Below are 144,179 nucleotides of genomic sequence, written 5' to 3'. Positions count from 1 at the left end.
AATATGTTGAGTAATTTTTCCGCATGTTTCGGCGGCGCGGAGAGGGTGGAAATCAATTCAGAGCCCCGTGGACCAAAAATACGCCATCAGTGCGCGGGTCGCCGCCGCCCCCACGCCAATAAGTCCAATTTGTAACTTTTCGACGATTGTTTGTGACAGAATCATACACCGTGTCCATGTTTGGATAATTTTGCCGTCATCAGTGATAAAGCGAAACCACCTCGATGAACTCGAGAGGGGGTGGACTTGGCGTTGGACAAATTCGCGACAGTATGTCAAATGCAATCGACATGCAAATAATATTTTGTCGGATTTATTGAACCAGAACGACTCGATGGACGTGGAAATTGAGAGAGGGTTGCACTGGAGGAAGTCAGCCTGTCACTCACATTACTGCCCACTCCACCGGTGCTTTTCCAGCGGCAAATTGACGTGATTTGGCGAAGAACAGTGAGTATTTCCTTCAATGCACAGCAAAACTCCTTTTCCATTTGAAAAAATCATCATTTTTTCGCCCCAAATGAATGGCAAAGTTGATGTTTATCCGCGTCTCTAATTAAATTTCCCTATTGAATTGTGTGTGAAAAATGTTCCATTCTTCATTCACTTGTCGCGGAAAATGGTGTGTAGAAAAAAAGGGATGTGCTCGGAAAAATTTTTCAATGAGAGAAGAGAAAAAAAAGCTGCCAAAGAAAGAGACACACAGTGGAGAAAAAAAACACGTCACAGAGAAAAATCATGTGATTTAATGAAAAGAAAACAACTTTAATTAATGCCCTTTGATACATAGCACAGAGAGCTCTGGTGGAAGCAATTTTACAAGAGCGAAAGAGGCCAAGAAACACAACTTCTCACACTGCTCTTTGATTTTTCTTTATAATTTTTCAATTTAACTGTTGGAAAAAAAGAAGTCGCTCGTCGCGAATTCTCGCCCGCGCGAGGAGAGAGAGTTTGAATTTTCCGGAGGGATGTGTTTATAAAGCATGTAAATTCACTCGGAATCCCACACTTTCACCCCCGCCTCGCGACTCCCGGCGAATTTTTTCTCACAGCTCCTATGACATTTTTATTATTTTTATTATTTCACTGTATTGAAGTTATGTCATCCGAAGAAATTAATTAAAATTCTTTTGCCATTTTTCTTCAATTTCTCCTCACTTTCAGCGCGGCTCCTCGGCATGTCTCGCTGGGGTTCAGAGGCCAAGGGGTCGATGGGTGGGCCCGGGTGGCGGGAGGGCTGGAGCTGAGGACGTGGGGAGGTGCCACGAAGAGCCCTCAAAGCGTCGTGTGTTAAGATGGTTGAAAAAATTCCTTTGCGGTGCCTTTTGGGTGGCCGATGGAAGGGGCGGGAAATTAAACGGTTAAGTGTAGGCTGTTGAGGCCGTTGGCGGCAACTAGTGGCACTTCACGAAGGGTGGTGAATGGCTCACGAGATGTTGTGCTGGAAAAATCGCTCGTCTGGCGGATTTTATTCGTCCAAGAGACACAAACAGCCCTTTTAGCGCACGTTCAAAGCCAGGAAAACTGCATTCAAACGCCTTTCGCTTTGATCTCGCGTCAAATAAATCGAAGATGGGATTAGCTTTGCTTTCCGATGGCTCTTTTCATTCCTCCACACCGAACTCAACATCCCCTTGAAGTCCTTTGTAGAGCCAGCAAAAAAAAATCATCTTGATTATTGTTGTTTGAAGTACATAAATTAATTAATTTTTCCTCTGTCCACTCATGAAAAGAATAAGAATTGAGTCGTCTCTTGTTTGAATTTCCTTTCCAAAGCAATCAGTAGGGAAATGGGGTGAATATATTGTATTGAAAGAAAAGAAACGCCGCGCTTCCGCAAAAAGGGTTGGAATCTTGTTAATTAAGAGTCCAAAAAGAAATTTTCTTAATGCCCAAGCAGGAAATCCTGAGCCCGTTGGCCACTCTCTGGAGATGCTCTCAAATCATAAATAGCAATATTCGCAGTAAGATATTGCAGAAAACTATGGAATTTTAGTCACGTCTCGTGTGGAAATTTAATTTTGTAGTCATATAGAAATCTGTGCCGCCGCGGCAATTTTGTATTCCGTCTACAAACAGCGGGCAAAATGAGAGATTTCTTTTTGACTTGGCAACATAACGATGGTCTGTTTTGCAGGCAATTGCCATCAAAATCACTTTGTCCGACGATAAATAGGGACAAAAATTGAGAGTGCAGCAGAAATCAGTCGCTGAACAACCTGAAATCATATCGCATTACAGAAATCTGTCTATAAATACACCAAATTCCCCTATTAATATGCGTGGAATTGATTTTTATGGCCACGAATAGATATCGAGGCATAAATCGTGGGAACGCGATGAACAAATCGCGCCGATACCAAAGAATGGCACAAAATGTCCATATAAATTATTTCGACAGTGATTGAATGTCAATACAACAATGTGTGTGTGTGTTTTAACAACTGCGAGCCGTGACCAAGGGGGAGATAATATGCTTTAAACCTGTACACTATGTTTGAGTTCAATATAATATGCACTCTTTTTGGCATCAAATGTTCAGAAAACCACTGTTTATTGCACTTGAACATAAGAATTGATGTGTTAGAATGGGAATTATTCACTAATACATTCCGTGATTCGTTACTTAACCTAGAAAAAAGATTTTTATGATTGATTTTGGGTAAAAATCGAAGAAAATCCGTACAATTTGCATCATTTGACAGTAAAATAAGCACTCGGAAAGGGAATATTGTAAACTTTTGAATGTTTTCACTGCTTAAGTACTTCTTCTGAGCTGTACACCACTTCTGACTGTACTATCTCCCCCTTGGCCGCGACAAAAAGAGGCAAATTTATGGATATTTGACTTTTTGTAGATTAGCGGCTCTCTGTTGTTCTCCTCACCTTAAACACCTCACAAGACAATTCCTCTGCTGTTCAGCGCGCGAACGTGAGTAAAATTTATCAAGAAAAGAGTTTTCTGGTCACAGACCATCGCTGATGACTTTGTGCCTTAATCGGTCGATCAAACAGAGAATTTATCGCACAAGAGCGCGCGCGGTCAGTGAAATCCAAGCGCGGCGATGGCCAGAGCGAGATTTGGCGTGAGTCACTAATTTGGGCGTGATATTAAGAGCTGAGATCCTGCATTGCGAGTGCGTGTGATTGCAGCTGAACGTGTGTGTCATGTGATACGATCGACGATGTCTTAAGGAATCCAATACGCGATGGATAAAATACAAATTATCGCCGAGAGACGCAGTGAATGAGAATGGATGGAAGTGAGGAGCGATTAAAATACTGGCAGCTAATCAACGTTTTTGCCCTCACTCTTCTCGCTTAGAAGAGATTGACAGGTTGCAATTAAATCCTCTTCAAATAATCCCAACAGAAGTCGAACGTCTCTTGTAGCCTTTTTTTCTGGCTGTCTTTTTATTTCACGTCCATCGCTGAATGTTGATCTTCAGACAGCGAGCGTTGTTCAATTTATCGATTTGTTCTTTCAACTTCTCAAGGAGAAATCCTCGCGTCTCTGGACTTGAAGGAAAACCACGGGAGAGCACGTGGAAAATACACAATTCGCCTCTGTCTAATTAAAATATATAATATCCCTCAATGAGTGGTGGAAATTGCGAAAAATCAACCCTTTGCACAAATAAATCACTTTCCATTTCATCACCTTGCCACTGAGAAAAACCCTCTTCTCGCCATCCCTTCATCCCACCCCCACGCCGAAACCACCCTCAGCAGGACTGGCGAGTCAAGAAATAAATTACCCATCTTGAATATCATTTTCTCGTCTCAATCTCAAACTCCCATCGGGGCTTTTTTCAGTGCTGCAAATCGACAAGTGTCTTTAATTAAGTCACCCCTTTTTTGCCGCGAAAAGTTGCTCTGTGTGTCGCCATGAGAATAGGAGTTACAATATTAAGACTTTTTCAACCTGAAAATGAGACCTAAAACCACTCCACTTCATGTTCGCAAAGAGAGCGAGTGAAGAAAAAAACGCGGGGCTGATTTATTTGTCTTTTTCAACCCTTTCTCCACTCCTGATTGAATGGTGAATTTCGTTTGAATTAAATATGATTTTTTCTCCGCCAAGTTCTTTCTCCACTTTTTCTGGGCTGAATGATTGTGGCGAGGGCGGAAAAAAAAAACTCACCCTGTGTGAATGGATGGAAAAACGCAGACAACTTTTAATTAAATCAGAAAATGTAATATTCCAATCCTTCTTTCTTTTCCGATCTTTCTCCTCTTTTCCACCCGACTTCCTCCGCCAAACGCGCCCACAAGTGAATTTCCTCTCTGGAATATCAACAAGCACATAAAAAATGCAAACGCCTTTGACTCCTTTGGAGGCCGAGGAGAGTGGAAGAGGGAAAAATGCTGTGGCTTTTGATGAAGGGGTTGAAGAGTATTTGATTGTTGATTCAATTTGAGGAAGTATTCATGTGCCAAATTGCTAGTGCAAACAGCAAAATTGATTCCTGATGTGGACGCGCAGCTTTGGGGGTGGGTTTTTGGGCACCTGCGATGCGAAAAGTAATGATGATCCTCCGTCGCTAATTACTTCATCCCTCGCCATGTGCCTCTGCATCCTTTTGCCGAATTTAATAATAATCCCTGAGTTATTTACAATAGTGTCACAAGTCCCATGATATTTAGCCAAAGTTAGCCTTAATCTTGGGTTGAGAATTTGCTCCGGTTTATGCCATCGCAGTGCAGGGTGCAGTTGAAGTCCCTTCCAGGACTCTTTCCATCTCAAAATCCAACAATATCTCAGTGCTGAAAGGAAGAGAGAGAGAAACACTGATGGAATTTGTCCATTACGAAAAGTGATGCGGAAAAGACGAAATCAAAATTCACGACTGACCCTTTTGGATCTTCCTCTCGTACACGAGACACTCTGTGTTTGTCGGCAATAAGTTAAAATCTTCAGCTGAACCACCTTTACCTTCTGCACAAGTTTCTCCGCCTCCCGGGCGACGCAGAACCGAAAGGTGGGTAGCATTAATGCAGAAGTTGTTTTGTAATTTTAAGGGATGAAAGCCAGGTTGCACGTGACTGCGAAACTATCGAATATATTACGATATAATGGAAGAGAGATGGAGAAAATAAATCGTGCCACTGAAATTACGCTAAATGCTCATGCCATTGGATGCCACACATCTCAAGACCGCATCCAACATCTTGGCAAAAGGTGGAAAGCCGCGCCGCTCAATCGGATGGAATGTCATGGAATTTTCGTTTGAATCCTCTCCCGTGTAATTCGTTCCATGCAAATCTGCACGCAATCAAACGTCAGCAGAGGTAAAGTTTAATTGTCAGGTATAAATACGCCTGTTGTGCCTGTTAATAATCATCCTTCGCATCGTGCGCTCGCACATTGCCTCTTTGAAGGCTCTGGCGCAAAATGTTAATTTAAATATTCACATTTTTCTCAATTCTATTGACGTTCTGGTATCTTTAGCGCAGCGGGGGACGCCCTGATGGGCAATGGAATGGGTGGTAAAAATATCCGCACAAGCGTCGTGATTCCGGGCAATGAGAACCTGTCAATCAGTTCAGGAAGTGCGTGAGTGTGTAATTTCTGGATCATGCACTTCTCTCTCCGCAACACCGCAACCAGATTAACCCTGCATGCTACCCCACATCATATTGAGGAGGAAGTCCGCCCAGCCAAGACGAGTGTCTCGAGACGAGGCAAACAAGGGGTGGTTTTCCTGATCCTGAGGTTTCCCTCAATCCACTCGAGCTTCGCCCATTACAATATTGAATAGTTCGAGTCTCAATCTTCGTATATTCTCCATTCTCTCTGCTCTGCTCACCTGTCAAGCGATTGCGGTGAATAAATTCACCGACGCGGCGTTTGATTAAAAATTTTCGGTATAGATTTAATTATAATCACAAAAGGCTTGACGTTCAGACAGAGGCGGTTTATGGCGCGGCCCATAAGTGATGGACATGGGTTCATCCTGGAAATCGATTGCAGCTTCTCTGAATTTTGAGGTCTCTTTTGACACGACAACCAAGGGGCAAACAAATAAATACAATCGTTTTCCATAGCATTCTGAAATCATTCGATTTTGCGGCGATGATTCGGATTCTCGCTTCTAATAAAATTCTATTGAGGATCTTTGCGTCGCTTCCTTAAGATAATATGCCTTAAATATGCTTGACACATCACTAATTTTCGAATTATAATAAATTTCCTAATTTTCCATGCAACAATCCACTTCAAATTGTCCTTTTTGAACATATTTTTTGCTCATAACCTCAAAATAACCCTAAGAGATCTTCAAAGACTGCGTTTTAAAGCTTTCTAGATCACAAAATTATCTCTTTTCATTTGCCAATGAACTCAAAATTGTCCAGAAGGTTTTCTAAATAAACATTTTTCAGGTTCAAACCACTATTTTTGAGGTTATGTTCGATTTTAGCTCAATTTCTACAGTTTCTTGTCATTAAAGATATTTATTTGCGATCTTTCAGACTGGAGCATAAGAATGGATGTGCTAGGAACATTTTTTAATGCTCCTGATGAACTGTACACCATTTCTGACTGCATTATCTCCCCCTTGTTCTTAATTCCATCAGTTTCAATCTCACAATTGCTCTTTCCTCGCAAAAAGCAGTGGAAAGAGACTTTAAAATAAATCTTGGAGCATCCTTCAAGTGTTCCCATTCGAGAATTTAGGCCAATTGCCCAACTCATTCACATTGGAGCGCACAAAACAACTCTTCTCCATTCTGCCGTCCAGCTGATGACCACTCCGCGACCGCAAGGCGAGATTTATGTTGGGCAGCATGTGAAGAATACCCCGGAGAAAGAGACACGAGAGAGGCGCAGAAGAACAGGGAGACAGACGTGAGGCCTTCGAGAGCGTGTGCTGTTAATAATTGTTGATTAATCGAAGTGTCTAAAATAGCCGCGTGATACAAACATTAATGTGACTTTAACAAATACGATCTTTTGTACACTCAGCAGTCTCCCAGACGACACCCAGCCACGTTGGGATGCCCCTCATTGAGGATCACCCGCGATATTGCCAGCGTATTGGCAATATTGAGGACTCTGTGCGATTGAGGAATGTTCCCTTCGTGTTTGCTCTGAGAATTAATTAGACCGCGCGACACAAGAGTTTCCCCATAAAATGCCCCCAAAATTCAATGAAACTTTTATGGCGAATTCCACAATTTATCTGTGTGTCTCTGACGTCCCAATTTGGGCTGATCTGGAGTACGAACGGGTTTAATCTCTTCGCTCCAGAAACCAAGGGGGAGATAATATGGCTTAAATCTGTACACCACTTCCTGACACTTCCATAATTCGTATGAAAAATCCTTAATACTTCTCAGGTATTCAAACTTTGTGAATTGCTTATAACAAGACTAAAATCAATTAATTACTGGAATCTAACCAAAATCTAACTAAAATCTAACCAAAAACAATAAAATTCACGTTTCCAGACAATATTTTCTGATTTTCTTCCCGTAACATTGCAATTTTTGTATTTTTCTTGAGCATAATACTTTAATTATCGCTACAGTTTATTTAAAAACAATTGAGGTTATGTTCGACTTTAGCATTTTTTCCCAAAATCACGATTTTCATTGAGTAAAAATACGCAATTCTCATTAAAATTAAAATACTTTCAGTTTAGGCGTTAGAAATTCTATTTTAAAATGGTTTTTAATCTTAAATCTGTCACATAACCTAGAAAAACATGGCATAATTAGGATTTGGATAAAGAATTATTTCCGAGAGTAGAATAATCATCATAAAATCAAGCCTGTGAATCTAATATTGCAAAAATTGAGGCACTTCCACTTCCTAAAACTCCTACTGATTTGTTCACCACTTTTTACCATATTATCTCCCCCTTGGCAGAAGCGCACTTCTCGCTGGGGCGATTTTTTGTGTGGCTCACCTTCGATCTTCCGTGATGTCGAATAATAATAAAAATTCCACTTGACCATTATCAATCATCGACAGGCGGCGTCCGGGCAGTAAAGCCGCGGCCAGAAGGACTGAATGGAGAAGTGAGTGATCTCGAGGAGCCCTGCAGCAGCCGCCCATAAGTCTATTAGGCCACGTGGGGGGCCTCGGGCGAGTGAAAGAGAAAGAGTGCCCCCATTGAGTGTTCTCCCGCGAGCCGCAACTTCGGTAGCCATTTGTTAATATGTAAAGTGCCATCGAATCTCAGTGTGATTTCGATTATAATAAATACCTCGAAAGATGATGTATGGCCAGCGCAGCGTCTCTCCGCGAGCGAATAATACCTCAAATATCAATTACCTTTTGTGGACGCTTCGGTCACTCATATATTATGGCGGTCATAGTGGAGAGATTTCAGCGGGGGAGGCGAGAGAAGATTTATGTAGAATAAATTATCGATATGTTGTGTTAGTTTTATCTCCTCTCTGTTCACCCAGACATTGTTTATGCCATCGTCTCGTGGCGCTCAGTGTTGGGTGAATAAATCAAAATCAAACCTCCGGAGAGCCTAGAAAGCATGCCAAGAGAGCGTGCTTGGGGGGCGTGGAGCTCCTCGATATATTGGCTCTCTCGCGCCGAACCAATCGATTGGAAACTCAATCGGGCGCCAATCACGAGCGCTCCACATCATTGTGTCAATATTGATTGCCACAGCTGACCATTCACCTCCTTCTGCCGCGAAGAGTGAGATGAATGGATTTGCCTGCTTTCGGGGCTGAACAACATGTACACAGACAGCCGACGACCAGTTCCATTCGCGCAGCGCCTGCCTTCATGTTCATTGAACTCCCATTGGGAATCGACCGGCTCTGCACTCCTTCGCGGGTCACTTGCGCTCAGGTATTTACGGCGCAGCTTCTGTGTGGCGACAGACCTCCAAAGACGCCTCATTGATCATCCCAATCATTCACTTAGTGCTCACTTGGGACGCGCTAAAAGCGAAGTGGTAAAAAGTCCCGGAAATTCCAATATATTTATGGCTCACGCACGAGAAAGCTGCAAAGAGTCACTCTTCCGAGGCGATCACAGAGATTAGAGCCGAAGAATGTGGTCATGTGAGGATTACAGGCGAAACTTTGCCACATCTGGGCAAATAGCCAGAACAATGCAGTGCGAATCCCATCAACATCAAGAGAGCGCAAATCATATTAACACTTCGTTAATTATTTGCCACCCCCGCCATGAGTTTTAGTTTCGGAGTGTTTGGCGTAAACATCGAACTTCCTCCCGATCCCGCCGGAATATTTCCCAGGGAGAGCATCGCTATTTGAGTTGGTGCGGTGGCGAGGCATCACCAAATGTGTCGCATTAATAAATCAAAGCAAATTTCAGATCACACCGTATCGAGGAGGGATGATATAAGAGGCTTCGTGCGGAGGATTGTTTGACAGAGTGTGTGGCAACGGAAGAGGCGTTCAACCGCACTCTCCCGACCGAACAAATATTCATCCATGAGACCAATTCAAACATGCCACCGAACACTCTGTCAGAGCGATGGCAGGAGCAGCTATTGGGGTGTCGCCGCCACTTCCATCCGCAAATTCTCTCCCAGAAGAATCTTCGACATGTGGAGGCTGCCATTGGGGTTGAACACCCTCTCGCAAGATGAACTCGCACTCACCCCGCCGGAGCTGATGTATGGAAATTGGAAGCCCCAAAAGAGCAAATATATATGGCAATCCCTGAGAGCACTACTCGTGCCCCAAAACACCAGATCGCAGTCCCTCCCTTGTGGTTCTCGAGGGTGTTCTGAGGTGGCAAATATTGACACTTGCGAGGTTTCAAAATTATCACCTTGTGAAATATTGATTAGGAATTTCTCAAACTTTGCCATCTGTTATCCCGTCTTTCGGGGGCGAATCATGCAGATGTTTGGATTGCCTTCGAGCCACGCAATGTGGGTGCATGTTCGGAAGGCGTTCAGTGCGGTTTCGCCCATGTCAAAGTTCAATTCCTCACTTTGTATTCCATCGTGTCTGTCTGTGCATAACTTTCTAGGATAGACTTTGATTTCAGCCAGAAACCACGAAGCAAACTATTCAACTATTGAATTACTAAGAATCTTTGCATTTGAATACTGAAAAAAAAACACAAGAAAAGTGCAGAATAAAGATCCCTGGGTTTGTTATCAATTTCAATTTTACTTAAATTGAATTTTTACTTTCAAATAATCAAAATTTGAAATAAAATCATTAAAAAATGTTTTTTTTTCGAGCTAAAAATTAAAAATTGTATGTTTTGGGCAGAATTAAAAAAAAATAATAATGTAAAAATATTTTCAGAAATTTAAAAAAATAGTTAAATTTTAAATGGAAAAAGTGACAAAATTTGCAACAAACTGGATTCTAACACCTAAAATCGGAACTTCGGCATGCCTTAATATGAAGATAATCAAATATATTTTTACAAGATCAAAAAATGATTGAAAGTTGTATGAAATTATCAAGATCTAAATAAAAATCAACAACTTTCCCCTTGGATTTATGTGAAAACGAATCAATTGGCCGCCAGAATGTCGATGAGACGCCAATCGACAGCTACTTTGAACGCGGAAGAATGCATTTGTACTAATGAAATGGTGAAATGACCTTAATGGCGTGTGACATGGTGGGGAAAAAAGGCAGGAATTCTCCTTAAATGCGCTCAGCTGCCCGTTTTTGCCGTGTGCAAGAGGAAAAGTGCCCCCTGAAGAAAGAGTGCCACGACACATTCCGTCCTCTGGCCCAGGCAATGTGCGGTCGAAGGAGGATTATTCCGACGGTGGACAGGGCAAAAAGGGGTGCCATCGAGAGCAAGTGGCGTTTCGCACACATTGTGTACAAAAATATACAACATAAATCGATAGCAATTACTTTTGAGATGTTCTGCGCGACAATAATGAGACGATTGCGCGCGGATAATTGTAATAATTGTTGTAATACATGAAGACAATTAACGCGACAAGGCTACGACTGCTGCTGGAATTCTCGGAATACACCAAATTCCAGCCGCCGCGGAGTCCGATTATATCGATAATCTTGAGGCAATTTCTCGGGATGTTTTTACACCGTCATGAGCCTTTCATATTTCTCCATCCACGAAGCCCCCAGAGGCTTTGACTGCGAACGCGAAGCCGCGCGCGCGGACGATAAAGTACGGAGTTGGTCAATTTAATAAATATCCGTCAATTGATTAATCGATCACCGAGCGACATGCCATCGCTCACGCATTGGAATGAGAGTCTTGATAAATAAATCAATAACACGTGCCCGCAGTAATTTTTTCTCAACTAATGAGGATCAATTAATCCAATAAAAGCGTGTCAATATCCAATTAAAGGCACTCTCATGCCATCACACTCCGCCAGTGGATCAATTAAATCATGTGTGAGTGTGTTTCTGGGTATTAACAAAATAATTTTGTAATCATATTGACTCGCATGGCACCTCCATTTATCCATCTCATCACTCTCACTCGGCGCATCGCACAGAATTTCCTCCCAATGAGATAATTACTGGGCAGACGAGCCATGTTATTGTTGCTTGCGCAAATGGTGTGAGGCGGAGTCCAATAATTTCGCACTGCCGTCGGTGATTTGTCTAATACTGCAAACAGAGGTATTGTGGAATAATATCGTCAATTATTAATCGAATACATTGCGGTTTTGGGGTTAATTGGCGGGGCTGGCACGTAACATTATGCGGGGCTCGGAAGCATCACACCTGGGCCAAATTGTCATTTGGCCGATGAATAATTTCCGGCCGCCCGAGGTGGTCACGTTTTCAATATAAAATCCCACACCCTCGCTTTTCCCTGGGAATTTTCACCTTCTGTTTATCGCAATTTTCAATATTATTCCTTCCCGAAGGCGCACGCCCTGGAATTCACACCAATTCCAACCCTTCGATTGTGCTTGAATACAAATTGAGTCATTATGTCTCCAAGAAGTCAATTCACAAATATTGTGACTCCAAACACCTCCTTAATTGCCCGGCGAAAGAACATTAATTACTTGAACGGTCATCAATATCATCTCGTGACGCTGGATTTGATTCCGATTTGAGCGTCTTGAGAAACGGGTTTGCTGTATATTCCTCAATATTGAACACCGCGGGGAATCCAATCTTGTGTGAAATGGAGAAGAATCCATTCTTCTATTGACAACCCACCCAATTTGATGGATAAGTGGAAGCCCGAGAATTGGGCGATAGAGAAAATCACTTTGAGCACCGAATGACAGATTTTGGTTAATAGAATAATGAGATATGAATGTGGGATTAAATGGTTTTTGCTCCTCGAGCACAGATTTTTTTCTCCAATCGAACTCTATATTAGGTTTCGACTGGAAATTCAGTGTGAAGTTTTGCGTTGAATCAGATTGAAGAAGTGCGTCAAGGGGGAGATAATATAGATCAAATGTCATCACTCTTTCAATACAAAACAATTAATGAGACTAGAATTACCGATATTCCGCTAAGTGTGCTGATAATTTTAATTTAACGACCGAAAATTAACCAAAATCTAACTTGCAATTTTTAAACTATGGTTTTCAGGGAATATTTAAAGATTTTCTTCCTCGAATTGCACAGTGAGTGGATTCTGAACATGATCAGAACCATTAAACACTTCCTAATACTTCTGAAAAAGTCGTACACCACTTCTGAGCATATTATCTCCCCCTTGAGACGCGTTGGAGGTTTCGAATATTTCATCGCTGGAACGTGAAGCCTAATCTCCTGAGCAGATCAAGAGAGTGAATTGATTGGCAAGCAACTGCTGGTGCAGAGAAAAAGAGAGATTGAAGTTGGAAAGAAGCAGAATGAGAGCAAAAAGAAGCCGTCGATGGGATTAAATTCTTGTGATCCTGACACTGTTTTTGATACATTGATCTCAAAGCCTTTTATTTGCGCCACACAGTGAAAAAGGAGGGTTTCTTCTGAGAAATGCACCGAAGACAGTCCAAGAAAGCAGATGGATGAAGAGTCTCGGGGCGTCTCTTGAGATGTTGGAGATTTATTTCAATTAAAAATTGTCGCCTCGTCTCGATATGGAATTTATTCCATTAATTACCCGATTATGTCGCTGCTGAGCACTCTCTTCCGCATCTCGCCATTACATATTCACTGAGTGGCGTTTGATACACTTCCTGTCGCGAAGGCACGAGACAATGATTAAATTGACACGTTCTCAGAGACTATAATAAGTCATTTAGGCATATATTTAGTGAAATTAATCGTATGGACCAATTTACACAATTACCACTTTATGCTGTCGCGTCCGAAATCAACTTAAATTAATTATTTGTCCATTTGAGCGCGGCCACAGAGGCAACATCTAATTTTCCATCCACTTTGATGGGCAAGAGTCACTAAATACCGGATATAAGCGCGCTCTCGGCTCACACAACTGCTTGGGATGTGCTTTATTAATAAACTTTTGAAGTAACATGTCCAGAAGCAATTGAAATTCAGAGTGTTTCAGGCGAAATGCCAGAGTCTGATGGCATCTTTGCCTTTTCCACGCTCACATCTCATCACCATGCTTAATTTCTATGCCACTCAATTCTATCACTCAAGTGGCAAAGGCATCCAAACACCTGACAATGATGACATACCCTCTCGAGGGAATTTCTTCTCGCCAGCCTCGGGAGCTCTTGGCACTCGAGAAATCGATAAAGTGGCTTGTTTCTGATATTTGATTTTATGTAAATATTTACATGTATTTGCCCACCCAAACATCGTGCGCGAGAGTGTAAAATATAAAGTGCATTCCACTCGCAACAAATTCAATATTTTCCAACAAACACGCAATTGTTGGCTGTTGATTTTAGTGCTCTGCCCAGAGTTTTCTGTAAATAAATAATCAATAAATTATGTTGGACAAACTCCTTCTGTCGCACACCCTTTGCGCGTCCACCAGAAGCGACAACTGCGTCTTGAGAGTGGTCAAGAAGTGGCCCAGACGCTGCGGTTCCGTGGAGAGGACTTGAGGATCCGCACTCCGTGTCATTGTCCGTCGGCACAATGCGTCGTTTGTCATTATTAGCTGCAGCCACACACGTTTTCGTGCCCCAACTTCTCTCCAGCCTCCATCGGTGGGCACCGGAGCAGAAGGTTCTTCAATTAGCAATCATCTTTCTGACCCTCTGCAGACTCTCCAAGAGCACCGGAACACGAAGATTTCAGCCTCAAACTCAACGTCACCGAATGCAATTTGATCCTTCTCCCGATGGAGCGTTCTAAATGGCAAAAGATTCGGTGGAGAGAGTTTCAAAACCCCCTCGAAACCATCTCACTTATCAAGCTCTGCGTGGGATCGGATGGAGTATTGAGAAGCGGAGATGATTTTCTGATGAGTCTGGCTAAACACACATCCTTCCTTCTCAGGTGAGAATATAACATAGCGTCTCAAACAGTGGCGTATCACTTACAGAATTCACTTGTGAGCACACAATATTAGGTTTAAGTCACCTTATCTGCTACTATTGTGATCATTGTGATGCGGAATTCGTGTCAAGACTTCTTTCATGCCATTTGAAATGGTTAAACCAATTGCAATTCAATACTCGATCACTTCCCCCGCCATTTCACACCGTGTTCACGGATTGTTGAATGTATTCAGAGAGTGGAAACCACATATCAGTTTCGTGTAATCAAATTACAATTAAACCATTATGCTCGTGAATAAATATCATGTAGCATCGCTAGCGATGCGACAATGAACAGTTTGTCTCTGTATCGATATTTTATTGAGACATTTCTTGTCTCGCGGCGAGATCTTGCAATTTTCCAATTGATTTCACCATTGAGCATCGGCACGTCGGGAAATAAATATGAGGAATTCTCCTTTTTCCACGGCAATATTTATCGGCACAGTGTCGCCGACATAAGAGAGTGGACAATTCAATTGATTGTGCAGAAATGCATTGGCTGTGAGGCATTAAAGCCACACACACACACACGGGAGATATTGAGAGATTTCGCCAGAAATGATTCGATGCGCCACATAAATTCGCATTTAATAATTTTTCTCCATTACCGCAAGGCAATTTCAATCGGTTGCCCAACAATGATACATTTGCATTTGTAATTTCACCGCAATCGGCTGTTCTCTCTCGATAAGGCTTAAGCTGACAAGATCATGGGTATTGTTTATTGAGAAATTCCTTCTATTTTTCGACCAGCAGATAAGAGAAAAATTGCAGAAATTTTAAGCAATTTTCGAGCAAACATCCGCTCGCAATTTATGCAAAGTGTGCACGCTTGTGGGCTTTATGAATTCAATGTATGGAGCGATGCAAATGCGACTGGATTGGGAGAGGTTAGCATTGAACTTCACGTGGGCGCCAAATTCATTGAATTGCGGTTGTGGCGCTCGCAAATAAATACAGAGAGAGAGACCTTCAGTGCCAATATTGATGTAGATGAGTTGCACATCAGCCGTAAATTGATTGTAACTGGGGCGGGTGATACAAATTCTCACAGTCGCCACCCCTTCTCTGCGCCCCATTGGGGTGAATAAGGTAAATTGATGGTGATGTTGAACAAGACCATCGTCACCACTGTTGAGCATCATCAACCCACTCAATAGAGTATCGCATGGGGCTCAAATGAAGTGTGTGTGCGGTGCCCATGGAGCCTTGGGGTTATTATTGTTGATAATTGATTTATGTTTGCATTAAATAGTCGCCTCTAGGTGCCAATATATATTAATAATTTTCACATATACCCTCCAAACACACATTCATAAATTTGCCGCCTCTCTCCGAGGCTCACAGGCGTTACAATTTCAATTTACAGCGGGCCATCATTCATGTGTTGTGTGGTAAATTTATATAAATTTAATCAACCACCCTCTCAATGTGATCCCTTGTAAGACGCTTCCCATCTTGCTTCCCAACCCCAAGGGGGAGGTAATATGCTCTTAATCTGTACACCATCTTCCTAACACTTCCGGCAAGTCAGATTTTTAGACGATTTCATGCGATATTTCTGTAAAAATCCACTTAAATCCGCATATTTTAGCGTCTTTTCCGATCATAACCTCAAAAAAAACTCAAATTGGAAGCTTTCTAGATGGTATAATAATCTTTTATGGGTTGTCGCTTAATTTAAAATTGCTGATTTAGAGACAAAATTTGCGCAGAAAGTGGTTTAAACAAACATTTTCCACGTCCAGAATAGTCTTTTTGAGGTTATGTTCGACTTCAACACAATTTGTAGTGTTTTTTGGCATTAAAGTGCTTTATTTTGTCAATAACTAGCAATCTTGCCGACTTTAAGCATAAGAATTGATGTCCTAGAGTGCGAAATATTCACAAAATCCCATCGTAATTCGTTACATAACCTAGAAAAGGACTGTTTCTTCATACAATTCAAAAGGAAACCAAGGAATCGGAATGATTAGTCAGTCAAAGAAGCACACAAGGACAGAAAGTACTTCTGCTGAGCTGTACACCACTTCTGGCTGTATTATCTCCCCCTTGCTCAACCCCCAAAGGCGCTTCCACCACGAAGACTCGCCTGAAAAGACACTGTCATGCAGAGGATTCGAGAGTGGATTTTCTACGCAAATTGAGACATTGAAAATTTCTCCGCCGAGCGAAAGAAAAAAAAGAGGCAAGAGAGAGAGAATGTGAATCAAAAAAGGTCGATCCAATCAAACTTTTCAACTTTGCCATGCCCTTTAATTACCATCAGAATTCAAATTGAGCGCATTGTGTGGCTGAAGAGCAGAAGAGATGCGAGCCGGGGCACTTGAGGCATTGAATAAGAATTTCAATAATTTGGATGTCTTCTTTTTGCCTCTGCACGATGGATTTTCCACCCACTAACAAACCCTCTATTGATATGCGATGCTCGGCTCGGTCTGAAAGTTACCAGAAATATCTCAGAGGGCAGAGAAAAAAGCGTGTGAAGTGGAGGACGACATTTGAGCATTGAACACGCATCAGTGATTGCCAATGAGGGATTTGCGTCATTCACATGGCAAAAGATGATTCTTTTCAGGCCCTTTCACAAGGACTCAGCCAATCGTGGTGAGTTGAAAAGGTGAAAGACAAGGCACAAAGCAATGTCACAAGGAATGCTTGATTGAAAGCCATCCATGCACCCTTTTTTTCCTACACGTATTGATGACAAAATTGAAAATTATTTTCTGACTCAATGAATTGAGTAACTCAAGTGGTTGATTGTTCCCTGAGATTTCACATTGATTACAGTTCCACCCTCAATCAGACTTCTTGTGTGACAATAAATCCCTGCGAAGGAAATCTCATGTCCCCGAGATCGGCTCTAATTCACCTTCCTTCTCGTGCTTCGAGACCCCTCGAAGGCCAAGGATCTCTCCTCCATTGTCTTGCGCCTCCAGGCCATCGGTGGTACTTAATCCTGTGAGAATAAATTCCCAATTTGGATCCAATCAATGTCTTATCTAAGTAATGGGAAACCCTTTAAAATAATCTCTCCTCTGAGATATTGTGCGGGGTGAGCGCTTTCCCAAATGCCACAGATCCATTTCCTTGCCATAAGACTTCCTCTAATGCCAAAACCAAAATCAAATCGAGAAAACACCCCCACACACACACACAAAACACCCTTCTCAGCGAACGAGAGAGTGCAACAAAACGAGTAGCATTTTCCTCGTCTTGCGAGACTGCCGAAGGGTTGCAACATGCAGACGTTGTGGGGGTTGGGAAATTTTCCAAATGATTTTCAGAGTGAAGAAGAACTTCGTGATTTGCTCCACTTCCCAAGCCATGTAGAAAATCAATTAATTTCTCCACTGTAGATGTAATCGGGAATATTTATGGGAAATGCACAATATTCTCCGTGTTTACTCTCCCGCCACCGAGCCATTGAGGGTGGGTTTCGTCAGCACACAACCCCGCACCAGAAAACCCACCAATTTTGCCATTGTGTATAGAAAATGGTGATGGCTTTCACCAATTTATGCATTACTGTTAATGGCTGAAGATGCGGAAGGAGGCAGACAGGGTGGAATGCCTCGGCTTTGAGAGATACAAGCGTCTGTTCATATTCTTTGCTTCACGTACAAATTCTCCCAATGTTTCTCTGTCAAAGCAGTCAGAGGAACTCGAATTGAGGAGATTATTTTTTGTGTTATTACAAGCAACAGCGAAACTAAGAAATAAAGGCCAATTTCCCCTTTAGCACTAAAAATTCGGTATTTCTTTCAATATTAGAGACATTTACCTTAAGACAAGAAATGATTAGAATTTTATGATCTTTCAAATAGTGTTAACATCATGGAGATATCTCAATTCAGAGCCGAGATATTGCAACATGCAGAAAGATGTGCATATAAGGACAGCGAAAATTCAATTAGGACACTGCATATTTTGCTATAAATTCATATTATAAGCGCAATATTGACTGGAATAATCACATTAAATCATGAGATTGGAATGTCTAGAGGACATTTACACTATAGAGCGCTTTGATTAGGATTAGTCAACTTGCTTTTTGTGTGTCTTTAGCTACTGTTTAACGCTTTTTTGTCCCATTTCTCTATTTTCGTCCACAAAACCGCGGCTCAAATCCTGCTCACATGTTTTTATGAAGTGTAAAATAGGCGCCCAAATTGATGGTTCAAAAACAATTATGCACCCGTGAAAATTACAGCATTTTGCCCTTTAAAAAGTGTGATTACATCACTTCGATGTTGGCTAAAAATTGAGCTCGTCTCAGCATATCTGCTGTCCACTTTGACGAGATGGGAAAAGGAGGGAGGATTTCGTGAATTTGGAGAAGCATTACAGCTTCCGACACTCTCCTGAATGCTGGAAAATGCTTCCCAGCTTCCGATGTGATAAATTTCCACCCTCGACACGCGCGCTCGAGCAAAGTGGATCGAAGTCAAGTGGTCATTGTTGGAGGAAGAGTGTGCCTTCCGTGAAAAGGTCCATTGAAGGACGGTGTGGTCACTTAAGGGTCCTGTGACAGCGCTTCGAGTGTTTGCGGAAAGTCAGAGAAATTTCTGCGGAGAAACTTCTGAGCGGGAAACTTCGGCTGAGAAGCGGATTTATGGATTATTTATGGATTTGGAATTGCGGTGCGGGAATTTCCCTTGTTTTGCTGGAGGGTTGAAATCTTGGTGAATCGATGAAAAAATTAAGTGTCAATAAATCAAAAAGTACTTATCGAATAAGAAGGAGATATTTAGCTACGCGCCATATGTTAGTCGGAAGCGATTAATGGTCGTAAAGCGCTGAGTTTTCCGCATCTCAGCCGGAAATCGATCGCTTCCATTAAAAATTCATAAACTTTCCATGCCTCTTCGGGATCATCCTCAAGCATTTGGCGTCAGAATAATTTCCATCTTTATATTTACGAGCCATTTTGCGATTTATTGGGTGTTGGAAAACTTTTTAGCCACGTCGCTTTTCCCTTCCCCTCCATTGAAAACCCATCCTCTCTCTCTGGGTATTGATCAGGGTCTTTATGCTGTGCCACTGAGACTCTCTCGTGCCATGTTGTTCACACTTTACGATGCTTCTGGGACTTTATGTCGCGAAATGAGAAAATGGTGCAATTTAAATATTCGATTTGTGATGCGCGAGGGATCAAACCCCACGAATTTTCTGTTTAGGGGATGGAAAGGCGCGCATTCTTCCTTTGGCTTCCTGATGAAAATGAAACAAATAAGTGGATGTGAATTATTTATTTCTCAATGACGATTTCTCTTATCTCTCGCGGATGCTTTTTTTCCTGCGGAGGAAGGGAAGATTGAATGGAGAAAATAGACACAGAGATGAACAAGTCAATTTTTGTCTACTAAAAGTTTTTCTGTCGAGTGTCATTTCTTGTTTGGGAGAAAATAGACCATAAATATCATATTCAAAACGCCCTCGCGAGAGAGTCAGCGACATCAGGGGGAGATAAGGAGGGCATATTCGATATATTTCATTCATTTCTCGTGAGTAAATGTGCATTGTGAGGACTTTAGAGAGAATTGAAGTTTCAATATTTTCCACTAAATCTCTCCAGACAGCGAAATTTGCCATGTGAATAATTTGCGAGGCTGCGGGAGAAACTATTCGTCTTGTAACTCAATATAGTGCGCCTTTATTTATGTCCCTGCAGGAGTATTTGTAACATGGCACGACTCTAATATTGATATATGCTCTCCGTTATCAATAATTCTTTTATTATGTTCCTCAAGCACTAAGCATGAGTTGTGAGTTGGGTGGCCTTTTTTCTCACACGTCACGAGGATTGGGTGATTTGGCATGAGAGACGTCTTCAGCAGGAGGAATATGTGCACAAGACACCGCTCCTCTCGTGTCATATTTGATATATTTCGGCACTCGACATTATTTATGTCTTCCAGGAGAAAACCCACCCTCGCAGTCCGCAGTGTGAACTCCACGGCATCTGGGGAGACGCTTGATGACACAAGAGCTCTCTCTCTCTCTCCCCGGCAATGACATTACCGCGTTGATATCTCATTGAATTATCGGGTGTGCGCTTCATTCGGCTTCCTCGCAATTTGCCATGGCGAACACCGCGAGAGTGCGTCGCCGATCGCTCGAGAAATCATCAATGAGCATGGCAAATAATGAATGGTGACGGCGAGTGCGGGGCGAGTCTTTAAGCGTAAAATTCCAATCACAGAATTATCACATGCCGCCACGTTCACCTCAAAAATTCACCCCGAATCGGACCTGACAAGCGGCCGGGCAAAAAAGACGACGAGCAGAGCCACCTGATGCCCTGCGTATTCATCATCGGTGAAAACCTCAAAGGGGAACCGAAACGCTTAATCGGGAGCGCAAACGCGAAATCGATATTTAATTGGGTGATTGGGGAGGCACCGCAATTAGTCTCAGCATGTCCAGCAGCCAGATCATCAGTCAGCGGAGCCTCCCCGAAAATGTCCCCGCTTTTTTGCGCCCATTCTGGCATGTTTGACAAGCAATTTAATTGATGGCAGTTCATTCAACATCCGGTCAATTTAGATTCGATTAATTTACCCCGCACACCGCGAAACTTCCCCCCAAAAGTGCTCACTTTTTTCCGTCGCACGCATTTTTTCACGTGTACATTTTTAATTGACCACTCAATGAATCGTTTTCCGTGAAAATATGCCCCAAGTGTTCGAAGTGAAGAAGAAACCTTTGCCATTTTCGCCACTTCGTCTCGGTGGAAAAACACTCTAGCATCGCGCAAAACGATTAAGCATATTTTCCCGCGAAAGATCAAAGGCCACCCAGGGAAAATCATTAAAATTGAAGTTTTACCAATAAGCAAAAAATGCACAAAAGCCACCCTCAAAGAGTTCCACCCTCGACAGTCGCGCCCAACAATAAATAATTTAAGGGAAGAGAGAGAGAGAGAAAAAAATCACTGGGCGGGGGTTGGAAAAGTGCAACGCGCGCGGAGCCGCAGAAAAATATCGCGAAGCATTTTCGTGAAAATCCAATTATGAATACAAAGTGCGACCCCAACCCTCACGCGAGACGCGCGTGCGAAGGGTTTTAGAGACGGCGAAAATGCCACCCAACGGTTGGGGGTTGGTGCGGCATTTTTCCTGTTTACATATTGCGGTTTTTGATATTTCCCCCGGTGAGTTTGCGCCTCCATTCTCACCACCCGAGTGGATGATAAGTCACCGAATGGCTGAAATGTCTCACACTTTGCGCCGCACATTTGCCAAAACCCGACGAGACGATACCTCTTTGACAGAGCACTCAGAGAAAGCGGTGGCGATGGAGACATTTCGTGCTTTGAGGAGAGGAAAAGGCAGATTTTCCTCAGCTATTCGCACCTGGCTTTGGACCCAGAGACCCTTGGATTTTCCACGTAGTTTCAGCGTGTATTTCTCCGAGTGCAGAGGCTTGAAGGCTCACGTTTTGACGAATGATCTGCGCTATATATTTCACACAAACACACCCTCCAACCCTCAATTCTTCGACTTCTTTCGCTAGACATCCGCCACAAAACACATTTTGGCAAATACGCTGCAAGGGCGGCGGGGGCGGAATTCTTGGGCGAAATCAGAGAAAAGACGACACATTTCCCAGAGATGCCGCGGGAGGAGGACGAAATAAATGTGTTAGATGAGGAATTTTTACAAAAGAGAAGTCACGATGTGTGCAGAGACTCGATAAAATGCCAAGAAATCAGACTCGGTGAATGTTGGGGATCTCATGGCGAAATCGTCGCATTTGGCGGAGAAACGAGGTAAGAATGAAGGAGATTAAGTGTCTCCTTCCCGAAAACCTGCCACATTCTCAATTGCGACTCTGAAGAAGGTGAAAAAATGACACACACTTCGCCTGGATTATTCATATTCTCCGCCGGCATCATGTGTAATTCCTCTTCGATTGACGATCGAAGAATTGATGAATTTCTCGCGCTGGCTAAATCAAAATTTAATATCTTCTCTGTCACAAGGGGGAGATATTGTGGTCAGAAATGGTGTAAAACTCAGTAGAAGTATTTGGAAGTGGAAATGCTTCAATATCAGTATAAATTCGCGCTATAACTTGATGAAAAAGTATTGTTCCTCACATATTTCTAGGTTATGTTGTGAATTTAACACAAACTTTGCCACTAAATAACTTCCAAAATCATTTATTCTGGCGCCTAAGTTGGTATAATTTGTATTTAATGGCACAATAATAATGAAATGTGATGAGGATTACAATTTTTCGATGTTAAACAGTATTAAGTATGCTAATATTGAACATAACCTCCAAAATGTTGTTTCAGGATAGAAAATTGTCCATTAAAGACTTGTTTTATTGATTTTCTACCTTAAAATAGAAATTTTTAGCTAATTGTCGATAAAATAACAGATTTTTATTTCCCAGTGTTGCTTTTAAAAGCTTGATATCTGAAGGTGATTTTTAGGTTATGTTACAAAGTGCACCCAAAGGAGTCATTGGAAATTGAATAACATCCAAATTTCCACCAGAAACTACAAGTATTTCTTAAATACAGGTTTCTCTGTAAGTTTTTAGGGTAGAAAAAGTAAAAATTACGTCTATTTTGGGACAAAGACTCCTGAATTTGAGGTTATGATTCTTTAGACGGTTGAAAAAGACCTATGAAGTTGGGAAAAAGGTTAAGAAAATAAGGGAAACACATGTTTTAAGCGCTGCTGAAGTTGTGGAAGTGTCTCAGGAGGTGGTGTACGGATTTCAGCCGTATTATCTCCCCCTTGTCTCTGTCATTCGGCCGAAAATCCCCTTCGCGATGGGAGCAGATCAGCGAAGTGACCAGCAAGGCGAGTGGCGAGATATAGAAGATGAGATTCTACTGTGATTATTGGCGGCATCAACCTTTGATCTCTGCACACAAAACTCACACGCACACAAATATGAATCGCAGTGATCTTTGCCGCTATCACTTTTTATATTGACATTTTTTCCATTCATTTCTCCATCTGCAGAAAAATATGTGTGTTACATATCGGGAGAGTGTGCAGACGCATTTACTCCCATCATCGGCGACTCTGGGCTCAATTGTAACAAATAATTATCCAGAAATCCTACTAATAATTCCAATTAAATTACTCTCTCACAGTGCTGGACGTTTTTTTTTTCTTCTTCTTTGGCGCACATTTAATTGGGTGAATGAGAAAAATCTGTGACAAAGATCAACTCGACATCTTCCGCACTGTTCAATACGGGCGTGTTTTCGAGAAAGTCTCGCCAAATACACGCTCAATTAATATAAATTCCGCAATTTACGCCACTTGATTCGCAACCCTCAATCTCAACACCGCGCGACAAGAAGGCATTATAGGAAAGTCATGAATGGGAATGACAAAGTGATTATGTGTTTGGGATTTTACGAGAATTGCGTGGCTTCCCTTGCGAGAAAAATCAAAATGCCCTATTTATGGTGGGCAATAAAAACTTTTCCTCCAAAGAGAGTACCTACTTCTTGTTACTTTTGCACGGTGATAAATAATAATAAAACTTTCCGATATTTTCCCTTTTATGTGTGATATATTGCCAATAAGGATTTTAGTATCACAATTTTGTGGCAAATTTTCTCCTCCTTTTCTCCATGTTGCGAGAACGGGAGGAAAATTATGAAATTATCAGTGTTCAATTTATGGGATGGTGGGAAAAAGGAGAATCTCTTCCTCATGTGAAAGACGTCAAGTTGCGAGGCGATGAAGGAAGCGAAAGATGAGGAAAAGAATGCTGCTAAACAAAGATTTTATGACTCCATAAAATCGTCCAAATATGAAAGCAAAGCTACAGAATCTGAAAATGTTATTATTTAAACAAATATCACACTTATTTTCATCCACTCTCCATCTATTATTAATCCGAATTGTGCTGAGAGGAGACTATTTGGTGAGGAAGCTATAAAATTGTTTATTAATCTCTACCTCTTGAGCACCTTCTGCTGTAATTTGTCTTCCGACTGTCTCGCGAGTGAAGAAAAAAATACTCAATAATTGGAAAAATGACTGGAATATTCATGAAATTTCATGGTGGGGCGGAAAAAAAAAGCCGGGGTGTAATTGATATTATTCATTTTCCCCAAATAAACAAACATCGATGATATTTACACAACAAACAGTGTTGCGCGATATTTTATATCTTTTATGGGCATCAACATTGTGAAACTTCTTTCGCTCCGCATTGAACATCCATCGTGATGTGCACTCATCTCACAAAATGATCGTAAAATTGAGTCATTAATATTATTTATAATTGTGTTTAGTTTATAGAGCGCCACCCACGCATTCGCTCTCCCCCGAAAAAAAACATCGCACGCGAGATTCAATACTCTAATTGAGATATACAAATCACTTCACTGGCTGTCTTGCTGAACAGATGAAGGAAATAAATACATGATGGAGATGAGTGTCTTCTGTGACGCTCAAATCAAGGGGGAGATAATGCAGTCAGAAATGGTGTACAGCTCACCGGAAATCTTGGGAAGTGGAACTGTTCAAAAACGTGCTTTTTTACTGACAAATATATCCCAATTCTTGGATTTTCTTCGATTTCCGCGCTTGAAACAATCACAATAGTCTTTTCTAGGTTATGTAATGAATCAAAGACGGATTTAATGAAGAATTTGTATTGTAACACATCCAATTCTTATGCTGAAGTCGCAGAGATCGTAAGTCATTGGCAGAATTCAGCATTTTCATGTAATAAAAATCTCTATGCAAGATAACACGTCAGGAAGATGAACATAACCTCAAAAAGAGTCATGTAAAGTTGAAAAATGATCATTTAGAAAACTTTTTGCACAATTCTGACTGTGAATAAGTAATTTTGAGTGATGATTTTGTGATCTGAAAAGCTTTCAAACATAGTTTTTGAAGATCTCTTATTTATATTTTGAGGTTATGGTCAGAAAAGATGTCCAAAAAAGCGTTTTTGAATGGATTCTTGCAAAAATATCGGATGAAAACTTAAGAGATTCACTATAATTTGCGAATGAATGTGGAAATCTTCAAGTTTTAGAAGTGTCTGGCAAATTTGGAAGTGTTTGGAAGTGATGTACAGATTAAGAGCATATCATCTCCCCCTTGGCTCATATTACCTACAGCATTGTGCTCATTGGGAAAGGATTACCATTTGTGCTCCCATTTCCTTGGGAATGAGTGGAACGAGTGGGTGGAGGTGGATTTTACGATTTCGGCAATAAAATTGACGAGCATAAGATGAGAGAAAATGCTGCTCAGCTCTCATAAATTATCTCCTTTCCATTCGGCCGCCCCATTGACATTTCCCCGACTTACATAATCTATTTTTGCCATATTCCAATATTTCAGAAGATATCATTGCACTTCTGATTCACTCTTCTGTGCGCCTCTCTGGCTTCTCAGCCTTTTGGGAGGCGATGTTGGCGTCACGGAGGCGACAAGTCGATAAGAAGGTGACGATGATGGCGCCTAATGACAAATATTTAATTACTGAACTATTTTTAATACATATCATTTCCTCACTCCTTGTTTAACATTATTCCTCATACTTATTAGTGACAAACAATAAACCACATTCAAACGACAATGAACTTCATTAATTGAAGCGACTCTCAACTATCTTTTATTGCACTCGGATATATTCACGCGCGTCTCCACAAACACTTCCCCAAACGCTCAGTTTCTTGATAAAGAAGAATGAGAGAGAAAAAAAGCTGTTGGTACTTTCAAGGCGAAGATAGTATGGCTGAACTCTGTACACCACTTCCACAATTTGTATGAAGAATCCTTACAACTTCCTATCCTGAAAACTAACTGAAATCTAACTGCCAAATTTCCGTGGAAGAATTTCAATTTTAAACCCTTTTTGTCTTTGATAAGTCACATAACCTAAAAAATATATGTCAAAATTAATAACTGCATTAGAAGCGACTCAATAATTGTATGAAAAATACTTAACACAACTTGGAAAGAGGCGAAAATCAGTGACTTTTACCTAATTTTAGTGCTATTATTATGAAATTCAACCGAAAACTACTAAAATTATTGCTAAAATCTGATTGAGAACATTAAAATTTACGTTTCCATGCAATATTTTGTTATTATCTTCCGCTAAAAATGCTCTTTTGTGTATTTTCCCTGATCATAATTAAGATATTGACTATAGAATCTCTCTGATATATTGCAAAAATCGAAGCACTTCTTAAAACTTTCAGTAATCTGTACACCACTGCTGACCATGTTTTCTTCCCCTTGGCTACTTTCGGGAAGATAGATTTATTCTGTAATAGTTGCATCACGCGATAACGAATGATACTGTTGAAAGAATGAATCTCTTTGTCATATCATTTTTTTTATTGGGCACAGTCAAATAAATTTCACATGAAAATATATCCCATTCCCTCCTGTCACATTTTATATCCATTCCCACTGAAATATCTCTTTCTGTTCACCGTTGGAAAAAAAGCACGCCTTCCGCCCCTGCTTTTTCCTCTTGGCGTGGCGCAAAAAAGAGGGCGAAGACTTTGTTGCAACTTCCGAATAAATTATATTACAATTTTCTGTCACTTTGAATGGCAATAAAAAAACGATTTTCCAATATCCGTGATGTGATCTCGTTCAATTGCCCATTCACAGAATTTTATTCCGCAACTCCGCAGCATTTTTTCATGCCTTGGGGGTTGATACACAAAGTATCCCTCTGATTTTCCACCCTTGCATTGCCAAATGATGGAAAAAGGGGCATCAGTCCATGGATGGGAAAACATATTGCTCACCAACAAAAACTGCCCACACTCAGACACATGAAGTGCTTCCAAAGCAACACACTTTAAGATATCGCGATAATATTTTTATTGGAGATTAATGGGGTTTTTCTTAAAGCTCACAGTTTGGAATATTTAGGGAAATTTCGGAGAACTTTCAAATCAGGAATTACTTAAAATGTCCCTGGAGATGTTTGTGAAAATGATCCTTTGACCAGAAGCAAAGGGATGATTTTTATTGCATCCCTTGTCATGGCAATTCAGCGTCTGACAGAGGGTGAAAAGAATGGACAATGATTCCTTTCTTCCTTCCTCAATTGTGGCTTTTTTTCGCCATCATCTCCGCCCCACAAATTGTACACAAATTGTAAAGAGTTTCCATTACTGGGGGATGGGGGATGACCTCACTGACGAGGTGACACCCCAAAAAGACCACTCCTCGAGAAAGGGGCTGCAGAATAAATTCTAAATTTGTCGTCTTTTTTCCTCTGTTCGTCTCCTCCCGAGAAATGCTCGATGATTGCCTCGAGGGTTTATTATTTCGCTGTGTTTTCCACACACACACACGGAGTGTTTTTGCCCATGTCCAGAACTTGTGTGATGTTGAGGGTGTGATTTTCACAAATTGTGGATAAATTTTCCAGCCCCTCTGTGAAATCTACATATTGTGTATTTGCAATAGATTAAATAGATTTATTTCTCGATAGGGTTGAAATTATCCCAAAAGATGAAACTTTGATACACCCAAACAATCCCTGCCGAACTCGCCACTCCTCAATCCACCCCCAAAACGTAGTTTCTGAATGGGAATTTATGGATATTTATGCTGAATTTGAATAGAGATTTGTGTGTGATTTATTGCGTTTTTCGAAAGGAAAATACACTGCGCTTTTCCACTGGAGGTTTTCGCCTCCAATCGACACCGCGTGCATCCTCTCTTTTGACAGCGATAAGCCTTTCGCATGATGTATTGTCCTTTGAGAAGATGCAGAAGCTTTTATCGCGCCTCTTCAGCGGCGGAATTTTAAGCAATCTTGCCAAATATTTTCGCTGGCTTTAATGTCATAATTTCAAGTCATTTTGCAAGCTCATAAGAAGCGCGAGAAGTCATTCAAAATCTTGTTTATCATCTGACATTTGTAGAAATTGATTCCTTCAAATGTGACACTCTCCCTTCACTCCCCCTTTGGAGGCACTAATATATGCCATTCATGGCTGAGGGTGGATTGTGAATATTGTGAGCAAGAAGTGACATGATCATCGCATCAGACGCACGTGATTTAAAATATCAAATTTCCTCATGTGTGAGAGTAACACAATGTTTGGAGGAGATCTATGGAATTTACAATAATACACAGTAGAATTTTATTATGAAACAGACATACAAAAGTCATTTATCATTCGAAATCGGATGAAATCAACAATGTGAGACAACCGCATATAGGAAAATTCTCCCTTGACTTGAAAATATCATCTGGTATGGCAGAATCATCATTTTCTCCCTCCGCCCAGCAATATACACATCACTCTTCTCCTCGTCGGTATTCTGATGGTGGAATCTACAAATTGTGTATTTTGAGTCCACGGTTATAGAAAAATATATTTCTTTTGCCAGCCAAGGAAACCCTTTGCGCCGTGATGGAGCAGAAAAAATGTGAATGTCTAAAACACCCCCTCGAAAAAAGTGCGCTGTTTGATTTATTCACCCCGTTGAAAATTTTTTTTTCTCGTGTCAGAACACGTAAGAAAGGCGCTGTTCTATTCGACAGACTGTGAGGTGAAAATTTCCCTAAAATCCACATCTTTAAGCCCTTAAATCTGCGGCAAACGCACTGGAAGTATATATTGTAAATTGGGCTGGCGATATGCGGAAAAAGGGGCAGATATTGATGGAAAAATTTGATAGGCACAGAGGGCAATAAAGGGCGACAGATTTGTCTCTCCAGTGGCCGCAGGATTGAATGATAAAAAGAACGTAAAGGCATCAATGGGGCATTTTATGAGTGTTGACTGGATTACGTGGAATATGCCAATGGCGCGCCGCAGGTTCCCAGAAAGCCACCCTCTCGACGTGTTTGTGTGGCAAATGGGTGAGACATGGGTAAAAACAATTGATGATGGTGTGAGATGGCCATTGAGGCCAATTTTGTACATGTGACAGACACAATATTGAAGATTGTGAGCATCGCCCCTTTGCGCTATCAAAACCCCGGGGTCTGCGCCCGTGCTATATAGGAAAATGCGATAAAATTGGGAAAGAAAAGATGATGCGAGGAGACCACATCACGTTTTATAGTGTCCTGCGGCCAAAAGTGTGCAGGGGATGCGTAATGAAACAAGACACATACCTTTAGTGCCCGGCGTTGGGGGTGAAATGTGACATATTCCACCCCACGGGGCGGAAAACTTGAATGACGCATTTTCCGATGTGTGGCCTGTATGGTCTGAATTTCGTCTGGCGAACGATAAATGTTGGATAATGCCGCATGTATTGGAGGGTGAGTGTTGGGCCCATTCGGTGGCTTTTCCCCTGGGTTCGCCACATAAAAGCTGAATGATCCGATGGCAGGAATATTGTGTCTATCGAGACCATTAATTAAGGTCACACATGGTGGCCTCGAGAAGAGGCTTCTGGGCGCATCTTTGCCCCCCCATCTCGCCGCCAATGAGACCTTCCACAGGGGATTTCGGCAATAAAAAGCACTTTACACTATCGGCAAAATTGCATGGAAACTTCACGCATTTCCCCAATCGATTTCGCATTAGCAATATCGTATTTTCTGCGTCCAGTTTATTGGGACAGAAGTAATTTCAACCCCTGAGGCGGGAAAACGCCATTCAATATGCCGGAAGAGCAGTGAATATTGCCACCCTGACAATTATCTTCGATTTTCTCCTTCATTTCCCTCAGAAGACTGTCAAGACTGCAGTTCATTGGCTTCTCAGCAGAGACAGGAAGTTTGCCAGGACATCTAAAATGCGTCATTCTAGCTTCTCTTTTTTTCTGAATTTCCTAAGAAATTCTCAACAGATTTTCAAACAGTGAGATTTTGAAGAATCTCCCAACGTCTTCAGAAGTAGATGAGCTCTCGAAATAACATCTCAAATGTCTCAAACATTGGTTCCCTCGCAATTGAGTCTCTTCAGCACTTCTTCACTTTGGCACCACTCACAATTCACCCACGACACTTGATATACGGCAAATCTATATGAGTAATTAGGAAAGGTGAAGTTGAGAATGGCTCTATAAATAAAGCAAATATGTAGCGCGAGAGGCACTTGAGAAGACAATCTCGAGACAGAGGCGACGCTGGGATACTTTGCATGGCGTACGATTGCGTTTTGTAATAAGATTTGGGAAATCTTTCAATTTATTGCCCCAAATATATCATCTCTCCTCGCTGAAATCACTCCAGAGGAGCGGAAAAAAGTCGGCGGGAGTGACGGAAGATGCGGGAGGATAAAAAATGAAGACAAATCCATTCAGTGCGGCCAAGAAGACGCTGGTCAAACGGAGGGAAGCCGAAATCAATTGGCCGGAATGACTTGATCCAATAAATCTGTGCGGGTACTTTGTAAAATTGACTGGGTATGAATTTTTGCCTGTCGGGGTGCATTTTCAATGAGCCGCCCATCTTGGCCGGAGAGAGTCCATCATCTTGAGCGGCGCAGGGAGTGATTTTGTTATTCATATCCTTGCCATAATAAATTTATGGTTGGCCCCTTGCGTGGGATTGCAGTAAAAGAATGCCGGAGAAATTGTTTTTTATTTATTCAGCTCGTGGCCAAGAGGACATTAGTGGATTTTTCCACGCCCGATTCCGCCGCGCATCTCGGCTTTTGGGCAGCAGCGGAGCCAACTCGAGGGATTTCTAATAAGACCATGGTGAAATGCGAGATGAGCCATGGGCGAAAAGAAAGCGTATAAATATCTATTTAGATGAATTTAACTCATTTCGCACTGAGCGTATAATTTCTCATTTGCTGATGCACTAAATCTTCGTTCTTTTTTCTTGCGCGCACACTTCTTTTTTCTCTGTCCTGGCGGGGTTAATTTCCTTGTTGCTAACTAAGTTCCATTTCGGACTCCGCACAGTCTTTCCCTCATTCTTCATCTATTCAAGCGACCAAATATGTGATTCCGTTGACTTTTCCCGCGCGCCCGCCAACTTTTTCATCCCGCCGAGGCCAGGAGTGAATCCGGAACGGCCTCCCCACTTCCGGCCGCACACAACTCACTTATTATGTTTTAAAATGGTAGCCAGAGAGTGTCTCGGGGAGCATCCACCTCCGAAAAGTTGGCAATTATCCTCAGAGAGATTGCCATGATCACCTCGCCTTATGTTTCATCACATAAACCACAATTAGACGCTCGGTGATAATTGTAAATTATTCACGAACGAGTGTCATACGCTCGCGTGCTGAACCCTTCGCCGCCCAACCACCCCCTCGCCCACGCGGCGGGCGCAGGAACAGACGGAGGACGCTCTCAGTCGCGCCTTTTTGTGCATCATGAGTGAGTCGTGGAAAAAATTCAATGAGAAATTCATTGATTCAGAGGAAAATTTATGAGTGTCTCATGCAAAAATCTCCTGCTGTTCCAACCAGCAATAAATGTGCTTTCTATATCCATTTTCCTCTTCATAAATACTCTGTGGAGAAAAATCTCCCATTATCGCAACCCCATTTCAAATGGATGACGAAGACAGTGCATGACATTTGAATAGAGACACAAATGATTCAGAGATCATAACCTAAACAAAAACAACATTAAGGGATTTTAAACAATTGTTAAAAGACATTTTAAATATACAAATTATATATTGAATTAATGATTGAAGATTTTAATGCAGAATTTGATAAGAAAACTCTAAAAATTTATATTAATCAAATCTAAGCCACATTTTAGTGGTTATGTTTTTCTTTCCCACAATTTTTGAACATATTTTTTAAGTCAAAAACTAAAATTACATTCTTTATTGTATAGAAATACTTAAATCTGCCATTTTCCTTTTTAATCATGAGTATAATCATATTTTTGACGATGTTTTCCTAACTAAATCTTGCTACATAACTTAGAAAATTATTTTGGTGAATTTTGTTTAAAGACAAATTGAAAGAAATTCAAGTTATATCCAAAAAATGTCTTTCTAAACAGAAATATTTAAAATTAAACACCGTTGAATAATGAAAATTGTACAATTTTCCCCCAAATAGAAACTTGAATGTGAAAAACCAATGCCTAAAGTCGAACCTACCATTCTTCCCTTCACTGTATTGTGATTTTTTGTGATGTGGCGAGAATAAGAACGTTGGTATTCTTTGCCGCTTCAATATTTAACATTCACTTGCCTTCGAGTCTCTATAACTTTCCAAAGAGTCAAAGAAATCAAGGGGACAATCATCGCGAGTCTTTCCAACCCTTGCGGGGAAAATTCTCAGAACAGACAGAAGAACGATGGCCCTCGGAGGGAATTTTTTGTCACGATTCTCCTCTTAAATACTCTCTTCACTCACACCCTCTCATCAAGGATCTGTGCGGTATTTGGGACATTTGTCAAATGGCAAACGATCCGAGAGTCATCGGAAGTACTGACATATTTTTGTTCAAGGTTTTTTTTTCCTCCAGCCACAACTCCTCCCCCGCAGAAATGCTGTCAAATAATAATAAGACCGGGGATGACATGGAAAAAATTAAAATGGAGAGAAAAATGCGAATTGGAGTGATGCGGAGATGCAAAATGAGGAGACTTGGAGACGATATGAATGACTTTTCGTCTCTGGTCCAAAGGAATTTATTAGCAATGGGGGGAAATTTTTCTGATATGACGCTTTTGATAGCGTCACTCGGTGGGGTGGAGAATGTGGAAAGTCGGTGTGAATATATTATTTAAATGGATCTGAATTTATAATTTTCCATGCTGTAATCGTTAGTGTTAAAATGATAGCGTCGCGTCCTCTGCTGAGGTGAAGGTGCGGCTCTGGGGTGTGGGGATACTTTGAGAGAATTATTCACAGAAGCCACTCGCTCTCTGTCGATGGTTTGGGGGCGCAAGACAAGCCTATCAGCGGATATTTCTATGCAAAAGATGAAAATTATGAAATGAACATCACACCTCCAGCAGCTCCGCCAACTCTTTTGCCATTCACTTTGGCGTGTCTCACTCTCCCACGAGGAGGAAAAGGGGTTGAAGTCTCCTGGGGGGTGGTTGGAAAATATGAAGTCGTGGAGGGGCTCAAGTCACCAGATAATTTCTTCTGCAAGTGTGTTTTTCGTGATGAGGAAAGGAGCAAGAAAATACACTTTACAGACACTTTCTCATTAGATTGAAGAGATTCACGACGCCCAGGAGGGGATGAAAGATCTCCAAATGCCAAAGATGATACTCTGATCCCTCCATCGCTGATGCCACTAGAATTCTCATTTTCTCCACTCGCATTTCCATAGTAATCGTTCTCGGGTTATCCATATTAATTCCCAACATTATCTGACGCCCATTTCTGGGGTGCGTTTTTCCACGACAAAATTCACTCCGATATGGCGACTTTCCGCTGTGTTAATTTGATTGCCTCTCCATCAAGTCATCATCAGTCTCAATATCGTCATTGATTTAAATGGGGAAAAACCCAGGGACGCCAGATCATCAATAAAAAAATGTACTCTCATCAGTAACTCAAAATTTCATTACATCGCCGAGGGATTGCAATTGGGGATTACATGGAAAATGCCGGGTGATATTTTATCATCATGAGATGTAATTATTTATCTGGGCGCCATTCGGCAACTGCACAGAACGAAATCGCGTGTCCTGGGCGGGAAAAATGACTGTGAAACTTTGTCTGATTCCATATATTTTCCACAAATATAGCACACAGGAAAACCTGTAAAATTTTATGTATTTGCATATCCATTCCTTTCTATTATCTCAGCCCGAAAAAAAATTCTTCTTTTGCAATATTTGCCGCATCTCAAACCCACCGAATCAACAGCGGAATTACGCGTGTGTTTTCCGCATTGAATCCGCGGGGAAATGAGAGGGAAAAAATGGGAATGAAAAAGGCAATTCAGCATCTCATAAGAAAATTCCACGTGTATCAATAGCGACGGAAATGTTGGGGGAGTTTCAGGGGGAATTTTTTAAATAAGATGCCTTATTGGAGCATCCCTCGGTCGACTAATAGATATTTTATGATTTAATAGGGAGGAAAACCTCTTCATTCTCATCCACGTGGAAAATCGATTCAGATATTCCCAACTGGTGTCTAAATTTACGATAATTCCCGGTCGGTATCTCAGGCAGTATAATTTTTTGAGAGTCATAAAATTAGAATATTCACTGGTGGCAGGGAGAGAAATGCTTCAGCGCTTGTACACCTCAATACCGTGCGCATTTATTTAACCATGCAAATCACCCTGAGGTCAAAGGGTTGAATTCTGCATTTTTTCACTCGGAGTCCATGGGAATTTCACCCCCGCTTTGGGGAAAAAATTGTAAGAATGCGTCCTCAAAGCTCAAGCTCACTTGCGGGGGATTTTTCTTGCGTCCCAGCGAGACCATGCGAGATCAAACCGTGGACGGAGTTCGAGACATGGAGCAAAAAGTGGCACACAGAAAGTGAAGAGCCATGGAGAAGAAGAAGAAAAAAATCGAGAAAGAAATCGTGCAGATTTATAGCCGGAAGCGATAAAGTTAAATTTTCATCTCGCTACACGAGGATTTTTCCACTTGGTGCTTTCTTATTTTATTAATTTTGCGCAACTTTGGCGGTTGCTTCGAGGGGTGGGGGTGAAAAAAATCACACAGCGCGGAAAAAATCCCATGACCAAGATTAATTTTTACCCCGCGAGAGAGTGAGAGGGAAGGTCTCATCCTTTGGCCAGTCACGATGCTCACTTCGGGGGTGGATTTTGAGTGATTTTGCAGTGGGAAATTTCCATTTTCCCAATAAAAGCGCCTTCGGGAAGCCAGAGCGACACACTCGTGCTGAACCCACATCAATTTCAATGAATACCAGAAGGGGTGGTTTTTGCTATTTGCACACAATATTAAACACTGACCGGAGGATTCGATTGTGGGACCCACACAAGTGGACGCATTGTCGCGGAGGAAGTGAACTTTTGGAGGGTGAGGAGTGACACATTTGGGCGAAACTTTGCCCGAAGATTGCTAGGCCAAGTTCCGCCCCCGTCATCCCCTCCGGCTCAATTGTCCGGCAATCGATTGTCCTCCATTTGGGGTGGACTTGAAGTAAATTTAAAGTTGGAAGTCAATAAACTTCCGGTCTCTGACTCGGGAAACTTACAGCCATTCAATTCGATACACAAAATAGTCTCTTTGACAGATCCAAAGGGCTCAGGGGTTGGGGTGCAACGTGGGACCTTCGTCAAATTGACCATTGTATTGCCCTGAGGACGAAGTTTCGGAGGGGGAGATTCTTGTCTTCTCGTTGCAAGTTCGGGGGTGTGCCAAGTGTTGCCCATTGAGGGCGAGATGAAGAATGAACAATTGGGATGGACATCTTAAGAAAGTCCAAATTAAATTACTTTCCAATTGAATTCAACACAAGGGGTGGTCGAGTCTCTGTTCTGGAAATAATTGAGGCTTCCCGAAGGGTTTGAGACTTCATATGAAACTTCCTCCCATTGATTTGGTGGGAAATTCCGCCCAGGAAAGTTTGGCCTTTAAACTGAGGCGATTGTCTCAAATCCTTAGCGATTCTTTCTGCCATATAAAATATCATTCTAACCTCTGCATTGGTCCTTTCACCCCTTCAACCTTTGCTCTCTCTCTCTGTCGTTTCTCCGTCGAAGGGCCAAGGAAAAGTGTTGTGGTTTTGCTGTGGAAAAATTTTTCCCACCCTTCGCAAGTCCATTCTGGCAACTCTTTGACTCACAGGACAAAAGGTCGAGACCTGGGCAAAAAATCCGTGTGCTTCTCCTTCAGCTGATGGCAAATCAGAGAATTTTCTCTCCCAGTATTTGTGCGGGGATTTCAAGCTGAGTGGGTGGCGAAAAAAAGCGCGAACGCCTGCTTTGGGGGATGGAAGAGAGAGAGCGCGGGAAAAATGTGTTCAAAGTTTGTTCAGTTTAATTGGAAAACTGTAATAAGGGAAGTGTTTAATTGGTTTCTTTTTATGGATGCATGAAAAACTCTTTCTACCTTCCAATGGAAAATATCCACAGAAATTTCCTTCCAAGCTTCGCGTATTCCGAAAGTGCAACAACAAATGGTTTGGATGGAAAACCTTGTATATACAATATATTGTAGTGATTTTTACCTTCCTGGGAAATTGTAAATTAAATTAATATTTCTTCTGCAGAGCTTCTGCATCCATTCTCACCATGGGGTGGGTTTTCTCAAGCACCGCACAGCGCGCGTTGTTCAGGAGAATCTGATCAGGAGGTGGTCATTAATAATTCAGAATATGAAAATGCAGTGGTTGAAATTTATTCTTTGACTGTATCACTGCGCGTTTTCTTAATCAACAGCGAAAAAAGGATCTCAATTTTTAATTAGTCTTATCGGATGACTTCAGGCTCATCTGCAGATTGAAGACTCCAAAGTTTCACTGAAATTTTCCACCACAGTCTTGTTCTTCTGCCCGTAAAATGATGAAATCTTGCATGAATTGCACATAAAATTGTGTCCTTCGTGAGGGGATGAAAACGCTGTGCGACGACGACAGGAAATAGAAGCAACGCTCTCTCTTCGCGATACCATCCGGACATGAACTTCCTCCGAGGGCTCGTCCTTCCCCAGCCATGGCACAAATTAATTATTCAGCTGACACTGCGCCACCGCAAAAAATTGACTTGTGCGGCTGAATTTTTCCTATTCGCCATGACCAATGATTCCTCCACTGAAACTCAAACTCAAGGAAAGGACAAAAAGCTGAGCCCGAATTTCTTCGGCGAGAGAATGAATCACACTTGGCGGGGAGGGAAAAAGCCTCGCCCTTCCGAATTTGCCTTGACGCGTGTTCCGAAGGAGAAAAAAATCAACAATAAATAAAACAAGCAATTTCGAGGAGCATCTAATTTATGGCCGAGAGAGCGTAATTAAGGATTTTGCGGTGGGACAGGCAGGCAGATATAAATATTGTGCAAAAGGAATCGTGGTTCCGGAACGTGGATAAGCATCCATTGACCAGAGTGTCTCGCAGCACATGCAAAAAGGATGAGCCTGTTCACCTCTTCTGCCCAGCAAACTTTCCTCCCCAAGTTTTCCCAAAACGGAGGGCCTTTCTTGCACTTCACCTCAGCAATTTATGGCACTTTGGAAATGCCTCCAACCATGCAGAAAAGAAGTTGTCGACTGAGAGAGTGTGTCTAATTCAATTCAGTGTCAATATCAGTCCTGAATTGCGTCTGCTGGCGTGAGGATAATGAGTGCAGTGGGTTGTAATTAAGTTAATTGGGGATGCAGCAATGTGAGACGAGGATACATCGTGATGTTCACAGTCTATTGACTTCAAATCGACAATTTCCGCTAATTTGAATTCAATTCAACTGAAATCAATAAGGGAAATCTGTCCAGCAAACTCATTGGGAGAATAGAAAACTACGAAAAATCGATTTTTCATCATTTATTACTGAAAACAATTTGGAAATTTGCTAGTAAAAAAAATTCTTTTCAACCAATGTTAAAGATTTTCATGTTTTTTACAGCGCAAATTGTGAAAAGTCGACTTTTCGTCGTTTACGCCGTACGTTTTTATAAGAAAATTGTCTCAAACTGTATTAAATTTCAGATTTCAAGAATTTTCCTAAAATTTTCTTAGACTTTGAATTACTAAAAATTATATTTATTATTGTTTTCACTTGATAATTGTGAAGAAAAGTTTATGTGACGTTTGAAAAAATGACAAAGATTCACAAAGTGTTTTAAGGGTTTTGGGGTAATTTTGGGAAATTTCCCAGCGATATTAACGCAAAATTTTCAATTTACTCTCCTGAAAAAATGGCGAGTAGGATTTTTTATTGTTTCGTATCTGGTAAGTTGAATTTTCCCACAAATTCTCCAAGGATACTTCCACATTAGCTTTGGCGACGAGCCACTGAAGGAGGGTGTAAGTTAAATCAAAGGCAGCAAGTGCTGAAACACAGCCCTTATTTATTCAATCACGCTTCGACTCCAGGAGCGAAGGATGAATCTTGTGGAATGTCGTCGCTGGATCCATTTATGATGTTGATTAAGGCATCGTCCGTCGTTGTCCGTTTGTTTGTCTTCACCCGACAATTCCGCCTGTGTGTGTGGGAGAGAGTCCTGGGCCAAAATGGAAATCGAGGACGCCGTGCAGGAGCTCTGGGATTTATTGCAAAGGTATCCATTAATTCTAATGTGTGTGACTGTTCCGTTCGGCTGGTCAGTCTTACAAACAAGTGGTGAGGGTGCATGAGAGTGGTGTGGCACAATATGGAGATTTCCAGGGAGTCCTCCAGTTGGGAACGGAATGGCCGGAGAGCCTCTCGATGGACATTGAATTCAAATTGCCTGTCACTCTCAATGCACCCAAAAATGACATATGACTTTCAATTATATTCGACCAAGTATCGTCCGATATTCGTCGTCGACGCTAAGAATAATTAATGCAATACAATATTATGCCATGGAGAGTCTCTGCGGTGCCCAGACGACTCCAATGGACGATCCATCTGTTCCCCTCCTTCGCCAATCTTTCGCTCAACTCTTGCACTCGAGCGCCCCTCGTGGCGAGATCCTATCGTGCAGGGATGAATGGGTGCCGGGGGGTTGCGCCATTGAGTGTGAGACGCTCGTATGGGCAATAATTCAGTGCTATGGGCACGTGTTGCAATCCAATCGCACAATTGAAATCATTAATTGAATTGATTGATTTGATTTATAAACCACAGCCATTTGTCTCACATGCGAATTTATGCGATAGTCCTCATGATTGCCAATTTTGGGGGGTCAATTTCCGCCCCCTCCGGCAGGACTGGGAGGATTTCACAACAGCCTGACAGTGATGTGGAATTTTATCAGTAGAAAATATTCCCACAAGGATTATTGAAACGACATCTCCATTTTCAGGATGCCGTGTCCATCCTCTCTGAATTATTTACTGTGTAAACTATTTGAGGTCTCCCCCACCCTCCCAGGGACACACACAGGATACCGGAGACCAAATATGGATCTCCCTGTTCCATCTGCATACGCTTAAATCGGCCCGAATCTCGGAAGCCAGACGAGGAGGATGCGTAACTTGACTGTGACGTGGAAAATGTCCAGGACACCCACAGAGGGTTGATGGGACACATTTGAATATCTATTGAATATCTAATTTAATAATATGAATGCCGTACGAGAGGCCAAATTCCATGTTGTGACTGGCACAAGTTAAATCATCTTCATGTCACTGAAATGGAATTTTTGAGCAAGGCTGCTCCTGGATGCACTCTATCTCTAGCAGGCAATTAAAATTGCCATTCAATCAAGCCTCTGAATAATTGCATCGCGCAGGACAGACTTATCAACATCAACTTGCAATGCAGATTTATTAGACACAGTCAGAATTGAAGATGACGAGAAACTTGATTTGAATGTTTTTGGGTAAAAAACAAGGGGTAGATATTACGGTCAGAAGTCTCATTTTCTAAACTATTTCAGTTAGAAAGATCAATTTTCTGGCTTTTCTAGGTTATGTGATTGATTTGACACAGATTCAGCTGATAAAATAACCTTCAATAACAACTAATTTGTGGTTAAACTGGGAATTTTTCTCTTTTTCTCAGCAGAATTGAGCGTTTTTGGTAAAAAAGAAACCTCATATTGATTGAGAAAAAATCTTAAAATCAATCATAACCTCAAAAATGTCATTTCAGTCTGGAAAAATGTTTCTTTGCTTAGGTTTTTCCGCGGTTTGTGCCTTAAAGTGGCAAATTCAACTTCATTATCTAGAAGAAACATTCAGAAATTCACTAAATTTACTCATTTCCAGGTTTTAAAGGATTAAAATAAGCATTTTCCGAAGACAAAACTAGAAAATCATGACAGAAATCGTTCTTGAAAAAATCCTGGAACTTCCAGGAGGAGTCTTAACGATAGAAAATGCCTTTTCTAAGGCATTTAGAAGTGTTTGGCATAATATCTCCCCCTTGGTAAAAATATACCTCCACAATTACACAAAAAAGTCAATAGTTAAGCTTCAAATCTCACTGGCTTTGCTGAGTATTCATACAAAGTGTGTCCATTGGAGATATTTTAATTGCAAGAAGCAGATTGAGTTGATTGCAATTCAGGTTCTGTGGCTGATGAGGAGAAGAGATGGGAAGTTTTGGGAGAGGAAAGAAATTAAATCCGTTTCCCATTTTATTGGTTTTTTTCTGCTCCATAAATTTCCATTCTGTGTACATCATGCAAGCCCTCCACTCCAATTCCTGCGACTCTCTCTCGCTCGCACTCAGCATGGTCGGCAAGATTGGGCCGAAAATCGCCCCAGACAAGCCATCAGGCGAGGATTGGCCCCATCCGCAGATCCCATTCGGACGCTTAAATGTTAGTTGATTGGGTCTGTGCCAAGTGAATGAGTCTGATGGACAATTTTCTCTCGTCGGTGCGGCCTCATTTTCTCCCATGCACGTTGTGTGTGTTCCATCATTATTGCCATGGATGTTGCATTGTTGTTGTATATCAATTAACTGAAAATACTGATAGAAGTCATAAAAGTGTATTGCTTCGGCCCGGTAATGTTCTTGTCGATAGTTTCGTTTATAGGAGTGATTCTCTGGCTCCCTCATCTTCTGCGTCTCTCCTTGGACGTGGTGTGCGGCTGCTGGATGTAATAACACGAGATACTCTCACTCCCCGGGAAAGTCCCTGCACGCCAGAAGGACTCTCAGACGCACAAGGCACGGTTGAGGTTTCACGATTCTTTCCTACAAATTGTCTTTGCAACAATATCTCCACCATTTTCCGATCGTAATTGAAAGAGCCCAGAAGAGAAGCAAAAGTTCCCCCTTGAGTGTGGTGAAAAGATGAAAAGTTGAGGAGAAAAAAGTTAATGGTTTTTCCTGCGAGATGCCCATTAAGCCGCGACGGCATTCGATGAATAATAAAGTCATTGAGAGAAAAGCATCTTAATTAGAAAAAATTCCAATTAGCTCAGAACCCATAAATGGATAAATTGAATTACGTGTAATTATATCCAAACAGATTGACACTGTCTCACTCCGCTTCAGACGCACACACAAGACCTCTGCTATCCCATTGCATTGATGTGTTTATTAGGGGTTGAAAAATTGAGGTGTCTCTCCTTGACTTGGCGCTTTTTTCTCCGTTCAACCTCTGGGATAAACCCTCTTTTTGCGGGCATACATTTCAGGGTAGGTTTTTTTCGTGACACTCCAAGAGAGTGCCTCATTCTCCCGAGAGATGTGCCCGGGTGATAATTAAAAAAGGAATCTCACTCACTTCACCCCGATGTCAGGGTGTATTTTCTCTGTGTGAGACTTTCCAGTGGGCGCAAGGAAAAGTAATCAAAGCCTTATGGATAAGGGGAAAGTCACTAGCGATTTCAGACCGTTAAACTTGTGATTATTCAATTTTTTTTCATACAAATTTTGATTACTTTTGATTATTGAATATTGATTATGGAAATTGTGATTATTTTCGCAATATAGCGCCGCCAGAGAGCAGCAGATACAAGTTTGGACATGAATTTTAGTGGTTAATAGATTATTTAAAGGCGTTTAAACCCCCAAATTGGCACATTTTGTTAAAATTGTAGTATGAGAAATAATAATTTAAAAAAAAAGGAAAAAATTAGATTTTAAAATTTTTTTCAAATCTTCATTTTTTGATTTTTTTTCTATACAAAGTAATAATTAATATTTAAATATTGCATTGAGACCATTAGAAGCCCTTAAAAATCGACTAGTGACTTTCCCCTTGCTTATGGTTGATGGGAATATAAATACACGCGACTTTTCACGGAAAATCGTTTGACTAGGCATGCATGATATGCATATTAATTGCTCAAGAGGCTCAATTCTTTTCGCCCTTCGCACAGCCATTGAAGGGAGCTTTTCAATATTTTTTTTAACATACAGCCACATTTTTCACTGCTGTGAATTCTTCACAAGAAATAAAGTATGCAAAGGAACTCTCTGGCTCTCCTCCACCCTTATTGCAGGCAACATTTGCCCTGTTCACACTCTCCGGATGGCGAGTGAGTCGGCCCCCTTGGGTCACCCTCTGCTCCGTATTAGTTAAACCAAGCGAAGACATTTTACAACCCCTTTGATGGAGCACAAAACCCACACACACACACACAATAATTAGCAAAGTGATTTAACACTCTTCAAACTCCATGGCAAAGGCACGAATTTCACCCGGTTTTTGCCACCATGAGCTGCATTTGCATTTTTGTCCACGATGGACGCGAAGGTGGAAGATTGAGAGAATGGCGCCCGTATGAGGGGCGCTGCCAGGACACTCCGTGCACCTCCTCTTCCTAATTGTGTGATTCCGCCCGCTGGCTGCAGCCCAGGTGCGACTGGGGTGCGGAAAAAAAAGCTCCGGGGATGGAAAATAGAATTAAAATTTATGCTGAAAAGGAAGTGGCTCAGAGTCACCCACTTGGCAGCACATTGGCCAGAAAGGACTCTGTGTGATGTGTGAACTCTTGTTGCGCCACCCCCGCATGGCTAAAGAGAGGGTGTTTTAAGAAAATTTCATTTGATTCCATTAACACACGGGCGCAAAAAGGACATCCCTGCGGGGGTGCAGAGAGAGGATGCTCATGTGTGGAGAGATAGTGCCACTTTTGTCTTGTAATTCTTTCTCGCTCACCTCCCGCACATTTCACTTATTCAGCACTAATAGATTTAATTTGCAACCCCTCTATTCATTGCTGGCAAAAATGCGCCAGTCCCAAAGACAAGAGGGCGCCAAGGGGGAGATTATATAGCTAAAATCTGTACATCATCCGTATACATAATCCTTAAAAGGACACACATAATCCTAGAAAATATTCCAGCACTTCAGACTTCATGGATTGTTTAAAACAAGATTAGAATCAACTGCTAACTAAAAACTAACCGAAATCTAACCGAAATCTAACTGATAGTTTTATAACGTTGATTTTCAGACTTTCCTAAGAGCGTTAGTAGACATAAATAGTTTTCTTTCGATGATTGAAGTGAAAATTTGAGTTTATTAATAAAAAAACTTTAATACTTCTCAGAATTTTTGAAAAACTATTATTTTAATAAAACAATAAATTAGTCAGATTTTTTAGTTGCATGATCCTGAAAATTAACCGAAAATTCACTGAAATCTAACTGACAATTTTATTAAAAATGTTTTCATCAACGGAAAATCAAAGCTATGAACCAAATATTGCGAAAATTGAAGAACTTTCACTCGCAGAAACTTCTAGAGATCTGTACACTACTTCTGGCCACATTATCTCCCCCTTGGAGGGCGCCGGAAGGGGTTGAAGAGGAGGAATCTCAGTGTGGCAAATAGGACTGTTTCGTAATTTTTTAAATGTATCCCCCCGCCGCCGCCCTTGACATGAAATTATCATTTTGTATAATTATATTTATTATTTATTAGCTGTCCCGTGTAATTTGCATGGTTGTATTTGCCCGAGAGTGTGGAGAAAGCGAATGGACAATGGAGGACCCATCGCGCGCCGCACATATTAATAAAGAAGAAATAAATCTAAACAAATGGGGATTCTTTCCCGCACAGGACCTGGCGAAAAAAGTGTATCTCTGTTTGTGCAAAAAGGCAGCTGAATTATTTGTTTTAATCTAATTAAATGATAAAGAGTTCCTTGCCACGGCTGAGCGAAATATGTGCCTTGCGTGAGCTCCATGGCGATGGCAAATCTGCACGAAGTGTTTTATCAGAAAGGAATTTTTATTCCAGCCCCTTTTTATACATGCTCTTCAGGGATGTTTGAACTTGACAGTGGCTGAGCAATTAAATTGATTTGGCAGAACTTCTCTGGAAACAGCGGACAAAAGCTCTTGATGTGATTCATCAAAATTCAGTAAATCAAGTAAAACATTCCTAAATGTGTGAATTCGAGGAAATTCACCCGAATAATCCTCCTTCTTTCCCCCAAAATTCACTCCCCCAGCAGAGAAATTGTGTACAGTTTTGATTTATAATAAGAAAATACGATTTCTATGGTGTCGACAGTTCAAGATGTACAATAACACACTGCCAAGTATAGTTCGGAAAATTAAACTTGTACAAGCGAAGAGGTTGCAAGACGGGGTTCAATAAGGGGTTGCTCCTCACCCCCCCACCCCCTGAAGCCGCGCCAGAAATGACGAGCAATTTGCAGCTGCTCACCCAGAATTCCAAGTTTCAAAATTCTGATACAGAAGGTTTTAAGTTTCTAATACAATCTGCGCTCGTGGAACATCTTTTGTGTTTTAAACACCAATATTATCTTCCCTGGCGCGAGGCTTGTGTGATGCCTTCACAAGGCGAAATACTCGAGATTTCCAAGTGGATGGAATCAAATGTCTGACTTTTCATTTGCTAATTTTATCTCTTTCGCTGATGGGGTGGGCGCGAAAAGGGTTGAGAATCCATCTTGAGTCATAAATTGAAATTTGAAGAGGTGAAAACCCTATTTTATCACTCCCAAGAAAATACCCCAATTGAACCTGAATTTCAATCCACAAACGCCAGATGATATTTCAGACTTTATACATTACATAAGTACCTCCATAGCGTCTCCATTTGGTGACAAATTTCACGGGGTGGAATTGAATGAAATTGAGAACTGCACTGTGCTTTAATGGGGACTAAGTACGCGCCCTCGCGGGCTTTTGCGCGGTGGAAAAAGTGTCGAAATTTTTGAATGGCGGACGAAGAGGCACACAAATTAATTATGCAGTTTATGATGAGTCGTTTTCTTTTATGTTTGACAATATTATGAATATTAATTCATCCCCTATGCTTCATTTGACACGCACATCGCGCCTAAAATCACCCTCTGTGAATGTTTGCAGCACTCAGAGCAATCCGAAAGAGCGATCTAAACACCAGAGGAACAGAGTTTGAGGTTAACTTAATCATGTTTCTTCGATAAGTTGTCAAATACTTGGTCAAATATTATGAAGAGATTGCGAAAGAATTTTCTGGAAGCGAAAACTAAATGGAAATTAAACTTTTATTATAATAAATTCGTCTAGAAAGTGAATTCGCAATTTTTGGGCGAATTCGCATACTTGTGGCGCTTTTCGCAGTCTTTGGGCGGAATCACGCAATATTCGCAATTTACACGCATTGTTCTGAGTGTGGTTGAGGTGACTCTGAAGGAATCCATTTAAAATAGAACTCTCCTGATTTTGCACACTCGTCGTCACTCTTTAAGGCAGTTCGAGGTCCTAAATCTGACCGAAGCAGAAAGAATCACACGCCCTGCCGAAAGACAGAAATCATTTGCTTGTAAGGACGGAGAAAGCCCTCCTGCGGCCACCCATTTGGGCCGTGGAGTCCCCGAGGCTCCTTCCCCGCCCACGCGCGGCCCGCAAGGCGAAATGGGAGACAAGTACACAGTATTGTACGATTGCGTCCCGCGTGCCTCTCAATGACTCCCAAGGTGTGCATACAATGAGGATGAGAGTGTTATGTATTGTACATGGAGAGAACCCACCCCGCAGGAGAGCTCCGTGTTGTTTGTCATTTGCACATGAATCTGATTCGCGTGTGGCGTTAGTTTGATGGAATCTCTCTCGGCAAACCCCCGAAAGACTCTGGCTTTTATTTAATTATATTAATAATAATTTTCTCGGGTTGAGGCGGCAACACACATTCACAATTTTCCACATTTCCAACTGATATTTTCATGTTTCTCACATGCCATTATCATACTTTGGAGTGCGGCGGAATTTTCCCCTCAGACTCACGACTTTTCTGAATTATCACTTGCTCACCTTTTTTGCCGCACACATACACACACACGTGAGTCAGGGAACATGTAAGATATCCTCGCGTGCGCTGGAGAGAGAGGAAATCAGCGGATATTTAAATTTTCCCAGCTGTAGAGGGCACAATTGAGCCGCCAACCCGCACAGGGTGAGTTACGCACCGTCTCGCAAATCTCTGCAATTGCGTGCGTATTGGAAAATTCAATTTTGCAAGGCAGGAAATGCAAATGAGAGCGAAAGTGTCACACCTGAGCATCACCCTGTGCTCTCTGGGGACGGCGAAAGAAGAGGCAGATTACGTTATTTTGACGTGATAATGAAAGTTATGTGTAGCTGTTATGGCTTGTGTTGTTCGCACAAAAGGTGTGGGGTTGAGATGTTTTTGCCGAGGACGAAAAGGTAAAAGGATGCGTGATAATTAGGCCTCTATATGATTAACTTAATTTATAAGGCAATAAATCTGTATTAAATTTCTTTCCACCTCATTCCATGCTTTTCATCTCGCTCTCTCTGCTCAAAATTCCACGTACGTTTTGTATTTCAACGATCTCTCTAACCCAAAACGACCTGAGATGGAAAAAATCTCACACTTCGCACAATGCGCGATGTGAAAGTTTAAAAGCCAATCAAAACACAGGTGACGATATGAAATGAAAAATTGCACAACGTGCACAATAAGGTTAACCCACACGCAGAGTGCAGTCAATATTGCGAGGTGTGGAGAAAAAATGTAATTTCCACATTTAATCAATTCACACACCCAGATTTTTCTGGGAGCATTTTGAGGAAAAAGCCGAGCCCGGAAAATTCATTTTCGCTTTATTCCACCATCGTATCAATTTCGATTTCAATTTGTCGTCTAATTCTGTCTCTCTGGCGGATGCTGAAATTCTCGCTTCCGGAACACAGCGCCACCACCCACCCCTCGCATGCTGGGGATATTAAATAATAATACACCCTCGCCAAACGTCGAATTGGATGTTTTTGATATCATTCACATCCACCTGCAACTTCGCGTCCCGCCATAAACATTTCATCCCCAGCACATTTCGATGAAAATCACAAACGCTTCACGCGAATTCAAATGATTTTCCGTGTCAAACGGGGGAACAGATATTCACTGAATTTATATCGTCATGTTTTTCAGCAGATTGTGCAAATATTTTGTCACTTTGAGTGTGAGTGCGGAACTATTTCTCAATTGATTTTGAGGGAGGAATTTGCGAAAACATAATTTTCCTTATTGAATGCGACGTATAAAATATTTGTGGGGTTGTTTTTGACCACATAAAGCACTGCATTGATTACTTTTACTCAAATCAACTCACTTGTCTGATGAAAAACGGTGAAAAACGATGATAAACGTGCAAATTATCGCTGTGAATTGCTTAAAGAAAAATCCTCGAAGCAGCAATTAGTGAATTTGCAAATGTAAATATTTATAATTATTCGAAATATAATTGTAAATTAACAGACGTGTTTCACAAGCCCACCCCCTGGCAAAAAGCACCCCGGAAGAGCCCTAAATGCTTGTATGTGTGAAAATTAATTCCACTCAATTCCACACGCTGTCAATTTTACATTTATAATACACAGAACGGTGTTGGCAGTAAATTTGGCGAACAGTTTCATCACACACACACACCCCCAACCCCCGCAGTCGCATCCGCACACCCTTCCTGATCGAATAATGGGGGCGCGTGGGTGGGAAATTCGCTGGCGCGGCCATCGAAATGTGCGTTCCGGACGGCATGTGTTGCTCCCGTGGCGGCTGATGGTGTGATTCATTTAATAGGTGAGAAACGCAATCTATATGCATGTTCCAATATGTCGTTAATTCACATTAGTCCGACCCAGTGTGTGTGATGAATGCATTGACGGAGTGGATTTGCTCCCCATTCTGGCGCTCGTTTCAATTGCAATCCGCCACGATGGAGATTTATGGCATTCGAATGGAATTAGGGGAGGATTTTTATGCACTTGTCATGCCGGAGTGAAAGTCAATAAGCGGACAATTTGGACACAAAGTTTGCACAGTGCCGCGAAATCAGTTAAAAACGACTTTGTTGGATGCGATGGGAGCTTTTCCTCCGAAGAAAGACCCACGCGAGTTAACGATGCTGTCAATGAAATTGAGAATTTCCACGTGAGCAAAATTCAGCACAGAGTTTGCATATGACAGCGGGCAATTTCCACCCCCTGAGCGAAACGGAACAGCTGCTTCGGTGGTGAATTCTGTGCACTGATTGCGTGGGAAGGTTCATTTTATTGTGCAATGATGATGTATTAATTAGGCAGCGACCAGAAATTCTGTTTTGCTTTCATTAATAATTTTATTGATATTGTAATTGGCTGCGATGGGCAGCCAACTAGAACGCGCCGCGATGGTGGCGCAAAATAGCGAGATGAGTGCGCTTTTTGGCCCCTAAACATCCAACGCGCCCCAACATCAAATGGCTTTCTGGTAATTGCGTGGAAATTTTCGATTAATTGCCGTGTGCTGTGCGCCGCAGCTATTTAATTTATAAATTACTATTCACACAATTCCGCACCCTTCACCCCGCGGATCCACCAAATAGTTTGCCTCCGTTCGCCCGGAATGGACTGTTTATGCATAATCGAGAGTATTGTTTGGCGGGGCGACAATGTCCATACATTCTTTCGTCGTCTTGGACGCGGAGAAATTGAGAAATTGAGGGTGTTTTTCCACCCCACCACGACTTAATATTCAAATAACCGTCATCAGTCACCACAAGAAAACGACCTTTCTGACTTGAATAAATTTTATTAAGATCTCAAAAGAAATTGGTAATATTATATCAGGGCACGAAATCGAAATAAATACGACAATAAAAAGGCATCCCGCATTTTCATATATTCAAATGGCACTTGGCTTTCCTCTCTCACAGTCGCCAAACCCTCGATGGAAGTCTTATAGTAAAAAATTATTTGCTGGTTGGCATTCCATAAGGCCGAAAGCATTGAAGAACGAAAAATGAAGTATACACACAATCTACTAAAATGCCGAAACAATTCAATTATTTTCCCGGAGGGCTTTTCTCTCCCCAAACCCACCACAGAAAAGCCCCAAGAAAACTCCCATCCAGTGTCACTGAGAGTCAAGTGGATGGAAAGTTGGAAACATTTATAAGGAAAATTTCAATACGCCAAAATGGCCAATATTTTCGCGTATTTCCCATCGCATATCTCTTCTTCTTCTCACACCCTCGACAGACTCTCGGGGCGAGAGATATGCGAATACTTCCCATCCATGCTCTTGAGAATGAGATGGAGATTCTTGTACGATTTTGCATAAATATGCCGACTCATATCCCGAAACATAAAAAATAAATGTCCCCATAAGCCTCTGGTTTTGCCACCATCCACCCAGTCTCTCTTTGTTTCTCCTCTCAATTCAGGGAAAAATGCGTGAGAGAGAGGAAATATGTGGAAGACGATTTTCCTTGTGAGAGTTCATGAAGACGCAAGGGGCGACTAAGTACCAAAAACTGCGAAGAAAGTCGCATCAGTGGTTGAGATATTTTCAAAATTATGCAGACTAGATTAATAATTGTGATTTTTTTTAATAGATTTTGTTTTTCAATTCGTAAAAGTTACGAATTTGCATTGTAACTTTACGTTTTTCATAGTTTTTTTTAGCGGCCGCTCAGTGTCGCTAGTTTAAAATTCGAATAAAATATAAATGACGATGCAAGGCGAAATTTTGGAGCTGTTTTTCGGGCAGGATATTCCAATTTTCGCTCAGTTTCTGCTCATTTTTCTCCAATTTGGTATAAGGAAATATTCTTCCAGTGTTATTGAAGCGTATTTTTTCACGTTCCAGAAGTATTCGGCGATTACCGAGGGATGTTTTCAACGCAAAGAGTTGCAAATGCTTTAGGAAGTTAATCAGCTCCTTGGAAAGAGTCGAAGGATGTTCGGAAACTCAATCTGGTGCATTAAGATGTCCACAATAAAACAGATAAATTCAATCAATTTTCATTTATTAATTCTTCATTTTCGTAAACGTTATGAATTGTAATCTTTCAACGCAGATTTACGAACTCATAACTTTGACATCTTATTTTATATGTTATGAAATTTAAGTTACAACGACCTGTATGATGAGTAAAATAGAGAAGAGTAATAATTCTGGTGTATTTGTGGCAGAAAAGTTCTGCTTTTCACCACTGAATCGTACATTGAATGTTCCCAACGTTAACCGACAAGTTATCCGCCCCTTGGACAATTGGCATGGCGCTCTGATATACATTTTGTGCGGTGTGTGCGTGGAAAATAAGTGACGAAGAGGCGTGTGAGATCAGGAGGAAAGAGCACAGAGATGTGGATATATCAAATATCTTGATGATTTATCCCAGGAAATAAAGTGGAGCAATATCTCTGCGGATGTATGTCAGGAATACTAAAGGATTCTCATCGATTCACATCGTCTTTTAAAATTCACACAACATCCAGACGCGCAGCTACCTTTTGTGATTTATGCTCCTCTCATCTCAAACTTGTCTCTTATCCACTTTTTTGTGCTCGCGGACACTTTTATTTCGCCCCTCCGCTTTCCCAGCGCGAAAAACTTGCTCCACACGCTGGCTGATAATTCTTGTGGATTCCATGGCAGCACATCTGATTTATCGGGTTCTCCATCAGAGGTCTCCTCCATTGTTGTCCTGATGTGTGGCTTCTGGAGGGGGTGGCAATATTCCATCAACCCTTCGCCCGAGGGAAGGGTGGCCTCGTGTCTGTTCATCGACGAAAATGGCATTAGTTTATTTCTCACAAGAAACATCATCGAGATGAAATAATGTAATAAATGGGTTTGTTGAATCGGCGAATCGACGCACTTTGGTCGGGAAAAGGGGGTGAAAATATCACTACACAATATTGCCGCCACGAAGATATCTGAATGCATTTGCATATGTAATATTCAAATGGGTTGAAATGAAAAGGCATAAATCAAACATTTATGATTTGTTCATTTTTCTTTCCCACCCCAAAAAAACCCACCATCTTCGTCGCTTTGCCATTGATTTGCTCCGTTTTTCCCCCGCGAAGGGTTGACGCGCAACTCGCACACAATCGTCAATTGTCAAACCGCACAAATGAGATGAAATTTGATTTATAACCTCAAAAGCCATCTAATGGTGAATGTATTTGCACTTTTGTAGTGATCCAGAGACGCGCGCGCGATGTGTGGAAATCATTAAAATTCTGCGACATGAGAGAAGCTTAGCGGATTGTGGTGTATTCACTGAAATATTTATAGAGTCTCTTTCTCCCATATCAAAATGAGAATTTTGGCATCGTCAAAATCATCCACCCTCTCTCAATCCCCCTCACTTTCACCCATTTCACTTTTCTATCTCGTCGTCACATGAATTTTCGCCTCACCCTCGTGCGTATCGCATTCATGATGAACTTTTCAAAAATTCATTACATCCACAATATGGCAATTGCCAATATGCAAATATCATGTAAGAAATACCCTTAGGTGTGTTTTAAAATTTGCTACACTCTTGTGTTGCGGTTCAGCCCAGAGAGAACAGTGCCGAGAAGGTTTCTAGACACACTTCGAATTCTACAGACGCTTTTTGCGTTGAAACGCAAGTGGGTTTTAGTTCCATCTCGTGAATTGTACACCCTTTTGGGGGTGATTTTGAGCTTGTCGAATTAAAATATCTCTTGTGTTCCTGCCTTCTTTCTGGCCTGTTACACCGAAGGTGTCCTTTTGCTGTCCTTTGAGACTCCTTTCGCCCATTATTGCTCCCACTATCACCCTTTTCCACTCTCTCTCCGGCTCTCAGAGTCCCTCGAAATCCAAAGATCACATTTCTGGCCACTCCTCTTCGCACTTTCTCCCATTTCACATGGCTTTCAGGCCAAATCAAAGAACCTCTCTCAGCCAAGAGGAGGATTCACGTAGAAAAAAAATGTCTTTCTGATAAAATTCCACCCTCGCAAGAAGACGTGGGAAATGTCTTTAGTGTGATGAAAAAGACACGGAATCAATTCAATTTCGAAATGTAATTCAAGTTGTACGGCAACGCCATGCACAAATCTTCGTATCTCCGCCAATTTTCGCCATAAAACCTCGTTAGGTGTTATTTTCACACATTGGGCGTGGGGGTGGTATAAAGCCACACATTGATGAAATTTCCCACACCCCCGCAGACAACTTGCAAAACATACAAAATTTACACTCATTCTCCCCCCTTCGGCAACAAAAGGTGGGAAATTTTCACTTTATTTGATAGGGCGCGATGGTTTTTCTTTTCTGCCAAACGACGAAACTTCTTTTCAACTCTCCAAATCACATCAATGAATCCAATTTTAACTCGATACTATCTCTGGCATTTTATTCTGCACAGCAGAGATGCTGCTGTAAATGCGATTTCTTGTGGCTTTTGCAGCAAATTGCCAATGACATTCTGGCTACAAAACACCCTGGGAAAGGCGGTGAAAATGACTAAAAGCGTGAAGGAATCTTGAAGGTTTGTTTGAACAATTTTCCATCCATTGATCAATTCATTACTCATTAACATTTCTCACTGATTTATTCCTCCACATTTTCCTCCTTACAATAGAAATCAGAAAGGCTTTTCCATAAAGTAATCTTATCACATGGCGACTGCTTTATTTGCTTCTCCCTTCATCGCTCCTCGCACAATAATGTGGGGCACCTTTTCTTTGACTTCCACTTAATGCGAAAACAATAAATACATAATGGCGCGGGTGGAAAAGTGGAACGTGTGGGCGATAGTGGCTTTCCAATGCGGACTTCTCGTGGCGCCCAAGAGGTCGGCGGAGGGTTTGAGGGTTGAGATAGCGATGATTTATTGTATGGCTATAGGTCAATGTGCATGAATATCAAATAACCAGGAAAAAAGAAGTCCAATAACGACCGTGCAGTGTGCCGTTGACGCCAATGTCACGCGAACACCCGCCACTCACCCTTCGGCTCCTGGGCCGCACAGTCCTTCGCCCCCTTCGAGCGCCAAGGGGCTCAGGTGCCCCCGGAACACGTGAGATGCGGGGGTGTATTTAAAACGCAGCTTTTCGGCCACTGGAGTGGGTAATAGAATAAATACGATAAATTACCTTCTCATATAGAGTTTAATCCATTATTTGTAAGTCAAGGTGGAATTGAGGGTGGGTTGGACGGCGATATCATAAAGATTTTACACCTATTTGATTACAATTTTATTCCACTTCTTTGTTTTCCCGCTCTCTCGAGGAAATTCTCCTTTTATTTTCCTATTTCTCCCTCTCAAACCGCGCGCGAGAAAAAGTCACAAAGAAATTTGCGTACAACTCACAGAAAAGGGAGTGATTTTTTTCTTTCTTTTCTGCCATCAACCACACAACAGGTTCGAGAAGCGAAGTTGGACGAGAGAAAATATTTAAATTGTATGCAAATAGATTAACTCACTCGTGTATATTTCTTCTGACCAGCGTGACAAGTGAATCCCGATAGGCGAAAAGAGACCAAATATTGACACAAAATGTACTTCACCCTTGATTTCTTCGCCATTATAGACAATTGGTTAAAGCTTGCACAAATATTTGGAATAGAGATTCTCGAGCGAGGGAGCTTCTGTGGGGAGATAACTGATTTAATGATGCTCCTTCATCGGATTTTCGGATTTTCTCATGTGGACAACCAATATTTTAGTTCACTTTCAACCGTATTTATTTGCTCTGGTGGAAACCTCGGTGGAAATGTAGACTAAATTGGACAAGGAAAAGGTAAATACACTCACCACACACCGCTTGAGGATGTGAAGAAAAACCCGAAATCGGGAATTAAATAAATTCCCGTAAGATGCTGCAAATTGTCTGCAGAACATCTGCAGCTCTTGCGATGATTCTTAAGCACAGTGCGGACTTTCTTGGGGAAATTTCACTCCTTGCTTCACTACACAATTTGCGGGGCTTTGTAAAATAGGAAATGACTTTTGTGAAGAAGGTTTTGATGACTAATTCTCCAATGATTCTGGCAAAGATCGAAAGAAACACCATAAACGAGTGATTTCTCAGCAGATTTGTAGGTTTTCTGGCCATAATTAACTGGAGGCACGAAATGTGAGATCTTTACTCTTTGCCGATTGCTTGTGAACTGAACAAATATCATCTGATAACAGTTCAATTGTTATCAATTCATCAATTCTATTGGATTCTATTGTTTCATTTAGGTGGAGTTTGAAAATAATTGCGCGCTGTTTAAATTACACTTGCATGCAAGTGATCGTTGGAATTTAGCACACATTTAGGGGATTTGAAGATCAACGTTTAAGAGAAATATTAAGATTTTGGGCTTGTATTGATTGGCGTAGGAAAATCTCCATTCGATGTGTGTTCGGAGTTTCCCTTTCGGAAAGGGAGAATTGCGTGGGTGAATTATTAAAATCTGATACATTTGGAGGTGTTGACGGATAAAGTTGGTATCTCTCAATAAGCTTCTTGGGGTTGTTCTCATCGCAGCAATATCGTGAGGAGGAGGGCTGAGTCGGCTTCTTGTTAAATAAGAAATGATCACAAGACAGAGATTAAGTGCTGTGATTTAGGACGAACTCCGGACCTCCCCTTTGGCTTCATGAGGATTTGCGTGGAAATTGGATTAATGGCAATCTATATCCATTAATTAGTCGATCCAGGGGCGCCGCCAGGTTTGTCACTAATGAGCTCGTGAATATTGATAAAATCATTCGCAGCGAACTCTATTATAAATGCAGTGGCAATACGCTTCTGATTTACAATACTCCAGGGACATTGGCTCCCTTCGGAGGGTTGTCGCTATTGTTGGGTAGCCGAGGAGGATTTGATGCAATGCGAAAAACCCCTTTTCGCCAAGCGTGATTATTTATACTGGGCGAGAGACAGAGTCTTGTCGCCTTTTCCCTTATCTCACACCCATCGTCAAAGTTTCTTGGCATGGCCCAAAGAGAATTATGTAGTGACGATGAAAGTTGATGAGGTGTAAGACGTACAAGTTGAAGACACACACACTAAAAGTCATGTACTTATCATTTATTATTGCCATATTGGCTTTGTAGAAGATTCACAATTAAAATTGTCGTCATTATGCCTTTGGCCTTTGTCTCCGCATATCACTCGCAATCCCCATTTCTTGGCGCTCCTCGCCATGTGGAGGTGAAATTGTTTATATTTCGCACCCTTGCCAAGATGACAAAGGCAACCCCTTGAGCAGTAAAACCTGTCATTACAGTATTTTTAACGTCCCACCCATATACTAATAAGGGAAAGCCTTCAACTCACTTCAATTGCCGTCGTCACTTCCTGAGTGGGATTTACACTCAGCTGCACAAAAGTGCGCTCACTTTGGCACTCCTGCCAGTACTCTGCGACGCGTCCGCATTCCACTCGCGGCCACTGTGCGGCACTTGAGGAAGACATCTCCAAGGAGCGAGAGACTTGGACACTCATCACTCCACGCGGGCTTTAGACAATTTTCTCACATGTGTTCGACAGTGTCGAGGGTGCGAGGGTGGTTTGGAAGGGTTGGAGCTTCCATGTGAAGATATCTTGATTTAAGATATCCTCCTCTCAGCTTTGTTTGTCAACTTCTTGTCATCCTCCGTGGCTGTTATTTCATCCGCAGCAGTAATTAGAGCGTCGTGCTATCGCTATCGGGTGTGACAAAATGTTATGATGCCATTTTCTCTCCATTGCCATCAACCCAAAATGCTCACACTCTTTTTGTTTGGCCGGTTGGTAGAGAAAAAGAGGCCCTCAGAGTCGCACTCAATTCTGCACAAACATTCCATATTTGTTATTCCCAGCGCCCAAAATGGTGGGTGTGAAAGAGTTGAATGTTGATGGGAAAAAAGAGCATTTTTCCAAGCTTTTTATGTGCCGCCACTTAGAACTCTTTTGAATTTAATTGGAAATTACTGCTCTGGAGGGCTGACTTTTTCCCCCAAACCGCCGACACTTCTGGTGACTCTTTGCACTGCGTGTCGGCGGAAAAAGTTGATGGATGGACAATGGACAGTGCATTTAGTGCTCTAAAGTGCTTCACTGCAAAAATGTGGGTCACGATCGTCAATGTTGAGTGATTTTTGGCCATTTAACACCTCCAATTTATTCAGCTGAGCACCCATTTAGTGATTTAGTTGTCTGTTTGACTCTCTGCCGGCGACATTCATGCAAAATCATGGGAAAATTGATAAGTGTGCTCTTCTTCGTCCTCTTAACACTCTCAGTGAGTTGCCATGAATTCGCGAGAAAGGCAGAACTTGCCTATTTTTGGTTCAACAGTGAGTGCAAAGAGACTTTCCATCAAACCTGGGAATAATTGTGTCATTGGCGTGTCTTTGCAGAATATTGCTGGTTCCAGAGACACTCAGTGGCCTTTGGACACTTCTGCCACCCCAGAAGATATCCAGTGTTCTACACGCCAATTCCAACTTTTCCCACCCTGCCAACATTCCCAACCCTGCCCACTTTCCCAACTCTGCCCACTTTCCCCACACTTCCTCCCATTCTCACTCCTGTGCCGCCGATTTTTGACGTTCGCGGTGGATAAATTGATTCACAAACTTACTGTAAACTTTCCACGTCATTTCCAAACTACGAAAAATACACTAAATAATTTATAGAGCTTCGCAGTGGGAGAAAAACAGAAAAGAAAACAACCAGAGAGAGCAACGGCTGTAAAAATATGAATGAAGAATAGAACAAATTTTGTAAAAAAAAAAATTTATAAGACTCAATAAATAAAATTGGTGGCATTTTTCAGTTCAGCGACTTTTCATGTGAAATAAGTCGTTAACGAAATAATTGTCGTTAGATTTGAAACTGGAGCATGTAAACAAGAATTCATCATCAGTGCAAGAAAAGTGTTGTTTGCGTCCAAAAAGCTCGCCAAGAAGCACCAAATTTTGGTTATCAATTCCGTGAATTAATTTAATTTTGAGATCATCGAGCGCCAAGCGTCCAAACGCCGCTCGCTGTGTGCACTTGGAAGGGGATGTTTGATGATGTAGTCAGTCTCAGAACTACTTTGGCAGACACTCCATAACTTGAGGCTTCAGCACCCCATCTTCTCGTGTCTTCGGGGTGGTATTTGGATGTCTTCTGGAGCGTCTCTGGCACAAAGACATTTATTCCGGAGGCCCGAGGAGTGTGATGAAAGAAGGAACAATTCGCATCAATAAATACTTCTCAACAGACATAAATTATATTCAATTCTGACGATATTCATCGTGTGTGTGTGTGTCGTTCTCCATGTGATTTCCACGTCTTCAAGATGACACTCTCGCACACATGAAGTTGAAGTTGGTTTGGGTTTTCTGTATTAATGTTCGAATGCTGCTATTTCGCATAATAATTCCGATCCGAAGGCAAACAAGCAGCCAGTGAAATTGCTATATAAATCATAGTCGAAACTAAGCCAAAACCATAAACGCGCCAAAATATCCTCCCCCAAATTCACAGCTTCGCCCTCAGCACTGGGGATGGGCGCAAAGGTGGGGAGAGAGAGAGTGAGACACACTATGAAATTTTAATACACAAAAGCCCGCCACCCGCGCCCACCCCTTTTTTGATTGATGAATTCCAAACATTCGACGAGCGTCCTCTCGAATTTTGGCTGAAATGCCGGCGAGAAGATGGGCGCTTAGAAAGGAATGGAATGTTTATCTTGGCAGACGGTGGAGAGGACAACAATCCAAAATCAAACATTCCTTAATTCGAAACCATATCGTGTGCTCGTTCGCCATTGTCATTCCATCAGGATGTGACATACCAGGAGATGTGGAACTCCTCGCGGCACTTCCATCCTTCCAAATCCTGGACGACGTCGCATGGGGAGAGTGAGATGAGAGACATTTTCTTCGCCACTTGAGCAACCCTCCGCATGAGACGAATCAAATCTTCAACGACAATTGGAATGTTTGTCATATTAATTTAAATACACACTGAGGCTGAGGGAATACCTTGGCTCTGTGTATAGTTTTGAAGCAATATTAATCATTATACGTGCGCTGATGGAAGGGCAACGGTGCTGAATAGGATGGAATTCTTATTCACATTTTGGTGCTTCAATTGAAAATTGAATAATGCCATCAAGCCCAAAGAATCCCACTCACACCACCTCTTCAGCCCTCAATGGCATTTTGTTCGCATTTCATGTCTTTTTCCAGCTCTGAATCCATTTTCCCCGCAGTATTTTTTCCCCGAGCGGCACTTGATCGTATATTTTGGCAATATTATAGTCAATATATGCGACAGAGCACGAATTAATATTAATCTTCAAGTCAACTCTTCGCAAACCTTCCCGAGAAAACTCCCTCAGCAATTCCCCAAAAGTACATGGTGTGGGAAGAAATCGAGAATTATCAGCATAATCTCGTGATTTTATTAATGAGCATAATTATAAATTCAACTCTGTCGATGTCACAAACACCAAAACCACCCTCCGGAGATTTGTGCAGAGTTCAATGGCGGTGGAAATGTGGTGTGTGTGTAACAAATTAGACATCGTCTATCAATTTCTAAAACAAATCTTCAGCACCTCACACCCCAATTGAGCTCTTCCTCCATTGTCGTCTCAATTGGTTTTCTTAACAGCAAATCGCTTTTGATTTAACCCCTTTTCTTTGCCACTTCACACAACTCCACGTCTTCACCCTGTGTGCATGAAGGGGGGGGGGGGGTGGTTGGAAAATGTGTGTGTGAGCTTTTCCAAAAGTTTGCACAATAAATGGTTGAGCAGAAACACACCCTTCTCTTGTTTGCTGGAGACAGGATGTATTGGATGTCTTGGGAGATTTCTCTTCATTTCACCTCCCTCCAACCCCTTCTCAATACCCATTCACACCCCCTCTGCGTTCTCTCAAAATGTGTATGTGATTTTCAGGGATGAATAGCAATTAATTCTTGTACGTTAAACTCCGTTAAAAATTCATCCACCACATTCTTCGTCTCAGCCTCACAGCCGCAATCTCGCTCTCCGTTCACCTTAAATGCCGGCGAGCATCAGTTTGGCTTGAGATTCCAATCCGTTTGCGGTTATTTGACTAATGAAAGTCGGTTGCCTGACTTACTAACTCAGCCCTCACGTTTGGAGTTTGATTTAGCATTCCATGGGAATTCTTGCAGTTCCAATCATTTAACATTACCCTGATTGATGAGCGATTGGGGGGATTTTGCTCACTTCCCAATTAGCCATTGTAGTGACATTGACAGCAGACAAATGTCGATGTGACACGCTTTTAATGATACGCGAGAAAAGTGTGTCAATTTCACCCTTTGACGAGAGGAGGAAAACAAGTTGGGGGATTAAAGAAAACAGCGTGTAAATTGGATTAAAATTAATCTTTTATTGGTTTTATACAATGAGAAAGTCACTCGCGATTTCAGATTTAAATATTTGTTTTTTTTCTGAATATTTCATTCAAATTTAAATATTTCATTATTTTCTTCACATATTGCCGCCAGAGGGCAGCAATTTACACTTTAACAGCATGTTGAAGTTTCGATTATATTTTTTCTTATTTTTAGGTGATTTTTATGCAATTTAATTTCATAATTTTTATTAAATATTCTGAAAATATTTAAAAGTAATTAAATTTATTTAAATATTTTGACACAGGTATAAATTTTTTTTAAAATTATTTTGCTATTTACTTGAAAAATAATCAGTTTTTATTATTTTTCATAATTTTTTTTATTATTTTGCTATTTTACTTGACAAAAAAAGGCATTTTTGACTATTTTAATTCAAATTTTTGGTTTTTGTACGTAAAAATAAATAATAGAATATTCGATTAAGACCATTAAGATGTATTAAAAATAGACTAGTGATTTTTCCCTTCGTTTTATTCGATTATTTCGTCGCTAATTGGCTCAAAAATTGATATTACACTGAAGTTTTCAATCATTGAGAAGCACAACTAAGCAATATTCAATTCCCCTTTCGTTTCACATCTCATATCTTTCGCCTGTAATTGTCGTCGTTGTCAAAGAACGCCTCTCGATGTTTACAATTTTGAAGGAGTTTCTTCTTGCAGACTTTTGTCTGATATATTGTACTTCTGAAGAGAGGATATAATGCATGATGAGAATTGCCTGGAGGTGCTTGAATTATCGCAATGTGACGGACTGAATGTGGGTGGAGTTGCGAAAAAAGCACGCTTTCTTCCATCAAATAAAACTTTGTGCGCTGCTTCGCATGCTCGCAATCCTTCTGTGGGAAGTGTATAACTAATGCTGGGCTGATGTATAACAAGACACATTGTGTATACAGTTTTTGGCACCGAGGCGCGTAACTTCTCTCTAGACTTTTTGAGAGGATGAAAAGATCTCCTGACTTATCTGCCACAATCATCTATACATCAGCTATAACACGATGGAATGGCAATTTTCCGAAAATTTAACGTATGAAAATTTTCCAAAGTTTTCAACTCACTTTGATTGACAGAAGAAAACTCCCTCCCTTCAGGCCATGACATCGTGTTTATAGGAAATATGAATTTGGCATTTCATCCCTTCCAGAGAAGCTGAGCTTATCGCTTCTCTTTCCAACTGAAAAATCAACTACAGCACAAACCATTTGACTTGCACATCATTGTATTTTATTTACATGTCATTTTCCACGTCTCTCAATGCACATCGTGAAAACTTTTCCCGCAATTCTCGCGGGATTTCTTTGCTATATTCTGCTCAGAATATGACGTTGATTTTCCTATCTGTGAATTTTTTCCGTGAGAATATTTATAAAGTTGTTCTCCTTTTGTGTAGCAATATTTCGGGGGTTGATTGTGGAATGAATATGGGAAGAGGCAGTAATAGAAAAATACCCATTGGCTATTAGGAGATATACTTTTTCTCCGGCTGAGGTGCGGAAAATCCAGGGAAATTCCACACCAAGTCAATTCTGATGAATATCCCGGCTCGCATTGTCCCGAGGGTGGGTTTTGGCAGTCGAGCAGGAGGAAATGGAAGAGGTGGAGGCCACTAATGGACGGACATATGTTTGATACAATTGATGACTTTCCACCGTGAGTGGAATTTTGTCTGTCTCTGGGAATTTATCTCCCTTCGACAGACATAAATGAATTAATTTCCAGCAAATGCTCGACTTTTTCCATCTTGTGATTCTTGTGTGTGTGACAAATATTGAATGGGGAAAAAGCCACGCTGAAGAGATTTTGTATGGAAAGTTTTCTGAGGGAAAATTTAGCGCACGCCGTCGAATTTCTGCAATTCACACACACACACACACGTTCCGTTTGCTACAATATTGTTGAAGAAAGTCAAACAATAGAGTAATGTTAGTTCGGAACACTCAATATTTGCCGTATATATATTCCTTCTAATGTGTATCTTTTAAAAGCAATATGAAATTTGAATAGATTAAATTTATGGCAAATATGTGAAAATGAAACTACATATGGTGAAAAGCGTGGAAAACTCAAATTTCATTGCAATACACACATCTATCTCACTCTTCCCCACGCTTAGAGAGTCCAAAAATCGCGCCATAGAGTGAGAAATGGGCGCGATTTCATCCCCATGTTTCATAATTTGCAAAATTCTCCACACTCGCATGTGAATAGTGTAAATAATTCCCTCTTTGGTGCTCCATCTGCAAGAATATCACATTCACTACCCAACATTTTTGGGTGGCGGAGGATGAACCAGGCAAATTGAAATTTAACTTGTTGATATTTAACTGTGTTCGCCGAAAGCTTCCGCAATGAGTGAGAGAAAGCTTGAAAGTTTGTGCGTACACATATTGGCTAATAATGTGAGAAGAGCAGTATTAAAATGAAATGATGATGAAAACTTCAAGTATTCATGATTAAATATTGAATTATTCCACCAAATATATTTAACCACTTTCGTGATACTCAGCCATAAAGCTCACACTTTCTCATCGACATTCACAAAGAGAGGCCCATTTTCTTTAGCACCGGAGGCACACAAAAAATATTTAATTACAATTAATAAATAGTTCATAGAGCATTTTGAGACAGTGTGAGAGGGACAGAGGAGGAGAGGAAAATTTATTAACACGAGATTTATTTGACAATCCATATAAAAATTGCGTTACTTAATTAGGGGCTTGGTTTTTCCCTGTTTATGTGATTTTCAGGGGGCTTTTCCACGTGAAAACTTACAGCACACACGGCAAAGGAGCCGATGTACTCCGCCACGTGCTATTGCCGAGCCCCTGAGCTGTTTTCGGAGGTCTCCATCAACCCCAGAAAGTGGCGCAGAAAAGAGAATTATATTGTTGGGAACTATAACAGATTGTCTCCAGATATGGAGTCAGAATTTATGACCTAACGTGACAAAGACTAAATTTTATTATATTATTTAATATTATTAAAATAAAGCTGAGCGCAAAAATTAAAAACAACCGTCCAGCGCTGCTCTTGCCTCCTGCTGATTAAATGGTGAAATCGTGTGTTTTTCCTCCATCATCCCCCTCAGAGACTCTCGCGGGGGGTGGATTTGCCTCCGCCGCGAGGAGGAAGTGAGGCATTTTATGGGTCCGCGCGTGGGTGGGAAGGAGCTGCCCAAATATGAATGGCACTGAGTGATTTTCCAATTATATGACCGCGCGGGGCCACAGAAAGTCCGGCGTCTTTGGCCAGTCTAATGTGGAAAAATTATGCGTGTAAATTAAGCAAATTAAAGGTGTGTCCCGATAGTCGCGTGGGGGTGACGCAGAGTCTCAGTGCCAGTCCGCCAGAGAAAGCCAGCACTTCCTCGATGGGGTGAGTGGCCAAAATCACGATACTAAGTTATGTGAATTTAATTATGGCCGGATTTATATTAAACGCGTGTCACACCACTATTTAATGGTGGCAACATTTTTATAGGTGACACAGAGTTGTGTGTGTGTGTGTGCGCGACGAAAATAGGCGCCAAAATCCGCCCTCTCACGCGTGGCCCCCAATTTATAAATATGTATTAATTTTCCTCCACTTCCAGCCATGAGCAACTCTTTTATATGGACTCCACCAGATACGAATCGGCGCGTGAAGTGGACAGAGGAGAGTGAAAGGGGGGAAAATTAAATAAATTTCCCAACCAAATCGCGATACTGTTGTTTACCTTGTGCTTCTGATAAGACTGGAAAGAAATTCCTTCAATTCTCCACGGCCACTTTAGGCCAAATTTATACGCACAATTGAGTCCTTGGTTGTTCTGCAGAAAAATCCTCTAAAATTCCCTTAAAAGTGTTCTCATGCAGTTGATTTCTTATTGATTTGCGGTGGATTTGCCGCAAAGTGCTGTCGAGGGTTGAAATTTTGAAAGCCCGCCAGAATTGATGGTTGAATTCGCCTTTAGACACTTCATGCGCAGATATCCAATAAAACAAATGGTAGAATAATACCTTGAAAAGAAGTTTCCTCGCACATCGAATAGTTTGGGTGGTGCGAGGAATGCCAAAAGACGGAACACTCGTCAAGACGACAGGCAAGATGGATTTCTTCAGCGAACAGAGCAATTATTTATTGTCTCTATTTGATAGCTGCCTCTCGAACATTGGACGCCCCGCTTCCCTGGGGAGAAAATCCAGGACATCCGCGTGAGGGGATATTTTGTGTGCGGTGTTGGACAAAGAGAAAAATGATCATTGCAATTTTCTCCTCGCATGAAATGAATATTTCCCACACTCGCGTTGGGGGGATGGGAAAATTGATGCAATATAAGAATGCACCCATGCATTGAATACACAATTTCGCTGACTTTTCTCGGGGGTTTGAGGATAAATATTCAGACATTTCCAACCCAGCATTTCACCACAAAAAAACTCCGCTGGCTCAAGCAGAGATTCTTGATGCTTGAGAGACAAAAGAGTGGATAAAGATGCGCACCAGTCAATTGATTTCGGACAGGGTTGATGGCCTCATTACTGCCCTCTCTGGCTCATGAATTCATGACAGAGAGAAACCAATAGTGGCGATATAAATTGAATTCAGGCGAAACCATTTATTTTATTGCCCTTGTTGAATACTCAATGAAATTTCTCCACCCCCGCCATGCGATTTGAGCCCCCAAAGCGATGCTCAGCATCTGGCATACATCTCTATTATCTTTTTATACATCAATCGGACAATTGGTCCATAACTCAAACGATCAGTCATCAATCATTCCCGGCTCTTGGGAAATTCCTTTCCTCCTCCAGCGAAGCGCTGAGTTCTTCCCTCGCCGTGGCACGCAATTCCATGGGAAATGGACGTGGTCATGCGTGGGTGGGGTTGAGATGAAAGGTGAAAGCACTTCAAAACTTTTGAGTTATTTGCAATGAGCACGTGTCTCTGTGTAATTCTCATTTTTGCCAAGGGAGGTGTCAACAACTCGTAAATATTTAACCTTCGCGCACGAACACCTTGTCGACAGAGTGAGAGAGAGAGAGTGCTTCGCTGATGAGCACCTTGAGGGTGGGCAGGACAGCAGTGTGACATGTGGACAAATTGATTTGGACCCTTTGGTCCCTCTGCTATTGATAGTTCCCTCTTGCCGGCCTCTTGACTTCGCCCGAAGAAGCCGTGCTCTTCCGCCCAATAACTCTCGCATCAGCCACGAGAATTGCCACCCCCACCCTCGCCACGGCATCTTGATGGCCGAAATGTATCATTTTGATATTCTATATTTGTTTCTCCGGCATCGTGAACTGAATTGACAAGTGAATTTGCCCCGAAGAGCGCAAACATCACCCCCGAATCGCACTCCTGTTGCCACACTCTCGGCAGTTGGGGGAGGAAAATCGGAACAAGCCATATATCAGTGACAAAATCTTGAGAATATTCGAAAATCATATGCCAACGATGACTCACACTCCGTGCGCATCTTCGCTTAATATTTTAAATATTGATTTTATCTCTTAAGCACCAAATTCAATATTCATAAATTTTCTTCGGGGGAATTTTCTTTGGTGTGCGCGCTAAATTCGCGAAATCATTCCATCGCGTGGCACTTTCTTCTGCTCCCTTCGGTCGATGCCTGAAATATTTATAAAGTCAAAGAAACGGCAATGTGTAATAGAATAGAAATTGTTACTTATATTTCGATCCGTGCCACCAACACGGTTATGAGCGGAGGGAGGAGATGATATTGAGACTTTTCACATTCCACTAGAGTTGAGCTGAGCACAGATGTGGATTAGAGAGATTTGAGAGCACCGAAATGAGGTCAAAAGATGAGGAACAAAGCTAAGAAGTCAATGGTTCAATAAATCTAATAAACATCAAATTTCCTATAATGAAATCCCTGAATTGGGATATTTCGATGTATTACGACTTGAAAAATTGCGAAATATTTCTAAAATTACACAAAAAAAAGTATTTTTGAGGTTATGTTTGCTTTAAGTTCGATTTTCTTAATATAAATGCTTTAAAATCACTATTTTCCCATTGAAATAAGAATGCTTCCATGTTTCCAAGCAAGAATTGATACTTTATGATGACTTTCAGCTTCTGAATCTGTCTTAATTTAATAACATAACCTACGAAAGTTTCCCAACTCTGCTTGGAATTGACTCTCAACTGATCATTTCAACTCTGTGGTATGTAAATTGTGCGGAGTTTGTCCTTAAGACGCACACACCACGTGCAGGGCAATAAATAATGTATGCCAAGTGATTTCCTCGTGTCGGTGAGATGGCAAAATCCACATCTGAAAGGTGGATGATGATCTTGCCAATATTTGAAGGGGTGCCTCACGTGAGTTTCCCATTGAATTTTCATCTGGCCCCGTTTTTCCCCATTATTCGCCGGATTGAGGGACTCAATGGTCGACTGAATTATTAATTGGGGCACTTAAAATCGCTGATTATTCCACCAGACAGGCGTTTCACATCGGAATGACTATTGACACGGTGACAATCATCAAAGGCGAGACAATTACATGAGCATTTTGGTGGGGGAGTTTGGCAAATTGAGATGGTCGAAGAGCGACAAAAGAGATGACGATGCAAAAAGATTACTCCCTGATTCACCCCATAAAGCGCCCCAGTAATGAAGTATTAAATATGCAGCGGGATTTATAGACGGACATCAGGACGTCAGGGCGGCCCAGATCGAAGGGGTGGATTGTGGGGTGGCTGTGAACATCCGTCTATACATGATGGATTGCCACGTCACGCCGCACTAAAAATGTAGTTCACTCGAAGGCCAACTCTTTATTGAACTTTCCCAAGCTTGTTTTGTCACTCTTTCCCTTTGAGCAACCCCCCCCATTGAAGGGTGGCTTCCCAACCACCCTGCGTGTGATGCTCATCAGCATCAAACGATGAGCAAATTCTCCAGCTTTTCAAACCGTCAGAATGGAGGCAATTATTTTATTATTTATTCCCTTTGTATAATAAAGGAATTTTTGATTAGGTAATTTCGCCAACGCAGGAAAATTAGTGATTGATTCAGCCAAGATGACTGTGATTGCCAGCGAAGTCATTATTAGTTTTCCATCTTTTGCCACACGATGTGAAAATTTAATTACATTCATCTCTCGGACCGGCAAATTTCCCCGAAAGGCAGATAGAGAGAGAGAGCGTCATTACGAGAAAATATCCGGCGATTTTGCTATCTTCAGCCATTGGATTTGCCATCACATGGAATTGGGGATGTAATAATAAATGCACATGTACTTAACTTAAGCCACACTGGGGAAAATTTATATTTACTTTCACTCCGGAATCTCATTCAGGTTTCCATACAGAGATTCATCTTTTGATACACGGAGCGTCCCAATGGAAAGCCATTTTCATATATTTATTAATAGATGATGATCTTTGGACACACAACCCACCATTGCCATAACTCCGGAGAGTGCTTTGATTTCCTCTCCCTTTGAGACGAGAGTCGCCACTAATAACCACGGAGAAAGCGCCGTGCAGGCAAATGGAAATATTGTGGTTGAAGAAATCAAAGAGAATTTTTAGTAGAAAGCCAAACAAGTCGGAAAATTGATTCATTAGTGAGCTGAGAGACTCGCCAGATGATATCAGAGCGACAGTATATGATTCTTTGCTGCAATTTTCCTGGATTCTCCACGGAATATCAGCTCTAGAGCGAAGGGAAATTCTAATTAGTAATTTTGTCTAGATGTTATATTTCAATGGCAAATCGAATTTGACTCTAAATTGTCGTATTTTAGTGATAAAATGTGGGTTAGAATTACGATTTTGTCTCTGAAATGGAGTTTTCTTGCTCTGATTTACACTTTTCAATTCAAATTCTTGTATTTTTTGGTTGATATTTGATGGGTAAAAGAGCATTTTAATGGTTTAATTAATGATGTCTGTTTAGTTTGAATCACTCGGTATTTTGAGCTGAAAAACAGCTCGCAATGCTTTTCCCTTGCCATCCATTTTGGCGCGGCCTCTGAGGAAAAGCCTCGAGCAATTCCAGTTCGGGGTGAGGAAAGTTTGTCTCTCGCTGAGGAATAAATTTGCAGCAATCCTCCAATATTGCAGAAACAGTGGCTGTATTGAAGATAAATTCGAGCACGGAAGCTGCATCTTGTGCGATGTTCAATGTGTATTTTCAGGCCGTGGAAGAGGCTCGAGGGGTTGGCAAAAACCGACAAATATATTACCATTCAGTGGCGGAGTTTCTTGTGTTGCTCCCAGACAACTTTTCGCCCTGATGAAGTATCGTGCAGTGCGGCAGTGCAATTAAAGGCGAATGTGGGTGGCCACAGTTGGAATTCCACGCGGCTTCCTGGACGGAAGTTCATCGCGAATCCATGGACAGACAGCGACCCAATCACTCCCGGGGGCAGCACGGAGAAAAAGGCCACCGAGCAACTTATTGCGGGTGATAATTTAATAGGGTGTGTGTGTGTTTGTGTGAAACTTGCAAATAAACTATCCGACTGCACAATATATATTTGTTCAGAGGCGGGAAGTGCTTCCCAGAGTAAAATCTCGATCTCGGTCGTGGGTGTTTATTAGGTGGCGGGCGCAGAGTTTCATCTTCACCCGCAACAAAAGGAGTTCAGGGTGGAATTTATGTGATACTTCTGCAACTATCTCGCCTAGGAAATCAATACAGCAGCGGCTCTCCCCCAATTTTGCCACTCAGACGATCATAAATCACCCATAAACACTTCACGAGCCTCCCTGAAGTCTCACCTCTCGGACAGCCACCCTGGAATAATGCCAATTAGAGGATAACGTCTTTTCCACTCCACTCAAGATTCATTCCTTCCCAGCGAAGATTCGACAAAATACAGCCCAAAAATGCAGAGGACATCAAAGGGATTATCTTCCCCTGTTCGCTTCCTCAGCCAATATTTACTCATTGATTGAGTGGGAGAATTTCAGGTATTCCATCAGGAACTACAGCTGCAGCCCTCAAAGGCGCGCGAGGGTGAGTTCAGCATGACATCAATCCCTCATTTTAATATTGCACACACGCGAGACAGTATTAAAATTGGTAGAGACAACCTGAGATTAATATATTGGAGAATATGAGGTGACATTAAATGGAATATTGGAAGAGAGTGATAAGAAGGGAGGGTGTTTTACTCAAATATCACCCTTTTTTGGTCTTTTTCTCCCTTCCTTTTCATCATGACGATGCAATATTCGCAGCTTTTTGCCTCTTTGTTGCCTCCAAAGGAGAGTGAGTGTGTGTGTGGTGTATTAAAGAGTATGGGCGGAATATCAGAACCGCATTGACCTCACCCACAATTTATGTGTCAATTTAACCCTTTCATCTGGCGGTCACGCAATCCTTCGAGGGCTGAAAGTGTGGCTATAAATCATTTGGCTGAAATTAATACAAATACGCGTTACATTGCGATTTTTCTTGCAATCGCACCCCTAAAACACACCAAATCACCTAGGTGTGTCCACCAGTCATCCTCCCACGGCCTGGCGATGCAATAATCATGTATAATTGGTGAAATTTGTCATGAATTCACTGCAAAATGCGGAACATTTCCCGCCAAGTGGTGAATTTCATTGCGCGCGTGGTGAACACCACAGCGCCTCTCGTGACGGATCCACCAAGCAATTTCGTGTCAAAACATGCCGCTTTTCTAGTGTTGTTCTTTCTGCATTGTGAAAAATCCGTAATTTTATTGGCTCTCAGCGTGAATAAGTAGTGAATTACGATGGCAACCTGCACGGACACCTTCCAGTTCAACTCTGAGGAGATGTTCAAGCTCCTGCAGCGCTGCCTTCCTGACGATTTGACGCGCACGCAGAATCTCATTGAAGCCTGCGATGACATCCTTTTCGCCTGGAATTCGCAGGACAATCATCTCCTGACACTCAACTGGAGGGCGGCGAGGTCCAAGGGAGGCTCCGTGAAGTTCCAAGTAAGGGAAAAATGCGAATATCTCATTAAACACAGCGTCTGAATGTGTGCGACTTAACCTCACTCTGACAGTCCGGAAAGCGTTTGCTCAAGTTCGCGCATTGTCTGTCCGGGAGTGGAATATTTGCCAGTAGGAAGGACTTTTCTGGAACGAGAAGACACTGAATTGGGAGACAATTGAGAGCATTTGCTCTCTTATTTATCCCCGTGAAAATCCACCTTGTTTATTATTCAATTTCAGCGCTATAAAATAGTCGAATGCGAGCGACAGTGTGAATATTGCATTTCGATTCCCTCGCGTGCCATTCTGGGGAGGGAATTTATGGGGATGCTCAAGACACTGTATCGACTCCTCCCCTGGCGGAGTGTGAAGTGGGATTTTCTCACTGTTTCACCCTTTCGAGGGGTGTGAGAAAGACGCTCATATTGAGACACTTGAGCACCGAAATATTGAATCCTCTGTGATTTAGGCGGCAAAGACAAGGAGTGCGCTTCTCGCAAGAGGGTTTGATTGAGGCGCAACTCGCGAGAGGGATGGTTTTTAATTAAATTCCATCATCATTTTGATTCAATAATCATAAATATGGAGATCCCGCCGAAAGTTGAAGAGCAGTCGCGCTCTTCGGCAGCTGGAGTTTTGGAAAGTCATAAAATCCCTCTGGGAATTCACACCCTCACGAGGCTCCCCTTTCATCTGCACATCCCAATAATAATCGTAACAATAATAGTAAAATATACCGAGAGCGCGGTCGATGCCTTTTGCAGGCTTCCGCGACTCCGCGGGGTGTTGAAAATGTCCGCGTGGAAGAAGTTGCAAAGTCAAATTTAGCCGTCGTAAAAATTGCCATAAAATCGGTCTATTTATTTTTATGCTCTCCGTCAGATCATTCCTGGGATTTATTATTTTCTCTCTTCATCGTCAAATAATTTAATCAGACAAAACCACACGGCGTAAGAAATCACACAAATATTGTGCAACATTGTTGTTTTAGGGCCTTTATCGAGTTGCCAATCTAGGGGCGGTTTTAAAGTCCGGAAAGTGCCCGGAAATATACTGGAAAACTGCTTTCTAAGCTACTAAAATTCCATAGAGGGTATTGAAGGATTCAATTTTCGCGCACTTGTTCCTTTTCACGTTGAACAGATCAAAGTTATCGACACTTATCGATACGAATTGCATGCAATTTCCTTCCTCAACAGGATTTCAGAAGAAAAATAGGACTAATATGGAGTAATTAATCCATAGATTATCTATTTTAAGCATTTTTCTCCTAAAATTGGGTTGAAATAGGAAATTACACGCAATTCGTGTCGATAAGTGTCGGTAAATATCGATAAGTTCAAAGCAAGTGGTTCAAATTCTAGAAAAATCGTCTAAACCAATCCAAAATTGTTCAAATTCTTTGGATTTACTGCTGACTAGACTTTGCAATTGCGCTTTGGGTTCTAATTTCGACTTTGGCGCCATCAGTGGTCATCAGGTGAACTATGAATGTTCTGCAAAGCGCAAATTTCAGATCCGCAGTCTATAAATATAGCGGCAAAAAGTCATTATGAGCAATTTTAAATGCTAGAACAGTAAATGTCATGGAAAATTAATTAGCGATCCACCGGAAAATTCTACACCATCCATTTCCATTCTATACAGAGCCATTATCTATGTGGATAAATTGTAAAATTAACAAATGATTGAGGATTTTAATCATTGCTGCATAATAATTACACCTTGAAATATGATGAGATGGCAGTAATAAATGATGGTGACATTATGTTATACATTTTCCGGTAATGTTTCGACATAAAGGTGTGAAAATTAGTCATCATTAATTATTTCTAGTCAATTGTGCGTATAAATTCAGGAGTCTCACACTTCCTCTTCTCTCACTCACTGGGGCTCTTCGCGCGACATTCATTTCCTCATTCTTCTGCCACAAAACCGACCCACTCCTTGCCGAGTCCCGAGGCGACTTGTGTGCATAGAATAGGCGCGCGCGGTGAGGAATGGAAAAAGTATAGAGAGTTTTCGTGGGGTGGGGGGGGGAAAAAAGAAGAAGAATTAAATTCCATGTCCACCCCTTCTGCTGCCCTTTTTTTCATCTCTCCGTGCCACCCAGACCAATCCATTTCCACCCCCCCAGCGCGGATATTTTACACCCGTCCGCTTGGCTTCTTCTCCGGCCAAAGTGAATGATGTCTTTCGATTTAAGATGTCACTCTATAAAAATGTTATTTGGAACGTTTTTAATTGCCACGTAAATTATTTGCAATTCTTTCTCGGATTAAGTATCCATCAAGGCGAGGAGGTGAAATATATATTTCGACGTTTAGAAAGCGTTTGGCGGTGGGGAGAGAGAAGAAAAATTCACGCCGAGTGAGGGTGAAGAAGAAAAAAAAAGAATTCGTGACTTTGTTATTAATGTGGCGCACTCAAGGAGCTTCTAATTGAAAACTATTAAACGTTTCGGATGAATTTTTTTCAAATTAAAACAATGTCACGATTCTCGTCACAAATTCCACCATTTCTCTCACTCAAACGAGCTGTGCTTTCTGTGTCACAGAACATCGCACTGGAATGCGCTGCGAAAGGGGTTTGGCTTTCTCTATACCCGGAGAATTTGTCCATTGGAGAAATTGAGGAAATAGAGTGAAGGGATGAAGTGGAAGAAAATCAACCATTACACCAAATTTCATCCCATTTTCGGGTCCAGAGCAATAAATTTTCATGAGAACAAGAGGCACGTCGATTAATAAATGGCATTACATATCCTTGTCACTCTCTCACACTACTGACACATCGCCCCAGATAAATTATATTCCGCATATGCCTCCCACCCGATGGCGAATGGAGGATTTTCTTATAGAAAATCCAAATGCCAGCATCGTCAGCCAGCAAACACATTCAATATTGTGCGGTGAAGAAGATATTCAACCATTAGGGAGGCTGATTTAATATATCCAATGTTTGTCCACAACACACACAAGCATTCAGCAGGACGTGGAGGGAGGGAAAACGGAGCGTTATACCTAAGGAGTGCTGGAGAAATGCCTCCTGCTGATGCTTCAAGAACATGTGGACAATATCTAATCCAGTCATTCCATATAGATTAAGACTCACAGATCATTATTCACTGTACCTAATATTGTTGGCTAGTACACACATAGCATATTATTTGTCTCTCTTTCGAGGGATGTATTAAGGCTTGTTTCTCCTCTTTGTGGCAGAAAAAATGAGAGAGAGAAAAACTTCTAATCCTTCATTCAATACATTTCCAAATTCACTATTAATCAATTGGTTTATCATTTCTTTTGTCTGAGAAGTTTTCTTGGCGGGGCGAGAGATTTTTCACAAGGAAGATCGTATAATCCCTGATTTTTTTGCCAAACTCCCTTTGACACTATTGACTCTAATCCACTGACTAGAGAGAAAAAAATGACTCACTCGGAGAGGAGGAAAATCGTCTTAGGAGGAAACCTCAAAGATCCCCAAAAGTTGTGTGTGTGTGACAATGTTTTGAAGGAAAATCATGAAAAATTGACCGATTTATTTACTCACACTCTGTCGCTCTGCACGAGAAACCTAATAATGTTGACGTCATTGTCATATAATTTCCTCCTCCAGAGGGTTGATGAGTTTTCCCGCCTGTTGAAAAAGAAACTCTCTTGGTCTCTCTGTGGGTATTACAGTAGACAATTCCCATTCGACCACAGAGATATGCCATTAAGATCGAAGTGAAATGCTGAAGAAAGACAGATATTTATTCCTTCTTTCATACTTTCCTCCCCTTCCAAAGACTGAGAGAGAGAAATGTTATTGTCAGATGATTTATAAATCCCATGGAAACATGGAAATCCTATAGAGTCAAAGTCGTCTCCAGCATCACTGGATTACTGTATTAAACGGAAATATTTTCTCTGCATCATGCGAGAGGGGGTGCAAAAAAGAAGTTCCCATTCATCCCTTGGCACTTATTCGGTTGGACACCAAAAATAGACTCAATAAAATCAAAGCATATTTTCTATACAACACACACACAGACACACATTGCCGGATAAATTTCACCCTAAATACGATGATAATCCCACTAATAAATTGCTGGACTTTGAAGATTATCACCGTGCAGAGATTTTTTCCCTTCGCACAGTGTTTTTTTTTTCTTTTGGGGGGTGGAAAGGGGAGGTTTTTTTCCCGTCAACGTGAGAGGAAAAGCTCAACCAATAAATATTCAGCAGTCGCGAAATGAATCAACTCCTAAGACGAAAGGCATCAAAAGACACACTCTTTCACGTGGTGGCCAAACAAGGGGAAGAAATTGTCCCTTTATATCTTTTGTGCACGCACAAATGTTCAGGCAAAATTGATAATAACAAAATAGCACGACACATTTTTACTTAAGCGCGCATAAATCGTCTCACGGGACTTCATGTGAAAGGGCTCAAAGGACTCCGGACTGAAGGAGAAACTCTCGTGCTTTTGCTTCTCTCTTTTTTTTTTTCGACACAACCGGAAGGATTTTCCCTCAAACCGCCCTGCCAAGGGGGGTGAAATCTATTACGTGGACTCTCTCGAAGGCTCCCTTTCGCTTGAGTGGGTGGCAAATTGTCTTACAACAAAAGAGTATCAAATGTATTGACCGTTATTTGGTGGCACAGACCACTTTCTCAGTACGGCAACAAAAGTGGATGCTAAAAAAAATGTTATTTATACTTAAGTATCACGCGACTTTTCTTCCTTCGCATATTTCTTTTGCTTGATTTTTTGCACTCTGAACTCGTGCTGGTGAGATTTTTGGGCGAGAGCTGTATTGGAATTGATTGACTTTTCACCAAAATGAAGAGGGAAAATATTTGGAAAAGCCAAAATCGCAAATTTTCAGCGTTAATAAAGCTGCAAAATTTGCCAAATTCACTTCAAAACCCTCAAAATGCCTTTAAATTGTCTGTTAAAGTGCAAATATTGCTCTCTATTTATTATTTTGTAAATATTTCAGTTGATTTTATTGGTATTTATTGAAATTTTTGACTAAAATATGGCAAAATTAATAGAAAATTTGAAAATATTACTTTCCAAAGTCGATTTTTAATAGTTTTCGAGTCGATTTTATTCAAACAAGTTCTAAAAAAATCCACTTTTCATACTTAACTTGAACTTTTCTTTAAGGTTTTCAAGTGAAATATTCATTCAAAGTCTAAAAAACATTTTAGGATAATTCTGAAAATCGAAAATAATATTTTTAAAAAGCGTTTTATGCATTTGACTGCAATTTCTGTGACATTTTTCTTAGAAAAATTGTACGGCGTAATCAATGAATATTTGATTTTTCATTCTTAAATATGACAATTTTTTCCGATTGTGCTTTTTAGATAAATAAGATTTTTTTAATATTGTTTTTATTATTCATTTTGTGGATTTTCTTGAAAGTTCCCACTCTGAAGAGTGTCAAGTCTTCTGTTCTGTGTGTTTTTTTTCCTCAACCAACGGAAAATTTCACCTAAATATAGGATTTGAATAAAAATATTTCGTGGAAAATCCATTCGAGTTTTCCACCCTTTCTGCTCGACTGACTTCTCAACTCATTCCCAAACCACCGGCAAAAGACTTCGCAGTGAAATTTTGCGGGACAACAAAAGAATTTCCACAAACAATATTCCCACATTCGGATATCATTCTCACCAATTATATTTTGTGACTTGAGAGACTGTGTGAATTAAAACAATCGACCCGTATTTTTCTCGAGCCTTTTCCGTGAGAGACTCATTTCCGTCGCGATAGTAGCTGTAAATTTCCATATTTCCACAATTTTCTCTCTCTCTCATGTGCGATGGATTTACCGCATTTTCAATTGTTACAATTATGAACACTCCAATAACAATTAAACAGTTCAGAGGTTTTCAACAATCTTCTCGGCGTCCTCAGCAGAATTGCGCGCTCTACCTTTTCAAGTACACACAAGAGAAAGAGAGAGAGAGAGAGGGAGAGGGTGAAAAGCTATATAGCATATAGGATGTCATAGAAGAGGTGGAAAAAAGCGAGTTCGGAGTGTGGAAAATTAAAAAGAAACAGTTTAAAATGGTCAAATAGACGCTGGAAAGTCATTCAGTTGATGAAAATTTGTGCGAGTAGAGAAATTTCATATGCAAAGAGAAGCTATATAACACAATAGGGCGAAAATTTCATATATGTATAGCATGAAGAAAATCTCGACAATTGAATTTTCAGCACTAAGTTCCCATCCACACACAGAGCCATGGAAAAACGGAAACAATTAAATCCCTCTCATTTTAGTGAAAGGTTGCACAGCACAGTTTAGTTGGAGGAGTTTTTCACTCCCACACATCATTTTAGTATTTGAGCCATTTTCTAACTTTCTTTTTCATCCTCGCACATCAAATTCATTCCCAGTTGAAAATTACTGGGGTGGAAAATTCATGTGGAAAAATGGAATAAAGTCACCTGAATGTTGATACAAAGAGCGTGGTGGGAATCAGACACGCGGGGTGTGAATTTAATGCTATTAATGAGACACATTGCCACACAAAGTTGCCTCAAGTAATTAAAGAATAACAAGAGGGAATAAATGTGGTGAAAAATGCTGAAAGAAGGAAAGAGTTGAATGCTTCGCAGTGCTGGCGGAATGTTTCCAATCACTCCCTCGAGGAGAGAAAACCAATAGAGCCAATAATCGATGATTAGAATGACTTGCGCTGTGTCTCCCTTGGAGTTCCCCAATAAGCTTTTTTTCCGCCCATTGATGGATCACAAAGGGTGGCTAAACTGCGCACTAGAAGTGACCGATGACATTTGAAGAGAGCTTCCAAAAAATCCACTTCATCCTGATAACATCCTTCGGGCATAACAATAACAGTACGAAATATACAAGAAATAATCGTGACAAAATATTTCTCTCGCGAATAACAGCGATGAAGGGCCTTTGCGGGTGTGTTGCTATCAGAAATCATAATCGTTACTCTGGATGTCTTATTGCAATATGGTAAAAAGGCGCGTAATCGCAAGAGTTATATGATGAGAGAGAGAGAGAGAGAGAGGAAGAAATTGTGACTTTTCCCATAGCGAAATTTCTTCTTTTGGGCGAAAGAAATGAAAGAGTCGTATTCATCAATTCCATAAAACATGAAATAACAGATGGTCCTATCGTTCGCAGCAAATGGCCTGTGAGAAGAGTTTCACACAAATTGGCTTCATCTTCTCCTTACCATTTCGCTGCCGAACAGCACACACATTTCATCACTCCTTCAGCGCAACTCACCGAATAGGGAATGAAGAAAAAGACATTCAGGAGTGCGCGATGACAATGATGGATCATATTGTGTTTCATGATCAAAATGATAAAAATTATTATTATCCATTAATAGCGATGCGCAACTCTTATTGTATATACAAAATGACGGTGAAAGATATATAAAGTTCGGTCGACTGGAGAGGTTCTTTCGCGGACTTTGTGCGTCAATGAAGAAACTATAATACAGAGTATTGCTTATTTTGAGCAAAGTTTTGCTCTGGAAAGTTTTCCACGAAGAGATTCTGTGAGGAGTTGAAGTTGAAAAGAAAAGAGCGCAAATTCTGTAAAATGAGAGAAACAAAGAAGAACACATGAATGTTTGAATATTTACCTCAACATTACAATATCTTTTGAACTACATAAAATAGAATACACTCAAATAATTGCAAATTTGTCGCAACATTGTGCAAAATAATGGAGCAATTCTCAGTCGCACACTGACATGTTAAGCTTCAAACATGTAAAAGTTTAAACATTCGAAATGAATAAGGCAAAACAGCCCGTGTTATTCTCGCTAAAACAATCTTTAGATAGATAGATAGATAGATACAGTTTCATTCTTTAATTTCTAAGTTCGGGAGCGTGGAGATCTTTGGTTGGTGGCCTTATGTCTTCCTCAAGCTCTGCTGAACGATATTCGTGTGTATTCCGAACGTTGTGATGCGTTTTCCCGTGCTCGCCGTGGTCGCCATGAATGGAATGGTCCTCATTCTGGATGTCCAATCCGGCTGGGCAGATGCATGTGTCATCTTTATTAGTTTGTGGGTTTGTTTTTGCTGATTTGCTGGCGGCATTGTCTTGCTGATGGATTTGTCCGTGAGGCTCTTTATCCGATGCAGCCTATGATTACCCCAGAAAATTGCTTCCCCCCATAACAATCCAGTTCTTTCCTTGATATTTCCATGTATTTATCCATTTGTTATATCTTTGTCCATGGCCAATTTAATTTATTGCGTTTTGCGGGTGTCAATTGACCAAATAACTCCCAACACATGAATGAATGCTTTCCTTATATTCCTTTTTTTCTGGCCAAGGGAAACATTTCCATTGAAGTTGTACAAACCTCAAGTTGGAAATCAACAGTCAGTTTCGTCTGTTGGCATTAAAAATGTCTTTTTATTTCCCTTGCCGAGTCAATCGCTCACAGCATTCAGAAGGTGAGGATTGAACCCGGGACCTCTGTGTGTCATTAAGCGAGAGCGCTATTGACTGTGTTAAGAGGCCGCTTCCACCTTTTTGTATATACAGGGACAGAGCGCAAGACCAACTCCAGTGAAGCGTATGTTCCAGCTGGAAAGGGCTTATTTTTGCACTCTGCTGTGTTCAAACATTTGCAAGCGGTGGGATTTGAACACACGACTGTAGCATCGAGAGTCAAACACGTTGACTATTGAGCCACAGCCGCCCACAAACAATCTTTAAGAGTAATACCATAAAGTGTAAGAGAGGAAAAATTATGAAATTTGCTTCATTTATTAGAATTCAAGTAAATATTTAGTAAATTTACGATAAAAAGAATTTAACGCAAATATATTTCATGTTTATGCATTAAAATGAGAGTCACAATGACGGATTGATTCATTTTTGCAAGATATTTACAGATTACGATCTGTTATTCTGCTCTTAACACATTCAATGTAACAACTTCTGGAGGTCGTGTTAATAATTATACATTCAAGCGAATGAAAATCGCCATTTTAAGCCTTATATGTGTGACTCAGAATAGCAAAGGCGTGTGTTAAATCAATTTAACACCTTTTTAACATTTATTGTGTGACTAAGAATTGCTCCATAAATTTGTATGTTTAATGTTGATGACAAAATATGCGGTTAAGATACAAAATCATGGATTATTCTGAAGAAATATCAAACAATGTATATTTTTCTGAGTACAACATTTCCCAACCCACAATTTTTCCACATCCCACTCACATTCTTTGCCACTTCTTTATCGCTCTTGGCTGCTGAGCGAGAGGAAAAAAACCGAAAATTCTCACTAAAATTCGTCACGAGTTTTGAGAGAATTGTGGGTGGAAAATCCCACCCCAAAACTGCAACTTTCCCTCCATCCTCCGTGCTGCGGTGATAGGAAAATCAAGTGAAAGAAGGAAAGTTCATGTTCTTTTGTAGACAACTTTTTCCCATCATCTCCATCACAAGGCGAGCCATTTGGAGTATTTGCAAGTTTTTATCGCACATTTTTTCTCCCCTTTTCACTGAAGCTTTCTCTCTCTGGAATGGGTGAAGGAAAAAATGCGCTGCCATGTATGGAGAAAATGATTCATATTGGAGGGAAAACTAAAATTTTCTCTCGTTTCGGTGAATGATGGTGAATTTTGTAAAATGCACATCATCATTGTCATTTATTCTTCTCTCTATCTCTTCACTGGGTGCAGCTTTTTTACCCCGCCGTGCATGCATGTCTGTCTCTTCCTATATGTTGGGGTGGACATATAGTTGCACGTGATAGTGAAAAATTTTTTGATTCAGCAGTAAATAATCACAGAACATTACCATGTCATCAAGTGGAATAATTTTCCACCCACTCTTCCACACGGGGGTGGAATTGTGGGTGAGATAAGGGCGAAACACTATCATCATATTTCATGCAATTTAACTTGAAATTCACTTGCCATGTTGCAACATCAGTGGCCAGAAACTTTGGCGAAATATTTCTCGTGCGGCGGGAATTATTTATTGAAAACTTCCATTAACATGAGAAATGCAAATACTGCAAGAAGTGCAGAAAATCAATGAGTGGCAAAGCGGAGAAGCCATTAAATATCATGCTGGGAAATGCATCGATGCATTTGACACACAATATGATGGCCGGAAAAAAGTACACCACAAATGATGTTATCAGAAATTTTAGCACAGATGAGAAACAAAAGGCGATGCAGTGTCTGCATTGGGAAACTCAAGGATGTTTCTGTTGAGCAAGAAAATCCACCCACTCATCGAAGAACAATACAAATATGGAGTGTTGTTTAGTTTTGGGGGATAAAATCCGGACGCGGGAAAGGCAAGAAATATAACTTGTGAATACAAAAAGACAATTCTCTCCGGCATCAGCATCTCAATGCGGCGAATAAGCAAATCCTTGTAATATTTCCCGTTTTTCCCACACCCAAAAATCCCTCATCCAAGAATATGAATGTCTTAATGGCCGAAGAACGTATAAGAAAATCCACCGTCACACATTCACTATCTCAGTGGTCCGCATAGAGAGCCGGAGGATGGGGGGGGGGAAACTATATGAATGGCCTCACACATTTAACTATCCTAGGCTACAATAATAATAATAATAATTTTCAGTGACAACAATAGAAATTTTCTCTATATCATTCCATCGTGGTTGAAATTATGACCAAATCCTGTGGGTTCACTTGTTACCCAAAGTTCTTTCATCATCCTTTCCACACTGCAATGCGAGAGTGATAATGAAGAGAGAGGCTCAGAGACAAAGGGTTCATGGTTAAGATATGCCTGAGAGCATTACTGTAGCCGGAAAAGAAAGCGTTTTTCACTGAGGAGAAGTCATAAGAAATGGAATTTATGCTGGAAAGCAGCTTCTGTTTCAATTGGCGCAGAGTATTTTTATTTAATAGATTCGCGCTGTTGGTTGTAAATTGAAAAGTGAGTGGGAAAAACACAAATTAATCGACCAAATGACAAGCGCTTAATTGCGTCTTGCTTGGCAAATTGAATGGAGAAACACTTGGAGGGACTTTGTCTTCATTTTTTCCTCGGTTCGCCACTGTCATTTGCACTTTTCCACGCCTCACGCGATACTCTCTCGCCCGCACCTTTTCCCAAACACGCCGGGGTTGTGCTTAATAAAAGCATCCTCGCTATCTATAGTCATATGCAGGTTAGATCGGAAATTATGTGCGGAACGTTGATGAGAGTGAAGAGAGAGAGAGCAAAGGAGCAGCGATTTAATCACCCGCGTCAAGAAGTTATTTTCCCGAGGAGAAAAAAGGACGAACCTTGGGGGAAATTAGAAGGAAGCGGAAAATTGAAATATCTAAAATTGCTTCATAAGACAATTTCTGGGTGAATTTTAAAAATTTCATAATATCCAATAAAGGAGGCGAAAAAAGTACGATGGAAGACTCATTGGAAATTCATGAGAAATTTGAAGATTATGAAGACATCGTGTGATTTTTTTCTCTCTCAGCACGCTGAAATCATTAATTTGACTAAACGAGGTCGCAATCCTTGGGAATTGTCATGTGATTGATTGGTGAGATTGCATTAGTGTCACACTGGTGAGTGTGAGAGGACGAAGTCAACACCTCTCTTCGCACAGAAGGAGAAACAATAAGAAACCCCCGGCGAAGGAGGCCAGGAAAAAAGCTGAACTGTTTATCACGAGCGAGGGTGAGATTTTAACATAAAAGAGAAAAGAAAAATGACATGTCGTTTAGTTTTAAGAAATATAAATCGACGGATTTTTATATTTCACTTCCTTTCTCTCTCTCTCTCTCCAAGTTTTCAAGAAAATTTAACACTGTGACACCACCAATAATTTAATGAAGCTCCCTTTCGCCCCCTAACGCAGCAGCATTGGAAACACACCCTCAATATTCCTCTGTTTCTGATGTTTTCTAATGTTTATAAATTGCTATTCGTCAATTTCCCCAAATGGACTGTCACATTGAGATAATTATTGGGAGAAAAAATGCCTCCCTCGAGAGAGAGAGAGAGGGGAAAATCATTGGATATGGAGGTGTAATAAATTACTTAATATAGTTCGTGTTTCACCTCATAAAGTACTCGAGATGATCCACATTGTGCCTGAGTAGTAAATTCAAAAATTTTACAATCCGTCACAGTGTCATTTTTATTATTTCCCCACTATTTTATTGTTCATAATAATATTTTGTTCTTTTTTTTTGGTCTGAAAAAAAGTCATATAATTATCCGTGTATTGCAAAATTTGCCCCTGTTGCCACTTTTTTTTCCACCCCCGCGCGCTTGCAGCGACCATAGAAGTTTGTGTGACATAATGTAAATTGAATCATATAAATTACCGACATTATTTTAATGTTTCTGGCAGACTAAATTGATCGGTTTTTCGGCGCGGAGGCGCACTCTTCGTGGCACCGCATTATTGTTTTGGAATGAGAGTGTGTTTCCATTCTCCAAAATATATACTATCGCGCGACAGAAAAAAGTAGGGCGCCTCGTTGGTTGCAACCCCGGCACAATTGAGGGTGTGTTTTGGGGGTGAGAGAAAAAAGTACTCATTATAAATTCCTCAGTAAAAATCATTTTGGGTGGCACACGCGGAGCCAGTAACACTTTGTCCTGGAGTATCAGCGCCAGAGCCAAGAGGATGGAAATTTTCTGGAGCGCGGAGAGAAAATGAGGGAAAACACCTCCTCAAACCCATGAATCTGATTTATTGAAAATGGAAGCCTAACGATTGTGTTTTGCATTCGATGATTTATTGCGATTATGGCTAAAGATTAGCATATTTTTTACTCACTGTTCACTCATTCATGAAGAATATTGCCATTTAAGTGCGCCACACTCGCGGATTCCTTCTAAGAGGGAGAGGAGAAATATGGTGAGAGATTTTCGAGAGATTTCCACTGAGTTGCTGAAGAGGAAAATTTCTTCCACACCACGTGAAATGTTGCGTAGAAATGGAGAGTGGAAATGATGACTAATTTATTATCAATACTATCAGAACTGTGACTAATGCATATCAACCCTCAATCTGTGAGCAATGCTGTCGCATGATAATTAAATAATTGTGCCCTGACGAAAAGACAAGCCACTCTCATAATTGACCGTCCATCGACCGGCGACTATATTTAAGTTCCACACCTAATTAATTAATCGCTAGTGTCGATCGAAATAGTGCCATCCACCCTGTTGGTCATCGTGTGTGACAGTCAGCCACTAATATTAAAATCATTAATTACATTTGAATATCAATACCCAACCGGGAGAGTCATTCAGCCTGTCATTATTCACTTTGACCGCGCGCTTCTCCACACGGCGAAGGTTCAAGGGAGAGAAATTATCGCCTTAAATGGTGTACAAATCAGCAAGAGTGAAATTAATTGAAATAACGATTGCTTTCACACCAATATAATCAGAAGTGAATCAGTGAAAAGCACTCATTTAACGATTTTATCGGAAAACTTAATAAATGAGTGATTTTTCGCGAATTGACATGACTTTTCTCGGCTTGATTGAAATCTTTAGACGCGATTTCCACATCCTTAAAGTGCATTTTGCCCCTCAAATTGGCTTTTCTTGCACATCGAATAATTCGACTTCATTCATATTCAAGCGACATTCTTTTAACTGATAGATGTCTCTAGTAGCCGTGTCTATAGTCCGTGAAATTTGACAGGTCACGCTGGCCCGTTGACAAGTGCTTCGGAGGATAATTTTTGGATGAGTGCGAATTAAAAAAAGCGCTAACCGCTTTTAGGATTCGTGTAGACTAATTATTCATTCTACTCCAAGCATAAACGAATAAAGAACTTAATCTTAGACAGTCAACGGTGATAGAAGTGGTGTACAGATTTGTAGAATGTCTTCCTTCCCTTGGTCAGAGTCAAACCCATCAAATTGGGATCAGCGTGAAGGAGAAATATAGCCTCTGGGATCCACCCCCGCGACTCCACTGTACTTTACATATGTATCAACCTCCCTTGTGGTGTTGGAGAGAAAAGTATGAAAAATTTTCGATTTTCATTACACCTCCATTAATAATATGGATATATATGTGTGGTGTTTGATAAAAATTAGAGAGTCACGCAATATTTTTTCACATGAGAAGAAAATTTATTCATGGCAATGTGAAAAAGGGGTGGAATTAACTCCTCCATTCACCACAATTCTCTGATATTAAGTTTATTGGTCGATTTATTGCGCTGCTCCACATTGAGAGAGAGAGAGAGAAAAGTCGCGCAAGGCAAGGAACTTGGCAATTAATTGCTCCACTCGTATTCCATGCAACTCAATCTCTCTGGTCGTTACACCTCTGACGCGCGGATGCTTTTTAATTCAATCACACTGTGTCACAGTCCGAGTGCAGCGTGTAAGTGAGCAGCGAGGGGGTGGAATGGGGGCACAGAAAGTTACATGCCCCAGTTGTAATGGCAGTCAATGTCTCTGAGGACGCTCCTTGATTTTTTGTTCCGGGGGTGGCGCTGAGCGCAGAGGCGCTTCAAATTAACATGTTCATCAACACGAAGGGCAGCGTTCATACATTTTCTCGACGAGAAACCCCCCTCCGCCCCCGCACCCCCTCGAAGCCGGCAACACACACAGCAACTTTTAACTTTATGAGAGGGACAGAGGCATAAATGAAGTACAAAATACATTGAGCAAAGTGACGATGGAGGTTGTACTTGAGTGAGAGGAGAGAAAAAAAAAGTATGGTGATGGTGTGGGAGAATATGTCATTTGACCTCCTGTGCGTCAGTGATGAGGGAAACACCGTGTTTCCCAGTCGCTCGATAATTAATCAGTATGACTTGGCTTGTGTAGGCTGTTTTGAAGGGTGTCACCGAGAGCTATCTATTACTTCACCCCACCCGGTAAAAATCAACTTCATCTCACCGCCAACCCACCGTGGCGTTATGGTAATTTCCCTAAGAGATACACCTATTTTTTCCTCGCTCTTTCAGCCTCATTAATTGTCATCTCGTGGAAAATTGTCAATTGATTTCACCCAAGGGCAGGGCGACCTTAATTAATTGCTGCTGGAGATGATTAAAGTTATGGTTGTAAATTTCGGAGGGGCATAAAAATGCGACTATGTTTGAAATTGCTCAAAATTTGCAAAAGAATCATAATTCGCTCTCAATGTAAAGCGACATAGATACATATTTTCCTTCTCTTGCCGTGTGTCTTTTCCATATGGTTAAATTGTAATTCATTCATGGTGAAAAACAGTTGAAAAGCAGAGGAGAAAAGCGCCACAAATCGTTTAGAAACATCTTCGAAAGTAATCGAAATTCAATTAGGGGTTTTCCGTGCCTGGCAGGGGTTGATTTTGTGGGGGCGAGGGAGATTATACGGCAAAGTCTCCGGTTGAAACCGATGAAAATAGTCGAAAAAGGAAAAGTGAATGGGTGGTTTTTCGGGGGTTTGGGAGGTGATTTATTGGTTGAATTCCACCATATATAGGCGATTACCAGCATCCCTTCGCCAGGGTGTGTGGTGTTACCCTTTCAGCGGAGCCCCAAATTCGAACTTGTGGAAAATATTTCAGCACAGCACTTCCAACCATTGGGAAGTTAATGGTGGAAGTGTGCGCGGGAAAAAAGAGCCAGAGTTGGAGGTGATTGTTGGTTGTTTGGCAAATTGTGCAAAAGTGGTTTCAATTGGTATTGTTGTAAACGTGTGTGGAGCAAAACCGCGCGATTATGTAGACTGGCTTGGTTGTGTGTTTTTTTTTTGCTGGCGTCCAAAAGTATTTCTATTTCACTCTCACTTTGGCTATTTTTCGCTTTCATATTGAATGGGATTTTCCTCTGATGAAATTCAAGTGAAAATTTTATGGAATGGTTGGATGAAAATTGATAATTTATTGTAGAAAATGATGTTTTAATTGGTTGACTTTTTTCACACTTTGCATGAGAGTGAGAAAACCCCTTACAATTTCCTTGGGGAAGAAGATAGAATGATTGGGGGGAATTTATTTTCGAAAATGTATAATTCGTGAAAAGTGTCAGATGTTCTTAATCCAATTATGGAAATTTTCTCTCAAGGCACACGGGAAATTTTCTTTTTTTTTTTTCTTCGGTGAAGTTGCAAAAAGAAATTTCATGCAATATCAATAGACTTTTAATAGATTTCTTCTTTATCTCCTCAATTTCCATATTTGCCTTTCATCTTGGGGTTGAAGAGTGAAGAAGTAAAAAAAAAAAGGAAGAGAGAAATCTTCCTTTCGCGAGGGGACGATGGAAAAAAGGCGCCAAATGAGAATATTTGGCTACATTTCCCATTTAAATTAAAATATCCGTTACGATAATCGAAAGGTAAGAGAAATATAAAATATTCTTATAATCTCATTTGCTGGGGAATTGTCAAGATGAGAAGCAGAGAGAGAGAGATGGTGAAATTTTGCTGATCTTTTGCCATCTCACCTGAGCAAAATGTATGGCAAAAGGAGCTTTCCTTCTTCCGGGGAGGAGAAGCTAAGAAAAAAAAATGACGAAGATGCGGAAGAACGTTTGAAAGTTTGAGAAATTTATTCCCTCCGGGTGGTAAAAATGGTGCAAAAATAATAAATTGAATTCGAATTCAATTAAAACATTCCTTCAAAGTTAAATAACATTTTTTCATCTTTTCTTCCCATCATTTTTTGTGTCTTGAGCGATATGGATAATCAAAAATGCGGGTGTACTTAATAGGCGAGACACGATGAAAGGTATAAGTCCGTCCTGTGCATTGTAATACCTTTCTTGGCGGGGGGTGGATTTTGTCGGTGAGGAAGAGGAATTCGCTCAACTTGTACAGCGATTCAGAATTCCTCAATTGTGGGTGGCTGAGAGAGGGTGAAACTTATCAAATTTATTACATCATAAACAGTACAACAAGTAAAACTATTTCCATTTACTTATAAACACTCGAGTCACTCTCGTGAAATACCTCAAAGGATGGTCTCTTCTCCATTTCAACCCTTCTTAAGCATCTCCACGGCAGAGCATTGCATATGAGAGACTCAAGGAAGCCCCTTGTATGCCATGGTGGGTAGATATGGCAAGAAGGGGATGGGGTTGGAAGTGGGCGAGCGATGTACAGGAGAGTTTCCTCATGTTGAAACTTTTGTAGGGAAAATTTACACACCCATTCTCCCTCCACTGAGAATGGGTGGGAAAGCATTGGGGAAAACAGCCTATATTTTCGAGGTACTTAATGCGATATTAATGAACAACAAGAATTTCATTAAAGATTATTTGTGTATCAAAAGGCGTCCAGTAAATTATCAAATAGTTCGCTTCGTTGACAGTTTAAATGCCGTTCTGGTGCGCTCTGTTCAATATGAGGCTGGAAAATTGTCTGAAGATGTTCGCCCTGTGGGGCTTTTTTGGAGGGTTGGCGCTTTGCACGCGCCGTTTCGAGGGCTGTGTGAGTGTGTGTGTGCTCTTGAATTTTATGCCCAGAGTCGAAGAGCCGACAAAAAAGCCATCAGGCAAAGTGGAGTGAGAGAGAGAGAGAGAGATGTTATCAGGGAAATTTTCAGGGTGTAATTATACAGAAATTCCATTACAATTTGTCGATTTTATGGCATAGAGCATTCCGTCTGCAGTATATCTTTGGAATACACGAATATTTTTCTGCCACACACTTGAGGGGCCACAAGCTATCAATGGAGGGTGAATTGCGCGGGGGTGAGAATGGAAAATTGTGGCGAAGAAAGAGAGTTTATCGTTTGGCGAAAGTAGTGGTCTCCATTGCTCTGTCTCTTTGCCTCACTCGCAGGGTGAAGTTCTATAGCAAGGCATCGAATTTGACGGAATTCTAGCAAATATTCGCTTTAGCGATTTATTGCTATTTTTTTTGAATAGCTGAGTAAATAAGCATTGTATGTTGTTGTTGGCCGATTAACTGACAACAGTCAAGCTTTCTATGAATTTTCACACACCTCAGCGAACACCAATGCTGAGTCTCAGAAGTTGAGCTTGATATAGTTGATTTATTCGCTCAAATTTTAGGCATTCGGTTGATGTATTAGCGAACGTAGCGGCGATCAGTCAAAATATTGATGTGCACTTAAATGCATAGATGTCGCATCATGTGAAACCATGCCATTTCAATAATATACTTCGTGATTACAACAGTCAAGTGAATTGTATGAATATACAATTCACTTCACATTCACTTCAAATTCACTACAATTCACCCCGAATATGCTTTTGAGGCAATGAACGATGATCTTCGCCGGGTCACTCAGTGGGCATCTGATAATGGCCTTGCTCTCAATCCCAAAAAGTCGCAGGCCCTAATCGTTCATGCGCCTAGTAGACGTCCTGTCCCATCTCCGCTTTATCTCTCGGATGAAGTCATTCCTTTCTCTGATCGAGTCAAGAATTTGGGCGTCATTTTCAATAGTTCACTGACTTGGTCAGACCATGTCTCTGAGATCTGCAGGAAGGTCTTTCTTACATTGCGTACGTTGCGACGCCTCCAATATTTCACACCCAGTGGCACCAGACTCCTGTTGGTCCGAGCGCTTATAGTTCCCTTTTTCACCTATGGAGCGGAGCTCTTCTTCTGCGCTAGCATGGAGACCCGTGATCGCTTGAAAAAGGCATTTAATTCCTGTCTGAGATATGTCCATGATTTGCGGAGATATGATCATGTATCTCCTTATGAGAGCACGATACTGGGCACGCCAGTCTTGAGCTATATTGAAGATAGAGCCGTCGATTTCATTTCGCGGCTACTTTTTATGGGCCGGCCTGGATACCTTGTGGAGCTCTTGGCTGCCGGATCGTCTGTCAGGTCTTCCTCTCTCAGTATGCCGAGATCGAGGAGTCGCATTCTCCACAATTCCCTCTTTGTTGAGGGAATTGTACTTTGGAATAAGTTGCCGCGTGAGTGGAAGAGGGAGCTGATACTCCAAAGTACCGTCACAGCTCCTCGCATATTGGATTGCGCTTAGAACCTCTTTGTTCTTTTTATAAATTAATCTGTATCCGAGAGGACAACTTGTCCTACTGCCGAATTAAAATATCTATCTATCTATCTATCTATCTATATCTATCTAATAGCGCCATTAAAATCCCACAAACATATTGTTATATGGCACGGGAAACTGGAAGTTGGATTTCCTGTGATGTTGCTAAATTTTTATCAGAAAAAAGCTCAAAATTGAGCACAATATTTAGCGGAAAAAGAGCAGAACAATTCGTAAAATTATAAAGATTACCAAGAAAATTGATGAAAAATTAGCTTAAAAATGTGCTGTACATTGATGTATTTTTAACACTATTGAGTTTCCTCCATCATCCGCTGCGATCTTTTTGTTCGAGTGCTGCTAAAACTTTAGCTCAGTAATCTTAGCACGTTTGAGCTCAATTACCTGCTTTTCTAGCTATTTTGGCTCGCTTCGACTTTTTGAGCATCGAGCCAATGCTCGTGACTTCCAACTTCTGGAACAACTTCATTCACGGCGCGTTGGAATTGAAGTCAAATGGTTGAAGATGCGGTGTTGGAAGGAGCGCGAAAAAATGGGCCCAAGACTCGGTGTGATGGTGGGCAATAGATCAAGCAATAATGGAATATTTATCGGCGTAATTAGCTTTTATAGCCATAATCTTAAAATATGGATCTCTTAAGTTTTCGACTCACTCTCGCGGTTTTTTTTTTATTACACACCGCAATAGAACCCGCGCCCTTTCGCTTATTATAGAAAATATATCGAAAGTGGGGTGAAAGGGGGTGTTTCTGCTCCGCCTCATGGGTTTACCTTCAAATCCAATTTTCTCTCCTTTGGCCAGTGTGTCTGGGGAATTAAAAGTTCATGAAAAATGTGTGTTTTTTTCTGTGCTGCGTCGGTATAATTTGGGATACCATTTTCTGTGATTTATTGTAAATTATTAACGATTGGTGGAATGTTAGTTTATGTCTGGTGCGGTGCGATTTATCTCTTGCCAGCTCGCATTCATCGTGCAGAGCTCAATTATGTTGTGTGTGTAGGATTTTTGGCTGCGAGTGAAAATTGCTCAAGTTGCTTTATTCACAGTGTATAGGAATATTTAATAAATGCTTCTCTCTCTCTTTGTCTGACCGTGCACACGCGGATGAGAATGTTCAGCAGCCAATTCATCTGTAACAAGATTTGAAAACTTTTTTATTTTCTTCTCACCCATTCAATATTTTCTCCCTTGGGGATTTCACGGCATTTTTCATCCCCAATGAGCAATACTACGGGGAGAGATTAGATTGTGTGTGTGTGTGTGTGTGTGCGAGTGGGGTTGGGTGGCGATAGAGGGAAAATAATAAAATAATAATAAAAAGTTTTTTAATCAATACTCGCCTAAGGTGCGGGCAATGTTCTAAAGTATGATTAAGTTGGGCTTGCATCAGCATGTCACACAAGTGGAATGAACTGACGCGCTGTTTTGCGCGGGGAGGCGAAAAGATAATTCCATGCAATTTAAGATGGGCAATTTTTTAAACTTTTCCACACAATTCACACTCATTGAAATTTATATGTGCATTTGAGGGGCGGGTGTGAGAGTGATATTACGAGCTCGGTGGATTAATATTCCTGTGTCATTGAGGAAGAACATAAGGCATAGCAAAGTGCTTCAACGAGTCACATGGGAGAGATGCAGGGTTATTTGCCGGCAAGTTTAAAACGTCACAAATGTCGAAATGTTAGATTGCAACAATAAAATTTTCATCATCTGATTGATAACGATTTCTTTGGTGTCCTTCATTTCATTTTGATGCTTTTGCAATCAATGCATCGATACTCTTTCTGTCGCTGTGTTGAATTCCTTTTTCATCGAATTTTTTAATCACGGTCTTATTAGGGATTGAAGAGGTCTTAAGAAACAATTCTTAGTGGATCTTAGAAGCAAACATCACGGAATTCGCCTGAAACATCCGAAAAATTCGCTGTCAATAACGCTCAAAATTCTCTTTCTGGAATAAGAAGTTCTTCTGTTTATTTCCCTGAATTAGTGTCTTTTTCATAATTTGATTTGACAAATAAAAATGAAAATCTACAGGACAATTATTCTAAAGACACCTCGAATTTATTCAAAACTTACTAAGAACCCAAAACAAGTTTAAATGTTTAATTGAAATGTTGCTTACGTGGTTTTATTGATTCGCGACACATCGATATGTTTGACAGTCTCAAGTGGATCCATTTAATTTGGAGTCACTGTAAATTATGCTGTAAACAAAATGCATAGCGTCAAAAGTTCTTGACTACAAAATGTGTTGCTGTGAATGTTTCTTTCGCTCAACTTGAGACGAAGTGCGAGAAAAATTAATGATGATCATTTAGTCCATTGAATTCCCGCTTCAATAATACAATTTATTCTGAGTGAAAAAGGGGGTTAAGATAGAGATGCGGAGAGAAAAAATTTCAGGCTCAAAGAATAGGGATTTTTATGTTTTTGAGGTGAGGGTTTTGCGAAGGAAAGTTACAATCGCACAGGGATGTTGAGAGAGAGAGAGAGAGAAAGTATAACAGATTTACGCAATTCCCCCAACTCACGTCCATATCTCGACAGAGGACGAACAAGGGGATATTTCTTGGTCCTTTTCTCCAACCCCAGAGTGATGGCGCAAATATAATCGTGGGTGCGGAAGAAGCGTATTTCTCGAGCCATTTGCATTTTTTCGGCGTAAAAATTAATCACCAATTTTTAATTCCCGGCTCTTATAGTCTTCGACAAGAATGTTAATATTCGTGAGTGTGGGAGAGAGAGATATTTTTTTCTCGCTGCCCGTCCATTTCTTATCCCAGCCCATCCACTTCATCAAGGCGTGCGGGCGCGGCGGAGGGCATGGACGATGTAATTTGAGAAGAGTTTCACAATTTGACGAGTTCCTGCCATTGCTATATAACCTGCGGCCATTAGAAGTGATAGAAGCTTCACCCATCATCCCTCTTGTGCGCGCGGGATGTATAAAAATACTTCATGGATTGTGGGTGTCGGGGAAAAAAAAAATGATAATAACAGAAAGGACATGAGAGATGGAGGGTGTTTAAAGATTTTTTTCTCGCTGTTTCTAATTTTGAAATGGGCAAAATGGCATGAAAAGACAGAATTCTGGGGGTGGGAGGAAGTGATTCTTGTCTTTTGGAATTATTCCCAGGAAAGGGCGCACATCTTTCCCTATCATTACCATTGCTTTTTATCGTGGGAGTCCACGGGGAATTTCCCGGAAGGACATCAGAGTGACGAGTGGAATAGTTTGAGAAGCACACCATTGACTGTCCAGCCATTGTGATGGTGGTGGTTTTTCCGGAGGGGGAAGAAAATAGATCTTCCATGTGTTAAGAAAAGCTGACCTAGAAATTTCTCTCTCTCCACCCCAAGAAGTCTATCGACTTGTCCTTGTTTATTTTTCTGTAATTCTCACTAAGCTTTTTCCATTTCCCTCAGCGTCTTCCGTCGCATTGTGGCGTGGCAAAGCTGTTTTTGCCTGGCTTTTCTTCTTTTGACTCTCTCGCGGAAAAGCGTCTTTTGATTGAACTTAAATGATAATACTTATTAATTTTGGTCGAGAAGCTTTTTTTTGCCGTCTGGGCATTTTTCATCCGCTCCGCGATGAAATTCCATGGTTTTTATCTCTCTTTTCTCTGCGCTGTTGAATTGGAGTGTGCGTGTATTTTTTGTGGGTGGCAAATAAGGAAAATCAAAGTGGATTTGAAGGAGATGTGACGCGGAGGGTATTTTCTATTTTCCAGCAATTTCCTCCTATCAAGAAAATTATGCTTATTACAATAAAAAAAAATACATTCTGTCAGTATAGGAATATGATGGGAATCAGCAATGAGGCATTGCTCTATACTTTGAATTATTATGTCTCTCTTCGTACTGGCGAAATGTCAGCAAATTCAGCGAATGTGGGAAAAAATTCTCATTATCTTCTTTCAGCAGAGAGAGAAAGAGTGAGAGAGTGAGAGCGGAAAATGACATTGATATTATCACAAACTGGCAGAAGGTGATGCTCGTCTTCGGGGAATGGGGCTGAGAAATAATTGGAACGAAATAAAAATATCCATCTACGTGCGGGTCTCCTTTTGCCTATCTCTATTTTTCAATTTAAATTATACTCTCCATCGCTGGCTTCTCTGGATGCTCAGCGCTGTCTTATCATATTGGGCATCTTCGTGCGGTTGCAGCGCGAAAGGGCCGCGCGGTGTGTGTGTGTGTGGGAGAGTAAATGAGAATTTCATACAAGAAAGAGAGATATTGTCTTATGATTCAATTTAATTTTAAGTACAGACTTGGTCGTATCAATTTTTTATCCTCGCTTAGATGAGTGCTTCTTGCACGCGCGCTGCTGTGGCGGGCAAAATTCAAATGTGGGCGGATGGGAAGCCCTGACAAAAATCGCGCGCGCAATGCTGGAGGACGTTTGAGAAGAATGGGACACGGATGGGATGAGATGATCCAGGAAGACACTAGAAAATGAATGATATGCGTGTTTGTGGCTCGAGGCGATGAAAACAGACGTTTAATTTCAGGTTAATAGGTATTTTGATGGTGCTTTTGTACCGTCGCACCATCGAGGGTGGATGGGCAGGGGGTGGGTGGCGGGGAATTTCCTTTCCGTTTCATTATTTGCGATTGTAATGATAAGAAAACATAATAAAGAAAAATCGCGTGGTTTTATAATAAAAGCAAATATTAGCGGTGCGGAGCAGGGAAATATATATGTATATGCATGAATGAAGAGTATCGCGTTGTACAGAAAAAAAAAGTACACGAAGAGTGTCTGCCAGGTGGGATGTCCGGGGGGTGGCAGACGGCGGTGGTGGGGCAGCAAGACAGTCTCTTCATGGGTTGTTTGAAGGGGGCGTGGGATGAAAAATAAAACAAATACCAAAGATATATCTCCGTGTTGTCATGCGGTGAGTTTCTGATTGCATTTTCCTTTAATGAAAAATCTTTTTTTTTCTCCTCTCCTCACGCTCTTCAGCGTTCCGGGGGCTGTAGATCCGTCCGTGGAGAGTGCGAGGGGGTGGGATAAGAATGATATTAACGCGCGCACAGGAGAAGCCAAGGTGGAAAAGTGAGGATTTTTTGAGGGTGGTTTGAGGTGTGTTTTTTTTTCTTGCCAGCGAATACAACATTTTTTGTGTCCTGTACTTTATTCACCACCCCACACGACTGATATATACTTTTTTGCTTGCTCTTTTGCTCAAGTCTTAGAGGATATCCAAATGATAAGGAATGACGAAGGTGGGAGAAAAAATTAAATCAGAAATTTTAGTGCTTTGTAAGAATTTTTCTCTTATTTTTATGATCTTTCATCTCTCTTCTGGGTTGGAGAACGGGGGAGGGGAGGGGGCGCAAATGAGGGAGGAAATGTTTCTCAGCAAAGGTCGAGTGAATACTCTCGACGAGTGATTTTTGAACAATATCGAGCAAATCGAGGAGATTTTTCTCATTATACAAAACTCCGCGCACATTTAATGTGAATTGATGAATCAAGCACGGGAGATTTAAATAAATGTCATTCACTGCACACACACACACACATAAAAAAGAGTGTCAAGAATGGGAAATATCGTGGACGTGACACGTTGATATAACAGAAAAAAATTGATAACATTTGTCCTGCTGTAGATTGTGTGGAAAATTGCGCACGAAGGAGTCACATTGGATAGTGTTTGCCTCGGCAGAAATCCATATATGTGTGGCGATGGTGGCAATTTTTCTCACCTTCTCTTTCTAAATTCATTTTTCTCCATTTTTGCACAGCTCCAGGAAAGTGTGTGTGTGTGATTTGATTTTTCACTCAGCACTTTTTCCTCATTCTCAACATTCGCGCAATGTGACTTTTTTTTTGCCTCGTTCTTGTCTCATTGCAGACATTGATTCCATCAGCAAGTTTGCCATTCACTGTGAACAGGATTGCGCCATCGGTGGACGGGAATTTCGTGGCTGTGAGCGGAAATCGTGGTGTTGCTCTGCTGGAATTACCGAGAAGGTGGGGCACAAATGGACTGTATCGCGGCGATGGCAAGGAGAATATTATATGCAGGTATGTTGTGAAAAGTTGAAAAGCAAAAGAGTTGACTATAATACAAAATTATGTGCAAGGATACATGAGAGAGAGAGAGAGTGTGTGGAAAGGGAGGGCATTTATAAGTAAAGGGAAAATGCAAAGGAGTAACTTTTGTAATTTATAGAATTATTTCTCTATTGTCCCCGCGTTCTCTTTACTCAAAATTGCAATACCTATAGCGACAAACACACACACACAGAGTGTGTGGAGATGAATTTGCACCCCTTTTGCTTCACTCTTTTTTTCCCAGACTCTCTACTTAGCTTTTAAAGCCAAGTGTGCTTTTTTTTCGCAGGATAAAAGTCAAAAATGAATTTGCTCACTATTGTAGTTTAACATAATTTAGCCATGCGGCGCAATGGGGAGAGAGAGAGAGAGGGTGAGAATGGGGGATATTTAAAAAGTGGCAAAATGTGGAAATAAGTGAGCAAAAGCTCCAAAAATACCCCTGGACTTTGCTCCATGCAAAACTACGAGGAGTATATATGGGTACTTTTCCTATTATTAATGCCTGAGAGTAGTTATGGAGTGGGAGAAAGAGTGGAAATTGCCCCTGTATGCTTTTCTCTGGTGGGATGCTGGGGAGAGTAAGATCCTTGTAGATTAACAATTCTTTTAATGGCTCTTAATGTGCTTGTCGCACATTAAAACACAATATTATAATCCAAGCATTACAATTGCCCGGCAAAAGTTGAAAGTCGTGTGTATAGCATAGAGATTCTCACCCACTGTGAGTGTCATCATCATTCGGTGCTCTTTTGTCCCTGCTCCTGTGGACTTCTTTAAAATGAATGGCATATAGACTGTAAGATTTTCGGGAGATCAACAGCCATTAGTTGAGAATGGGAAAGTGAACTTGTTCTTTTGCTTCCTGTCCATTATTGTCTCGCAAGATGGATATAGGCAGAGATTTTTGCGCGACAAGTCAAAGCAAAGTTACTTACTTTGTGTTGCAGAAAGGAATTCAATGCTGGAAAATTGGAAAAATATGTATAGAAGTGCGTAAAAGCTCTTCTAAGTTCTCAATGTGTTCAAAACATTAATTATAGTCTATAATTAGCAGCATTTGTAGAGGTCAAAAGACTTTCTATTGACAGTAATTCAAATTCTCTTACGAATGTCCAATACTTGTCTTACGATTCTCTTAAGAATGTCCAATGCTTTTCTTACGCTTATTAAACAACAGAATGTGGAATATAAATATTTAATATTACGTGTTACAATATTCCAATCCCTCCACAAATCTCCTCAATTCTGTTGAGCGAATTTTTTCCCCATAAAGTTCTTCATTCTCCAAATTTCCCACCTTTCATGCATTTGATCTCTTCTTTTTGTTCTCAACTGTAGAAGCACGACAATATTTTGCAACTCTTTCACCAGAAGTATTTTCACTAATCATGTTGAGGATTAAAGAGGTATAAAATGTTTTTCGCAAATTTACATACAATGGCAATAACATTAATTCAAGTGAATATTGCTCATGCCAAATTAAGGAACTTCTCTCTCTCTCTCTCTCTGTCTCTGTTGCGATGCAGGGAAAAGAAGTCTTGAAGACTCGAAGTGTATTTTGAGGCTATTTGCAAATAAGGACAATTTGGTTGTTGATCTCTTCTGGAAGTCCATTAAATGTGGCGAAATGATTTATAACGGCAGACGTGGATTTTGTGGGTCTTTGCCGAAAAACGAGGTTATGATGATGAGTGTGGAAATGTGCAGAGGACAGTTTTGATTGGGGAAAAGATGTGGAGAATGGCAAACAATGAATTGACAAAGAATTGCATGGGAAAAGGGAAGAGTCTAGGAGAGGAGTAAAATCTCGAAATGTTCTTATGAGTGTGTCTCTCTTTCAACTTTTTAATGACTTGTTGTTTGTTGAAACATCGTTTCTCTCCTTCTCTCCAAATGTTATATGTGTGTGTGTATGTGTATTTCTCATTGTGGCATATATGATGAGAATATATATTTTAAAATTTTCCTTGATACATTGTCTAAAGTTTGGCCATTAAATAAAATAAGCAAGATTGGTTGAATTCTGTATTTGCTATAATGGCCTTTTCTCGGGGTTTTTCGGTGCACTGCATGGAGTTTTCCTGCGCCATTCAAGAAGTTCACGAAGAAGGGGTTTGGGTGGTTCTTCCTTGTACTCGCGCGATGTTCATGTGGAAGAGAAAGAAGGTTCATTCTTCACTGAACCAGTGTATTCTTCTTTTTTTCCCTTTGTGTAATTTTCCTACATGACAATATTGTGTACAAATTCACTGAATATAATTATTCTCCTCTCATCGTTTTGGTCGGTAATCTTAGTAATTGATTGCAAACAAATGATAAAGTCTTCGATATTACGAGGCGAACACTTGAGCGCCTCGTGTGGCGACATTAAAAACTCATTGGACGCCCACGAGGCATTAAGGTGTTGTAATTATTCAATAGGAGGTCATTAGGCGCTGTCTCTCACTCATTCCCACCCCATCTATGTATTCCATTCGCATTATACACATTATAATGGGGTGTGTTTGCAACAAAATCGAACTGACACCGGATGGCGGTGACACCGGTTGTGTTTTATGGCTCTATCCACTCTCTGCTCTCGGCCGGACTCTTTTTTCCACCCTCTTGAAGCCTCTGAGCTTGCGAAGAAAAAATAATACAGAAATTACGCAAAAAGCTTCCTTTTCTAATAGTTATTTCATAAGTCTCATCAACATACACCTTCTCTTCAGTCTGTACATCACGCTTCCTCATGACTTATGACAGTCCTGCGATTAGTTCCTTACCGGTCTCAGTATCTCTAGGGATTTGTCCTTAGTGAGTTTATATGGATTGTCTTATGTCATTTCTCTATGGTTGATAAATTGCCCGTGTATCGAATCGTCTCGCAAAAGGCCAAAAATTATTGTATTTTGCAACTTATGACAATTGTATGACATGTCTCTAGAAAATGTCATGACTTGTCCTGGGAATGTCTTTAAGGAAATGTAATATAGCATTTATGACGCAAAGATACCGGAGTTTTCTTGAAAGATGTCAACTTTTGGATACTATAAAGTGTGATTTATATTTTGGGATGAAAAATGTGACTTTTACTTGCATTTGTTTAATGAAAATTAGACATTTTCTGTCAGACAAATCCAACAAATTGTCTTGCAAATGGTTACACAGTATTTAAATTCTCATGTTCATTAGAAATATCTTCAAACCAATCATTTACTTCAGATTGACTACGGACAAGTCCAGTGGACACTCCTTAATTCATGTCCTTTGCGAGGGATGAACGACTATCGGGTCTTATGTGACTAATGTCAATTCAAAAACTTGTGTAAAGAATTTAAAATTCAGCAAAAGCTTGTCTTTCTACACGTTTCACGGCGACTTTTCGTCACCCCTTTGCCTCTTTCGCCACCCACGAAAAACGGAAAATCCACCGCCATTCCCAAAAATGAAAATATGAGATTTGTTGTGCATGAATGTAAAAGGCTAAAGCGGTGAAAGCCATTAGTTATAAGAAGTTTTGCAACCCCACCAGTTGTCTTCAGGTAGCATCCAACATCTTAAATTATAATACAAAATAATTTATGGAGAGTGTATAGAAACAAAAGCACTCATAAAGACAAATCTACATTCACCCACTCACGATGATATTTGGCAAATGGCACACAGAATCTCTTCACTTTGCGTCCTCTGGATTTTCAGGCCCATTCAGAAACTTCTTACTCTTCTCACCGTTAAAAAGGACACCGTTTGTGCTTAATTGCGCGTTCAACATTTGTAATATGTGTGAAAAATAAATATTTATGATAAACTCTCTCAGCTCGAGATGGGAAAGAAGAAGTTGCGCATACTTATCAAAAAACAGCCCACAACCCCAGAAGATAGAGAGAGACGGCCTTCGATACACATATAGAAGCATTGCTTTGAGATAATATTTTATAGTCAGTAATTTTAATTACAATTCCTTCACAATTTATCCCAAAATTGCGGAAGTGGCGCGGGTTTGAAGCATAAAATTCACAATTGGGCTATTAATGGGAACATTATCACCTGCAAAATGGTGTTTTGTGTCAGTAATAAATAAGTTTTTCTGGCTATTTTGAATTAACACAGCAGCCTAAACCCCGAAAAACGATAAATATCAGCAACGCAAAGCATGAACTTTGAGGAATGTGGAGAAAAAAAGGTGTGAAAAAGCTGCCGCTCTGTTTGAACACTTAAATTTACTTGGAATAAAACATAATTGTGCATAGAAATGGTTACAAATCAAGAACTTTCATCGTGTCGAAGTGCTTCAAGAAGCTTCTCGCGGCTTCTGTAAATCTCTTTCCTGTCAGCATGATTTTGACCATGTCTTTAGCAGATTCTTCGTCGATCAAACCATCAATTCCGGTTCCCTGCTCAGATTGGCGTTCCATTGCAACGGCGGGAAAAATGTGTGAGGCTGAGAAGAATCCGTACATTTCGCGTTTTCTCATGTCTTCGAGTAGATCGTCAAAAGTGGGAATATTCTTCTGCTTCCCATCTTCAAGTGTCTGTCGAAAGGCGTCATAATAAACACGCAAAAGCGATTCTCGCTGATTCTCTCGAACCTCTAATGTTGGACTGGTGTTGAGAAAATACTGAAGGTCGTGCGCTGGTGAAGAATAGTACGAGAATTGAAAGTCCACCTATTGAATGCGAGATATAAACATAATTTCAATTTAATGGCGCCCATTTTTTGTCTACTCACAAGCACAATATCGATGGGCTTTCCGGTCTGTTCGTCGTATTTGAAGAGGAAGTTGTTGATCCAAAAGTCACCGTGATTCAACACTCGATAGCCATCGTGTTTTGTTTTCGTGCTGTCGTAAAAATGTTCCCAAATATTGGGCTTCAACTTGTCCATCTTCTTGGCGATGTCTTCATATCCGGGCCAAGTTTTCACAATGTCACAGAACATTGGGAAGTTTCCACTGAGACACGATTGAACTAAGCCCGGATCTTCCACTGATCCATCCAAGACGCCAAAGTTGAAGGGGTTCATCAAAGTGGGATCTTCATCGGCAAAAATCATGGAAGCTGCGTGCAATTTGGCGAGCTTCTTGAGCACCAATTCGCAGTGGTTGAAGTCAAGGAGTTCTTGTCTGTTTGCCATCTTCAGACCCATTTCTCCGAGATCTTCCATAACAATTATCTTTGCCTGGTCATCGTGAACTGTGTAGTAGAATCTGAGGAATTCAGATTTGATGTTTTGAGAGTGAGAAATTGATGATAATTGGATTGATTTTTGACTTTTTACCGTGGTCCAAAAATTACTCCTCCTGCAAGTTTGCTTAGCGCTGGCAAAATGTTCTCAAGCATATTTATTTCCTTCTCATAAACCTGAGATCTCGCCATCAATTGCTTTCCCATGTCACTGTTCAAGATATATTTCACAATACACTGAACTTTCTTCTCTCCTCCATCTTTATCTTGATAATTAATCACAACGCGATAAATCGTACTGCACCAATTATCGCCCGGTGAGGAACCCAATTGAATGTCAAAGTTTAGCAGTTGAAAGTGTTGCAATTTGAGGCCACTTTTGAGAACTTGCTCAAAGAATGATCTATTAATACACTCCGGAACGATCATGATATAAACTTATGTCTGAGATGTGAACTTGCTAAAAATCTGAGCGTGATTGACAGTGGAAAAAACTCGCTTCCACACTTTTATACGCGGCGCTAATTTTTCGGGCATCATTTTTCGTCAATTTTCGTTGGTTTCTCTTTGTCTGTGTGATGAATATCGCCAAGATCAATTAAATACCTTCAAATACATGTTAATTTATTTACTTTGCTAATAGAATAATTAAATAGGAATGACTAAAGATGAAAGATATTGAATTGAAACATTTAAATAATTAATTGTTACTTTTCGTCAACTTCAACAGCTGATTGAGCTGATTGCACGGCGTGTTTGTGTTGTTTGTAGAGTTGTAGTGGTTTATTTATAAAACATATCAATGAGATATTCATTTGGACATCTCAGCAAACCAAGTCGTAAATTTTATTTTGATTTATTTCTGTCTGGTTTGTTTGTTTTTTTACGATTAAAGCAAGGTTCTAAATCCATTCTCTGGAACTGTTCTATTATCTGACCTTCCTCATTCACTCTGCATGTCAATCAAAGTGAATCAAAGAGTTTCATTTCATCACATCGTCGCAGAATTTCCTGCATTGCTTCGGTGAAGCGTTTCCCGGAGAACATGATTTGGGTCATTTCTTGGACCGCTTCTGGATCCACTAGGCCATCAATTCCACTCCCTTGTGTCGATTGCTTCTCCATGAGGACGAGTGGAAGGACGAAAACGGCCGACATGAAGCCAAACATTTCCCATTGTCGCACTTCTGCCAGAAGATCGTCAAATGTGGGAATGATTTTGTGATTCAACTCTCTGAGTGTCTGGCGGAATGACTTGTAATACACGCGAAGCAGATCTTCTCGCTGATGTCGGCGGATTTGTATTTGTGGACTGGTGTTGAGGAAGTACTGCAAATCATTGGCTGGTGAGGCGTAGTATGAAAGCTGAAGGTCAACCTGTAATTAATATCGCATTAGATTGATCAATTAGTTGCTTGTGGAGTTCAAAAAACCTTACAAATAGTGTATCGATGGGTTTTCCAGTCTCTTCGTTGTACTTAAAGAGGAAATTATTGATCCAAAAATCACCATGATTGAGAACTTTGTATTTGTCATTCTTTCCCAGCTGACATTCATAGACAATTCGCCAGAATTTGTCCTGCATGTCGTTGAGTTTCTGGGAAATGTCCTCAAAACCCACCCAGTTTTTCGACACTTTGCACAATGCTGGATAGTTTGCGCCGAGGATTTGCTGAATGAGACCCGGATTGTTTTCCGATCCGTGGAGAATGCCAAATTTGTAGTTGTCCATGAGAGACGGATTATCTTGAGTCAAGATCATCGAGGCGGCGTGCATTTGACCCAATTTCGTGAGTGCAACGCAGCAGTGATCGTAATCGAGTGCTTCTTTCCTATCAGCCATTCGATATTGCAATTCTTTCAGATCTTGCACGATAATCATATTCGATTGTGGCTCTGAATAGGAGTGATAAAATCTGCAAATTGTCAAGTGAGAAGTCACTTGTGCATAATTTGTTGAATATTAATTGCTTTCTTCCTCACTTACCTTGCGACAAATTGTGTTCCACCTGTGATTTTCGTCAACCTCGGCATAATATTCTTAATCATATCGACTTCCTTCCCAAATGTGTGCATGAACTTCATCAGGGATTCACCAGTGTCTGAACTGAGCAGATGTTTGATGAGAAACTGAACCTTTTGGTGATTTGCCTGACTATCAATGATGCTCAGGAACACTCGATAGATTGTACTGCAGTAATTGTCGCCGGCTGAAGTGCCAATTTCAATTTTGGCATCAGCAATTTGGAAGTCCGTCAAGTGAAATCCATTGCGAACGACTGTCTTGAAGAAATCAGTATTCAAGCACTGCGGCACTTTCATTATAACACTCTCAATTTCACTCGCGACTCGCTCAAGGTGGGCAATAACTGATGAATCGCAAGTGATAGCGACTTGCTTTTATACTGTCTGGAGGAAGTTGGAGAAGAACCTTCGGAAATCCAGTTTTTTCTCCAACTTCACATTGTTTGTGTCTGAGAATTTCTGTTTTCAAACAAATTACTTCCACTCTGTCTTATCAAATTCCGTGACTCTTTGTCTGTTTTGTGACCGGTAGTGATTTTTCTAAACATGCAAATATGATTAATTTTATGGATAATTCTCTGCTCTGGACTTGATGATTATATTTTCACATGTTAACACGTAGAGATTGAATTATTGATATGGATTTGAATGTATTTTTGTGAACCTGCAAAGTGCGAGTGCTTCTGCTATTATGTAACAACACATATTTATAAATTTTATGGAGGTTTTGTGTACGCATTGCCATAAAATTTTCGGTTGGAAATAAAATGTGAAAATGAGTGATGTTGGTATTATAGTATTTATGAGGAGTGAAAAGAAGGAATCCCATTCGTTGGACCATATTTTATTTATAATTTAATACATTATTTTGGGTGCGGAGTTTGACCGTCCATTTAGTGGGTTGGCTTTTTTACTCGCTTTAGATTGAATTGAGGTTGTACATCCTGTGACCATTTCACCTCATTCCCTCCTCGCATACACTTTTCTTCCCGCTCCAGTGTCCCTTTTCTGCACTACAGACGAGAGCAAAACCGTTTGGCTGAGAATTTCATGCGTGATTTGTGAATTCATTCATCTCGGTTTGCCTCATTTTTCCCGCCCGGAAGCTTGACTTCGTCAAAGGGTTGAATCTTGACTCGTGAAGCAATTCTCAGCCGCACACAAAATGTAAAAATTGTGTTAATTTGGTTTAACACACGCCTTTGCTATTCTGAGTTACACATGTAAGGCTCAAAATGGCTATTTTCATTCGCCTGAATGTCAGAATATTAACACGACATCCAGAAGTTGTTACATTGAATGTGTAAAGAACAGAATAACAGAACTGAATCTGCAAATATCTTGCAAAAATGCATCAATCTGTGATTGTGATTCCCATTTTAAGGCATAAACATGAAAGATATTCGCAGGAAATTCTTTTTATCGTAGATTTACTAAATATTTACTCGAATTTTAATAATCTAGGCAAATTTCACCATTTTTCCTCTCTTACACATTGTGGAATCGCTTAAAACTCTAAAGCATTGTTTTAGCGTGAATAGCAAGGACTGTTTTTCCTTATTCATTTCGATTGTTAAACTTAACATTGTTGAAGTATAACATTGTTGTGTGTGACTCAGAATTGCTCCTTTGATCTGCTCCTCGTCCGCTGAAAAGTCCTACACTTTGGCACACGCGTGTAAAATGTGGCGATCATATGTCGTGAACTCTGTCCACTCCCACACCTCATCTGGGGTTGGATTTAGCATCTCTGAGGCATCGTTCTCCCGGTCTTTTTTCGTTTTGAGGGTGGAGAGAGAATGCTTTTCGTCCAGATATTATTATTCATAATATGTTGAATATAAAGTCAGAGGTTTTTGGCCAATACACTGGTCCGCTCTGGCGGCATTAAATATCCATATGAAGGGGAGAATCACTTGTGTGCGTATAAAATTGATGATGGACGGGGGTGTGAGGGTGGGTGGCCAAATGAATGTCCGTGGAAAATGCCCATGCTCTCGAGGGGGGGGAGCGAGAGTGAGGAAAGGAAAACGCGCCAAAAAGGTGAACAATAATGGGTGTCTGTTGTACCTCCCGAAAAATGATAGAGGCCAAAAGTGGGTGGTCTTCAACTTGTACACCCTTTTATCCGGTCCGATGGGGCGCAGTGAGTGGCGAGGGGGTGGAATTGAGAGGAGATTTTGGTCATACAGCAAATAATTTCAGGGCTCAAACTGACCATTGGCCCACTTTTGCTAATAATAAAATGACTGTGGAGGTGTGTATAATATTCCATTCTTGTATGCCGAGGGAAATGGTGAATTTTCCTTCCACGCATCACTTTTAATTTTCAGGAGTGAGAAGCTGTATTGTTGCTCACATGGGTGAAAATATATTACATGCGTGGCGCAATGTGTGTGTGTGTGTGTATGGTCAAATATGAATAATTATTTATAATTATTAAATGAATGGGCGAAAAGGTTAAAACAGGAGGGAGATTTTATTAATTTCTCATTAGTTCTTCAGCCAAAAATACACCTGACCATTGAATCCTCACGGAAATTTCATCGCATTTATCGCAATTCATTCTTGGCCTTTTCCCTTTCTGAACAAACATTATCCACGGAAGAGGAATTTATTATAAAATAGCCTTCGTCAAACGAGAAACAACGTGAGATATGTGTACAAAAGGATTTCATTTAATGTGAATTTGCCTCATATTATGTATTATATTTATCCTGACATGAAGATGAGACTTTTATCAACCTTGTTGGGGCGATTTCAAGCGTAGAAAATCTGAAACAGATGCTTTTGTGACATTCTATAAGACAGTTCACCTCTTTGTCCACTGACAATATGGGAATGTCTTATGATATTCCCATGGATTCTCATAGGACAAGGCAAATTGCAGCAATAAATTGCCTTATTCTTGCTTTTCGGTGGTCACTTGTTGGATTGCACGAATGTGGTGTGTTTGTGAAGAGGAAAAATAAGTGTAATGCAGACTGAAAACATTAATAACATCACAATTTTCTACATTTCATGGCCATAAATAAAACAAATTGACGGTGGTCAGTCTAGAAGAGTCTTTTTTGTCTGTCTGAAATGCCACAATGGCAATTTTGGTGGGGTTTTTTCTGTTGTTCTGCACGTCTGTAATAATTTTATGAATATTATTTGAAGGGTGATTTTTTTTCTATGTGCAGATTAAGTTCTGTCTAGAGAAAAAGGGTTGATTTCTGTATCTTTGAGTGTTTGCAATTCGTATGGTTTTTTGTGTGCTTCACCGTGTTGGTTGTAATTAGGATTAAAATTTCAATCTAGATGATTTCTTCCGTGAAACTACCTCAGCCACAAATTAGTTTGGCGTAGGAGCAAATGTTGGCAAAGTCTCTTTGCATGAAATTTAATTATCATGATTGAAATTTTCTCCACTAAATTTCACCACGAACATAGCTACAATATTTCAGTTTATTACAATTGCTAGCAAATATTTTCTCTCTTTTATATGGTGGAAAAGAGTATATGGAGTGTGCTGAGGTCTCTCTTTTCTCTGCCGCCAACATGATGGCATACATATGCTGTAGGTATGTGGATGCTTGGGAAAGAGAGTGAGTGAGTGAGAGAGAATGGAGCTGTGAAGAGGGATGGAAACAAAATGCCATATATGCAAAGTTATTAAGAAGTTACAAATTTCCACAAAAGTCAAATAATCTCCCTGTTTATTACACATTCTGTAATTAATTCTAAATCAAATGAAAACGTATGTAGCATTAAAATACCAGGGAATACAATGCACAGGCATTTCTCTCTTTTGCTCGATTTTAATACCAAGGGTCGAGAGTATTTCGTCGACTTTTGTGTATTCGTTTATTATGGAAGCGGTAAGTTTCATGGAGAGCAGATGAATGTGTAGTGAATGTGCTTGGAGGCTTTTGAGTCGGTGAGATTGAATTAACATCGTAGATATGTTGTGTGTGGCTGTGTGGTGGGGGGTTTATTGGAATTTTCTGCAGTCAGTGAATGGAAAATGCAAAATTGTGACAATCACATTAGGCTAATCACTCATGTGATTTGTCCAAAAAATCCCACTTGTGCTCTGTGACAACTCTTGAGTGTGATTTCATATGCAAAAAGCTTCCTCGTTCAATTAAAATATGTACAACTATGCATACCGTCTGTCTCACTCGTGGAGCTTTTCTCCTGAGGCGGAGGAGGAGGAGGAGGAGGTGGGAAAATCACAAGTCGATGAGGTGGAAAATGGTGTGCATGTGCACAAGAGGCGCTTGTGCAAGTGTATTGTTGGGGGGTTGTATGAAATGAGAGACTCAATGGGGGCAAAATTGTATTTAAGTTGAGTGCGAAATGGAGAGAACGAGAAAGAGAGAAATATGAAATACAAGTTGAAATTTCAAAATTATAAATTTCTTAATAACCTTTTGTTCTTTGACAATGTTCACAGGAGCGACCCAGACTTCTCTCTCTCTCTCTCGCTCGCTTCATGCACGATCCTCTTGTGTGTCACTCTTGTGCTGCCTTTCCTCCACTTTTCACCCATGACTAACAGCCCCAACATGGGATGATTTAGCTTCGGAGAGCGGGTGGAGTTGGGGTGTTACATGTAGCTTTGACGTGTGTTATTTGACTTTATGGATAAAACTATGGCTTGTGTGTGAACAGAAAGTGAGAAAGAGTGGTTCTAAGTATAGACTGAAGAATAATGTATCATACCTATAATTTTAATGATGAATACACAAAGTTAATGTGAACAGCATTTTCAAAAACTTGCTCTTCTCGCACTACTCATGTTGACTCGCCTCTGCTTTTGGACGGGGGGCGCGCGCGAAGTGCCGAGGAGCATGAATTTTAATTCTACCCATCCACCCTTGTGTCTTCAAACAAACTCTCGTGCATTTCAAGATTCCATTTCATTGACAAAATGTTTCATCTTCGTCAGGCAGTGTGAGCTCATGTTATGTGTGAGTGGCTGTGAAGAATAAGGAGTGCAAAATGTTGGAACTTTTAAAAGGCTCAATGCGATGCATTTCAGTTTCAAACTGCAGAATCTTTTGAACATTTGCACGGGCGGAGGAGAAGACGTGAGAAATTAGTTATTTGTGTATTAGACAGACGCTTCAGGAAGTGAGTGTCGTAAGAAGATAAATAATTTGTGTGATATGTTTCCTCTTCTTTGAGAGCTTAATTGAACTTGAGAAGAACCTGGAAAACCTCAATTTTTCCTCTATCTTCACTTCACATCAATACATTTCCCTGTAATTACCTCAATCATTCACTGAAATGACATGGATCAGATTTAGTAGGGCATCAAACTATACCTTTGTGAATGTTCTACGGAACAGTGCATCTTCTCATCTGCATTAGAAGTTCGCATTGAATTCCATTGCTTTTTGCGAGGGGGGGGGGGGCTGAAAGGCTGCTGAGCGCTCCACAGGAAAGAGATCGTGGAAGATGTGGAGGTTGGCTGGTTGTGGGCTGAATGAGAGTTATGAAAAGGAGTGACTAGGGTGTAAGTTTAACGTTGAACTTTCAACAAAATATGACTCTACCGCTAACATGGTGCACTAAACAAACGGTGAAACTAATCCAATGTACTTGAATGGGGTGCTGAGGGTGGTGCGATGGGCGCTGCTGAGAAGGGAAGTGGGGGTTGAAATATCCTCCGGAATTCAATGTGTTGTGAATTCATTCAGTTTTAGACGCGCGCGTGGAGAGCAGAAAAGGAGTATACATATTAGATAAACTTGCAAGTTTCATTCGAAAGCTGGAGGTGGAAAATTTTTGGGGGCGAAGCTGTGTGTCAGTGCATGTGAGGGGATGTTTTCGGGGATAAAAGAAAATCAGGGAGTGAGTAAAATACAGCGCGCGCGGAAAATTGCAAGTGCACATGTGATGGGAAGTTGCAAGAGAGTGAGAGAGAGAGAGAGAGAGTGAAGGCCCCTCTCAAATAGCTTTGGTGTATTAAATAGTAGACATGCAAACATTCTCCGCATTTAATTTGCGAAAGCCACAAGATAATAATTGCGAAATTTACAATTAATTTAACAAGGAAATTTGTTGGCTGACTTCTGGTACTTCTGACTGTTTATTCTTGATTCTATTTGCTAGAGTTATAGTTTTCCCTCTCCGGCGCTCGCGTGTTTACAAATTCTCGAATGCTCTTCTTGTCTTTCACTCCCACTTTTGCTTACTTACCCATACCAGAAATTTTCCCCATTTTCACGCCCATCGTTAGATGTCTAGGCTTTCTGGTCATGATGGCAATGATGCTCTCTCTCCAACTCTCTCTCTCTTTCTGCAATAATATGAGAAACAGGGCATCCGTGAAAATGTTTCAAAATAAAATTACCGGTAAAATTTACGCTCTACTGGTCATACATTTTGTATCACACATTTTTCGGGGTTGCACTCGGGCTGGTTTTGGTGTGAAGAACAAACACCGTCATCACGAGGAAATTGTCTGGGATGAAGAGAGGAGACGCATTTTGAGAAGATCCTATGTTGTGGCATTTTCTCAATTGTATTATTTTCAATTTAATTAAATTTCCCCGCCGAATGGGGGTAATTTTGCGATGGTCCCAGGCCGCGCGCTATTGAGGGAAAAATGCCATGTGCCAATAATTAAAGGGAATTTTATTAATTAAACTTGTTAAGTGGTATGAAGAGATGATCATCTCAACTCTATATTCTCCTCTCGACTGGCTTCAGAATGTGCGGTTTCTTCTCGAAGATGAGTGATTTTTTCCCAGTTGATGAGGACAATTCGACGGGTGGATCGAAATCTATGAAAAGTCGATTTATCATAGTTTTTGTCTTATGTATTTTTGAAAAGCATTTTATTTTTTCTTCCTGTACAAAAATGTTGAAATTTGCATCTTATGAGACAATAGTAAAAAAAAAATCTTATTTATCCAAAAAGCACAATTTTTATCAAAAAATGCCTCAAAGAATGGAGTCAAACGCATTCGGAATCATCCTAATTTTTTTTTAAGACTTTCAATGAACATTTCTCATATCTTTTAAATTTTTTCAGTTCAAAACTTTAAAGAAAGGGTCAAATAAAGTATGAAAAGTTGATTTTTTAGAACTTGTTTGGATAAAATCGTCTCAAAGTCTATTAAAAATCGACTTTTGAAAGTAATATTTTAAAATTTTCCAATAATTTTGCCATATTTTACTCAAGAATTTCAAAAAATGTCAATAAAATCAACTAAAATATTTACAAAATAATAAATACATAGCAATATTTACACTTTAACGGATGATTTGAAGGTGTTTTGGGGGTTTTTAAGTAAATTTGGCATAGTTTTTGATTCACCCGTCGAATTGGTAGTCATCTAATCAGGCCCTGCGTATGACAATAGCCATAAATTCAATGGCATTGAGAGATATGAGAGAATCTTGTTCTCGAAAAGGGATACTATTACCCATCATTGAAATATATTACCATGAAAGTTTCATCTATGTTGCTCTCTCTGGTACACAAAGTTTCACTCTGCAGGTTCTCGCTCAATGAAATGTAATTTTAGTTAAATGATGATGAGGTTGAAATGCCAAAACTCCATCATAAGTCGAGAGGGAGAGAAGGGGCGAATCTTGAGAACCCTTTCCATCTCCTATTTCTTCGTCCCGCAGATCCTTCAAAACTATGTGCATAAGGAGTGTGTTGCGCGATGGTTTGTTCATTGGATATAATTTCGTTTTGTAATTAAATTTCATGGCTAATAACCATCATCATGTACCAAAAATTGTATTTGAATGATAATGATATTCTCTCTGGTCCTCTCTTCATTGCATTTACCCAAGAGTTTTGCGAGAGTGAGTGAGTGAGGCTGGATATGGCGTATAAAATGATTTTTGATATTCACTGTCGCATCATTTTAACGATGAGCACGAGGATGACAATACTTTGGGAGTTTTGTCATCTTCTCATGTATACACGCCCAGAGTGTGATGCGTGCCTTTTGGAAATCATTTCAGAGCGCGTTTTACACTTTATAACACTCCACCATTCTCTCCGAAAGGCACAACTTGAGTGTCGAAGGCGCGTGCTTTTTTGGGGTTGAGGATATTCTGAGAGAGGAGGTTCCTGGGAATTCCTGTTAGTGTTAGATAAAACATCGTTTTAATATTAAAATGGGGAGAGGATGGTGAAGGCGGCATGAGAGAAATATGATTAGCATTAAAGTAAACTGTCATAAAAGTATATAAATAATTGACAATTTATAAGCAAATTTTGGGGTATAGGCATAATATTAAATTAAAAGTGAGTTTTTCGGGTGGGTTTGGGCTCTGTGCGATGTGTATGATGGGTGAGAAACGGCGACACGGAACCCTTTCACTCCACTGACACGCTTTTATATTTGCACACGCATTTACCTACCCTTCATCACATATCTGGAGAAATTTGGCTCTGTGTGTGTGTCTCAGGCATTTTCCATTCGACTTTTCGCCAGCAATTCTCATCCATATCCAAAAATCCTCACTTTCTCAGTCATTTGTGGTGAGACAGACTTGAAATCTTTGTCATACACACTCATTTTCAACCCTCTCGGGGGAAAAATCTTGACTCTGATGGTGTTTTTGGTTAAATATTTACACAAGTGAGATGAAATTTATCTCTCGCGCGCTTCATTGTTCGACAATATTAGCGATAAACTCCAATTTGTCCCACACCTCAGCCATCTCGAGGAGCCCACAAGGAAGTTGAGCAGGTGCAGAGGAAAGAATTTTCATTTGCTGAAGGACACTTTTTTTCATCTTCACCCACGCCATGCTTAAAATGTGAATTTTATATTTTATTTGTCCTTAATTAAACGAATAATTTATGCTATATCCACATTTTATCCACACCAAAGACAGAGAGAAAAAAAAGAGGAAAAAAGGGGTGGAAGAATAAAAGAAATGCGAGGGTGAAGAACAAAAATTTTACAGCATCAATCTCTTAAGGTAACATCCACTCACACTCTACTTAAACTCTTTCTTGAATTATAAATTTTGTGTGTGTGTGTCTCCTGAGATGCTGCTTAACGGGAGGGTTTTTTTCTCAACTCGATGTGGTATTAATTCAAGCTCACATCTATCATGGGGATGATTTTATACGCGTAGAAATCGGTTTGTGATCCATGTTGAAAGGGTTTTTGCTGTTATACAATGACTTTGACAGCTCTTTAGATTAACTGCAACGGCAAACATGCGAATAGGAAGACAAATAAGTGGACGTGGCATTCAAGTGGGCGTGGCGTGCGAATGGGCGTGTCTTTTGAGATGGTGAGCATCTAAAGCTTCTTCATTTGCTCTATTGACATGAAATGTATGACATTTTTGAACTGTTTAGTGCTGTCATGTAAATTTACACAGCCAAACCAACGCGTAATTAATCCTTCGTGCGACTTCTCTGTTCCTCAGCGGTTGGGGAATTGAGGTAAATCGCGGAAAAGAGGAGTAAATTGAACCCCTCTTGTTTTAATACCGAGCAGGGGTGCTTTAGTTCATAAAAACGTGTTCTAACATCCACTGAAAAAATCTTCCCTCGCAAATTTTTCCTTGGTTTTTTTTTCACCATGTTATCTCACCAATGCGACATGGCGTGGTTAACCCTTTTCAGATCTACTGGTGAATGTGCGGAGTTGGGGAAGGCACGCCAGCCTTTTTTTCGGCACACAGAGCGACTCGTCTGCCAATAAATCAATAGATAACCCCTTGTTTGTGGGTGGTGCGATGAAGAAGGGCGAATGTCTTGCCAGGGACAAGTAATTAACACAAGTTGGAACTGATAAAATTTATTAGACGCGCTCTCTCTCTGGTGTCTTTGCTTTTTCGGGGGTGTACTTTGTTAAATCCAGGGCATTTTTTGCTCACGCTCCACCTTTGATTGTGTATGGATCTGTGGATGGGGTGACAAAAAGGGTTGTGAAGCGCATTTTAATATTTTCCACTTGACGTTATCAGCAAGTAGCAATTTCTGGTTTTCTGGTTTTATAGACATTGCTACAATGTTTTTGGGGGGGTGTTTCTCATGCGGCGGAGCCTCTTTTTTTCCCGCGTGGGGGGTGGCAGCAAGGCTCACCCTTGTTGTTTGTGCCGCGAGAGAGTGAGGAGGTTTGCTATTTGAACGCGGTTTTGGGTGGATTTTGTGGGACGCATTCGGCAATTTTGGCCAATTTGCCATTCCCTTATGCATCATCACGATCACGGAGGAAAATTCTTTCTTTTTTACGCACACCGTCGTCCATATCTGTCTTTGTGGAGTGCGCGCAACCCTTTGGGCCACTCTCGGTGGACCCATGAAAACCTGCGAGGTGATTAAAATTGTTTATTTAAAGTTTATGGCCATGGCCAATGAAATGGTCCTCTTAGGCCGTGTCCTGTGGTTTATTTTATCCGCGCAATGGTGATTTTTTACCCTCCCAAGAGGGACTGTGGAGGGGTGGGTGTGTGGAGAGGAGTGAAAAATTGCTGAACTGTAAAAGAATGACGAAATGGCGAGGGTTTGAACTTTGTGCACTTCCAGTGTCAAGTGGTGGGCATAAGAAGATGAAAAAAACGGGTGTGGGGATGGGGTTGAAAGAGGATTGTTGATTAGGCTACAACAGCATGGATGGTGCTAAAGCAATTTTTTACATCTTCACTTTATTTTCATTTCACCAACAAGATTATCAATGTGCTCTGAAAAGCACTTTTTCTCCTTGCGTATAAGCTTCAACTTCCATGAATGCCAGAGTGCGAGGCTTCGTTCACTGGATTTTTTTTTGTTTTAAGTGTCGCTCTGAATGTTCCAACGAAGCGACACTAAACGGTTAATTTAATTTTTTAGAGTCGACCAAAATCATAAACTATTCATTTTGACGTTGGGGAAAATCACCAAAATTGGCCTATTATGCCACTTTCCGGCCCCCCTCATGGCCATCAGACTCTTTTTCGCTGTTATGCAAATTATGCACGATGTTCCTCTCACTCACACTCACTCGGCTTTTTCCGCACCGCGGCGGAGAAGCAGCGGTGAAATTAGCTGAGGGGGCGGGAAGTGCAAAAAAAGCGCCAAATCCTGCCACCCATTGATGGCATCATGAGAATTAGTCCATGTATGAACATCCAAATCTCCCATTCTAATCTGCATTCACATGTAATGTTTCTCTCTATGGCGAAAAAGTTGCTTATTGCGCTTCTGTGAGCCCGAGTCGCTGAACAGAGGTAGACAATTGAAGTGTGAAGGGGAAAAACGAGTGATTTCAAGCACTGTAAATGGGTTTATTGAGCATAAATTATGATTTTCACTGCATTTTGTATACAATTTCTTAGAATTTCACAATACATTTTCTCTCAACAGCTCAATTACTCACAACTGTGGCATGTAAAATGTGTAAAACTGTGACATGACGTTGGTTATTATATTTAAAAAAAAATTACTTCACTCGTTGGCATTAATTTCAATAAATTTTCCTCATTTTTTCACGTATGTTTATCTTTTTCATATTGTCCTTGGTTGACATCGTGCGCTTATCAGGACAAATTCGCGAAATATGAGTTGAAAAAAAAAAAAATAAATGTGGAAAAGTGTGAGAAATTCACCGTACAAATTGGATATTTTTTTTGCCACTGTGATTGCAAACTTCAAGCACGCGGGAATATAGAGAAATATCATTGGTATAAATTGTGAGGCGTGCGAAAAAAGTTGGGGAAAAAAGTTCAAAAGCTCACGGAAAATGTTTGCCGTCGCAAATGCACGGGAAAGTGTGAGAATTTCTCGTGATGAAAATTACACACCATTAACCACATAATGGAAATATTTCTAATTACTTTTAAATCACCACTTTTCGCTATATGTTTTTTTTTCGGGATGCACTTTTTCCCGTGGTGAAGTGTGACAGGAGGGAAAAAAGGTTGGAAAACAAATGGATGAGAGAGAGAGAGTCTTTTACATCACATTGATGATTTTCTGGGGGAAAAGTTGGGGGTGATCACTTCTCAGAATAGATTTTCCCACATGAAAGTCTTGTGCGTCGGCGAATTGCACTTTTCTGTGGCCGGTGAGAAAGGGACGAAAGTCGCTTTGGAACAATTGCAGACGGACGTGTTTTAATTTTTAAACGGCTTTCAGATAAAAGTTATGCCACTGCGAGCGATGCTTTTTTTGCGCACCCTTGCAGGATGAATTTGTTGCTGAGTGCGGTGAAACAAAGGCGCCCCTTCCGCATGGCCAGTGAATTGTGGGATGCTTTTTAATTCCTCATATTATATGTGTATTTGTGTGGACAAAGTCAACTTCCTCCAGCAAAATTGCCCCTGTTTATAGTCCCACAGATGACCCGTCGCAGTGTCACTCTCGTGCGCGCCTCACATGCGATCTCTCTGTGTGGGTGGGAAAATTTTAAGTGAATATGACCAACCCAGGCGGCGGTCGAAGGAGAAGTTGACAATTTTTCCTTCTAATTTATGAGATGGCATGATTCTAGGACACGAATTTAATTATTATATTTCTGTCGTGATATTTTTTCCCGCCGCTCTCTTCCCGTGAACCGTCGAGGGTATCGCGATTGGTGTATTGCATTAATAAATAGGCTGACTTTTTTCGCCTACTCCTCGATAATTTATTGCTATATTACATGACGCTGGAGTGAGATAATTAATTAGGGACTTTTGCGGCCTTCAACACTGCAACTACTCCGAATGTCTTTGAATTATTTCAAAATCTAGTCATGGTTGTGGATTGAAAGAAATGAATTCATAGCACATGGGACTCGATAAAAATGGCCTAATTAGCTTCCTTTGCTCTACTCAACTTGTCTTGATGGGCCATTCAACTTGTGGGGTGGAAAAAAGGCGAGTCCTTAATGACATGACGCGAATTGATCCATATTTTAATTTTATTGTCATAAAATTGCAATAAAATGCCAAAATTTTGGGGTTTCCAACCCTCAGCATCTCTCCAGACAGTATTATATTCCATCGTGGGGGTTGATCACTCCTTTTTATCTCCTTGGAATTTTTCCTATGACTCTCGCATCGTCTGTGGCTTGGGTGGGTTCATTAGATAAAATACACCGAGCAATGGCATTTTGTACTTTATACTAAATGGTTTTTTGGGCCGGTTTTTTTTTCTTCTCCTTCACGTTTTTGGGGCTTGTCTGGCTCTGGGGTTGGTTTTATGCGGAGAGTCGCGTCTCTTGTGAGGCTCATCTTCTAACTACCCTCTCTTTCGGCGGCGGGGAGGGACGAAAGGGTGTTTTCTATTATTTTTACAAAAAGGGATTATACATACGTTTCCACAGCGCGAGGGTGGGCGAGAGAGACTGCCAGAAAAATGCGAAGGGGTTGAAAATTTGGCGAAGAGGAAGACGTAGCCAGGCATAACGATGGCTCCTGAGGGGGTGTGGGTGTATTAAAAACTCAAATGTGGCATCTACACCACTTGTCCGAGGCATAGAATGAGAGGGAATTCACTTGGCTGGAATTGCTGAAGAAATGCGCCGCTGCTTTTGGGGAAAATATGAAATATTTAGCGAAAAAGGGTTCCGGTTTTGTTGCTCTTCGTGGTGTTGATATATGTGAGACAAGCAGAGTGGGTGGATAAACGATTTAGGGGATGGCATTCATGAGGACTCTCTGTCATGGTTGGAGGGGGAGGAGTGAAAAAAAGCAGAATTGTAAGCTAAGAGGCTTTCGTATATAATTTTTTCATTGTCTTTCGTGCCTTTTTTTTCACCAACACCCCGCGCACTCTTTCAGGGGGTGGAGGAGCACATTTTCTGTGAGACAAACACACATTAAAAGGGATTAATTATATCTGAGCCAGGGTGGATTGTTATCTGCTCCAAAGTATGGAATAATTTTTGTATTTTAATATCCCCTATTCTTGTCATTTTAATTTTGGCGTCTGGTAATTATTTTGCCAGCACGTGAAATTCATTGAAATGCCTGTTTTACATTCAAATCGCTGGATTGGAGAAGTATTTTGTGTTAGTATGAATTTTTGGTGGGTTGGAATTGAATTCTTCTGTGTTTTATTTTTGAATGAACACAATTCGAAGGGTGAAGTGAAAACTATGAAAAGTCAAAATTCGCTGCAAAATTTGTCGAATTTTAACTCAAATAGCCGCTGATGGTTTGAGAAAATGTTAATTATTGCAATATAAAAATTCTTTTGTGAATATTTCGGTTGATTTGATTGCTATTTATGGGAATTTTGACTGAAATATGGCAAAGTTAATGGATAAACAGAAAATATTACAGTTCAGAAGTCGATTTTAAACAGATTTCTAGTACATTTTATCCAAATAAGTTGTAAGAAATCAATTTTTAATACTTTTCATTGATTTTTTTCAAAGTTCTGTATTGAAGAAAATTAAAAATATGCCAAATTTTCCTCATTTTCAGTCTTTTAGGAACGAACATTTGAGAAAAATCCTGGCAAAATGAAATTAGGATGTTTATCAAAGAAGCATTTTTGCAAAAAACTGCAGTTTAAGAAAGATTTCTTGGGAAAAAGTGAACGGTCGTTATTTATGAAAAGTTGATTTTTCATAATTTACCCCGCAGGTCAAGAAAATTTTCAGATTTTTCGCTATTGTCTCATAAAATACAAATCTCAAATTGTTTTTAATAGGTAAACATACATAAATCTATCCGAAAATATATAAGACGTCGAATTGCTTTCAAAATGTTGGCCAAAGGATGAATATTCATTGCAGAAATTGATGCAAATCACATTTAGAGCTCAACGATCTGAGACAATGCGATTAATCTATAACTCATAAAGTTCATCTTTCATCAGCAAATCCGATTTAATTTGCTGTTTATACCCGAAGAGTTGAGATGTTGCCGAAGATGGGGTGAGTTGAAGTAATAATAGCCACAGGGTTAATGTAATAAAATGTTCTTGAGATGGCTTTTCTTCCGTCGTCTTTTCTCCCGTGCACAAGATAATGTGTGATGCGAATTTTCCATTGTAGGAATTGTTTTCTCACGTGAAACTCATCTGAGGTTTATGCAGATGAGACTTCTGACCATCAGCGGTGATCCAATCAAGTTCAGTCATCCCTTATCAAGCAATTCCGCCCCTCAATTCCACTGCCGCATTGTCCTCAAGGGGAAAAATCACCCCCGAAAGCCTGCGGTGAGGCGAAAAAGGAGTGGATCAAAGTGGAGAAAATTAATATTCAGGAATAATTTGATTTGCATTCTCCACGAGCATTTTGTCTCTCCCAGTGAAAAATAATAACTTTATACACTCGCAGAGTTTGTGTGGTGATTTTAAATAACAATTCGATTCATTTCACTGAATTCTCAATTCTTTGTCTCACACACCGCCCAATAAATTAATCTCTATGGAAATTGTGAATTATTTCCTCACGAAAATTTCAATGGGAATCAGACTTTTGTGGGGTTGGAGAAGTGAGACGAGAGATATTTAATTTTGGCAAAACCACCATCGAATTTTAATTGCAACTCCATGTCTTTGATTGTTGCTGTCGCGGTTGTGAGATGAAAATTCAATTTATGCGGCTGATGGTTTATTGAATATGGTGGAGACAATTGGTGTAAAGTGAAGTCCAAAGGAGGAGAAGAACTTGAGACTTTGAGCGAGGGTTTTCCAATTGGTGAAAATATCTCTCTCTCTTTGAGGCGCGCGCGAGGGAATTCTACTGTTTCTGATTGCTTTTAATTACTTTTTAATTTATGCAAGACAGCCTCTCAAACACATTTATTTCCTCCGCTTGAGTATCTAACATGAATAATAAATCATCTTCATCAGCAAGTGAATATGATTGATTGAATTTTATTCGCACATTCGCGTGTGGCTTTTGCCAAATTCAACGCGCAAAAGTCTTTGTCAACTTCTTGGCGATGGCAAATCATTTAGATACTCGAGACAATATTACATGTTGGAATCAAGAGCACATACAATATCAGCACGATAAGGCGGTTGTAAGAGATGAGCGTGGCATTTAAGGCGTGTAATTAGAAAATGTGTGCGAAAAGTGTGAGACTGCGTGAAGGGGTGGTTTTTCATATTAATAAATATGCATATAAAATTGCGTATAATGTTGGTGTTGGATGCTAAACTTTAAATTAGCGAATTATTTTAAATCGCCTGATTAGAATTCCTAATTATATTTCACGTGAGAAACACACGTGTATCACAATCTTCCTGCCTCCGCTCGCGGGGGCCCTTTTTCACCGCGGGGCCAAAAAGATGACGGCGCTGTGTGGGTGGCGAAATGTGTAAAGAATATCAATTTATACACGCGGAATGAATAAATGGGGAGTGGGAGGGTGAGATTTTTAATGGGACCAAGTTGAAAAGGTGTGTAGAGAATGAGAAATTCACGCTCAGCCCCGAACAAGCCGGAGAGTGCGAAAGTGTTGTATTATAATCATAATCGGCTGACACATGATATGATATCTGGTACTTATCATACTACACCTCGTTTTATTTCATAGAGAGGAATTTTGACAAAATTGCCTCATCTCATGGTGTCATTTGCTGTGCTGTTGTCTTTTCTCGTGGTTTCGGCCTCGCAGTCATCTGTTGCCAGGGGGGCGGGGCGGGAAGGGTTGACAGGGGCCGCGGGAGAGGGTGAAAATTTTGGCCATTTCCAAAAACCCTTTCACCTATAAAATCAACATACAAAATACATTATCCAGCTGGATGACTGGGTGGATGAGTCGACGCCTAAGCAGAAGCCACGTTTCTCGTATTTCCATTGCGGGGGGTGCGTGAAAAAGTGGGTGGAATGAAATGAGGTGGTGCGACTCATAAGATATCGTCAAATATCGCTGGTGGATGCTGAAGAAGGGATTTCACCAGCCAAACCACTCATTCACTCATTTCTAAGAACTGCTCTTGCAAACAGCCAACCTCTTCCCGGCTGGCCATGCACTTCGCTCGCACTGCTCACGAGTGTGAACATGCGTAGCATTAAGACTTCGTTAGAACTATAGAGAAGCGCAAAATGCACCAGCACTGCATTAGCACTTAATTTGTAATGTCACATTCTTGAACACACGCAGGAAGATATACAGATTGCTGTCTGAACAGCCTTTACACACTTCTGGAGTTAACAAAGATAGTCAAGTTGTGTGTTTTGACAGTCTTGCTTCTTGTTTACATTCTCATATTTGGTAAGATAAATGTGCAGGTTTTCTAATATCTTCTGTTTCTAGTTGTTCAGATCTTGTGAAGCTTATTGTGTCAAATTTCACCAATTTTCAGTTTCATTTTGTCACACTTTAGACGGAAAAAACTTCATCTTCCCTTCACTTCGAAGATTCCTTGTGTTTTTTTATTTTCTTGATATTTCTTCTCGTTTGCTATAAAGTCTTCAAGTTTTGGAACGTTTACTTGAATCTATCGCGTCTTTCTCAGTTTGTATTTGTTTCTTTGAAATGTTCTGTTCGGGAAACTTTGATCTTCAATCTTTTTGAATCGTTTTACGAATTTATAGAATGCAACTATATTTTCTCACTTTTCGGCCTGACTTTTCCTTCTTGTAAGACAAAAGAGTCGCATTGTCAGCCGGGCTGAGTCTTCTCACATTCAAGCGCCCTTTTGTCGCGCAATATTTCGAAAATATCCTGGCAAATGACGAGAGAAAGGGTGATCCTTTCGGTGGTCGATATGGAGTGTCAGATGGAGTTTTGAGTGCGAGGGTGGGGGAGGAAAGAGCACTCACAGTGCTTCAAAATATTTATCAAATAAATGTTAATGAAGAAAATAAAACATAATTTGAATATTTAATATTCGAGATTAGCCAAGTTAGCAAGTTTGGATTAATTTAATGTATATTTCTTACCTCTTTTCGCCAACTCCCATCGCGCACACATTCAGTTTTTCGTGAAGGGCGAAAGAATGGGTGGAGAATGGAAATTTCAATGAGTTTCGAGTAACATCCAGCGAAGGACGAGAGATGATGATATTATTATACATTTTGGAATATAAATTGTCGTCAAAATGCGGCATGGAGGGTTTGTTGTTGTGTGTGTTTGTGTGTGTGTTTGGTAGGGTGTGGGGGTTGGCGCAAAAGGGGTGAAGCGTCGGACCTTTTGACAGGGTGGAAAAATTTCAAAAAGTAAGACAGAAGGAGTCAAAAGTTGATGAGATGGAATATATTTTAAATAAATAACACAGAAAACAGGTGAGAGTGAGAGAGAGTGAGAAGAGGGATGACTTAACCTTAATGTGTTGCGAAAAGTCACATTTTCTTAATTCCACCTCAACTGTCATATCTTCTCAAGTCAAAGCACAATGACGCAAACTTTTAATTGGCGAATATTCTCTTTATCAGTGTCATTTTCTCCTTCAGTCATGAATTTGCTAATTGATCTCATGGGCAATTCTGTGTGTGTGTGTGTCTGATTTTTGGGGGCTAATTTTTCTCTCACCTGAGCCCATTAATTAAACTTCTCACACACACACACTGGCACAGGCGGGAGGGAGGGGGTGAAATGGCACTGCCAGAGCATCGGTGAGAGTTTGTAGTCGGTTTCTTGGCGGGGTGGAAGTGATGAGAGAAGTGGTTGAGGCTGATGATGAGAGTGAATGAGAGCGAGAACGCCCATAAAAGTGATAACTTTCCAACATTTCCTTACATAATTAAGCACATAATCTTTTAGATTAATAAATTTTATGACTTAATCACTGTCTTGAATTATTATTCTTGGGCTAAATGTTTCGACTACATTGGTGTTTTCTATACAGAAAATACACTCTCTTTCTCTCGCCCTCATCGCTGCTTGTATAAATAAATCGAAAAGTTTTACACTCATATATGAAAAACATGTATTTCACATTTTCCACATATGTAGACTAAACATTCTGAGGGTAGTTAAATGTGGAGAAAATAATGAAAATCCTCCGTATAGGGCAAAAGTCATTTAATTCACAATAATTATGCTTTCAGCGATGGTGGATTTTGCTACCCTGGCGCTGAGACAGAGAGAGAAACACTTTCACACAAAACACCCAAAAAGGGGTGAAGAATTTTTGCCCAATTTCATGATAAAGATGAAGTGTAAAATATTTGATATAGTTAATTTTTGTCAGAAATTTCACTCGGGTTCTAATTAGGAATTATTAACTTCTCACAACTCAAGTGCATCTTCACATTTAGCGATGAGGGGCGGGGGAGAAAAGGAGGAAAACTTCACTCTTAAGAGGGAGAGAGAGAGTATGACAAATATTACGATATATGGCATCTGAAGCAGTAAATTTCACTTGCGCAGCATTTCAACCCCTTTTTCTCGCCTCCTTCGCAGAATTCACATCCTCGACGATCGTCTCTTCACCAACAATACGCATCTGGAAGTGCTGCAGGTCAAGTGGCATCCCGGATCGCCGACTGGGAGTCACCTGATCGTGCTGCTGTCGGACAACTCGCTCAGGGTTTACCACGAGGACATCCTGAAGCACGTGTGGCGCGTCGGGCCGATGCCCAGGATGGGCGTCAGCAACGGATCCACGCTGCCTTCGCTGTCGGATCTCGGCGACACGGCCGTGGATTTCGACATTGCGCCGCCCAGAGTGTCGCCGCTCGTGCCGCTCGGCGATGGCACGGCCAGTGAGTCGTCGATTCTCTCTGTGAGTTCATGTTGAGCAATCAATCAACTATTGTGTACACTTGATGACGAAGTTCACTAAGAATAAATCTCTTAGAAAGTCTCAAGTTGAAACATGCAACATTTCATAATTCATTCTTGCATTGAAGAATTGGAATTTCAGTCGATTATCTATTTTTTGTAATTTTACTGTTGATTTCATTGAAAATTATTGAAATTATTAACTGAAATGTAAAGAGTTGGTGGACGAACTGTAGATATTAAGAAAGAAAAGTCAACTTTTGACAATCTTTGTCTACTTTTTCTTCTAACAATTTGTAAAAAATGAACTATTCACATTATTCTTGGACATATTTGGTAAGATTATGTCCTCAAATTTGATATTTCACCATTCAAGCTCATGTTCAACCGCGCAAAAGTGCGCGGTTGAATGATTTAAAATGAGTTTAAGATTACAAAACAATTTATGAAGCGCAGAATAATTTTTTAGTAGAACTAAAGAGTCACTGAAAATCCAGTTTTATTTGCATTTTATGCAATAAAATGTGATGAAAAATTGTGTTCATCTTTTAAGATAAAAATCAATGATTTCTGATGGAAAAATATCAAGAAAATGCATTAAATAATCCCTATTTCAACTTTAAACAACAATATGAATCATTTTCACGGTTTTTGATAGGCATAATTGTGATTTCTTTAACAAAAATTTCAATTACTTCTTGAAAAATGCTTAAGATTATCAGAACATTTGATAATTTCTCTCTTCATTTGAATTCTTTTGCAGGTTTCATCACAAATGCGACAGAAAGTCGAGTGGCCGATTGTGATTTTGCGCGGAAATGGGAATATTTACACACTCTGTGCCGGATTGAACACTAAAAAGTATGAAAAATACTTGGGAAAAGAAGTGAATTCGATTGAACTTGAGACGCTTTTGCTCTTTCAGGCCAAAACTTCAGGGTCCGCTGACAATAACGCCGCCGAACAGCGACAATTACGGCCACAGTTCCTGCTCAGTGCTCATCATTCCATCCCTGCCGCCTTGCGTGGTGATTTCGGAGTCCATTGGCAGGATTCATCACGCTCTGCTGCTCGAGGTGGACGAAGAGGAAGCGGGACAGGATGCGTTCGACTTGGTGGACTTGAGCATCGCTCTGAGTCCGTCTGAGTGGCGTCTTCAGGTGCTGGAGACGGTGGAACTGGAGCTGGGCTTGCCGCAGAACGCCGAGTCGAAGTCACACTTCTGTCCGATTCAGCTGCGTCGCGACTTGGCCACGGAGTCGCGCTACTTTGCCTATCACAACACTGGCGTGCACGCGATCTTCCTGGAGTTCCTGAAGCAGCTGCACGACTTTGCCGAGGCGCCGGACGAGGAGTGCGCGGAGCCGTGCGTGGCGAACGTGAGCCGCGCTGAGTACATTCTCTGCACGAAGGCGCTGAACGTGAGCCAAGTGAATCCCGTGCTGGGCTTCACGCTGCTCCAGTCTCCGGCTGGACTGGCGGTGCTGCTGGGCAGTGGCCAAGTGGTGTCGCTGAATCTCATCACAGATCCGAACGTGCTGATTGACTTGAGTCGCGAGACGAAGCAGAGAAGCGCTCAGAGTGGCGACGCGGTGTCGCCGCAGAAGAAGTACTTTGCGGATTCCATTGAGAGCAGAATTGTGGCGATCTTGAAGGCGGGACTGTCGCAGCCGCTGCTGAAGCTGAACAAGAGTGCCGAGCCGACGCCGCAGGAGCTGCTGGAGCTGCTGATGCACGCCACGCAGACGCTGCGCGAGCAGTACTTCCCGCGCCACGAGAAGTGCCGCCAGGAGCTGAAGAAGCGCGTGGAGATCCTGCAAGTGCTGCACCGGCAGCAGCTGGAGGAGATCCAGGAGCTGCGCATGGAGAAGAAGCGCATCCGCGACAACGCGGAGAATCTGGCTGGGAAGTATGAGGACATGTACGAGCGCCAGCAGAGTCTGTTCAGGAGGGCGCAGGAGGTGGCCAGGCTCGTGACGCTGCTGGCGCCGTCGACGCTGGCGGACGAGAAGGAGTTCGCGCAGCAGGTGGAGCAGATCAGCGTGGCTACGAAGCAGCTGGCGAAGCAACTGGAGGCGGCCAAGGGGAAGATGAACAAGAATCAGCAGCAGATCGAAGTGTGGGAGAAGCAGAACGACGAGAAGAAGCTCACGCTGCCGCCCAAGAGGGAGGAAGTGCTCAAGAAGATCCTCGGCGACATGTGAGTAGCCACAAATTCTTAAAGATTGCTGTTTTTCTATCATTTTTTCCACTTAGAATTGCGCCATAATTCTATAGGAATGAGGAGAAATACTCATTTTAGTCGCTTTTTAGCAAAAGTTTGATTTATTTTCGCAAGAAGCGCTGAAATTGCTTAAAATTGTCTTCATATTTGTGCTTTTTTGAGCTAATTTCGAATCACATCGAGAAATTTAGCAATTTCTTATACATAAGAATGATGAAAGTGAGAAATCACACACTTAAATTGATTATTTAATTCAATTAGTATTTAGTTAAGACTTCTGTTAAATGTTGTCAACCGAGTTGAGCCAAATTGAGTTGCTTTTGATTCAAAAACTATCAAGTTTCATTCAATAACACAGTTAATTTCATTACTATCGATGCGATTTTGGCTTTTTAACCTACTTTTCACTCTCTTAATTCCCTCTGATGTCTTTTGAAAGCGACAAAATGCACATCTTATGCAAGTCTCTCCACTTCACTTGCTGCCGATTGATTTTTTAATGCAAATCTGCCTTTTGTGCACTTCCAGGAAGAGCGAGATCAACAATCAGGTCATGGAGATCAAGCAGCTCAATAGGATGCTCGACATGTGAGGCGATCGACGCACTGGTTTTCTTTGATGTTACGAAATGTGAAGTTTGGCGGGCGACACGTGAAGATTCGCCGGAATAAATTGGAGTCCGTGAAGATGTTGTCTGACATTGGCTAGCCTTGATCTCTCTCTTTGGGCAGTGACGATGGTTTTCATTGGGTTGTCGGTGCGTTGCGCAATGTTCTGGCGCTGGCCAGAAGGCAAGGCTTCGGCGTTGAGGTGAAAATACCCCCGGATTTCCATAAACCAACAACAGGTGACGAGATAGACGCGCGGTGAGTTGATATAAAGACCGCCGCGCGGCGATCGCGCACCGCAAAGTCGCCATGAAGTTCGTGATCGTGCTCTGCGCCGTGCTGTCGCTCGCTCACGCGGCGACGTATCGTGAGTTGCTGTGCTCTGTGCCTCACGCCCGTGTCTAATCTGTGTGCTTTCTGCCGGCAGTTCTGCTGGAAGTTCCGGAGGTCAGGAGAGACGCGAGAGCGGCTCAGTTTCCCTTCGGCTTCGGCAGCTTTGGCGGGAGTGCTTCGCAGGCCAATGCAGAGTCGCAGAGCTTCAACCAAGGCTTCCCGGGCTTCCCAGGGCACTTCGGGGGCTCGTCCTCGAGCGCCGGAGCGCAGAGTCAATCGTTCGAGCAGGTTTGTTCAGCGGCAATTCGCGCGTTGCGCGCTTTAGTGAAGCCTTGGTGGCTCTTTTCAGGGCGGTTTTGGTGGATTTGGCGGCTCAGCCGCCAATGCTGGCGCTCAGAGTCAATCCTTCAACGAGGGCGGCGGTTTTGGAGGCTTCGGAGGATCAGCATCGAACGCTGGAGCGCAATCTCAATCATTTGAGGTGAGAAAAACGATGATTTTAAGATGAAACTCTCAATGTTAGTACACAGATTTGTCACTAGATGACGCACATCTCGCTGAATTTAATTCAAATTCCGGATTGTGCGATGATAATTTATTGCCTCTCAGCTAATATTGATATAAAATCTTGTCAAACATTGCCACAAATCAATTTTTCCATCAAATTGACTTACAAATGATCAGCAAATAGAAGAGAGACGGAAAATGTCTGGTTTGTGTGCAAATTCCTCACTTTTTTGCTCATCTTTTCAGGGCGGTTTGGGTCACAATGGCTTCAGTGGATCTTCCTCGAGTGCCGGAGCTCAAAGCCAGTCCTTCAATTCTGTAAGAAATCGCTCTGGTTGTTCACAATCTTAAACACTTTCTCATTGAATCTCTTCATCCTTGTTTCAGGGAGGTTTTGGTGGATTCGGCGGCAGCGGTTCAAGTGCTTCTGCCAACGCTCAATCATTGGATTTCGGTCACGGCGGTTTTGGCGGCTCTGCTGCAAGTGCAGGAGCTCAAGCTCAGTCTGTTTCCGCATAGAAACACCCCCAAAACTCGTCTTACTGTTTAATGTTGTAGTATATAACATAAGAAGTGCATTGTACAGCAATTATTAAGATTAATAATAATGATCATTCGTTCTTCTCTATGTGATTTTCTGCTAACTGTCGTATTTTGAATGAACAATTGATTGGGTTATCGTTTGCTGTTGAAGGGCTTCTCTTAACTTAAGAGAGAACGAGAGGAGCGAAATTGCGTGCAGCGCCGCGTGCCGTTGGTAGCAGAAGTAAAAGAGCGTGCCGCCAAAAGACCAGTAGATTTTTCACGCTCGGTTTTCCTCTCCTGTGCCCTGATTTTCCTCGTGAAACCTTGTTCTTCCCATCAAAATCCCGTAATCATGTCCTAATTTATCATCCCTCCGTGGAGGATTTTATTGAAAATGTTAATTAGTGTGGTAAGAGTCTAATAAAGTTTTCCTCCCCTCTTTCAGGTTATGTCCGGAAGATAGCGACTCCTGAGGGCGTCTCTCAGTTCTTGGCGCTGCAGCTCTCGATGGGGACACACCGCTCGCTGTCCGGCGCCCTCGCGAAGCCCGGCTTGCAGTAGCAGCCGCCGGGCACGGGAGCGTCGCACGTCGGAAGCTCTTCAGTGCACTCCTTGCCGACGTCCAGGCAGTTTTGCGGACAGGGAATCGGCTGCGGCGGATCGCCACACTCCAGCCACTGCTCATTGTCACCACACGGAGAGCCTGCAAGAATGGTGAGTACATTTCGCATGCATTCAGTGCGCCGGGCGCGCTTTCACTCACTTGGGCAGATGTCCTGCTCCACGCAGCAGCCGTCCTCGTAGATCCTGGCGTAGCCGGGCTGGCAGTAGCAGCCCGCGGGGCAGATGATGTGCGTAATGGGACACTTCACGCCCATGTTGTCGCACGTCGTCTGGCAATCCCTGCCGCAATCCGTGTAAACCTCATTCCGGCCGCAAGTCTCGCCTGGAAGACACGCGGAAGCGTTACTGGCGTTCTTGGCCAGGAATTCCAGCCGATTTTGAGCCTCTATCCATGTCGAATTCTTACTACGTCTTCATGCAATCCAATGAAACAAATCTTTCATGCAAAATCGAGACAGGAAGAGTGAGAAATTGTTGATTATGCGAAAATATAACTATTTTTAAGGCTATTTTCTGTCCTTTTGGAACTTCTTTTCCCCATAAATCTAATAAGCGAAAGTTTATTTAACTAATGCATAACTTATTGATGTTAATGGCATTCAACTTTCCCATTATGCGAGAGTTTAGAGACAATTTTCCTCTCCGCAAAAGTGTGAGTTGAGAATGACCAAATTAAATTGCGTCCATCGTCAATATTTTTGGAGACAGTTTAAGAGGGACTTTATCGATTTCTCGTCAATTGGCTGTGGGGAAATTTATTAAATCGAGGCGAGTAAACATGCAGGAAAAGCGTGTTAGCAAGCATGCAAAGGAAATTGTATTATCGTGTACTTGAACACTCGCTGTCTGGCACGCAAGGCGAGCCTGGCTCAACTCTGCTGTAGCCGTCCTGGCAGAAGCAGCCTTCCTTGCACGCGTCGTAGCAGATCTGGCCTCTGGTCTGGCAGGGATCGGTGCAGGCGCTGCCGCAGTAGGTGTACACTTCGTTCTCTGCGCACGTGGGACACGTGCTGGTGGGCACGCAAACGCCCTGCACGCGGGAGTATCCTGGGCGGCAGTAGCAGCCCGTTTCGCAGATCTCCGGACAGACATCCGCGCCGCACTGCTCGAGACACGTGTTGCCGCACGTTGTGAAGATCTCATTGGGATCTGCGCACTCTTTGGGACACTGATCGGTGGGGATGCACTCCGTGATGTTGCGCGAGTATCCAGCCTTGCAGAAGCAGCCGACTTGGCACACGAGCGGACAGGGATTGTCCTCGCCACCACACTCTTCGGCACACGTGTTTCCGCACGTTGTGAACTCCTCGTTGGGATCTTTGCACTTCGGCGGGCACTTCTTGTTCGGCACGCACTTGCCGTTCAGCCGCGAGAAGCCTGCCTTGCAGAAGCAGCCGGATTCGCAGACTTCCGGACAGGACTCACCGTTGCACTGCTCCTTGCAGCGATTGCCGCAGTCGCTGTATCGCTCATTGGCCGCCGAGCACGTGTGCGGACACTTGCTGTCGGGCACGCACTTGGATTCGGGTGTGACTCTGCTGAAGTTGTCCTTGCAGAAGCATCCCTCTCTGCAAGCGTCCTTGCAGTCGATTCCTCTGCTCTCGCAAGGATCCGTGCATCCGCTGCCGCAGTACGTGTACTCCTCGTTCTTGCCACACTTCGGGCACTCCTTCTTTGGCACGCAAATCCCTTGCACGCGCGAATATCCTGGACGACAGTAGCATCCTGTTTCGCAGTTTGCTGGGCAAATGAGAGCGTAGCACTTTTCCGTGCAGGAATTGCCGCACGTTGTGTAAATTTCATTGGGATCGGCGCACTGTCCAGGACACTGACTCGTCTCTATGCACACGCTGTTGTTGCGCGAGTATCCTGCCTTGCAGAAGCATCCTGTCTTGCACTCCTCGGTGCACGCGACGCCTTCAATTGGGCATTGCTCGTTGCAGGTGTTTCCACAGGTTGTGTACTCTTCGTTGGGATCATTGCAGATCGGAGGACACTGATCGTTGGGCACACACGCTCCGTCCACTCTCGAAAATCCTTCCGCGCAGAAGCATCCGGCTGTGCAGTCATCGGGACATATCCAATCGACTTGCGGACATTGTTCACGGCAGTAACTTCCGCACTTCGTGAAGGCCTCGTTTGGCAGTGAGCAAGAGACTGCACATTTCTTCGTTGGCACACACACTCCCAGGATCCTGGAGAATCCCTCCTTGCAGAAGCAACCGGCTGTACAGTCGTCGGGACACAGTGCATCATCGGACGGACACTGTTCGCGACAGGAACTTCCGCACTTTGTGTACTCTTCGTTGGCGCCTGTGCACGTGGGCGGAGGACACTTCTTCTCGGGCAGACAAGGACCGCCGGGAGTGAGTCTCTTGAAGCCCTCAGCGCAGTAGCATCCGATTTGGCAATCGATCGGACACTCAAAAGTTGCTCCCGGACAGTAATCATCGCACGAATTTCCACAGTCGCTGACTTCTTCGTTGCGTTTGCAAACTGGAGGCGGCGGACAGTCCTCTTCGGGGATGCACTCTCCGCCGTAGCGATCGCGGTAGAATCCCTTCTCGCAGAAGCATCCCGGCCAGCAGTTCTTTTCACAGGCTCTGCCCGGTCGCGGGCAGAGTTCTGTGCAGTTGTTGCCGCACGTGTTCCACTCCTCGTTGGGATTTGGGCAGGGATCTGGACACTTCCACGCGGGCAGACAAGGACCGCCTGAAAAACCAACACTTCAGTTTGAATCCCAACAAGTGTTTAGTATATCTTACCTGCTTTGAGCCGAGCGAAGTCCGGCTTGCAGAAGCATCCGCTGGTGCACTCTAGAGTGCAAGCGAGATCGGGACTGGGACAGCTGTCGGTGCATTCGTTGCCGCATTCGTAGTACTGTTCGTTCTTTCCTGTGCAGACTGGTGGGCACTGATCATCTGGTATGCAAGGGCTTCCGTCCTCCGCTCGACTGTATCCTTCGGCACAGAAGCATCCCGGATAGCACTCGAGAGTGCAAATTCTGCTGGGATCTTCACACAGATCCGTGCAGTTGTTCCCGCACTCGGAGTACACTTCATTTTCATTGGGACACTCAGGAGGTGGACATTTACTCTCAGGAACACACTTATCTCCTAAGCGTCTGTAACCTGCCTTGCAATAGCAACCCGGCTCGCAATCACCATCAACTGGACAGGCGTTTATTCCGCATTTCTCCGCACATCGACTGCCGCATTCGAAGAACTGCTCATTCTTTCCGCACTTCTGACAAAGCTCAGACGGCAGACACTGTCCTTTGATGCGTGAGAATCCTGGAGCACAGTAGCATCCTTCGCTGCACTCAGCTGGACAGAGAATAGCATTAGCATTACATAGCTCGAGACAGGAATTGCTGCATTCGTAGTACTGCTCGCCTGAGGCGCAATCGAAGCAATTGCTTCGTGGAACACACAAGCCATTGATGCGACTGAATTTCTCCTGACAGAAGCATCCTTTGACGCACTCACTCGTGCATGTAACAGCTGACGGATCACACAAATCCTGACATCCGTTGCCACACTTGAGGAACTCCTCATTTAGAGGACACTTGTCGCATTTCTTCCTGGGCACGCACTTCCCAGCGATCCTTGCGAAGCCTTCGTCACAGTAGCATCCTGGGTAGCAGTTATCAGAGCAGTCAAGGAGATCCCTATCGCAACTGTCGATGCAATTGTTGCCACACGCGTCGAAGTGTTCATTCTCCGGACACTCGACAGGACATTCCCCTCGAGGGACACACGTTCCGTCCACACGAGCGAATTCGGGCTCACAGAAGCATCCTGCGACACACTCATCAGTGCAAGGTTGGCTGAGATCGCAATTGTCCTGACAAGCGCTTCCGCAGGAATTGTAAGCTTCATTCGGTGGGCACTGTTTGTTCGGGCATTGACCCTCTGGTCGGCAAACGCCGTTGATTCGTGCGTATCCTTCGATACAGAAGCATCCTTCTCTGTCGCAAGGCACACACCTGGCCACATCCTTGTAGCAGGATTCCAGGCAAGCGTTGCCACAATCCAAGTATTCCTCGAATTTGGGACATTTCTTGCAGACTTTCCTCGGCACACAAGTGCCCTTAACTCTCGCATAGCCTGGCTTGCAGAAGCATCCTGTCACGCATTGCTCTGTGCAGCCTTGTGACTGATCGCAATCGTCCTGGCAGGCGCTTCCGCACTCGAGGTAAACTTCACCCAGTGGACATATTAGTGGACATTTGCTATCAGGCACACAAACACCATTAATTCGCGAATATCCTTCGACACAGAAGCATCCTGATCTCTCGCACGCTTGGCACTTGGCTGAGTTCTTGTAGCACGATTCCATGCATGTGTTGCCGCAATCGAGGTACCTCTCATTCTTCGGACACGTCACCGGACAAGTGTCTCTTGGTACGCACTTGTTGTCCACCCTCGCATAGCCTGGCTTGCAGAAGCACCCCTTTGCGCATGGGCTCTTGTCGTACAGGCAGTAGTCAGCGTCGCAATTCTCCGTGCAGCGATAGCCACACGGCTTGAACTGCTCATTCTTGCCACAAGTTGCCAGTGGAACTTTCGGTGGGGCCTTCGTTGGGGCTGTCGGTGTGGGTTTCATTGGGACTTTCACTGGTGCTTCTGATGGACATTGCTTGATTGGCACGCACTCTCCGGTCTGCGAATTGCGCGCATGTCCGAGTCTGCAGAAGCATCCGGCGTTGCAGCTGCTGCCGACCGTGAGGCAGGGCTTGCTCAGGCTTGAGCAGTCACGATCGCACGCCGGAGCTTGGTAGCAATTCAGCCACACCTCATTCGACGCACAATAGGGATCTACGCCGAGGAGGAGATAAAATTATGGAAATTAGCTTCGTTCTTGCACTTGATTTTAGTGGATTTCCATGTTAATGCCTATGTTGAGATTTCGTTAGCGCATTTTTCACTCTTTTCGGTTGTTTTTGTATGGAATGAGAAAAAAAAAAGTGAAATACGACATTGGATTTGCATATATTTATGGTCATTGCCCAAAAGATTTGTTCGTTCTATTCGCTGAGAATGCGAAGAAAAAAGTCTTTTATACTATGTATGGCTAAAAATGGATAAAATCAGAGGCGTAGCTAAGAAACTAAACAGACATCCAGAGTGTTCTTCATAAGGATGAATAAGAAATTTCATTACAGAAATTGTAAATGTTCTGTGTCAAGAAAGTCTTTGTAAATTTGAATATCAGTGAAAAGTGATGGAAGAACTTGTGATAGAAGAAGGAGCATTAGTGGTTGGCGTTGGGACTCCAGGAACTACTCTCAGAGGCTAAGAAAGCGGTCGGCCAAACCGGACCAGAGTGATCGTACTGCAGAAAGTGTTTCCCTCCCTCATATCTGGTGTCCCACATCTCATATCCCGAAACGTTGTACGGAGAAGAAAAGGAGTTTTGCTAAATAGGTTGTTTCCATCACTTTCCACACTACATAGAGGTTATTTGATTGCATTTTCCGGACATCTAGTAAAAGCAATATGTCTCATTTCTGAGTCAAAAACAGGTAATTGTCAGCGATGGAGATATTCTAGTTGAAGAATTCTAACATTAGAATACTTGCGCACTCAACGGAATATCTTATAAGTCTTTCATCATAACCAGAACAAATCAGTGTGAATTTCCTCTCATAAAAAAAATTAATTTATCAATAATTCTGATTGCTATTATTGTGTGACATTAAAGAAGATTCATCGTTTGAAAATGGAAATGAAAGGTTAATTTTCCCATCTTCATGCCTACGCCCTTGTCTAAAATTCTTGATTTCAAATTAGAGTTCAGCCTCGTATTTAGAGATTGACGATAATGTGATTCTCTCTGAAGCGAAGCTTGAAAGAAATATGATGCATAGATTTGCCGCGAATTCCTGTTTATTATACATGATATATATCGATGAGCTTTTGATTAATGATGCAAAGTTTAGTGTCCGATGAATAGACGACAAAATAGTGTCTTTGACCTTTCTCGCTGAATTTTTACTCACTTGGGCACTTGAACTGTGGCACGCAGGGTCCATTTGGACTTGTCCTCGCGTATCCTGGAATGCAGTAGCATCCGTCGCTGCATCGCACATTCTGGATGTTGCACACTTTACCCAGATTCGCACACTCGACCTGGCAAGGTGATCCGCAGTCGTGATACTCCTCGTAGCGCGGACAGGACTTGGGCTTGCCCTGTGGCAGTGGTACAGGACCTTCAGTCGTTGGTTTAGGTTTGGGTTTGGGCTTTGGAGTTGTCGTCAACACATAATGGTGGGATCCTTTATTGGGATTCTTGTCTAATGGAATGGTAAAAATAGAACCATAAAATGCACATGAATACTTTTACGGATATTTACTGTGATAGTGATGCTTCCTCGTATCGTCATCTTCACTTGATTCGTCATATTCATGATATGTTCCATGGTAGTATTCCTTATATTGCCTCTCATATGGATATTCTAGCTGATCATGTTCACTTGATTCTTCCTGAGCAGCACATAGAGCAACAGCACAAGACACCAGGAAAATTTTCACGCAACACCAATTCATTTTATTGGCTCTTCGGCCACTCGAGTGGATGGCGATAGACTGAGGCAAAAATTCACTAGAATGAGCTTTTTATTCGCGCCACTACAAATACAAAAAGATTCTTTCGGCGTCATATTAAGAATATATAGAGAGTAAAAACATATATAGAGCTTGGCAGAGAGCGAGCTTCGAGGTGTGCTTTGCTATGATCGCGCTTCACTGTCACAAAAATTCTCAATTCCTTTTTCTCACTGTTCCTATGCAGGTAAATAAATAAAATAACTCTCCATTGAAAGAACTCTCTTCTGCGTTGTTGACGTTTCATGGGAAGCAGCGAAACTGCTATATATATACAAAAAATTCACTTCCACTATGTAGAAACGCTAAAGCTTTGAGTGGAATAACCTGGTTTGGCCACTGACCGATTAAATTTGAAAATGACATTAAGAATGTCTCGGTCGTTATATGCTTTTTTTCAGTATTATATACTCTTGCACAGCGAGATGTTCTCAAATTCATTTGGTCAGTCGTTGTGACTGCTTTTTTGGCGTTCCTCTCGATTTCCTCTGATATCTTCCACTATTTGCATGCTGATTTGCATTAATTAACTTTCTTGTTTGGTTCAAGCATCCCAAAGATATTTATTTTGAGAAGAGATTCAGTTTTTTCATCAAGTCTTCTTCAATTCTCCTTCATCATCACTTGATCTTAAATCTTACTGGTGTGGAAATATACTTACCTTTCAACTTAGCACTGTCTGCAAACGACGGCGAAAGCAATGCACATTTCACGAAGTCACGAAGTTGGTCACTAAGCGAAAAATTGCAATTTAACAATGAAATAGCTCAATAAGATTCACTTCAACACGGTTTTTATGGATAATTATCGGCGTGAAAGTGTAGTTTGTTTGTGAATCTAAGACGATTTCAATGTCATCGTCATGCTGTGTAACGAAATCGAGATTTGACGTTGTATATTAAAAATTCACAAACATTTAACCTTGACAGTCAAAGTATTTCGAGTAATTTTGCTTGTGCTTCTTGAGACTTTCGAGAGAAATGAAGATTTTGGCCTTCAAATGTATGCAGTTGAGGTGAAAATTATTGTCAATTTACAACAAACGTGACGAAAACTGCGGAAAAACATAAAGTAATTTTTTACTACAGTTTGTTTTTATTTATTTTCAAGATAAGCATGTTGATATGACATGTTATAAGTGTTTATTTGATCAAATTGCATATCATAGTTTATTTAAGGGAGTTGAGAAATTGCGTTACAACCGAAGAAATAATTTCAACTCAAGACATACTGATCTTATTCCTTATATCTTAATAGCGACCCACAACCTTGTGTTTTTTATTTCAATTATGAGATAAGATGAGTAGACATGATTTCTGCTTTTATTAATTCTTAATTGTAATGCTGCGATTTGTAGCATTCGCCACATCATCGATCAATTTGAGCTCAATATTAATATCGAGACATAGACCAACAGCGACACAAACTCCACCGATTCTTCTGAAACCGGTATCAAGACAGAAGCATGCAAAGAGACATTCTTCGACTACACATTCCTGGCCGATAAGTCCGCAATTTTCTTCACATTCTCTTCCACACCTTCCGATTTCATTCTGGTTACAAAGACATTCACTCTGGCGCCTGCAGACACCATTAATTCTACGAAATCCTTCCCTGCAGAAGCATTTAGTTTCACAAGGCAAAGAGGAGCACGTTCTAGCGCGATTGTTACAGTCATACCTGCAATCCCAGTCACACTTTTCCTCCTCGTTGTCCCCGCAAGCACATTCATCTGCAGGCATGCAAGCCCCATCGATTCTCTTGAAACCTTCTGCGCAGAAACATCCTTTGTAGCATTCGGAGCCAAGACAGCTGTCAATAGTATTTCCACATATATCCGCACAAGCCGAACCATATCTAAAGACCTCATTGGTGCCGCATTCGCATTCCGTATCCGGAACACACACCCCACTTATTCTTTTGAAACCATCGAGGCATGTGCATCTTTTGTGTGATTCAAATTGGCGGCAATCCGAGAGGGACAAAAAGCAATTTTCAATACAATCATTTCCGTAGACGTACTCTTCAGTATCTGGACATTCACACTCGGAATCTGCGACACAGTTCCCGTCTATCCTCACAAAACCTTCACTGCAATGACAACTCTTCTGGCATGGCAACTTGCCACATTCTATAGGATCAGAACCGCAAGTTTCGTAGCATTCGTTACCGTGAACATACTCTGAGTTTTCGGGACATTCGCAAGCTGAATCTGCAACACAAACTCCATCTACCCTAACAAATCCCAAGTCGCAGTAACATTTCCGAACAACTGGCTCTTGAGTGCAGTCATGAAGATTTGTTCCGCAGGTTTCGTAGCATGAGTTCAGGGAATCCATGTGTTCGTTTTCCGGACACTCACAAGTTGTGTCCGGAACGCAAACGCCGTCGACCCTCTTGAATTGCGCTATGCATGAACATCTCTTCCAAACCGGTGCATCCTTGCATGTGTCTTCGTCCTGTCCGCATTCTTCGATGCATTCGCTTGACGGTCTGTACTCTTCGTTATCTCCACAAGTACACTCGGTTTCTGCAACACAGTTCCCGTCTATCCTCACAAAACCGTCATTGCAATGACAACTCTTCTGGCATGGCATTTTGGCGCATTCTATAGGATTAGAGCCGCAAGTTTCGTAGCATTCGTTACCGTGAACGTATGCTGAGTTTTCGGGACATTCGCAAGCTGAATCTGCAACACAAACTCCATCTACCCTAACAAATCCCAAGTCGCAGTAACATTTCCGAATAACTGGTTCTTGAGTACAGTCATGAAGATTTGTTCCGCAGGTTTCGTAGCATGAGTTCAGAGAATCCATGTGTTCGTTTTCCGGACACTCACAAGTTGTGTCCGGAACGCACACGCCGTCAACTCTCTTGAATTGCGCTATGCATGAACATCTCTTCCAAACCGGTGCATCCTTGCATGTGTCTTCGTCCTGTCCGCATTCTTCGATGCATTCGCTTGACGGTCTGTACTCTTCGTTATCTCCACAAGTACACTCGGTTTCTGCAACACAGTTCCCGTCTATCCTCACGAAACCGTCATTGCAATGACAACTCTTTTGGCATGGCAATTTGGCGCATTCTATAGGATTAGAGCCGCAAGTTTCGTAGCATTCGTTACCGTGAACGTATGCTGAGTTTTCGGGACATTCGCAAGCCGAATCTGCAACACAAACTCCATCTACCCTAACAAATCCCAAATCGCAGTAACATTTCCGAACAACTGGCTCTTGAGTACAATCATGAAGATTTGTTCCGCAGGTTTCGTAGCATGAGTTCAGGGAATCCATGTGTTCGTTTTCCGGACACTCACAAGTTGTGTCCGGAACGCAAACGCCGTCGACCCTCTTGAATTGCGCTATGCATGAACATCTCTTCCAAACCGGTGCATCTTTGCATGTGTCTTCGTCCTGTCCGCATTCTTCGATGCATTCGCTTGACGGTCTGTACTCTTCGTTATCTCCACAAGTACACTCGGTTTCTGCAACACAGTTCCCGTCTATCCTCACAAAACCGTCATTGCAATGACAACTCTTCTGGCATGGCATTTTGGCGCATTCTATAGGATTGGAGCTACAAGTTTCGTAGCATTCGTTACCGTGAACGTATGCTGAGTTTTCGGGACATTCGCAAGCCGAATCTGCAACACAAACTCCATCTACCCTAACAAATCCCAAGTCGCAGTAACATTTCCGAACAACTGGCTCTTGAGTACAATCATGAAGATTTGTTCCGCAGATTTCGTAGCATGAGTTCAGGGAATCCATGTGTTCGTTTTCCGGACACTCACAAGTTGTGTCCGGAACGCAAACGCCGTCGACCCTCTTGAATTGCGCTATGCATGAACATCTCTTCCAAACCGGTGCATCTTTGCATGTGTCTTCGTCCTGTCCGCATTCTTCGATGCATTCGCTTGACGGTCTGTACTCTTCGTTATCTCCACAAGTACACTCGGTTTCTGCAACACAGTTCCCGTCTATCCTCACGAAACCGTCATTGCAATGACAACTCTTTTGGCATGGCAATTTGGCGCATTCTATAGGATTAGAGCCGCAAGTTTCGTAGCATTCGTTACCGTGAACGTATGCTGAGTTTTCGGGACATTCGCAAGCCGAATCTGCAACACAAACTCCATCTACCCTAACAAATCCCAAGTCGCAGTAGCATTTCCGAACTGGCTCTTGAGTGCAGTCATGAAGATTTGTTCCGCAGGTTTCGTAGCATGAGTTCAGGGAATCCATGTGTTCGTTTTCCGGACACTCACAAGTTGTGTCCGGAACGCAAACGCCGTCGACCCTCTTGAATTGCGCTATGCATGAACATCTCTTCCAAACCGGTGCATCCTTGCATGTGTCTTCGTCCTGCCCGCATTCTTCGATGCATTCGCTTGACGGTCTGTACTCTTCGTTATCTCCACAAGTACACTCGGTTTCTGCAACACAATTTCCTTCAATCCTCACAAAACCGTCATTGCAATGACAACTCTTCTGGCATGGCAATTTGGCGCATTCTATGGGATTAGAGCTGCAAGTTTCGTAGCATTCGTTACCGTGAACGTATGCTGAGTTTTCGGGACATTCGCAAGCCGAATCTGCAACACAAACTCCATCTACCCTAACAAATCCCAAGTCGCAGTAACATTTCCGAACAACTGGCTCTTGAGTACAATCATGAAGATTTGTTCCGCAGGTTTCGAAGCATGAGTTCAGGGAATCCATGTGTTCGTTTTCCGGACACTCACAAGTTGTGTCCGGAACGCAAACGCCGTCGACCCTCTTGAATTGCGCTATGCATGAACATCTCTTCCAAACCGGTGCATCCTTGCATGTGTCTTCGTCCTGTCCGCATTCTTCAATGCATTCGCTTGAAGGTTTGTACTCTTCGTTTTCTCCACAAGCACACTCGGTTTCTGCAACGCAGTTCCCGTCTATCCTCACGAAACCGTCATCACAATAACAGCTTTTATGACACGGTAATTTGCTACAATTCTCTGGATTAGTTCCACATGTATCGAAACACTCATTACCATGAGTATATTCTGAGTTTTCATCACATTCACAAGTTGTGTCCGGAACGCAGACACCCTCAATTCTAACATATCCAAAGTTACAAAAACATTTTTGAACATCTGGCTGCTGACTACATTCAATAGGATTTAGATTACAGTTTTCAAAGCATTCGGGTTTTGAATCCATGTGTTCGTTTTCCGGACACTCACAGTTGTTATCTGGACAGGTCGGTTCTGGGAAGCAAACACCATTTATTCTTTTGTATCCTCTTTTACACCTGCAATGTCTGTAGTGATTTACAAGACCAATTTCTTTCTGATCAATATGTGGTGATTCGTCGCGAATTTCATTTTCTGGACATGGACAAACGGAATTTCTAACACAGACTCCATTAATTCTAACATAACCATAATTGCAATAACATTTCCGAACAAATGGCTTTTGCTGGCATTTGTATGTATTACTTCCACATTGTTCAAAACAGTCATTTAATGTATCCATGTGTTCATTCTTTGGACATTCACAAATTTTATCAGTCACACAATTTCCATCAATTCTCTTAAACTGCTTCTTACATGTACATCGCTTCCATTCAAACTTATTACTGCAGGTGTCCCAATTTTCACCACAATTTTCGACACACTCACTGGAAAACAAATATTCTTCATTTTTCCCACATGGACACACTTTATCAGGGACACAAACTCCAAGAATTCGTACAAATCCGGGTTGACAACGGCATTGACTGTAAGAATACATTTGAGCGCATTCTCTTGGATCAGATCCGCACTGTTCAAAGCACGAATTTCCTACAGCATAAAATTCATTTTTACCACACGGACATTCAGTATAAGGTACGCATACTCCATCAACCCTTCTAAATCCTGGACTACATACACAGTAAAGATATCTGTCCATATCCGCACATACTATTGGATTAGACCCACAAGAATCAAAACAATCATTCCCGTGTCCATAATACTCATTTTCCCCGCATTTGCAATTAGATTGCGGAACGCACACACCTTTGATTCTTTTATGGGCTGTAATGCATGTACATTTTAGATATTCAGGTGTGTCTTCACAGAGTCTCGTATCTTTACATTTTTCTAGACAATCGTTTCCGTAATCATAATGCTCATTTTCCCCACATGGACAATTAGGATATTCAACACACTTTCCATCAATTCGCTTATATCCAAATAAGCAAGAACATCTTTTATAAGCTGGTGCATCCTTACAACTATCCGGAGTGGAACTACAGTCTTCTTCACATAAACTACCAACAGCATACTCTTCATTTTCTGCACATGGACAATTACTCTCCGGAACACAAACTCCGCTTATTCTGACGTAACCTTCTATGCATGCACATCTTCGTATTGTTTCCAATTCGGCGCATACTTCCGGATCGTGTTCACACTGTTCATAGCAATCATTCGTGTAGGCTACTTCCTCGTTTACAGGACATTTACATTTAGTGTCTGGTAAGCAAATGCCATGTATTCTCTTGAACCCATCGAGACATGAACATCTCTTGTAAGTGTCATCCAATCGACAGGTTTCTGGATCCGTCAAACACGTGTCGTAGCAGTCATTTCCGAACATGTATTCCTCATTTTTCCCACAAGGACATTGAGTATCTTCTACGCAAATGCCGTTAATTCTGCGGTAGCCATACTTGCAGAAACATGCCTTTAAATACTTCTCATTTTTGCAGTCTTGAGGTCCACTTTCACAATTCTCCTGGCAATGATTACCGAAAACGTATTCTTCATTCGTCGGACACTGACATTTATCATCTGGTAAACACACTCCATTTATACGTCTGAAGCCATCTTTACAAGTGCATCGATGATATTTTTGGGCCCCTAAACACTTATGGTCTGTATGGAAGCACTTTTCACTACATTCACTGCTCAGTTCGAAAATTTCATTTGGTGGACAATTGCATAAAGATTCCAGAACACAAATTCCATTGACACGCTTGTATCCGGGTTTACAGTAGCATCCAGGTGAGCATGTTTCTAGCTTGCAAAACCCTTTTATCGTTTTGCATTCTTCTTCGCAATGGTTTCCACACTTTAAGTAGGCTTCATTGGGACCGGAACACTCTGGCTGATTGCATTTGCTTTCTGGAACACACACACCATCAATTTTTTTGAATCCTTCCGAGCAGAAACATCCGGAATAGCATTTTTCATGAAGGCAGTCTTGTTTAGTTTTACCACACTCATCAAGACAAGATTTTCCACACGAACTATAGAATTGATTTTTTCCCTGGCACTCTTGCTCCTCAGGTTCACATTTTTCTTCGGGAACACAAACTCCGTTTATCCTTTTGTGTCCTGTCAAGCAGAAGCAGCCTGAATAGCACTTTTCATAGAGACAATCCTTTCTAGTTTTTCCACATTCATCGAGGCAAGATTTTCCACATGAATTGTAAACCTGATTTTTTCCTTCGCACTCTTGCTCCTCTGGTTCACATTTTTCTTCGGGAACACAAACTCCGTTTATCCTTTTGTATCCTGTCAAGCAGAAACAACCTGAATAGCACTTTTCATAGAGACAATCCTTTCTAGTTTTTCCACATTCATCGAGGCAAGATTTTCCACATGAATTGTAGACCTGATTTTTTCCTTCGCACTCTTGCTCCTCAGGTTCACATTTTTCTTCGGGAACACAAACTCCGTTTATCCTTTTGTATCCTGTCAAACAGAAGCAGCCTGAATAGCACTTTTCATAGAGACAATCCTTTCTAGTTTTTCCACATTCATCGAGGCAAGATTTTCCACATGAGTTGTAAGCCTGATTTTTTCCTTCGCACTCTTGCTCCTCTGGTTCACATTTGTCTTTCGAAACACAAATGCCGTCTATTCTTTTATAGTTTTTCTCACAGAAACAGCCGGATTTACAACTGGTGTGTGAACAATCCTTTTCACTCTTTGAACAGTCTTCGAGACAATGTGTTCCACAGATTGTGAAAACTTCATGCGGACCAGGACATTTGGGTGGAGGACAGTTTGACTTTGGTACGCAAACACCACCAACTCTATTGTATCCAGCAATGCAAAAGCATCCAGTTTCGCAAGTTTTTCCACAATCGTCTTTACTTGTCCCACAAGATTCGCGACACGAGTTGCCACAAACACTGTATTCTTCGTTGGCTGGACACACTCTAGGACACTGATGATTTGGAACACAATGACCATTGATTCGAGCTTTTCCACTTACACAATAGCAACCGGGTGTACACTTTTCCTTCTGCAAAGCACCAGCATTAACGTGACACTGTTCATTACTAGCATAACCGCACGATAGATATTCTTCCCCATATGAACACTGAGGCACCCCTATTGGGCATTGATGAGAGCGTACGCAGAGATCTGTCAATGGATTGCGAAGATATCCTTTTCGGCAGAAGCAACCCGGACAATCCGTTCTTTTGTCACATTTTCCATCATTATATCCACATGTTGCTTCACAATACGGCGCAGTGCCGCACTCTTTCCACTCTTCATACCGAGGACAATTAATTCCTGTAATAATTTAGAGAGATTAGATAAATCTGATTTTCACATCAGAAGCAGCTCACTTTTAGCACACGAAGCGATGGAGATACATCTCCCTGATGTATGTCGCACGTAGCCATTTCTGCAGAAACATCCTTTTCTGCATCCAGTGTCCTGTGCTGGGCACCTTTTCCAGCAGTCATCCTCACAGTTTGGACCGCACAGCAAGTATTCTTCGTTTTTTGGACACTTGGGAACACTCGCATAACTATTATCGACGTATTGTGGCTTGCTCTTAATAGGTTTAGTGCGATATTCATCCGTGTCAGTAATATTTCCATCAGCGTCTGCGGTGAAAACGAAAGTAAACTTTCTTGCCTCTAGCACAGTGGCTAAAAATGACCATATTAACCTGTTAGATTGAAGTCAGTGGCAAAATGAGGGCTTTCGTATTCAAAATTCACATGTTCTTTAGTGCAAATGACCACAGTTGGCACCAAAATACTTAATATCCACAATAACTGAATCCACCGTAGTTCCATGATATTCAATGGACGTTCAAATACCGACTAACAAAGATCTCGAAAAATTCGGGGATTTTATGCGGTGCATTTAGTCTGCATCTTTTTATTTTCGCGATTTTTAAACCATCAAAACTTCACAGATATTGCTGTGAATCAGTTAGTTTTTTGGATGCACAAAATGCAAATGATTACCATATTCTTTTTCGCCATTCTCATGAAAATCCCTGGAATGACAAGACTTTCGACCTTCATCTGCGTTTTGGCGATTTTTTTTCCTGAAAGAACTGGATTTGGTCGTTCCCTTACACATGCATATTTTTACGGCAGATTGATTGCCTATATAGTGCGCATTCTGAGATTCTCTTTGAAAAAAACACATTAATTGCTGACTATATAATATAAATGCACAAAAAGCAACGAAAAACCAAGTATTTGCTTATATATTTGGGTGAAACATCAGTGGAAGTGAATAATCAAGTCGATTTGTTGATCATTAATCTTTATTTTTTGCCAAAAATACCAAAATCATGGTGTATAAAACAGATATCGGCGAACACGTGCTGTATATCATTTATTTTTAGGCTTTGTAGTATGCATTTCTCTGTATCCTTTATAAAATATGCATGACATATATATTATGTAATTAATATAATTAATTTGACTACTCTAAAAGTGTTTCAGTGTAATTATGCAAGACCTATAGTCCACCAGAATGTTGATGCGATTTCACAAATGTTATTTGAATTTCTGCAATATCCTGGTAAACAGAAGCATTTTATGCCAGTTGGTGCATTAGATAAGGCGCACAACCTTGCATTTATGCTACAGTCTTCCTCACAAAGTCTTCCAGATCGAGCTTGTTCGTTTGTTCTGCAATTACATCTATTAAATGTAATACATTGACCATCTTGACGCTTGACTAAATCAGTACTGCAATGACATCCATATCGACATTCACTCGGATCACAATTGCCTGGAAATTCGTGACAAGATTCTAGACAATCACTTTTGCATGCGAATGATTGGCCTACTGGGCAAGTGCAACGTGATCTAGCCGTATTGACATCAACACACTCTCCTGATATCCTGAAGAATTCATGTTTGCAATAACATCCATCACTACATGGTGTGGCCATGCATTCATCGTAATCACTCAAATTACATTCTTCGAGGCATTTTCTTCCACATGTAAATTCTTCATTAGCAGAACATGTTGGCTGATTATTAATAGGCACGCACGCGCCATTTATTCTCTCGTGTCCAGTCATACAATGGCATCCTTTGTAGCAATGATCAGGATTACATTGACCAGACAGTGCGCAATTGTCGTAACATCTTTGATTAGACATAAAGACTTCATTCGTGTTGCAGGGACACCACGAATCAGGAAGACAAGAACTATTAAATAATCTAGCATATCCTTCCTTACAATAACATCCATACTTCATATGTTCATTTCGACACGTATTCATCGTCCCACTACAATTCTCTAAACAACTATTTGAAAGAATGAACTCCTCATTCGGATCTGATGGGCAACTACAACGATTTTCTGGTTGACAAATTCCTTCAATATTCTTAAAACCCTCTTTGCAAAAACACGACTTAAAACTATCATGAAAACGGCAATTCGCATCTGGAAAACATTCATCATCGCACGCCTTGCCGAATTTGTACTCAAATTCTCCATCTGGACAAGGGCAATCAGAGTCAAGAACGCATTGTCCTGCATCACTTCTCCTGAATCCCTCTTTGCAATAACATCCCGCGACAATGGCTCTTCCTCTGCACATTTCCGGCGTTGCATCGCACTTCTCCAGACACGTATTTGAATAAATGTACTCTTCATTAGGATCATTGGGACACAAACACTCCGACTCCGGCTTACAGACTCCACCAATCTTCTTGAATCCTTCCTTGCAGTAGCAAGCTTTGAAGCACTCATGGGTTGGACAGTCGTCTGGTGGAATGCACTCGTCATCGCACGCCTTGCCAGACTTATATTCGAATTCTCCATCTGGACAAGGGCAATCAGAGTCAAGAACGCATCGTCCTGCATCACTTCTCCTGAATCCCTCTTTGCAATAACATCCCGCGACAATGGCTCTTCCTCTGCACATTTCCGGCGTTGCATCGCACTTCTCCAGACACGTATTTGAATAAATGTACTCTTCATTAGGATCATTGGGACACAAACACTCCGACTCCGGCTTACAGACTCCACCAATCTTCTTGAATCCTTCCTTGCAGTAGCAAGCTTTGAAGCACTCATGGGTTGGACAGTCGTCTGGTGGAATGCACTCGTCATCGCACGCCTTGCCGAATTTGTACTCAAATTCTCCATCCGGACAAGGGCAATCAGAGTCAAGAACGCATCGTCCTGCATCACTTCTCCTGAATCCCTCTTTGCAATAACATCCCGCGACAATGGCTCTTCCTCTGCACATTTCCGGCGTTGCATCGCACTTCTCCAGACACGTATTGAATAAAT

The 144,179-nt window shown here is 41.4% G+C and overlaps 6 protein-coding genes across 6 annotated transcripts; 2 read left to right on the top strand and 4 right to left on the bottom strand.

Annotated features, from left to right (window-relative positions):
• The first annotated feature begins 69,077 nt into the window (after positions 1-69,077).
• Positions 69,078-124,121, top strand: LOC132264720 (nuclear pore complex protein Nup88). Its single transcript, XM_059765011.1, has 6 exons — positions 69,078-69,391; positions 94,240-94,412; positions 120,891-121,212; positions 121,975-122,072; positions 122,137-123,411; positions 123,964-124,121. The coding sequence occupies exons 1-6, from the start codon at positions 69,185-69,187 to the stop codon at positions 124,025-124,027; spliced, it is 2,139 nt and encodes a 712-aa protein (XP_059620994.1). The 5' UTR covers positions 69,078-69,184; the 3' UTR covers positions 124,028-124,121.
• LOC132264721 (uncharacterized) lies at positions 100,219-101,970 on the bottom strand. Its single transcript, XM_059765012.1, has 3 exons — positions 101,599-101,970; positions 101,050-101,527; positions 100,219-100,988 (listed from the first exon to the last, which is right to left on the bottom strand). Exons 1-3 carry the CDS (start codon positions 101,931-101,933, stop codon positions 100,575-100,577), a joined length of 1,227 nt encoding a protein of 408 aa, XP_059620995.1. The 5' UTR covers positions 101,934-101,970; the 3' UTR covers positions 100,219-100,574.
• Positions 124,122-124,352: 231 nt separating the features above from the next.
• Positions 124,353-125,402, top strand: LOC132264803 (glycine, alanine and asparagine-rich protein-like). The gene is made up of 5 exons (XM_059765126.1): positions 124,353-124,410; positions 124,471-124,664; positions 124,726-124,857; positions 125,130-125,201; positions 125,271-125,402. The coding sequence occupies exons 1-5, from the start codon at positions 124,353-124,355 to the stop codon at positions 125,400-125,402; spliced, it is 588 nt and encodes a 195-aa protein (XP_059621109.1).
• A 313-nt stretch (positions 125,403-125,715) lies between these two features.
• Positions 125,716-137,838, bottom strand: LOC132264802 (zonadhesin-like). Its single transcript, XM_059765125.1, has 4 exons — positions 134,313-137,838; positions 133,302-133,406; positions 126,172-126,354; positions 125,716-126,111 (listed from the first exon to the last, which is right to left on the bottom strand). Exons 1-4 carry the CDS (start codon positions 137,836-137,838, stop codon positions 125,891-125,893), a joined length of 4,035 nt encoding a protein of 1,344 aa, XP_059621108.1. The 3' UTR covers positions 125,716-125,890.
• Positions 126,447-132,583, bottom strand: LOC132265430 (zonadhesin-like). Its single transcript, XM_059766111.1, has 4 exons — positions 132,391-132,583; positions 132,037-132,330; positions 128,798-130,852; positions 126,447-128,744 (listed from the first exon to the last, which is right to left on the bottom strand). Exons 1-4 carry the CDS (start codon positions 132,581-132,583, stop codon positions 126,853-126,855), a joined length of 4,434 nt encoding a protein of 1,477 aa, XP_059622094.1. The 3' UTR covers positions 126,447-126,852.
• A 350-nt stretch (positions 137,839-138,188) lies between the features above and the next one.
• LOC132264801 (zonadhesin-like) lies at positions 138,189-141,367 on the bottom strand. The gene is made up of 5 exons (XM_059765124.1): positions 141,248-141,367; positions 141,143-141,191; positions 139,881-141,062; positions 138,894-139,787; positions 138,189-138,397 (listed from the first exon to the last, which is right to left on the bottom strand). The coding sequence occupies exons 1-5, from the start codon at positions 141,365-141,367 to the stop codon at positions 138,189-138,191; spliced, it is 2,454 nt and encodes an 817-aa protein (XP_059621107.1).
• Positions 141,368-144,179: the final 2,812 nt, after the last annotated feature.

The sequence above is a fragment of the Phlebotomus argentipes genome, unplaced genomic scaffold, assembly GCF_947086385.1.
Source record: "Phlebotomus argentipes unplaced genomic scaffold, Phlebotomus argentipes genome assembly contig_2, whole genome shotgun sequence".
NCBI classification, from domain to species: Eukaryota; Metazoa; Arthropoda; class Insecta; order Diptera; family Psychodidae; genus Phlebotomus; species Phlebotomus argentipes.
This window is presented reverse-complemented; position numbering and strand designations above follow the sequence as displayed.

Coding starts and splice junctions, on each gene's coding strand:
- LOC132265430 (XM_059766111.1), bottom strand. CDS start 132,583: ATGAATTGGTGTTGCGTGAAAATTTTCCTGGTGTCTTGTGCTGTTGCT. Junction 132,331..132,390: donor GAGGAAGCATCACTATCACA/GTAAATATCCGT, acceptor CCATTCCATTAG/ACAAGAATCCCAATAAAGGA. Junction 130,853..132,036: donor GCCACAGTTCAAGTGCCCAA/GTGAGTAAAAAT, acceptor TCCTCGGCGTAG/ATCCCTATTGTGCGTCGAAT.
- LOC132264720 (XM_059765011.1), top strand. CDS start 69,185: ATGGCAACCTGCACGGACACCTTCCAGTTCAACTCTGAGGAGATGTTC. Junction 121,213..121,974: donor GTGAGTCGTCGATTCTCTCT/GTGAGTTCATGT, acceptor ATTCTTTTGCAG/GTTTCATCACAAATGCGACA. Junction 123,412..123,963: donor AAGAAGATCCTCGGCGACAT/GTGAGTAGCCAC, acceptor GTGCACTTCCAG/GAAGAGCGAGATCAACAATC.
- LOC132264801 (XM_059765124.1), bottom strand. CDS start 141,367: ATGACTGCTGGAAAAGGTGCCCAGCACAGGACACTGGATGCAGAAAAG. Junction 141,192..141,247: donor CATCGCTTCGTGTGCTAAAA/GTGAGCTGCTTC, acceptor AAATTATTACAG/GAATTAATTGTCCTCGGTAT. Junction 141,063..141,142: donor AAAGAGTGCGGCACTGCGCC/GTATTGTGAAGC, acceptor TCTGCCGAAAAG/GATATCTTCGCAATCCATTG.
- LOC132264803 (XM_059765126.1), top strand. CDS start 124,353: ATGAAGTTCGTGATCGTGCTCTGCGCCGTGCTGTCGCTCGCTCACGCG. Junction 124,665..124,725: donor AGAGTCAATCGTTCGAGCAG/GTTTGTTCAGCG, acceptor GGCTCTTTTCAG/GGCGGTTTTGGTGGATTTGG. Junction 124,858..125,129: donor CGCAATCTCAATCATTTGAG/GTGAGAAAAACG, acceptor TCATCTTTTCAG/GGCGGTTTGGGTCACAATGG.
- LOC132264802 (XM_059765125.1), bottom strand. CDS start 137,838: ATGGATTCAAAACCCGAATGCTTTGAAAACTGTAATCTAAATCCTATT. Junction 133,407..134,312: donor CTGGGATTGCAGGTATGACT/GTAACAATCGCG, acceptor AATCTTATTGAG/CTATTTCATTGTTAAATTGC. Junction 126,112..126,171: donor GGAGCAGGACATCTGCCCAA/GTGAGTGAAAGC, acceptor CCATTCTTGCAG/GCTCTCCGTGTGGTGACAAT.
- LOC132264721 (XM_059765012.1), bottom strand. CDS start 101,933: ATGAAAGTGCCGCAGTGCTTGAATACTGATTTCTTCAAGACAGTCGTT. Junction 101,528..101,598: donor GGAACACAATTTGTCGCAAG/GTAAGTGAGGAA, acceptor GACAATTTGCAG/ATTTTATCACTCCTATTCAG. Junction 100,989..101,049: donor AACCCATCGATACACTATTT/GTAAGGTTTTTT, acceptor TATTAATTACAG/GTTGACCTTCAGCTTTCATA.